At 46.1% G+C, this 143,452-nt stretch overlaps 2 protein-coding genes, 3 long non-coding RNA genes and 4 pseudogenes across 5 annotated transcripts; 4 read left to right on the top strand and 5 right to left on the bottom strand.

Annotated features, from left to right (window-relative positions):
- Positions 1–11,613: 11,613 nt before the first annotated feature.
- On the top strand, positions 11,614–16,243 carry LOC138847885 (zinc finger protein OZF-like; annotated as a pseudogene).
- Positions 16,244–73,242: 56,999 nt separating this feature from the next.
- On the bottom strand, positions 73,243–79,067 carry LOC138847887 (uncharacterized). Its single transcript, XR_011385767.1, has 2 exons — positions 78,147–79,067; positions 73,243–73,430 (listed from the first exon to the last, which is right to left on the bottom strand). It is a non-coding gene; the product is annotated as an uncharacterized lncRNA (long non-coding RNA).
- Positions 79,068–80,941: 1,874 nt separating this feature from the next.
- Positions 80,942–82,340, bottom strand: LOC100340454 (Y-box-binding protein 2 pseudogene; annotated as a pseudogene).
- Positions 82,341–82,447: 107 nt separating this feature from the next.
- LOC100340198 (endothelial differentiation-related factor 1 pseudogene) lies at positions 82,448–84,327 on the bottom strand (annotated as a pseudogene).
- On the top strand, positions 82,616–83,125 carry LOC138847873 (homeobox protein SIX5-like). The gene has a single exon (XM_070067660.1). It carries the CDS (start codon positions 82,616–82,618, stop codon positions 83,123–83,125), a length of 510 nt encoding a protein of 169 aa, XP_069923761.1.
- Positions 84,328–84,804: 477 nt separating the features above from the next.
- LOC100339946 (beta-galactosidase-like) lies at positions 84,805–87,149 on the top strand (annotated as a pseudogene).
- A 3,407-nt stretch (positions 87,150–90,556) lies between these two features.
- LOC127489697 (uncharacterized) lies at positions 90,557–104,407 on the top strand. The gene is made up of 3 exons (XR_011385766.1): positions 90,557–90,690; positions 94,446–94,579; positions 99,733–104,407. It is a non-coding gene; the product is annotated as an uncharacterized lncRNA (long non-coding RNA).
- LOC138847886 (uncharacterized) lies at positions 96,034–98,494 on the bottom strand. Its single transcript, XR_011385765.1, has 2 exons — positions 98,066–98,494; positions 96,034–97,894 (listed from the first exon to the last, which is right to left on the bottom strand). It is a non-coding gene; the product is annotated as an uncharacterized lncRNA (long non-coding RNA).
- A 122-nt stretch (positions 104,408–104,529) lies between the features above and the next one.
- On the bottom strand, positions 104,530–133,857 carry LOC127482757 (uncharacterized). Its single transcript, XM_070067659.1, has 6 exons — positions 133,653–133,857; positions 132,274–132,433; positions 130,957–131,032; positions 128,621–128,674; positions 127,203–127,261; positions 104,530–105,971 (listed from the first exon to the last, which is right to left on the bottom strand). Exons 1-6 carry the CDS (start codon positions 133,855–133,857, stop codon positions 105,953–105,955), a joined length of 573 nt encoding a protein of 190 aa, XP_069923760.1. The 3' UTR covers positions 104,530–105,952.
- Positions 133,858–143,452: the final 9,595 nt, after the last annotated feature.

Here is a 143,452-nt window from a genome sequence, read left to right as displayed (position 1 = left end):
TTTGGAGTCCCAGCTGCTCCACTTCTGATCCTTGTTTCTGCTATGGCCTGGGAAAACAGTGGAAGATGGCCCAAGTCCATGGGCCACTGCAGTTGCATGGAAGACACAGAAGAATTTCCTGGTTCCTGGCTTTGGATAGCTCAGCTCTGGTTGTTGTGGCCATTTGGGGAATGAACTAGCAGGTGGAAGACCTCTCTCTCTTGCTCTACCCTCTCTCTAACTCTGTCTTTCAGATAGTTAAAATTAAAAAAAAAGAACAAGAAATATGTGAGGTTTTTAGAACCATATTTGAATTATGAAATTTAAAAATAATGATAAATTTAAATACAATTCCCAAGAATTCTTTCCACATTTGAATTTCTCCACTTACACTATGTTTCTTTCAGTTGTATATATGTCAAACATTAATGAGGACTTGATTATTATGTGGGTATCTCATGTGGTTAGACAAGTTCTGATGTATCCCTTCCATGTCCCAGGAGGCTGATTCTCCAGCCGATATTTGGATCATCTTCATTGCTTCCTAATGGAGATGTGCATTGGTATCTGGGAATGTAGCCTCATCTGCCCATGATGTCAGCAGGTCAGGACCATGGGAAATCTCTGGCCTCCTTCTTAGCATGTGCCATTCCAACCATTCCCACCATCTTCACAGAATTCCTGACTCTGGGGCTTTCCTCATATACTCGAGTTGTGTGGTTGGTTTCTGTGTCTGTGGATGTTAGTGTGAGCTTGAAAGGAACCTTAGAGAGCAGGACAGGTGTCTGTCTCTTGGTGGCATAGGTGACAGTCATAGATCTGAGGTGTTAAGTTATGTCATTCAGGTGCACCCTGTAGATCTTGGCTGGCCCAGGAAGGGACACCAATGCCACATCCTCAGTTCTGGAGCTGGAGAAAGGGTGAATAAGGTTGAGACTTTAAAGATATTTTTGTCAAAAATTGGTGCACTGAAAGAAGACCAATGTGTCTCCAGGTGTACAGAAGGCAGCTCCAAAAGTTCTGTAGAGTCTGTTTCATCCAGGGCCAGTTTATACTATGTTTCTTTCAGTTGTATATATGTCAAACATTAATGAGGACTTCATTATCATATGGGTGCCAGTTCTAGTCCCGGCTGCTCCTTTTCACATTCAGCTCTCTGTTGTGGCCTGGGAAAGCAGGAGAAAATGGCACAGGTGCTTGGGCCCCTGTACCCATGTGGGAGCCCAGGAAGAATCAACTGGCTCCTGGCTTCAGATCAGCACAGCTCTGTCCATTGTGACCATTTTGAGTGTGAACCAACAGAAGGAAGACGTTTCTCTCTGCCTCTCTCTCACTGTCTGTAATTCTACCTGTCAAATAAAGTTAAAAAAAAGTAAAGTCTGTTTCATCTAAGATGGCAGTGGGATGGAGCTGGATGTTCAGGCCATATGGATGAAATGTGTGTGTGTGAATGTTGATTGCACCTCTGTCACTGTTTAGCTGTCTGTAAGATGAGTACATTAACACTGCTAGTGAAATGTCCCTGCATTTCCTGAGAAATCCTTGAGGTGTGTGCAGGCTGACTTACACTATGTGGCAGTTGCATTTTTGGGGTTTCATGATATGTCTTCTTATAGTAAAATGTCTGTTTTCCTGCATTGTGTAGCCTGCCTTGCACTACTCTTTCAAGGTTACAGAACTTTATACAAGACCTAATTTGCAAAAATGTGGAAGTTTGGATGCTCTGTGACAAACCCATTTGCAGAGAGAGAGAGAGAGAAAGAGAGAGAGAGGGAGAGAGAGAGAGAGTTGTCTTCCATTTGCTGATTTACTCTCCAACTGGCCATGATGGCCAGAGTTATACAAATCCAAGCCAGGAGCCAGGAGCTTCTTCCAGGTCTCTGACATGGGTGCAGAGGCCCAAGGACTTGGGCCATCTTCTTTTTTTTAACTTTTATTTAATGAATATAAATTTCCAAAGTACGGCTTATGGATTACAATGGCTTCCCCGCAATACCGTTCCTCCTTTTACAGAAGATCAGTTTAGTATACATTAAGTAAAGCTTTCAACAGTTTGCACCCCCATAGAAACACAGAGTGAAATATACTGTTTGAGTACTCGTTATAGCATTAAATCTCAATGTACAGCACATTAAGGACAGAGATCCTACATGAGGAGTAAGTGCACAGTGACTCCTGTTGTTGACTTTACAAATTGCCACTCCTGTTTATGGCCTCAGTAATCTCCCTATGCTCCAGTCATGAGTTTCCAAAGCTATGGAAGCCTTTTGAGTTCTCCGACTCTTATCTTGTTTAGACAAGGTCATAGTCAAAGTGGAGGTTCTCTCCTCCCTTCAGAGAAAGGTACCTCCTTTTTTGAAGACCTGTTCTTCCTCCCTTCAGAGAAAGGCACCTCCCTCTTTGAAGACCTGTTCTTTCCACTGGGATCTCACTCACAGAGATCTTTCATTTAGGTGGTGGTTTGTTTGTTGTTGTTGTTGTTGTTGTTTTTTTTTTGTTTTTTTTTTTTTTTTTTTTTGCCAGAGTGTTTTGGCTTTCCATGCCTGAAATACTCTCATGGGCTTTTCAGCTAGATCCGAATGCCTTGAGCCAATCAGCCAATCGGTGTCTTTTAATTGAAGAGTTAAGTCCATTAATGTTTAATGTGACTATTGATACATAGTGACTTTGCCCTGCCATTTTCCTGGAGATATTTTCTAGTATATGCTTTGAGCTACCCATGCTCTTTTACTGGTAGGTTTTCTTCCTTTACCTTCTTTCATATTGATGGCCGTGTTTCTGTGCTTCTGAGTGAAGCACATCTTCAAGTATCTTTTGCAGGGCTGGACGAGTGGCGGCAAAGTCTTTCAATTTCTGTTTGCTATGAAAGGTCTTTATTTCACCTTCATGCACAAATGAGAGCTTAGCAGGATATAATATTCCGGGCTGGCAATTTTTCTCTCTTAGCACCTGGGCTATGTCTCGCCATTCCCTCCTAGCCTGTAGTGTTTCTGATGAGAAGTCAGCTGTGATTCTGATTGGAGATCCTCTGAGAGTAATCTAACGTTTCTCTCTTGCACATTTTAGGATCTTTTCTTTATGTTTCACTGTGGTAAGTTTAATTACCAGGTGTCGTGGTGAGGATCTCTTTTGGTCATGCTTACTAGGGGTTCTATGAGCTTCCTGTACTAGGATGTCTCTGTCCTTCTCCAAACCTGGAAAGTTCTCTGCTAGTATATCACTAAAAAGGCCTTCTAATCCTTTCTCTCTCTCCACCATGCCTTCAGGAACTCCTAGAACTCGAATGTTGTTTTTTTTAATAGTATCCTGTAGATTCCCAACAATATTTTTTAGATTTCTAATTTCCTCTTCTTTTTTTTACATGTATTTTCTTTTTTTAACTTTTATTTAATGAATATAAATTTCCAAAGTACAGCTTATGGACCACAATGGCTTCCCCCCCATAACGTCCCTCCCACCCGCAACCCCCTCCTCTCCCACTCCCTCTCCCCTTCTATTCAAATCAAGATTCATTCTTGATTCTCTTTATATACAGAGGATCAGTTTAGTATACATTTAGAAAATATTTCAACAGTTTGCTCCCACACAGAAACATAAAGTGAAAAATAATAGATGATTTTTTAAATGATGATGAAATCAGATCAGACCTATTGTCATGTTTAATCCCAGTGAGAGTCAAGTTGGGAGTTGATAATTTCTTTTTTTTTTTTTTTACAGAGGATCAGTTTAGTATACATGAAGTAAAGCTTTCAACAGTTTGCACCCCCATAGAAACACAGAGTGAAATATACTGTTTGAGTACTCGTTATAGCATTAAGTCTCAATGTACAGCACGCTAAGGACAGAGATCCTACATGAGGAGTAAGTGCACAGTGACTCCTGTTGTTGACTTTACAAATTGCCACTCCTGTTTATGGCCTCAGTAATCTCCCCATGCTCCAGTCATGAGTTTCCAAGGCTATGGAAGCCTTTTCAGTTCTCCGACTCTTATCTTGTTTAGACAAGGTCATATTCAAAGTGGAGGTTCTCTCCTCCCTTCAGAGAAAGGTACCTCCTTCTTTGAAGACCTGTTCTTTCCACTGGGATCTCACTCACAGAGATCTTTCATTTAGGGTTTTTTTTTGTTTTGTTTTGGTTTGGTTTTTTGCCAGAGTGTTTTGGCTTTCCATGCCTGAAATACTCTCATGGGCTTTTCAGCCAGATCCGAATGCCTTTAGGGCTGATTCTGAGGCCAGAGTGCTGTTTAGGACATCCGCCATTCTATGACTCTGCTGAGTATCTCGCTTCCCATGTTGTATCACTCTCCCCTTTATTTATTCTATCAGTTAGTATTAGCAGGTACTATACTTGTTTATGTGCTCCCTTTGACTCTTAGTCCTTTCCTTATGATCAATTGTGAACTGAGATTGATCACTTGGAGTAGTGAGATGGCATTGGTACATGCCACCTTAATGGGATTGAATTGGAATCCCCTGGTATGTTTCTAACTCTATCATTTGGGTCAAGTCAGCCTGAGCATGTCCCAAATTGTACATCTCTTCCCTCTCTTATTCCCACTCTTATGTTTAACAGGGATCACATTTCAGTTAAATTTCAACACTTAAGATTAACTGTGTATTAATTACAGAATTAAACCAGTCATATTAAGTAGAACAGACAAAAAAAACTACTAAGAGGGATAATGTATTAAGTTGTTCATTAACAGTCAGGGCTATGCTGATCAAGTCACCGTTTCTCATAGTGTCCATTTCACTTCAGGAGGTTTCCTTTTTGGTGTTCAGTCAGTTGTCACCAATCAGGGAGAACATATGTTACTTGTCCCTTTGGGACTGGCTTATTTCGCTCAGCATGATGTGTTCCAGATTCCTCCATTTTGTTGCAAATGACTGGATTTTGTTGTTTCTTACTGCGGTATAGTATTCTAAAGAGTACATATCCCATAATTTCTTTATCCAGTCTACCGTTGATGGGCATTTAGGTTGGTTCCAGGTCTTAGCTATTGTGAATTGTGCTGCGATAAACATTAGGGTGCAGACCGCGTTTTTGTTTGCCAATTTAAATTCCTTTGGGTAAATCCCAAGGAGTGGGATGGCTGGGTCGAACGGTAGGGTTATCTTCAGGTTTCTGAGGAATCTCCAGACTGACTTCCATAGTGGCTTGACCAGTTTGCATTCCCACCAACAGTGGGTTAGTGTCCCTTTTTCCCCACATCCTCGCCAGCATCTGTTGTTGGTAGATTTCTGTATGTGAGCCATTCTAACCGGGGTGAGGTGAAACCTCATTGTGGTTTTGATTTGCATTTCCCTGATTGCTAGTGATCTTGAACATTTTTTCATGTGCCTGTTGGCCATTTGGATTTCCTCTTTTGAAAAATGTCTATTGAGGTCCTTGGCCTATCTCTTAAGTGGGTTGTTGGTTTTGTTTTTGTGGAGTTTCTTGATCTCTTTGTAGATTCTGGTTATTAACCCTTTATCTGTTGCATAGTTTGCAAATATTTTTTCCCATTCTGTCGGTTGTCTCTTCACTCTCCTGACTGTTGCTTTTGCAGTACAGAAACTTCTCAATTTGATGCAATCTCAATAGTTGATTTTAATTTCCTCTTCTTTTCTTTGGTTTGACTGTATGTTTTCCTGTCTCTGTCTTCTAAGTCCGATATTCTCTCTTCTGCTTCACCCATTCTGTTTTTAAGGCTCTCTAATGTGTTTGCCATTTGATCTATTGAGCTCTTCATTTCATTTTGATTGCTCTTCACTATCACACTTTCCTGTTCTACTAGTTTCTGCATTTCATTTTGATTCTTCCTTAAAATTTCATTTTCATGAGAGAGATTTTCAATCCTGTCCAATAAGGATTTCTGTAGTTCAAGGATTTCCTTTTGAAAACCTGTAAATGTTCTTATCATAAATTTTTTGAAATCCGTATCTTGCATTTCTTCTATCTCATCATCTTCATAATCTTGGCTTGGGGTGTTTTGTTTATTTGGAGGCATCATAGTGTTATCGTTGATCTTGTTCCTTGATTTCTGTGTTTGTTGCTTGGCATAGTTAATTCTTTTTTCGTCACTGTGCGTTTCTTTTTTTTTAATTTTTTTTTTTATTTTATACTATGTCTGTGTTAAGTGGACTGCCTGCTGTTGGAGGAGCCTTGGAGGCTTGAGATGGGTGTGGCCTGAGAGCTCTGCTTGGTTCTTCTGGGTTACGGGTGTGCAAAGGTGACACCCTGAGGTTATGCGTGGTAAATCTCTATTTATTTATCTATTTATTTATTTATTTATTTAATTTATTCAGGGGGTAAATAATACCGCACCGCACGGCTGTGCAGAATTGATGGTAATTAGCTTCTGATCTCTGGCTTCTACCCAAAAAGTCTGTGCAGGCTCTGTTTCTCCTCTGGACTCCCACTGGGTTGCCTAGGCTACTGAATTGTAGTGACTCAGTTCCTTAGCTCTCCCCTGTTGTTATGTAAATCCAGAGAGGTTGCCTGCTCTTTGTCTCTTGCAAACTCTTACAAACTCTTGCAAACTCTTGCAGGCCTTGCAGTCTTGCAGCCTTGCGGAGAAACCCCCCACCTTTTTTTCCTTCTCTCCTGGAGTCAGTCTGGTGCACTTTCCCACTCCCCTCTAGATTCTGACTGCTGTTTCCCCGCTAAAGTCTCAGGTTATTGAGCTCACCTCCCCTTCCAGCACCAATGTGTGGACTCGGAGCCCTGGGCGTCCCAATTCTCCTCGCTTGTGTCTGTGTGACATCCACTCCCCTTCCTGTACTGGCCCGCAGACCCTGCGGCTCATAGGGCTCGGCTTCCACGCGGTGGGCGACCTTGTTCTCTGGTGGGTGACCTTGTTCTCCCAGTAGGTCCTCCGAGTCACAGCCACTTGATCCAGAAGAGTTTCCTCTGCAATTTTTTTCCCGATCCTCCCTCTGAGGCTACCGTAAATCCACTTTCACTAAACTAAATTTTCCCGGACTATTGTCACGCGCCCTCACTATTCTGCCATCTTGGCTCTGCCCCTGGGCCATCTTCTATTGCTTTCCCAGGCCATAGCAGAGAGCTGGATCTGAAGTATAGCATCTGGGATTTAAACCGACACCCATATGTGATACAGGCAGCAGCTTTACCTGCTAAGCCACAGTGCCAGTCCCCAAAATAACTTTCATTAGTGTAAATTTTACTGAACATAATTTATTTGAATAACAAAGTTTTACTGTTTTGTTATTGTTACGTTATCATTTAATAAAATTTTGGCAATGCTTTCATTAAACCAAGGATAACTTCTGGTTAATCTCTGCCACTTAATAGAGGTGGGTGCACTTGCCTATATATTTCCATGTTTAAACGCTTACTCCTCCATGGTGAAGTTGACATTTTCTCTATTTATGTATTCATGATTCTTTATTCATTCTATCACTCCTTTTTCTACAGTGCAATGTAGAAGGAAAGCCAAGAAATTTTCTTTTAAATACTTGCATTCATGTTTTCTTCCAGATTCAGGGCACCTCCAGATATTTCAAAGAAAATTAATACATCAACTGCTAATTGTGTACTTTTTAAAACATATTTATTTTATACATTTGAAAGACAGAGTCACAGAGAGTGCTAGGAAAAGAGAGCGAGAGAGAGAAAGAGAGTCTTCCATGTGCTGGTTCATTCCCCAAAAGGCCACAATGGTCAGAGCTGAGCCAATCTACAGACAAGAGGCAGGAGATTCTTCTGCGTCTCCCACATAGTTGCATGGGTCCACACACTTAAGTCATCCTCCAGTACTTTCCCACTTGTATTATCAGGAGCAGGATTTGAGGTGGAGAAGCCCGGACTCAAACTGGCACTCATATGGGATGCTGGCTCTGAGGACTGGGGCTTTAACCCACTGTGCAATAGCACTGACCCCTGTAAGTGTTTTTTTTTAATTATTCTCAGGTTACTGTCAGTTTTCTTTTTAGATTTATAATAATTTATGAATGAAAATGGAAAATTAAAGATAAATTTTATTCTCAGGGAATATATAAAATTAAGATGAATGATGAATTTGTCATGACTATCAAGCATTGCATTAATCTAAGATAAGGTAATTTGGTATCATCTTTCTGTTGCCATAGCAAAATACATATTTGTTATATTTTCAAATGAGGCTTCAATGATAATGTTCTAAATTGGGAGTCATTATGTCCAATACAGTCTTTATTGTTATATAGGTGATGTATTGGCAGTGTTTCAGTACCACCCTGGAAATAAACACTGAACATTCTGCAATGGTAAGACTTAGCTAGTGCTAAAACACAAATCAGTTACATTTATTTTTTAATTGTTAGAATAATGCAGTCCTTAATAATTTGGGGAACTGAATTTGATGCAGAGATAGCATAAGGGCTGTGTGAGGAAAAAATCTATTGCAGGTTATTTTATATGTTAAGATTTTATTTAAGAATTTATTTATTTATTTCAAAGTCAGAGTTACACAGAGAGAGAGGCAGAGAGAGAGAAAGAAAGAGGCAGAGGAGAGATCTTCATCCGCTGATTCACTCCCTGGTTGGCCACAATGCCCAGAGCTGTGCTGTTCCGAGCCAGGAGCCAGGAGCTTTTTCTGGGTCTCCCATGTGGGTTCAAGGGCCCAAGGTGTTGGGCCAGATCTGCTTTCCAAGGCATAGCAGAGAGCCTGATGAGAAGTGGAGCACCTGGGTCTAGAAACAGCGCCCATATGGGATGCCAGCATTTCAGGCCAGGGTGTTAACTTGCTGCACCACAGCGCCGGCCCAAAGATTTATTTATTTACTTATTTATTTGAAAGGCAAATAGAGATAGGGTGGGATGGGTAGTGAGAAAGTGATACCTTCCATCTACTGGTTCATTCACAAAATGATCACAGTAGTTTGCCAGGTGAAAGCCAGGAGCCTGGAACTCTATCTGGGTCTCCCATAACCTTGGAAGTGGAGCACCAAGGACTCAAATTGTCGGTCCACATGGGTTACCTGAATTGCAAGTGGACAGTGCAGGCTTTCCTGCTGCACCACAATGCTGGTGCCTACTGCAGGTTCTCAAACAAATCTCTCTGCATTTCCCTCAGTCACAAATGCAGATTATACTGCAGAATTTCTCAAGGTCTGTTCTTGAGTAAATAATTCATTTGATTTTACTTTAATTTGTTATAATGTTATTTCAGTTCTTTAAATGTTTATGAGTAGAATAATTACAGGAAAAGAAAGAGCTACTTTCTATTTTTTCTTGAACCTCTTCCTGTGGGGAGCAACTCAGACTATACTGTTACTGGAATTAAGAATTATTCTATGTATCTGCTCTCCCACAATATGGCGCTGGGAGAGGAGGAAACAGCTTCTACACAGCTGCCTCCAGTTCAACCAATAAACAGTAGGACCTGCTCCTGATTGGAGGAGAGCAGTGTACTCGGCATGTGGGTAGCAGAGTTGGGATTGGTGGAAGAGGACTATAAAGGAGGAGAGAGACAACATGCACCAGGAACATCTATCTGAAGGAACACCTGAGCAGCCCCCGAGAGAGCTGGCTGGCGGTGTGCCGCTCCCCCGCGGAAGTGGGGAAAGTGGCAGGGGGAACCGCCCTTCCACGGAGGTGGAAGGGTCGGTAGCCAACCCTGGAAGAACCAGCAGCAAACCCGGGGAGGGCCGAGCAGACCAAAGAACAGCGCAGGGTCCTGTGTCGTTCCTCCACGAAGAGGGGGAGCGACATAATGGTGCCGTGACTCGGATATGAAGCCTAGGCAGGGTCCTGTGTCGCTCCTCCACGAAGACAGGGAGTGACATAATGGTTTCGTGACTCGGATAGGAAACTTAGGAGGGAAGAAACAGGAAGAAGTGGGAAAATACCGGAGAGAGAGACTAGCAAAGAGCCTAGGGAAAAGCCGGATGGAAAAGGTGCCGGAAGAAGCTATTGAAAGCCTAGGCATAGACTCGGATACGGACTTTGGGAAAGAAGCTGGGAGAAATCTCTAAGGTCGAAAGTGAAAGTGAAAGCTAGAACAGACTTGGATACGGACTGTGGGGAGAAGCCAGGAGAAATGAGGGAGGAATACTGTTGGAAGAAAAGTTAGGAAACATACCGGGTAGAGAAAAATATGTTAGGGAGGATGTAGCCATGGGGGCAGGCTGAGGCGGAGACGTAAGCTAGCTTGGGATTCGTCAAATCAGCCCGGGGAACAAGGGGTGAAAATCTGGAACCAGAGGCAGAGACGTGGGCCAGGTTGGAATCCGTCAGATTAGCCCAGGGAGCAAAAGACGGGAAGCCAAACCGAAAGGCGCAGTCGTGAGCTAGGTTGAATTCTCCAGGTTAGCCCGGGGAACTTAGACTGAATACCGGTGGCAGAAACATGAGCTAGGCTGTGTGATTTGTGGAAGCTGCTGCGCGCAGAGAGAGTGCGTGGGGCACAAGTGGGGAGAGCGCACACGGGGCGCAAGTAAATAGTTAACGTGGGGCTAGCGCGAAGGCCATGGTGCGGGCGCAAAGGGGCGTGGAGACTGCGAAGAGCGCGCGAAGCTGGGAAGTGGCTCAGAGCCGGGAAGCCGCCGCGGGGCGAGGCGCTGAGAAGCAGCCTCGGGGCGGGCGCTGGCAAGCCGCGGGGATAAGAGAAACAAGTTTAGAAGTAAAATGAGAGAAATAAGAATGCTGGCAGATAGAAATAAAATAGGAGAAATAGGAATGCCCGGAGATAGAGAAATAGAGAAAAATAAGGCCTCCCCACAACACGGCAATGAGAGCTTGGATTCGGTCTGCCTGAGTAGGCGATAAGCACCAGCAGGCAGCTCAACCAGAGTATGAGCTGCAGGTCACCGAAGATAGCCACGAATCAACATCAATAAGTCTCCCCACAATACGGCAATGAGAAGGCTTGGATTCGGTTTGCCTGATTGGTAGGGCTTGTAAGCACCTGCAGGCAGTTCTAGCAGAGCAGAGCATGCGCTACAGGGCACCGAACACAGGCACGCATCAGCGCCTAAAAACCTCATCACAACATGGCAAAGAGAGGACCTGGATTTGGTTTGCCTGATTGGTAGGGCTTGTAAGCACCTGTGGGCAACTCCAGCAAGCAGAGCAGAGTGTGCGCCGCGGGGCACCGAAGACAGGCGCATATCAACGCCAAAAATAAAAAGAAAGGGGGATCTGTGGGGAGCAACTTGGACTATACTGTTACTGGAATTAAGACTTATTCTATGCATCTGCTCTCCCACAATATGGCGCTGGGAGAGGAGGAAACAGCTTCTACACAGCTGCCTCCAGTTCAACCAATAAACAGCAGGACCTGCTCCTGATTGGAGGAGAGCAGTGTACTCGGCATGTGGGTAGCAGAGTTGGGATTGGTGGAAGAGGACTATAAAGGAGGAGAGAGACAACATGCACCAGGAACATCTATCTGAAGGAACACCTGAGCAGCCCCCGAGAAAGCCGGCTGGCGGTGTGCTGCTCCCCCGCGGAAGTGGGGAAAGTGGCAGGGGGAACCGCCCTTCCACAGAGGTGGAAGGGTCGGTAGCCAACCCAGGAAGAACCAGCAGCAAACCTGGGGAGGGCCGAGCAGACCAAAGAACAACGCAGGGTCCTGTGTCATTCCTCCACGAAGAGGGGGAGCGACATAATGGTGCCGTGACTCGGATATGAAGCCTAGGCAGGGTTTAGTGTCATTCCTCCACGAAGACGGTGAGCGACATCTTCCCTTATTTAAAAATATTTATGAGCTTGATAGAGAAAGAAGTTGATGGAGTGAGAGAAAGCTAGAGAGCTCCCATGCACCCATTTACTGCCTAAATAATCATATCAAGCAGGGGTGGGGCACAACTGAAGCCAAGAGTCAAGAATAAAATTTAGGCCTTCCTCTTGCTTGGCATCAACATTCCTTCCCCTGTTCTGCATTAGCTGAGAGCTGGAAACTGGAGCTGGCACTGAAATCCAACTTTGGAAATTTGATGTAGAGATAGAGTATCTGAGCTAGCATCATAAACACTAAGTTAAATGCTTACTGTCTCTTTTAAAACATTTTTTTCTCTGCCATAATTGCATTGACTGTGTATAGTGTTTTCCTGGAAATTCTTCTCTGTTCAATCCCTTCATAGCTTCCTGTTGGTTTCTTGTCTTTTTCCCTGAATACTTCTACATTCTTCTGAACATTGCTCATTCCAGAGTGAACGTTGTCTCCCTTTCAACCTACTGTGCAATGGCCATTGACATAGTCTGGCCTTTTGAGCTGAAACTCCTGTTTCCCTCCAGCTTGGGCATTTTCCCCAGCCTTTATACCGTATGTTTGACCCCCTGTTGAATGCTTCTGTGTGGCTGTCCAAATGCTCAACAAATCTGAAATGAAATAGCATCCTTCCTTCTTCTTCCATACCCATGTAGAAGATATGCAACTGTCATTGTTATATGACAGAGTTGACATGATGACCAAGAGTGTTCTATCACAGGTGATGATAGCATTTGAAGAGCTGGCTGTGTACTTTACCTGGGAGGAATGGCAGAACATGAACCAAGCTCAGAAAATCCTGTACAGGGATGTGATGCTGGAGACCTACAGCAGCCTGTCCTCCATGGGTGAGTGACACTCATCACATGCCCAGTGGTAACATTTTCTCAGTATTTGACAAATAAGTGAGCAGTATTTATAAAGTTTAATGAAAGACGGGTATAGAATTTGTCCATGGAGAATCTGAATATCTACCATCTGAAAAGGAATTCAAATTGAAACATTGTAAATATAAGAGTGGGAGTAAGAGAGGGAAGAGATGTGCAGAGCCCTGGATGGGGGAAGAATGCCCACATCAGAGCCTTCCAGGTCAGTCTGCACATTTTGGGCAGGGAGGCCAAGGAAGAAGCAGTGTAGCAGATGTTGAGTGGTGCTCTTTCCATGAGTCTTACTTTCCCAAGTCTTACTTCAGACACAGTTATTCTACAGCATCTATGGAGATCAGTATCTCTGGTGAAGGCAAAGGAAATGAAGTTTCATGGGAAAATCAACAACTGATCAAAACCTCCAGAGTCACATATTATCACAGAGGATTGTTCATAGAAAGAAATGAAAGGAGGAAACCAGGGTTGACATCTTCACAATGAGATAGAAATAATTTTCATGAAATTGAGCAGATTGTGGTCTGCAGAAACGAATTCTTTAAATTGTTGTGAATGTATACCGAAGGTGGTACATTGGAACTTTCTGCAACTGTTGTAGTTCTCAGAAGCTGAGGATGTCAGGTTTCCTTAGAAATAAGGGGAAACTGTAATAGAGTGCAGATAAAACAGTTTTTCATTAGAAAAATCCCACAAATGCTGTTTCCCCGGGAAGACAGAAAATGAGACAACCACAGATGCAAATCTTGTCCCTTAAATGTGATCCTGCTTGGAATACAGATAATTTCACTCTTCTCCACTTGCACGAAAATGATCCAGTAAAAGTTTCCCATCTTGATGGTTGAAATACCAGAGAAGTACAAAACAGACAATTTTATAAAAATGAACTGGAAAGAATAGGACAGGGAAAAATTGATTTCTAGGTAATAGCTGATTATTTTTACTAAACATATGTCCTTTTTTAAAAATCTTATATAGGTGTTTCATCTTTGTGAAAGGCAGAAAGTCAGTGAGAGGAGAAACAGTGAGCAAGAGATTTCCTATTAGCTACCTCCCCAGATACCTGCAGCAGTTAGGTCTGACTAATTTGAAGCCAAAAGCCTGGCATTCCAACTGTTCCAATCTGATATATCACAGGGTCCCAAGCACAAGAACCATTATCTGCTGCCCCATAGTATACATTAGTAGAGAGCTGTATTTGAAGCAGAGTAGCCTGGGCTGAAACTGGCACTGTTTTTGGATGCAGACATTCCAAGCAGTGATTTGTATTCATTTTGTTAATTTTATCCCTCTTAAATACAGTAACTTCATTCCTTTTACATGAGTATGTCAGGAGAAACAATTATATTTGATTTATTGACAACATTATTTTTTTCTCACTTCAGTTGCCATGAAAAGGGATGACCTGATTAGGAAAAACCAGAAAAGTCAGGACAAAAATCTGAATCAGGATGTTACAAAAAATAATAAGACATCAACTCCCAACATCCTTGAATTAAGAAAAACACTTCATTTGATTTCAAACCATATTCCAAAACTGAGTATCAAAAAGAGAATCTATTCAGGAATGAAACCTGAAGAATACAATATATGTTACAATGTGCATCCCCACTGTGGGCCTGATCAACTACAAACTGAAGAAAAATTTGATGCTACTAAGTTACCTGGGAACGCTCTCCAGTTCTGTGAGGCTCTTAATCAACAGCACAAAATTCAGACTGTGCTACAGGCTTTTGAACCAACTGGACAAGGGAATGTCTTCAAAAGGAAAATATATATTTTGTAAATCTGAGAGGCATTTTATGGTAGAAAGTATTACATCAACTCCACTATTGGCAAGACAACTCAAATAGAACAAGATTTCCATAAAAATTCTAACCTCAGTATGCATCAACAAAGTCCCAGAAAAGAGAAAGTTTATGAATATACTAGTTCTTTGGAACCTGTCATTGACCAATCACATCTTAAAATTAATCATAGACCGCTTATAGGGAAGAAACCCTATGCATGTAAGCCTTGGGGAAAATCATTCAGTTATAAATCCTGCCATACCATCCATCATGGTACTGATGTTGTGGAAAACCCTCATGTGTTTAATGAACATGGAGAAGCCACTTACCAGAAGTTACATTTGATTAAACATCAGAGAATTCACACAGGGGAGAAACCTTATGAATGCCATGAATGTGGAAAAACCTTTGGTTATAAAACAAACCTCATAAGTCATCAGAGAATTCACACAGGGAATAAACCTTATGAATGCAATGAGTGTGGAAAAGTCTTTGGCCAGAAGTCAAACCTTATAAGTCATCAGAGAATTCACACAGGGGAGAAACCTTATGAATGTAATGAGTGTGGAAAATCCTTTAGGTGGAAGTCAGATCTCATCCTACATCAGAGAATTCACACAGGGAATAAACCTTATGAATGCAATGACTGCGGGAAAACCTTTGTCAAGAAGGCACACCTCATAAACCATCAGAGAATTCACATAGGGGAGAAACCCTATGAATGTAATGACTGTGGAAAAGCCTTTGGCCAGAAGTCAAACCTCATAAGTCATCAGAGAATTCACACAAGGGACAAACCTTCTGAATTCAATGACCATGGTAAAGCCTTTGGCCAAAAGTCAAGCCTTGTAAATCATTAGAGAAGCCACACGGGAGAAACCTTATGAATGTAATGACTATGGAAAAGCCTTTATGTGCAGTTCAGAACTCAGTAAACAGAGAAGTCACAGGAGAGAAACCTTATGATGGCAATGACTGTGCAAAAGCCTTTGGTCATATGTCAAACATCAGAAAGCATCAGAGAATTCACAAGGGGAGAAATGTCATGAATAATGATGGTAGAAAGCCTTTTGATATCATTCACAACTAAAAACATCTAGAATTCATACAGGGAATTTTGCACACAATTGCCTTTTTATGCAAGTTTCATTTTATCAAATATCAGAATTCATCCAGGGAGAACAATAAGATTATAATAAGTGTGGATATGCCTTTGGTGCCAATCATACCTCATCAATCATAACAATTCACATGGGAAAAAATCTTACGAATGTAATGATTCACAAAGCCTTTTACCATAATTTAGCCCTCATTGCACATTATCAAATTTGTACAGGGAAAAAAGCCTTTGAAAGTAATCATGTGGAAAATCCTTTGCTTAGATGTCATACCCTATAAGACATCAGAGAATTCACATGGGGGAGAAATCTTATGAATGTAATGAGTGTTGGAAAGCTTTGCCAAAATCTCAGGTACAACATTAGAGAATTCACAAAGTGGAGATCTCATGAATGAAATAAATGTGGGAAAGCTTTTTGTCATAGGTCATACCTCATAATCCATCATGGAATTTGAACAGAAGAGAGACTGAGAATATAATGAGGGGTCAGTGCCGTGGCTCCCTTTGTCAATCCTCTGCCTGTGGTTCCGGCATCCCATATGGGTGCCGGGTTCTAGTCCAGATTGCTCCTCCTCCAGTCTAGCTCTCTGCTGTGGCCCAGGAGGGCAGTGGAGGATGGCCCAAGTGTTTGGGCCCCTGCACCCGCATGGGAGACCAGGAGGAAGCACCTGGCTCCTGGCTTCGGATTGGCATAGTTCCAGCCATAGCAGCCAATAGAAGAAAGACCCTTGTCTCTGTCTCTTTCTAACTCTGTCTAAAAAATAAATAAACAAAATAATGCATGTCAAAGAATTTTCTCTCAAATAATGTAAGTATGACAAATCTTATGCTGGGAATCACATCTTATCCAACAGGGACTCATGTCACGGAAAAAGCTTATAAATATTAATAGTGCAAAAAAGTCATTTGTCACAAATCTGTCATACATCAGAGAATTCAGATGGTTTTTTTTTATCCTTTTTTAATAAATAAATTTCCAAAATACAACTTTTTGATTATAGTGGCTTTTCCCCCCATAAGCTCCCTTCCATGCTCAGCTATCCCATCCCCCCCTCCCTCTCCCATCCCATTCACATCAAGGTTCATTTTCAATTATCTTTATATATAGAAGATCAATTTAGTATATACTAAGTAAAGATTTCAACAGTTTGCACAAACACACAGAAACACAGTATAAAGTACTGTTTGAGTACTAGTTATGCTGTTAATTCACATAGTACAACACATTAAGGATGGAGATCCTACATGGGGAGTTAGTGCACAATGACTCCTGTTGATTTAACAATTGACACTCTTATTTATGACGTCAGTAATCACCTGAGGCTCTTGTCATGAGCTACCATGGCTATTGAAGCCTCTTGAGTTTGCCAACTCTGATCTTTTTTAGACATGGCCATAGTCAATGTGTAAGTTCTCTCCTCCCTTCACAGTAAGATACCTCCTTCTTTGATGGCTCATACTTTCTGCTGGGATCTCACTCACAGAGATCTTTCATTTAGGTCACTTTATTTTTGGCACAGTGTATTGGCTCTGCATGCCTGAAATCCTCTCATCGGCTTTTTTGCCAGATCTGAATACCTTAAGGATTGATTCTGAGGCCAGAGTGCTGTTTAGCAAGACACCTGCCATTCTATGAGTCTGCTGTGTATCCTGCTTCCCATGTTGTATGGTTCCCTGCTTTTAAATTCTACCAGCGTTACCAGACAGTAGTCTTTCTTATGTGATCCCTTTGACTCTTAATCCTTTCATTATGATCAATTATGAACTGAAACTGATCACTTGGACTAGTGAGATGGCATTGGTACATGCCACCTTGCTGGGATTGATTTGGAATCCCCTGGCATGTTTCTAAATCTACCATTAGGGGTAAGTACAGTTGAACATGTTCCAAAGTGTACATCTCCTCCCTCTGTTATTCCCACTCTTATATTTAACAGAGATCACTTTTCATTTAAATCTCAACACTTAATAATGACTGTGTATTAATTACAGAGTTCTACCAATAGTATTAATAGAACAAAAAAAATACTAAAAGGGATAAAGTATTAAGTTGAAACATCTCTGTATACCAGGGATAAATTCCACTTGGTCTGGATGGATGATCTTTCTGATGTGTTGTTGTATTCTATTGGTGAGAATTTTATTGAGGATTTTTGCATCTATGTTCATCAGGGATATTGGTCTGTAATTCTCTTTCAAAGCTTCATCTTTTTCCGGCTTAGGAATAAAGGTGATGCTGGCTTCATAGAAAGAGTTTGGGAGGATTCCCTCTTTTTCGATTGTTCTGAATAGTTTGAGAAGAATTGGAGTTAGTTCTTCTTTAAATGTCTGGTAGAATTCAGCAGTGAATCCATCTGGTCCTGGGCTTTTCTTTGTTGGGAGGGCCTTTATTACGGCTTCAATTTCTGTCTCAGTTATGGGTCTGTTTAGGTTTTCTATGTCTTCCTGGTTCAATTTAGGTAGGTTGCATGTGTCCAGGAATCTATCCATTTCTGATAGGCTTCCCTGTTTGCTGGCATATAGGTCCTAGTAGTAATTTCTGATGATTCTTTTTATTTCTCTGGTGTCTGTGGTTACATTTTCTTTTTCATCTCTGATTTTATTTATTTGGTCTTTTCTTTTTTTAGTTAGTTGTGCCAATGTGGTGTCAATTTTGTTTATTTTTTCAAAAAACCAGCTCTTCACTTGGCTGATTTTTTGTAATTTTTTTTGATTCAATCCTGTTGATTTCTTCTTTTATTTTAATTATTTCTCTTCTCCTACTAGATTTGGGTCTGGTTTGCTGCAGATTTTCTAGATCCTTGAGATGCAGTGAAAGCTCATCTATTTGGTGCCTTTCCAATTTCTTGATGTAGGCACCTATTGATATAAACTTTCCTCTTAACACTGCTTTTGCTGTATCCCATAAGTTTTGGTATGTTGTGCTGTTATCCTCATTTACTTCCAGAAACTTTTTGATTTCTCTTTTAATTTCTTCTGTGACCCATTGTTCATTCAGGAGCATGTTGTTCAATCTCCATGCGTTTGCATATGCTTTAGGGATTCCTGAGTTGCTAATTTCCAACTTCATTCCTTTATAGTCTGAGAAGCTGCATGGTATGATTCTAATTCTTTTAAATTTGCTGAGACTTGCTTTATGGCCTAGTATGTGGTCAATCCTAGAGAAGGTTCCATGTACTGCTGAGAGGAATGTAAATGCTTTCTGTGTAGGATGAAAAGTTCTGTAGATATGTTAGATCCATTTGGGCTATAGTGTCATTTAAATCTACTGTCTCCTTGTTGATCTTCTGTCTTGTTGATCTGTCTATTTCTGAGAGTGGGGTATTGAAGTCCCCCAGTATTATTGTATTGGAGTCTAAGTCTCCCTTTAAGTCCCTTAACAAATCTTTTAAATAAACCGGTGCCCTGTAATTAGGTGCATATACATTGATAATCGTTATATCTTCCTGTTGAATTGATCCCTTAATCATTATATAGTGTCCCTCTTTGTCTCTCCTAACATTTTTTGTGGTAATATTTATGGCTACGCCCGCTCTTTTTTCATTTCTGTTGGCACGGTATATCTTCTTCCAGCCTTTCACTTTCAGTCTGTATGGATCTTTGTTGGAAAGATGTGTTTCTTGTAAGCAGCAAATAGATAGGTTTTGTTCCTTAAGCCAGTCAGCCAATCGGTGTCTTTTAACTGATGAGTTAAGTCCATTCACGTTTAATGTGACTATTGATACATAGTGACTTTGCCCTGCCATTTGCCAAAGATAAGTTCTAATATATGCTTTGAGCTTCCCATGCTCTTTTACTGGTAGGTCTTCTTCCTTTCCCTTCTTTCATATTGATGACCGTGTTTCTGTGTCTCTGTGTGTAACACATCTTTAAGCATCTTTTGCAGAGCTGGACGAGTGGCGACAAATTCTTTCAATTTCTGTTTGTTGTGAATGGTCTTTATTTCACCTTCATTCACAAATGAGAGCTTAGCAGGATATAATATTCTGGGATGGCATTTTTTCTCTCTTAGAACCTGTGCTATGTCTCGCCATTCCCTCCTAGCTTGTAGGGTTTCTGATGAGAAGTCAGCTGTGATTCTGATTGGAGATCCTCTGAGAGTAATCTGACGTTTCTCTCTTGCACATTTTAGGATCTTTTCTTTATGTTTCACTCTGGTGAGTTTAATTACCAGGTGTTGTGGTGAGGATCTCTTTTGGTCATGTTTACTGGGGGTTCTATGAGCTTCCTGTACTAGGATGTCTCTGTCCTTCTCCAAACTCAGAAAGTTCTCTGCTAGTATCTCACTAAAAAGGCCTTCTAATCCTTTCTCCCTCTCCATGCCTTCAGGAACTCCTAGAACCCGAATGTTGGGTCTTTTAATAGTATCCTGATGATTCCCAACAATATTTTTTAGAGTTCTAATTTCCTCTTCTTTTCTTTGGTTTGATTGTATATTTTCCTGTGCTCTGTCTTCTAAGTCTGATATTCTCTCTTCTGCTTCACCCATTCTGTTTTTAAGGCTCTCTAATGTGTTTGTCATTTGATCTATTGAATTTTTCATTTCATTATGATTTCTCGTCACTATCACAGTTTCATTTTCTACTAGTTGTTTCATTTCATTTTGATTCCTCCTTAATATTTCCTTTTCATGAGAGAGATTTTCTATCTTGTCCATTAAGGATTTCTGTAGTTCGAGAATTTGTTTTTGAGAACTTCTTAATGTTCTTATCAATTTTTTGAGATCTGCTTCTTGCATTTCTTCTATGTCATCATCTTCATAATCTTGAATTGGGGTGTCTATTTCATTTGGGGGCGTCATAGTGTCTTCCTTGTTCTTGTTACCTCAGCCTTTGTGTTTGTTTGGCATATTAGAGATATTATTTGTTTTTTTCTCGTTATACTGTGACTCTTTATTAAGAGGACTGTCTGCTTTTGATGGATCCTTAGAGGCTGTGATGGGTGTGGCCAGAGAGCTCTGTTTCTACAGGGTTTAGGGTGTGCCAAAGGTGATTCACCCTGATTGTTCTCTTGCTCGCTCTCGCTCGCTTTTTTTTTTTTTTTTTGAATCGGGAAGTAATTCCACACAGCTGAGTGGAATTGAGAGTAGTTGATGTATGAAATCTGGCCCCTGTGGGTATTCATTTGCTTACAAGAGTCAGGTTTTCCTGCTTGGCTAATGAGGGGCACCTGCTTTACCTATGCAAAATGGCGTGCACCGCTTTACTTATGTAAAATGGCACCTGCCCTTTGTCTTGCTAGGCTTTGTAAGGTGAGTGGAGAGAGAGGTTAAATGCCCATGCCGGTTCCCCTTATTTATTCAATTATTTTCTCTCCTCCAGCCAGCCTGGTGAACTTTCCCCAATGGGGTTTCAGGCCTTATTCTCTGAAGGCTCTTTCTGCCTTTCCCTGCCTATGTCTCGGGTTACCAAGAGGTTTTGGTCTCACCCCCCTTCCAGCGCTGGTGCACAGACTCTGCAGCTCCGGCGGGTCTGGCGGGTCTGGCGGGTCCAGTGGCTCCCGTGGCTCAGCTTCCACTCAGTGGGTGACCGGCCTTTGGTATTCTTGACCCTGATTCCAGAGCAGCCTCTGCAAAGGGGCCCAGCCCACCCAACAGCCCTATCCATAAACACTGAACAAGCTCTCTCTGTTCAGCAGTGCTGATAGTCAGGATTAATAATATTTTAAAATTTATTTATTATTTTAAAGTCAAGTTATAAGAGATAGAAGGAGAGGCAGAGAGAGAGGTCTTCCATCCGCTGGTTCACTCCTCAATTGGCTGCAATGGCCGGAGCTGTGCTGACCTGAAGCCAGAAGCCAGGAGCTTTCTCTCAGTCTCCTATGCAGCTGCAGGGGCTCAGGGGCTTGGGCCATCATCTACTGCTTTCCCAGATCAAAACAGAGAGCTGGATTGGAAGTGGAGCATCCAAGTCTCAAACTGGCACCCATACAGGATGCTAGCACTGCAGGCACTGGCTTTGCCCATTATGCCACAGTGCCAGCCCCTAGGATTAATAATAATAAATGTTCTATCCTCCTCAAGAAAATATGAAAAATGTATATGATAACATATACTAAATTTCTTCACTAATAATATTCTAAATAAAATTTACTTATCATTTTCTGAACAAGCATAGACATCTAACAACTAAATCTTTCAAGAGTTTGTAAATTCAAGTAGAAATGAATAAATGTATACACTAATGTCAGATGACTTCTTCCTGCTTTGGTTACTAATGAATGACCAAGCTTGTTGCTGTAAATAAATGGTCACTAGGATGTTTCTCAAACATATGTGCGGCTCAAGATTAGACTTCTTCCACTTTGTGGTCTCACCTGTCAACCATAGCAACTATTTTTGATCATAGGCTTTTCAGTGACATCTAACTCTGCACAAAAGAGTCATCATCCTTATTGAGATGTAGAGACATGTGACATATTTGACTGCAATGTGCTTCTCTTTATTTGGTTGTTTTCTTTTCCTAATCTCTTTAACATGCATCTGTGCTTTGGCAATTCTGAAAACATTGAGATCAACTCAATCATTAGAGAGGCATAGATCATTAGTTCCTCTAGTCTTTAAAGTTCTAATATGAAGATTAGCTGGACACCTGCTCTTGACCTAACTTATTTAACCAATAAAAATGCTTTCAAAGAAAGTTTATAAAACAATAATGAATTGCCATTATTTTCAACTCTAACTGAATTTTAAAAAGAAACATTGAAAGTGAACAGTTGGAATCCCTACCCAGGCTATCTCTGATGTTAATACGTGATGAGCCCACACCATCTACCACTTTAGCTACTTACAGTCAAACAGACATCATCTTTCCCATTGTACTTATAGGCCAGGGCAATCCCAGGTCCCAGGGGCACCTGAGCACCCATGATGCCATTGCCCCTATAGAAGTTCTTGGCATACATATGTATTGATCCTCCTTTCCCCTTAGCACAGCCTCCTCTTCACCCCATAAGCTCTGTGAGAATCTCACAGACAGAAAGGCCCTGAGTGAAGGTAAAGCCATGAGCCTGAAAGGCCGTGATGAGGTGGTTGCTGGGATTTATTCCAGCCTCCAGGCCCACACAGCAAGCTTCCTGACCATCACACAAGTGACAGAAACCACGGATAACCTTCTGCTTATATAGCCGATCTGCCTTTAACTCCATTTGGCGCACAGTCTGCATCATCCTGTAATATTGGAGCCCATCCTCTCTGGTGAGTACTGTCATGAAAGGAGGGCCCTATCCCAGCTGGTGAAGGTCACATTTCTTAATCTTGAATGTAGCATCATTTGCAAAGTTGCAGGATGCCATCAGCACTCTCCTTGCCGGCTTCTGGGCAGTGCCAGATAATATGCGGGAGACAGTGGCCAGCATCTTCCTCAGGGAGTGCATGAAGCAGTAGCCATGGCAACTCCCAAACCACCCAAGGGGAACTGCTCAGCCATCCTGAAGTCTTCTTCAGGTGCCCCAGCTGTAACTGCTTTTATAAGGAAGTTGTTATAATCACCTCCTCTCCATGGTATTCTCTGCACAAGAAAAGAGAAGCAACCAGAACAGGCCAGAAACCAACTGTTAATTTATACCTCATATTTATTTATGGCCCTTTAACTTACAGGACTAATAATACAGAAAATTTGAGATATATTACTGTGTTAATGATTTTTATTCAGAAAAGGAAATAAAACTCCATGACTCTCCATTTTAGGTTTCAAAAGAAAATCTAGATTGGCAGACCAACAGAGATCTTCCATCTGCTGATTCACTCCCCAAATGCCTACAATAGCTGGAGCTGGGCTAAGCTGAAGTCAGGAGCTGGTAGCTCAATTTGGGTCTCCCACATGGGTGGCAGGAACCCACATACTTAAACCATCACTGCTATCTCTGGGATACACATTAACAAAAAGCTGGAATCAGAAGCAGAGTTGGGACCTGAACCTAGGCATTCCAAGCGACATCTTAATCACTATTCCAAACTGTCTTCCCCAGATGTCTTAGTAAAGAGGGAACTATTAGTTTTAAGGAGGCCCTACTGGCTTTGAAGTACAGCATACTCTATACTACAAATGAATCTCAAGTATAACCATAGAAGTATACAACATAGTATTTCTTTTTTTCAAGTTTTATTTATTTGAAAGTCAGAGTTACACAGAGAGAGGAGAAGCAGAGGGAGAAAGAGAGAGAGAGAGAGAGACAGACAGACAGACAGGTCTTCCACCCGATGATTCATTCCCCGACTGGCCACAATGGCTGGAGCTGTGCTGATCTGAACCCAGGAGCCAGGAGCTTCTTCCAGGTCTACCATGTGGGTGCAGGGGCCCAAGGACTTGGGCCATCTTCTACTGCTTTTCTAGGCCACAGCCAAGAGCTGGATGGGAAGTGGAGCAGCTGGGTTTTGAACTGGTGCCGATATGGGATGCCAGCGCTTCAGGCCACACCACAGTGCCAGCCCCAAATGTAGTATTTCTAATGGAAGAGTTGGTTAAGTCATTAACTCCTCTGACATACAAGTCAAGTATTAGTTTTAAACTCTGATTCATTCAGGACAAAAATAAAATGTTAATTTTTTCTTTGCTTCTGACTATGTAAATTGTATTGCAAGAAATTAATCATGATTTTTACATCTCAAATCCTATTATGAGTAGGTACAGAATCTTGTGGGGTCATATTCTTTGATGAACATTTTTCCAGTTAAAGCACCCAGCAATTGAGATGTCCAAGTCCTACATCATAGTACTGGGGTTCAGCGCCTAGCTCTGGTTCCTAACTCCAGCTTCCTGCTAATACTGATCCCATAAGGCAGCACTGGTGGCTCAAGTATTCAGGTTTCTTCCCACACATGGGAGATTAAGATTGAGTTCACACTCCTGGCTTCAGCCTGACCCAGTTCTGGCTGTTGCAGGCATTCTGGGGAGTAAACCAGAGAATCAGAGTACATTCTCATTCTCTCTCCCTCTGCCTCACAATTAAGAAAAAAAAAAAAGAAACTCAAACTGGACTAAAGGTAATAATAAAGGTAAGTGTCACACTTCTTTCATATGACCAACCACTAGGTATTAAAAGTTTTCATTTTTTCCTCTCATCACATCTTTTGCCCATGGCATTTAATTTCCTAGTTTTTGTTTTGTTTTGTTTTCCCTTTGTAAAAAGTAACCACTTAGTGCCAGTGTTGTGGTGTGAGTTAAGACACTGCCTGCATGGAGCCTGTGCTGTGGTGCAGTGGGTTAAAGCCCTGGCCTGAAGTGCCAGCATCCCATATGGGTGCTGGTTCTAGTCCTGGCTGCTCTACTTCTGATCCAGCTCTCTGCTATGGCCTGGGAAATCAGTAGAAGATGGCCCAAGTCCTTGGGCCCCTGAACCCATGTGGCAGACTTGGAAGAAGCTCCTAGCTCCTGGCTTCGGATTGGCGTAGTTCTGCCTGTTGCAGCCATCCAGGGAGTGAGCCAGCAGATGGAAGACTTCTCTCTCTCTGCCTACCTCTCTCTGTAACTCTTTCAAATAAATAAAATAAATCTTAAAAAAAAAAGCTAGGGATCAGGGAAACTTCTTCTAGGTCTCTTGCTTGGGTGCAGGGCCCAAGCACTTGTGCCATATTTCGCTGCTTTCCCAGGGCATGTTAGCAGGGAGCTGGATCAGAAGTAGAACAGCCAATCAGTGCCCATATGGGATGCTGGTGCTGCAGATGTTAGTATAACCCACTCTGCCACAGTGCTGGCTCCATGACAATTTTTAATTCCTAGTAATTAACAGGGAAGAAAGAAGTATGGCAGTATACCTTTTTTTAAAAAAAGATTTTACTTATTTGAAAATGTTATAGGGAGAGAGAGAGAGAGAGAATCTTCTGTCTGCTGGTTCACTCCCCAAATGGCTACAATGGCCACAGCTGAACGAATCTGAAGCCAGGAGCCAGGAGCCAGGAGCTTCTTCAGGTCTCCCACATGGGCAAAAGGGCCCAAGGACTTGGGCCATCCTCTGATGCTTTTCCAGGTGCATTAGCAGTGAGCTGGATCAGAAGTGGAGTAGTCAGGACTCTAAACAGCACTCATACGGGATGCCTGCATTTCAGACCAGGGCTTTAACCTGGTATACCACAGTGCTGGCTCCAACAGGTGACCTTGTACTCTCAATAATCTCCTCTTGGTATTGGCAGCAGTTTGTAAATTTTTGTTTGTTTGCCACCTTCTGTAATCTTCTGTAATTTTAAAAAATTACAAAAAGTTCCAGCACCCTGAGAACCTCCACCACTAGGGCATACAATCAGATGTTTGTCCAGCAAAAGGTGGTATAGATGTAACGTGGAAATTGCAAGGTGAGTTGATCCATCTTTCTCAAGCTGTGGTTTCCTTGAGCAACTTTTACAACCCACTGCCTTATTTGTTCCTCTTCCACAGAGTGGAAAACATGTTAAACTATCCTATTTAGCCAAAAGCCAGTGGCAGCACTTAAATATGTCATCAGCCCAGGGCCAGCATTGTGGCACAGAGGGGTAAGTCACCCAGTGCAACAGCAGCATGCCTTATGAGCACTGCTTTGAGACGCACCTGCTTCACTTCTTATCCAATTCCTTGATTGGGATAGCAGCAAAGACTGCCCAGGTGTTTGGGTTCCTGCACCCACATGGGAGACTCAGAGTTCCAGGCTCCTGGCTTTGGCCTGTCTTAGCCCCAGCTACTGTGGCCATCTGGAAGTGAGCCAGCAGATGAAAGATAGAGATTCTCTCTTCTCTGCCTTTTACCTAAACATACATTAAATAAATAAATGAAAAGGCATTAATATGGCAACTTTTTGAGGAAAAGGCTTCTGACAGTTGCAGGTATTGTCTCAATGCTTAAAAATATTCAGACACATATTTATATTTATATTTCTCAACCACATACTTTTCAGAAAAAAAATGTCTGCCACTCATCATCAGTTATCAGTCTGAAAGCATTCATGAAAGAAATCAAGTAATTTTACTAAACACAAAAACCTCTAGTATAGCCTGCATTTAAACCAGTTGCTTCCATGGATATACACAGATTGACTTTTGTTAATTTACAAGGACCACTGCACTTCCATGGCATGGAGCTGTCTGAAAGTTTAGACGCTGATGGGTGTGGCATTATTTCCCATATTTGCTTATTATCCAGAATGCATTTATTAAACATCTATCATGAACTTCATACTCTATAAATCTGTTTCAAATATGTTGATATTTAATGGTACTTACACCCTTATAAACTGAGCTAATCCTAACTTCTCTCTGGAATAGCTATGCCTTTGACATTGCCTTTTTTCACACATATGTAAATGTATAATATGCTTCTGTATGGCACTTCAGAATTTATAAAAGGCTCTTCACATAAGATTTACATAACATCAAATGACACAGTCCTCTCATTACAGAGGGGAGAAGTATGAAGTTGTGGGGAGCAACTCGGACTAGACTGTTACTGGAATTAAGACTTATTCTATGCATCTGCTCTCCCACAATATGGCGCTGAGAAGGGAGTAACAACTTCTATGCAGCTGCCTCTCGCCAACTTCAGTGATGACCTGCAGGAGCTGATCCTGCTCCTGATTGGAGGAGAGCAGCATACTCGGCGTGTGGGTAGCAGAGTTGGGATTGGTGGAAGAGGACTATAAAGGAGGAGAGAGACAACATGCACCAGGAACATCTATCTGAAGGAACACCTGAGCAGCCCCCGAGAGAGCCGGCCAGTGGTGTGCCGCTCCCCCGCGGAAGTGGGGAAAGTGGCAGGGGGAACCGCCCTTCCACAGAGGTGGAAGGGACGGTAGCCAACCCGGGAAGAACCAGCAGCAAACCCGGGGAGGGCCGAGCAGACCAAAGAACAGCGCAGGGTCTTGTGTCGTTCCTCCACGAAGAGGGGGAGCAACATGAAGTGACTCTCCCAACAGTTACTCAGATTCTATCGGTCAGCTTCAGAATCTAATTAGGTCTCAGATACACATCTAGATTTTTCTCCCTACTGTCTCTTTGTCAGAATTCCCAGCCTATGAGTGAACTTCAGTCTGAATGAATGCTAATATTCAAGGTTCTAAGTGAAAAAATTACTGAAGTTTGTATTGGTGAGTTAAAGCATGTATCTAAATTTTACATTGAATCATATGAAACTGAATATAAGATTATGCAAATTTTCAAGATAAAGAGCATATATTTAAGAACACATTCTTAAATTTTCAAACATGTTGAAACACCTTACTGGAGCATGTGTTTGGCATAGTGGTAAAGCCTTCCACATTCCAATCAGAATGCCTAGGGTCCAAGTTCTAGCCCTGTGTCTGTTTCTAGCTTCCTGCTAATAGAACCCTGGGAGGCAGCAGCTGATGGCTCAAGTACTTGAGTCCCTGCTACTTATGTGGGAGATCCACACTGAGTTCCTGGCTTCAGCCAGACCCAGGCCTGGTTGTTGTAGACATTTAAGGAATGAGCAGTAAATGGAAGGGCTCTCTCTGCCTTTCAAATAAACAAAAATAAATACACAGGAGCCAGTGCCATAGCTCACTTGGTTAAACCTCCACTTGTGGCACCAGCATCCCATATAGGTGCCAGGTTCTAGTCCCGGTTGCTTCTCTTCCAGTGCAGCTCTCTGCTGTGGCCTGGGAAGGCAATGGAGGATGATCCAAGTGCTTGGGCCACTGCACCCACATAGGAGACCAGGAGGAAGCACCTGGCTCCTGGCTTTGAATTGGTGTAGCTCCAGCTGTAGCAGCCATTTGGGGGGTGAACCAATGAAGGAAGATCTTTCTCTCTGTCTCTCTCTCTCACTGTCTAACTCTGTCAAATTAAAAAAAAAAGCCTTAAAAATTGAAAATAAAAAATATACAGACCTTTTCTTAAGGTGTCTTGCTCACATCTAAGTGATTTCCCTTTCACAGTAAAATACCTAACTGTTCTCAAATAATGCAGGTTTTGCTCTCCATGTCCACTCCTGAGCTCCAAGTACTGGCAGCTCACCCTAGCATGTTGACTGGTTCCACTGTTCAAGCACACATCTCCCATTCTCTTTTGGTGTGTCTACTGGAAAGAAAGGAGAGTATCTACAGTAATTAATATCTTACTGTTGCTCTTGCTGTCCACCTGCAGGCCTGAAGGAAGAGCACCTGAATATGCACTGTGGAGTTCTGGACATAGTTTCCAAAATTCAGTCACTTCATAGCTGAGGGACTCTGTCCTCATCAATCACCTTAAAGCCTAAAAGGGTAGGGAGAAGCTGTGTTTGAAGAATTCACAAATAAAGTGCATTCAAGCCAACCACTACCACCTCCACCACACCCCTAATTCAGGGTTCTGGCAAATTCCAAACGGACCAGGAGTGACTCAGGAGGTGAGCTCAACTCCTTGCTCTGAAAGGTTCCAAAGAGCCTGGTGCACCCAGAGCGAGCTCAGCACCTCACCCTCCTGCCCTCACCACCAGGGATGCCCAGCTCCCAGCACGGCCAGGCCAGCAGCAGCCCCGCAGGTCCAGGTGCACGCAGACACACGTCCAGAGCTGACCCAAAATGCAGGCCCAGCTCGGGTGTCACCTCCCCACAAAGTTGCTGTCTCCTACTCCCTCCCAGAAGGCTGCAGGCCTGCACCTGGCACCCGGAGTCCCAGTGTTCAGGGTTTGCCTGCCCTCCTGTGAACTAAGCCACCCCCGTGGGAACTCCGCTCCACTTGCGGGCAGGGCTGGGGAAGAAGGGCAGGGCCAGCCTCTGCCCCAGGACTGCAGCCTGGGAAAGTCCACGGCCCCCAACGCCCCTGCCAGGCGCGGCATCTCCCTGAGTGTGCTCTGAGCCAGGGCCTCAGCCATAAGCAGCTCCCTTGCTTCCAGAATCTGCTGCAGGGCAGCTCAGACTCGGCTCAGCTGGGGGCCTCAGGCCAATCCTCACTGTCCTGGAGCAGGACCAGCGCTGCCAGACCCATCCCACACTGGGCCGGCTATAAAGGCGATGGTCATTGGCGGGCAGCTGGTAGTTGCAGTGTGTTAGGGTGATCTGGGTAGTGTTATGTTCTTGGCGGTTGAGCTTGATTTCAGACCCTGGGACTAGAATGCAGGCGGCAGCCAGGAGCTGCAGGAGAAGAGGAGACAGACCCAGTGAGTGCCCCACCTCTCCCGCCAGCCCCACTGGATGAGGCTTGCAGCACGTGCAGCACTTGGGGAAGCAATGAAGGCCGAGTCTCAGCAGGAAAACCAAGCATGTGGTGCTGATTTGTGCACTGACGCTGCATCTGTGTGGCCTGCTCGGGCAGACACCCAGGACGGGCTTGGTAGGAGGGTGCTGGAGGCTCACTGGGCCCTCGTGCAGCCACCTGTTGTAGGCATCCAGGGCAGCAGAGTCCTGCAGGGTCCCTAGAGATCCTGGCCACGCTGCGCTTTCGGTCATCCACCCTCCTGCACTGCTGCTGGGGGCAGTGCTTATGCAGTTGGCTATCTCGTTGGAGTCCATGGTCGTTTTCTCTTGATAGGCTGATAATGCAGTGACAACCGTGGAACAAATCACTGTTCTGTGGCATCTGCTTCCCAGGAGCATTGCAGGTGGACTGGGGGGGGGCATGGGTGACCAGTGGCACCTCCTGTGCATGGTCTCTGGCCCATCCAGGACCAAAAGTGGAAAGGGAAGCAGAGAAGCCGGCTCAAGGCAGTCCCGCTGTGGGTTCCATCAGGTGCAAAATGTCTCCCAATTGCAGTTAACCTTGCAGGGAAACTGTCCACTTTTGTGGGCCAGAGACAGCATCTGCTTTATTAGCTGTGCAATGTATTGAAAATTAAAATTTGGGCAGTCCTATCTTTAGTCCTCACAGCATAGTTACATTCTGAGGAACTGATGAAACTGCTCAGTACTTCAGGGCTGAGTTTAAATACTAGGTGGGTAAGCCTGCTATTGGCTTTTGGTTTGTCTCATTTGGTTTGTTTGTAGCTACTGGGCGACTGGTAAAAATGCATTCAGGCTCAGTAGTGTATTCAAGGATGGTCATTTAGTGAGATTTTTTTTTAAAGATTAAAAGATTTGAAGACATGATTAAGCTACTTATTGCAAAATCCCACCACTCCTGGGAAGGCCAAAATCAGCAAGAAAAGCAGATAGCAAACTTTCATTAAGTAAGTTGAGATTCTTGTGTTTGCAATCTGAACAACTCATTGCTGAGCTGGGAGGGGAACTGCTCCTGCAGACCACCCTGAAGGAAGCACTGCTGTGGTCAGAAGCATGCCAGGAGCTGCTGGCCTGCAAATGTGAATTAGTCTTGAATTTAATCCATTGCAAGTATCACAAGAGTGCAGAAAGGCTGTGTCCTCAAATGAGCAGCTCACCAAGGGGAATGAGACTTACCCTAGAAGGTCTGTTTATCTCCCTTTATTTCTCAGCATATTCACCCCAGGTGGGGAAGATAAATCACCCTTCAGCTCTGCAATGGCAGTGCTCTTGGTTGAGGCTGAGGATGCTTTTCATTGCATGCAATGTTTGCAAGAGACTTAGTTCCCTGAGGATTTGTGCCTCTCCTATAAATACATTTTTGGCATTAAAACAAACTGAAGTATTTATGTTTTAGCAGTATGGCACCAACTTCAAGTATTTTGCCTACTGGCATCTTTGTCTTTAAAGAGCTAAATCCTCAGAATTACAGGATTGAGTAAAAACTAGAGAATAGCTAATCCTAGTACTAGAAAAACACAAGGGATTATTTGATCATTCGGTTCCTCATATTCCACATGCTTTTTTTTTCTACCTTCTCTTCCCTACCTACAGATGGTATGGCTGTATTCAAGGCTTTTTTAAAAACTGAATTCTGTGAAGAAAATATAAGCTACTGGCTGGCTTGTGAAAACTTCCAAAAAATCCACCTACCCCAGAAGCTATCCTTAAAACCAAGATAAATATATACACTCTTCTTAGAAAAAGCCCCAAAAGAGGTAAGACAATATTCCTCATTTCAGCATAAAGTGTACACCCTTGGCACTGAGAAGCAACAAAAGAAGTAAAGATGTAAGATTAAAGCAAGGGCCAGAGAATCTGAAAAGCTTTCCTGGTGTCTTGGCTTTCAACTAAGTATCCCCAGACCTAGCAGGTGCAGCTCATCACACATTACAGCTTCTGATTTTCATGTTCAAAGAGCACAGCTCCCTTCTCTAACAAAGGATAATGAATGATCTTCTTTGTTCCAGATAAACATGGTTTCAAACCAAAACTTTTATTATCCAAAATATACAAGAAGCTATGACTCCCAGCTGTACAACTGCCTGGAAAAGGGTGTACAGCATGATGTTTTACTTATTTGAAAGGCAGAGTTACAGAGAGAAAAAGAGAGGGAGAGACAGAGAGAGGTCTTCCATCTGCTGGTCCACTCCCTTAATGGCCACAATGGACAGGGCTGGGCCAGGCTGAAGCCAGGAGCTTCCTCCAGGTCTCCCATGTAGGGGCAGAGGATCAAGCACTTGGGCCCTCCTCTGCTGCTTTACCCAGCAGGGAGCTGGGTAAGAAGTGGAGCAGCTGGGATTCAAGCCAGCATCCATGTGGGATGCTAGTGCTGCAGGCATCAGTGTAACTTGCTATGCCACAGCACCAGCCCCCAGGAAGAACTCTTATCCCTGTTTTTTGGAGTCAGAGTTCTACCAGGACTTGTGTGAAAAACCACAGATCACTACACAGCCCCATAGTTGATGAGAAAAAGGGAGCCCCAGAGAAGAGGACATGTTCTGTTTCCTAAGGCAGAAGTCTGTGATTGCCAGAGACTGACATTCAATTCAGTTCCCTCAGAACTATTGATTTCAAGTCAGGAAGCTGGTGACTGTCCAGAGAAGCTAGTATCGAACAGCTTCCACCACTGTACAGACTCAGGCAGGAAATACGTGGTCTGAGTGGGGTGGGTCTTGCTGGAAATGCAGGACTGTGAGATGGAAGATAATGCAATGGAATGCTGTTGATCTGAACTCATTTAAAATCAATAGGTCTGGGAGTATGTGGCCTTAACTACCTAGCTGTACATCTTTCCTTAAATCAGTTCACATTACCACATAGTGGTTTTAGTTTTAGGTTTTGAGTCCCAACTAAAGTAGTATATTTACTATGTAGAAGAGTACTAAAGTTCTTGTGACTCCAGATCATCCATTCTATTCTTGTGTATTGCTGAACCTGAAATGATGTTTGAAGTGTTAAATGGTATATAAAATAGTGAATGCTCATGTGTAGAAAATCACAGTGGCTGTTACAAGTGCCAGAAACTCTTGAAGGCAGTTAAGCTTTGAAGTGGTCTTTGAATATTTTAATGCATTTATTTTGATAAATAATGTCATTGAATACTTAGAGTCCAGGTGTGAGTTGATTTGCCTTTGACAACTGGAATTTCAACCAACATAAAGGGAGGATCTTTGTAGTAGAGAAGAAGCATGCATTACTGAATCTGTGCAGGGAGAACTGGCAGCCCCAGAGCTGAGATGAGGGTGGCAAGGAAGATGCTCTTTTCTAAACCTAAGTCACAGCACATCCTTAGAACCACCTGGGGTTAAAATTACTAACAGAATCTTTTATTAAACATCAGGGTCACTGATGAGAATAGAACATTGACCTAAATCCCTTCTTGAGGCTTAAGAACCAGCTAAATAGACGTGAACTGTATGGAGACAAACACCAATGTTACATTACTCAACTCTCCACTGCTCCAATGAAGGAAGAAGACAAATGGGGAATATGGGCCTCCCCTTTTTTGTCATCTTTCCTTTGGTTCCAACTTGCATGGGCTTCCAGAAGACATACATGGAAACCATTCTCTTCTGTGGTCAATACATGATCTCAGAATTTCCCTTATTCATTTGCTTTCACTTATCTAACAGATTTTTATTATGTTACTCTAGGCAATGAGGAAGGCCACAGAAGTGCACTTTTCTCCCTCATTTTTAAAACTGATTTATTTGAAAGGCAGAGTTACAGAGAGGAGGTAGAGACAGACCTTCCATCTACTGGTTCACTCCCCAAATGATCACAATGGACTGAGCTGAGCCAATCCAAAGCCAGGAGCCAGGAGCTTCTTCCAGGTCTCCCACAGGAATGCAGGGGCTTAAGCACTCGGGCAGTCCTCTGATGCTTTCCCAGGCACATTAGCAGGGAGCTGGATTGGATGTGGAGCAGCCAAGACTTGAACCAATGCCCATATTGGATGCCAGCACAGCAGGCAGTGGCTTTATGCACTGTGCTACTGTGTGGGGCCCATATATGTATATATTCAAAGACTCATTTATTTGAAGGGCAGAGTTAGAGAGGGAGAGACAGAAGAAGAGATTTCTTTCAACCTCTGGTTCACTCCCCAAATGTCCACAACAGTGGAGGCTGGGCCAGGCCAAAGCCAGGAGGTTGAACAGTGGATAATCTCTTTAGTTATTAATTTAAAGTAAAAAGGCTGGAGCTGGTGCCATGGCATATCACGTAAAGTTGCCACCTGCAGTACTGGTATCCCATATGGGCACAGGTACATGTCCTAGCTGCTCCACTTCTAATTTAGCTCCCTGCTAATGTGCCTTAAAAAGCAGCAGCAGATGGCCCAAATACTTGGGCCCCTGAATCCATGTGCGAGACCTGGAAGAAGCTTCTGGCTTTGGATCAGCCCAACTCTAGCTTTTTGCAGCCACTTGAGGAGTAAACCAGCAGATGGAATATGTCTCAATGTGTCTCTCTCTCTCTGTTACTCCTTCAAAAGTAAACCTTTAAAAAAATAAGGTTTAATGGCATGTGCTATGATCCAATCCAGTAAAATTAGGAGAAGCAATAACTATTGCTACCTATATTTTTATCTAATCAAATATTGTGTAAACTAAAATATACAATACTAGGAGTATACTATCAAAAATTACGCTACCGAGGCTGGTGCTGTGGTGCACCGGTTAATCCTCTGCCTGTGGTGCTGGCATCCCATATGGGTGCCAGTTCTAGTCCCGGTTGCTCCTCTTCCAGTCCAGCTTTCTGATGTGGCCTGGGAGGGCAGTGGAGGATGGCCCAAGTGCTTGGGTCCTGCACCCACGACAAGGAAGAAGCACCTGGCTTCTGGCTTCAGACCAGTGTAGCTCCAACTGCTGTGGCCATTTGGGGAATGAACCAATGGAAGGAAGACCTTTCTCTCTCGCTCTAACTCTATCTGTCAAATAAATAAATAAAATCTCTTAAAAAATTACATTACCAATACTCAATGATTATAATTAAGAATTTTAGTAACTATACTGATTATGAATGGTAATTCAGTGTTTCTGTTTTTAAATTTAAAAATTCCCATGAACTCAAATGTTTTTGTGTAGGTCCTAATAGAACTACAAGCCCTAGCAGTTCTTTTATTTCATTTTATTATTTATTGATTTATTTGTAAGTCAGAGTTACAGAGAGAGGAGAGGCAGAAAGACAGAGAGAGGTTTTCCATCTGGTGGTTCACTCCACAATTGGCTGCAAGGGCCGGAGCTGTGCCAATGCAAAGTCAGGAGCTTCTTCCAGGTCTCCCACATAGGTGCAGGGGCCCAAGGACTTGGACCATCCTCTACTGCTTTCCCAGACCACAGCAGAGAGCTGGATTGGAAGAGGAGCAGCCAGATCTTGGACCAGCACCCATATGGGATGCTGGCACTTCAGGCCAGGGCGTTAACCCACTGTGCCACAGCGCAGGCCCCAGTCCTAGCAGTTTTATGTTGTTTAACATTTCATCTTCAGTGCCAACTGCTAATAATACAGTAGAGTTTAGAAGACCTGACAGTCATGCAAACCTTACCATAAGATAGGACTGTGTAGAATAAATCCTTTAAATATAAAGACAATCTTCTTATTTCACAGCGGATGAAGAACCAGAGGGCTAAAATGACTTGCTAATGCCACTTAGCTCTTTTGGCTTAGAATCAAGGAAGGCTCTCAGCTTTATGCCATTTGCCTCAACTAGATGAGCCTGTCATTTTAAAGACACTCAACTTGGGCTCCATGAGTTTAAATGAATTTTCCAAGGTTACATGACAAAGAAGCATCAAAGCCAGAAGTAAAAATTATTTCCCTCATCTTTCTCTTCCTTGTCCACTATGGAAGTCTGATTTACAGTTATATATTATTCAAATATCATTTACAACCAAGAAGTGTTATTTTTTTTTTGCTAACTTTAACAATGAAACTACTTTTAGCCATTGAGGAAGTTATTTCAATGAAAGATAAAGACATACTTTTTTTGTTTTTGTTTTTGTTTTTAATTTGAGATGCAAAGAGACAAACAAGTAGAGAAGTGGTATTCACCCTCCAGTTCACTGCTGAAATGTCCACAGTGGCCAGGGCTGGCCCAGGAGCAGGGAACCTAATCATCTGAGCCATCACTTGCTAGCTCTCAGAGTCTGCATTATGAGGGAGTTGGAGGCAGGGGTTGGAACTGGGAATGAAACTCAGAAACTCCAATGTGGGACACAGGCATCTGAACCACAAGGCTACACCCTGGCTTCCAGACTGATTTTTTCACCAGTCCTCTGAAAATGAAAGTTAATTATGACCTGAAATCCAAGACTCTGGAGTCATCAGGTGTGTGTGTCTATGCAAGTTTATGCATGAGAGTTAGTTGGGTTGCCCAAGCAGAGTCTGCAGTTTAGAGAGAACAGAAGAGTGAAATGTGTATCAGAGGATGTCAGCATTGGAGAGGTGGCTGTGTTCTAGTCAGAGGCTAAGGAGGACAAGTCAACAGAGAGCAGCAGCACCAAGGGAGAAAGCTATACTAGAAGGTAAAAGAGAAAAAATGTTGAAAAATATTTTTAAATGATTTATTTATTTGGAAAAGAGTTATAGATAAAAAGGGAGAGACAGAGAGGGAGAGGGAAAGATCTCCCATCTGCAGGTTCACCCACCAAATGGTCACAATGGCTGGAACTGTGTCAGATCAAAGCCAGGATCTGGAATTCCATCCAAGTCTCCCTCATGGGTGCCAGGGATTCAAGAACTTGGGTTGTCTGCTGCTTCTTAGATGCACTGGGAGAGAACTGGATGGAAAATACAGCAGCTGAGATGCAAACCAGTGCTCATATGGGATGCCAGCATCACTGGCAACAGATTATCCTAATGCATCACAACGCTGGCTCCAACAAATAAATTTAGGTAAAGCAATTCAGAATGCCAGGGAAATATCAAATAAAATGTCAGAGATGAGCATTGTGGTGCAGCAGGTTAAGCCACTACTTAGGAGGCATACCTCATTCTTAAGTATGAGGATGTCTTCTTTTTTTAACCACTTTTGTACAAGAGAGTAACAAGATGAAAACTGTTCTCCAAGGAGTTTGATCTGATCACCTCACATAGGATAGACTGAGATGAGAAGAAATTGCAAGAGAGATTACGAGTGCAGAAAAGAGGAAACTAAAACTGGAATGACAGCATAAGGAAAGAAATGCAATCAATGTTTTAGAAGAACTAAAATCAAATATATGTACTGTTTATAGAAAAATAGAAATAAAAGCACAAGACAGTTTCAAAAAGTTTGTGGAAAATGGAATGAAATTATAAGCTTATTTTGTGCAACAAATTTTGAAATCTGTACATGTGAACAGTTTTTGAAAAGTTCATGAAAAAGGCCTATTATACAAAAATGGTGCATGGATTTCAAAATATTTTTTAAAGAAAATTTATGTATGTATGTATGTTAGGGGAGTTACGGGGAGTGGGAAGGGGAGATACAGATCTTCCATTTTCTGGTTCACTCACAAAATGACCGTAAGAGCCAGGTCTGGCCCAGGCCAAAGATGGGAATCAGAAGTCCATCCGAATCTCCCACAGGGGTGGTAGGGGCTCTAGTAGTTGAACCATCTCCTTCTGCCAGGTGCATTAGCAGGAAGCAGAACAGCCAGGACTGCAATTGGAGCTCAGATATGGGATGCTGGCCTCACATGTGGCAGCTTAACCTGCTGTGTCACAAAGATGGTCATTCAAAATAAATTCTTGGGGCTGGCACTGTGGCACAGTGGGTTAAGCCACCTTTTGCAGTGACAGCATCCTATATGGGTAGTAGTTTGAGTCCTGGCTCCACTTCTGATCCAGCTCCCTGTTAATATGCCTGGGAAAGCAGTGGAAGATGGCCCAAATGCTTGGCCCCTATACCCACGTGGGAGACTCAGAAGAGGCTCCTGGCTTCAGCTGGGCCATTTGGCGACTGAATCAGAGAATGGAAATCTCCATAACTGTGACTTTCAAATAAATAAATTAAAAAAAAAATTCTTGTGCACTTAAAAGAACTGTTGCAATCCAAGTGCACCAGTACTTGATCAGCAGAAATGCTAATTCAGGTGCAAGAAGTTCTGGTATCAGGGATGCCTTGGTATAGAAGTAGTGGTTTGGAGAGGCAGTGGTGTTTCAGAGTTTAATAGATAGTGCTGGTTTAAAAATTACATATTGGGGCTGCTGCTGTGGCATAGAAGGTAAGTAACACCACTGCCTCCAGTGCCAGCATCCCATGTGGGTGCCAGTTCAAGTCCTGGCTGCTCCACTTCCAATCCAGCTCTCTGCTGAGGCATGGGAAGGCAAAAGAAGATTGTCCAAGACTATGGGCCCTTGCACTCACATGGGAGACCTGGAAAAAGCTCCTGGCTCCTAGCTTTGGATCAGCCCAGCTCTGACCATTGTGACCATTTAGAGAGTGAGCTAGTGGATGGAAGACCTTTCTCTCTCTCTGCCTCTGCTTCTCTGTAACTCTGCCTTTCAAATAAAATAAATCTTTTTTAAAAAATACGTATTAACTTCCAACTGGGAGATCAGTAATTAAGTCAAGGTAGAGTTAGTCATTTAATAGGCATCTAGTCAGTCAGTAATGATGACCTTGTTTCATTTCTAAACACAGAAATTATTTCAAATGGCTTTAGAGATGTACTTATCAAAATAATGTGGGCAGGACTCCCTGGAGCAGCACAGAGGCTGCAGGAAAATGATGAAGAACACCTGAACCAGTGAGCCCTGTGTAAAGTGTGTGTGCAGCTGATGCAGGACTCCCAGTCTCTAGATGACAGACACATGGTTCACAAATGGAAATGGAAGAAAACTGCCTGAGTAGCATAGTAATAGGAACAGGCACAGAACCCCCGTGTTCCAGGGTATGGTCCTTTTGGTCCTTTGCTGTTACTTCCCCTTAGCAACAGATAGAGCCTGCAGCCTTCTGCCACCCACCCTCTCCCCATATAAAGGAAGAGTTGGAGGGGCCCATGGAGAAGTGGTGTGTCTTTGGAGGCTGAATCTCTGCAAGAGAGGGCAGAGCAGGTGCAGAGCTCACCTGGCAGTGCCTGGGGACAGTTTCCCCACTATTGCATTTTAATGGGGACAGCAAAATGCTTAACACCCCAACACACACACTGCAGAGGCTGAATTGGTGAATCCTTCCAGACAACAGTGATTGGGCCAGGAGATAAACATAGCCACTTCCCCTAGAACTGTAGCTGGGAGAATAGGTCCCACTCAGAGATGGAGGGAATGGAGACAAGCTACACCTCACCCACAAACACAGGTCAGGTCATAAGGCTCTCACCAGCTATCAGCTCTCTGGTCTCACCTCCCTGGTCTTTCTAGCTGACAAGCTCTTCCCAACCATGCTGCCTGGGATATACTCAGGTGTCACCTTCATGGAAAACCTAAAATTTCTTTTTTTTTTAAGATTTATTTATTTCTTTGAAAGAGTTACACAGAGAAGGAAAGGCAGAGAGAGAGAGAGAGAGGTCTTCCATCCGATGGTTCACTCCCCAATTGGCCACAATAGCTGGAGCTGCGCCAATCTGAAGCCAAGAGTCAAGCTTCTTCTGGGTCTTCCCACATGGATGCAGGGGGCCAAGGATTTAGGCCATCTTCCACTGCTTTCCCAGGCCATAGCAGAGAGCTGGATGGGAAGTGGAGCAGCCAGGACTAGAACTCATGCCCATATGGGATGCCGGCATTTCAGATGGTGGCTTTATCTGCTACACCACAGCACCAGCCCCAACCTAAAAGATCAAGTTGACATAGTGGACAGCACACTGTGGTTCCTAAGTCTAATGTAATCATAGGCAATGTTAATAGAGGCGTCGCAGGCTGAGGGAGGTGACAGGCATGCTCTGCTGCAGACCTGTGATGTAGGAGAAGGGACTCCAGGCCAGGAGAAAGGGGTCCTAGACCTTCCTCTCTCCTCAGTGACCATTCCCCAGACCACCTCTTCTCTGTGGCCACAGACAGCTCTGAAAGCAGTGTCCTGGGGCAGGGAGGGAGGTTTGCAGGGAAGATCCCTGAGTAGTTGGTCCGGAGGGAGCATTCCTCTTAAAACATTACAGTCCTGTCTGCAGCCACTCCCCTGGCCTTGATGGTCATTTGTCTATTAATGTCCCACTTCAGATGATACCTCCGATGATACCTCCAAGCTTTGCTATCGGACAGGAGGTGATTGGCAAGAAAATTCTACCTAGAGTTTTAAAAGATTTATGTATGAGAGAGAGTGCGCACTTCCAATCACTGGCTCACTCCCCAAGTGTCTTCAATGCCAGGGCTCGGCCAGGCTGAAGCTAGGAACTCCATCCTGATCCCCCACATGGGTGTCAGGAACTCACATACTTAGGTCATCACCATTGCTTCCCAGGTGCATTAGCAGGAAGCTCAATTGAAAGCAGAGGTGGGACCTGATTTCAGGTCCTCCAATATGGGCTGTGGGCATCCCAAGGGGCAGCTTAACACACTACACCACCACACCCTCCACTTTGATATTATTTATTTATTTACTTACACATTTATATGCTTATTTGAGACACAGAAAGAGACCTTCTATATACCATTTCACTCTCCAAAGGTGGGAAATAATTAGGGCTAGGCCAGGCTGAGGCTGGGATCAGAGAACTCAATCTGGTCTCCCCACATGTTTGGCAGGGACCCAACTACATAAGCCATCACCTGCTGCCTCCCAGGTTGCACATTAGCAGGAAGTTGGAACTGGAAGTGTGCCAAGACTTGAACCAGGAACTTTAATTTGGGATGAAAGTTTCCCAGCTGGCACTGTGGCTCACTAGGCTAATCCTCTGCCTTGTAGTGCCAGCACACTGGGTTCTAGTCCCGGTCGGGGCGCTGGATTCTATCCTGGTTGCCCCTCTTCCAGGCCAGCTCTCTGCTGTGGCCAGGAAGTGCAGTGGAGGATGGCCCAAGTGCTTGGGCCCTGCACCCCTTGGAGACCAGGAGAAGCACCTGGCTCCTGCCTTCGGATCAGCATGGTGCGCCGGCCACGGTGGCCATTGGAGGGTGAACCAACGGCAAAAGAAAGAGCTTTCTCTCTGTCTCTCTCTCTCACTGTCCACTCTGCCTGTCAAAAAAAAAGAAAGTTTCTCAAGAGGCATCTTAACCACTGTGCCAAACACTCACCCCCCACCTCAGTTTTTAAAGAAAGATAAGGAATTCCATTTTTTTTCTACTACCCATAAATAAGAGTATGGATAATCTCAATTGTTTGTTCCAAGCATATTCCCTGTTGCCACAAAAAGAATCAACTTCAAATAATGGTAGTGCTGTGAGTCACAAAGCAGAGTGAAAAGAACCCATGTTCTCACTGACATCACCTGCCACTGAATTTATCGACCCTAGGAGCACTGTGTGTCTGACTCTCCTCATTATTCAAGCTGCTTTGAGATGAGCTTTTAGTGACCTGAACTCAAAACATCCCAATGAAAACACCATGTACTCTCTACAAGCTGTTTGTTAGAAGGATTTTGAACTATCCATGGCCACGTAAGAGGCCACTAAAGAGTTGGACCCACAATTTTGTCTTAGTACAGATGTCCTAACTGAGGACAAAGACCACCAGGATTTCTTGTTTGATTCATCTTACATTTGAGGAAGGTACTGTAGTGCCTAAAAAGGGGTGCAGGAACCTCAGTTTTCCCACTCAGCTGTGTGGCCGAGAAAGGTATTTAGATTCTATGGGCTCCACTTTCTCACCTGCCCATGGAGAGTATCACAGTGCTTGTTTAGAGGGTTATTGTCGGTATCAAAGGAATAAAATGACTCACGTGTATTAGAGTTTATTCCAGCTATGAGTAGCACACAAAGTAAATATTTAAAAGTGTAGGTTAGGGGCCAGCATTGTGGTATAATGGGTTAAACCACAGCCTATGACTGGCATCCCATAAGGGTGCCAGTTCTAGTCTTGGCTGCTCTGCTTCTGCTGGAGCTCCCTGCTAATACACCTGGGAAAGCAGTGCAGAATCCAAGTACTCAGGTCCCTGCACCCAGGTGGGAGGCCTGGATGAAGCTGCTAGCTCACAGTTTCATCCTAAGTCCTAGTGGCTGCAGCTATTTGAGGAGTGAACCAGCAGATGGAGGATACCTCTCTCTGACTTTTCTTCCTCTGTAACTCTGCCTTTTAAATAAATAATGTCTAAAAAATAAAAACACCTGTAGCTTAACACTTCTTTCACATATAAGGATTCAAAGATATTCATTCCAGGAGGGGCTCATTTGCCTTGTTGCCTCATCCATAAGGTTCCCTCATGGGACCAAATGGTTCCTGCAGCTCCAGTCATCTGCTCTCCATCCCTTTCACAGGACAATAGCAAATAAGAATAGCATGATTCTACTCTAAGCATATTTCTTAGGGTTGGGCATTTCACCTAGCAGATAAGATGCCCCTTTCCCATATGAGTGCCTAGCTTTGACTCCTGGCTCCAGCTGCCAATTCCACCTTCCTGGTGATGTTCACCCAGGAGTTGGCAGTGATGACTCAAGTCATTGGGTCCCTTTCATCCTGATGGGAGACCTGTATTGGGTTCTTGGCTCCTGATTTAGGCCCAGTCCCATCCCAGCCCTTGCAGAGACTTGAAGAGTGAACCAACAGATGGGAGTTTTCTTCATGTCTACCTATCTCCTTCTCTTTGCCTCTCAAATAAAATTTTTAAAGAACATTTCCTGGGAGTTACACATCATGGCAGCAGGTGTTCTGAACTGAAAAATCAAGGACTCTTTTATGGGAGCACTCAGCAAATCTTTGCAGTTACTATCCTTGTGGTTAAAGAACTAGTTTATCAGGCCAGAACTGTGGCATAGTGGGTAAAGCCACCACCTGCAGTGCCAGCATCCCAAATGGGCACAGGTTTGGCCTGAGAAAGCAGTCGAATATGGCCCAAGTCCTTGGGCCCCTGCCCCCATGTAGGAGACCTAGATGAAGCTCTGGACATTGTGGCAATGTGAGGAGTGAACCATTCAATGTAATACCTCTCTCTCTGCCTCTGCCTATGAAACAAATGAAATAAATCTTAAAAAAAAGAAGAACTAGTTTATCAGGATCAGGAGGAATGGAGCTTGAATTCCTCCTGTACCAGTTATCTGCCATGTGACCTTTGACAAGTCCTTAAACCACTCTATGTAGCAGTGCTGCTTATGTGTTTGAGATCTGCATTTAGCTCTTTTCTTCAGGCATTCCTTTATACCCTCAGCATTTCTTTATAAACTTGACTTTTCTGTAACAAGCCTTGCAGATCACAGCATTGTAAAAAGTTCTTGTCACTGCCTGAGAAAATGTTTCTCAACCTTGTTCTTTTGTGTACTGATACAAAGAACATGTCTCAGCATGCAGTTGAGGTTCCAATAAATCAGAGGGATGCTCAAATAACAAGCAGCCTAGAAAATACACAAAACAGCTTAGTCTAAATGTGCTCATCTTCCTTGGAGAGGTAAGGCAGCTAACTTTTATGATCATATGGCATGGAAACATAAAAATAACTTTTCATAAAAGGCCAAATCCATGTAACATGAAATAGAGAAGATGGTAGACAGATAATTTAGGTTTGTTGTTGTACGCATAGTTATATGGTAACCCAATCTAAGTACAAAGAAAGATATGATTGAATGGGTTCACAGTCAATTCATTTTTTTAATAATGGAAAGCTTAAGGATAGATCAATGTTTCCAGTAAAATCACTGTCTGCTTTTGTTAGAATGAGAATGGAAGGGAGAGAGGGGAAGGAGAAAGAAATAGTGTCTGTATTTGTAGGAAGCTTGGGAATCACAGCTCCAGTGAAGGAGTGAGAGTCCAGTCTTGGTGTTGTAGAAGAAGGTGCATTTCCCTCTCCCATGTCCTCCATTCAACCCATGGAAGAGGAAGCTGAGTGCAATTAGAACATATCTGATTGTCTTCCAGAGAGAGTTTGCTCTGAAGTTATCAGAATTGCACATCGCGCCTTTCCATGATGAATGACTCTCTCAGCTGATGACTCATCAGCAATGCGGTGAGTAGCTGGACCCTTTGGTAGACCCAACAATATGCCTTACCAGGCAGTTATCATTAATCAAAACCCAAGTAAGAATATTAACAAAGTATTCACAAAAAGTGTCCAATAAATCCAAGCTTGTGAGTAAGTACACAATCCTGCACAAGGGCCCCCTGATCAAAAGAGCGCATCTCATTCCCTTGTCACAGCTCTAACATTCTGTTCCTCATTTGTTATTGTGGCCCAGGTAAATGGAGTCTTACAGTAACATGCAAGCATTAGCAATATAAGATTGGCATTTCACAAAGAACAGCTCAGGGAGAACAGAATTTATACATCCAGAGTCTAGAACCCAAAAGGTTTTACAGGACCCAAGATGTTAGCAGGAAACAAAGGCCTAGGGAAAGTGTTCTGAATGTATTACAGTTGGCAATGAAGCTTTTGTATAGAAATAACAGCAAACCTGATTCAAGTGGCTGAAATGTTAACACCAGATAAAAAGGAACTTCAAAAACTTTTCACATGACATTAAACAGAAACACACACAGCACACTGGCCATAGAGGCCATTTGGGGAGTGAACCAACAGAAAGAAGACCTTTCTCTCTCTCTCTCATTATCTGACTCTGCTTGTCAAAAAAATAAATTAATTAAAAAAAAAAAAGAAACTCACACTGAAAAATACATTCAAAATCAAGATCTTGCACCGTATGTCCTGGAACTCAACCACTGCAAACATGAAGATGAACTGTACCTGTATCTTTGTGGGGAATCAAGAAGCAGGACTGCCTGTTGCTCAGCCACCTACACTCACACCTGAGCAGTTTCTGGACCTGTAGGGAAGATGTTTTAGAAAGGGAAATATGTGATCAATGATGCCATATTTCTGACACCCCCACCTTCCTTATGAGCACAGAAGCCATCATTTACTTCCTCTCAAAGTATTTATCTTCCCCATATACAACTGATAGCATTTGTTGCCTATTCTTTTATCAAAAAAAGAGGCACTGGGCTGGCACCACGGCTCACTTGGTTAATCTTCTGCCTGTGGCGCCGGCTTCCCATATTGGCACCGAGTTCTAGTCTTGGTCGCTCTTCTTCCAGTCCAGCTCCCTGCTTTGGCCCGGGAGGGCAGTGGAGGATGGCCCCTGTACCCGCATGGGAGACCTGGAAGAAGCACCTGGCTCCTGGCTTCGGATCAGTGCAGCACCAGCCAATCCAGCCATTTGGGGAGTGAACCAGTGGAAGGAAGACCTTTCTCTCTGTGTGTCTCTCTCTCACTGCCTATAACTACCTGTGAAATAAATTTAAAAAAAAAGAGGCACCATATTCCAAGATTTTGTTTTTAAGTCTATATCTAGAACCCTCCGCGCCTGGGTTATTTTTGACAATTCCATGCAATTTGAGTTTACAATTCTGGTGCATAAGAAATGTTGTCAAATTAGCATCAACAACATATTTTCTAAACCAGAAAGACTTGACTGGAATAATGATCGTGTTTCTTTTTTTCTTTTCTTTTTTTTTTCTTTTTTTTTTTTTTTTTTGCTGGATTTACACTGACAATTTATTTTCTCAAATGTTTGCCCTTACTTGATTATAAAGGTGATTCTTAGTGAAATGTTACATAATTTCTAAGAAGAATGAGAATTTACTTTAACTGGAGGACCTAATGGAAAGCAGTGTGCAGTACATTGCACGCATTCCAGCCCAAGTTTAGCTAATTGGTAAGACAGGCAAAACAGGGCCTGAAGGCTGGAGCTGGCCTCACCTCAACAAAAGGCCACAGCACAGTCTACTCTCCCCAATCTCCCTCCGTCCTCTCCACCCAACCTGGGGAGAGGCAGACTGCACGCAAGGAGATGGAGAGGAGGCTCTGGAGCGAGCTGAGGTCGCTGGTGCAGGGACGGGGCCTGTCGCCGGTGTCCGGAGCCAGCCCAGCCCGCAGTGGTGGGGTCCGCAGATGGAAGAGCTCACTGGGGGGAAGTCCATGTCCCTCTGTAGCTGGTTCTGGCAGGATCCATCCGCCCCACTACCGCCTTCTGGGAAATCTGGCCCCACACACTCACCACTTCCCGCTTGCCAGGTCTCAGGCTTCCTCTTCTCAGAGCAGAGAAGGCGGAGCCACCACGGGGACGCCCCACCCATTGTAGGCGGGACGCGACTATGACACAGGGATCTCGCGAGATGACGAAGTTGTCGGCCACCCTCACCGGGGCCCCTGATTGGACAGTTGCAAAGCCGATAGGCGTGAGGGGCGTCACAAAGACTAGCCAATCAGCACGCTCGCTGGCGCAGTGGGCGTGGGAAGGTTGTTGCCGGGCGACGGGAGTGCGGGCCGGGTTTGGGGTCTGAGGCTCCCTGGTGCCTGATTTCCGGGCGGGGTCGCCGTGGCCTCCGTGTTCCTCGGGGCGCTCGGGACCTCTAGAGTTCGCCGGGAGCTGCAGAAGCCGCTCCAGGTGAGTCACCGCTAACTGTGGTTCATCAGCTTCTCTTTGTTTCTTCATATCCGGAACGATTTCTCTTGTGGGAAGTTTCTGTGATGTTCGTTGGAACGATGTTTAAAGATATTGCGTGGTTAATCCTCTTGGTTCATTTCTCTGGTAGATACGTGTTTTCTAGTCTGTCTATTGTCTTTTTAATATTTCCTATGTGTTTCTTACTGTTAGTAATGACATTTGAAAGAAAAGGATTATTTGAAAGGCAGAGTTAGAGAGAGAGACAGACAGACAGACAGGTCTTCCTTCCACTGGTTCATTTCCCAGATGGTCTCAATGGCCAGAGCTGCGCTGATCAGGAGCCAGGAGCTTCCTCCAGGTCTCCCACGCAGGTGCAGGGCCCAAGGACCTGGGCCATCCTCCACTGTTTCCCAGGCCACAGCAGAGAGCTGGGTCAGAAGTGGAGCAGCTGGGACTGGAACCGGCGCCCGTATGGGATGCCCCGGTCATGACATTTTACCCAGTGATCTCGTTACCCGCACTTGTCAGTTGTCTGTAGTTCGGGATGACACTGGATTGTCTGTATGTAATGGTGTCATCTGGGTACATTGACAGAGTTACTGGTTTATTTAGGGTTGATGCTTGTTGTTGTTGTTGTTGGATTTCCCTGTTAAGAGAGATGGGGGAGAAGGCAGGCATGGCTAGGTCTGTTCCCAGGGGAAAAGCTTTCACTGATCCTGTGTTAAGTAGTTGCTGTAGGTCCATTTTAGACTATCTTGATCACATACAGGAAATCACTCTTTTTTGCGATTTTGCCAGAAGTTGATCTTTTTTTTCTGTTTGGATACTGAATTTTGTTAAATACTTTCACACTTAATCTGAACGAACATGTAATTAACTCACATTTTCAACCTACATGGATGATTTACAGGGTTGGCTTGACAGTGTGGAATGCTCTTCATTTTTTAATGTGTCTTGCTTGTTATTGATCTATGATATTTTCCTATATGGTTGAATTCATATAATATTTTGCTCAGGATATCACCTGTTTATGAAACAAATGCTCATTAATTTCATAATCTGGTATTTTTTGCATCATATATACAACACTGGTGTCCCAAAAGTAATTTAAATATATTCTCTGTTTATTCCCACTTAAAATGAGCTTGGGAAATTTAAATTTAATTTTCCTTCTTAAAAATTTAGAATATTCCATAAGTTTGAGCCCAAAATTTTACTTGTGGAACTTTTGTTGTGGTTGTTTTGGCTTTTCAAAAATTCAATCAACTGATTAAATTATGTAGGTTTTTTTTCTGTTTCATGCTATAGTTGTGTTTTGGGAGACTGATTTTCAAAATGTAACAGATTTTGAACTCTAGAGTCATTTTTATTTCTAAGAATTTAACAATATCCTCTGAGTATCTTGGTAAGTTCTGAACATTCTATAAAGAATGTCTTTCTTATAATTTCTTGAAATTGGTTATTGGCTTATTCATTTTCGTAACTTTTAAAATATGGTCTTCTTTACATGTTTCTGTAGTACTTTTGTGACTAGAAACATTTCATTGATGTCTGTTGCATCTGTGTCCTGCCTTTATTTAAATATTCTTTCAGCATTTTTCCTCTTTAGTTCTTGAGAAGGTAGCTGAGATTTCAGTGTCCTAACATATACACTTAAGGATTTGCATTTTCTCTAAGCACTGTATCCATATCCCCTTAATTTTCTCATATATTTGCAGACCCTGTAAATTTGGACCCTGACTGTGCCAGTGTCTCCATCCCCATGAGCCTGTGACCATACCAGGCTTCATGTATCTCCTTTCCTGTGCCTGAAACACCATGTGTTTTCTGCAGTGTCACTCTCCATAGAACTGTGACCTCTCTTCACTGTTGTATGTCGTCATTTGTAAAATCTCTGTACTCCTTGTCAGCCCTCAAAAGTTTTATTCCTCGTGCCTGCAGCATGTGCCTTCATGAGTCTCCATCCCCTATGTCTCCAGCACCTCTTTTTAAAAAAGACTTATTTGAAAATTACATAGAGGGAGAGACAGAGGCATAGAGAGGCAGAAAGAGCTTCCATCCACTGGCTCACTCCCCAGTTGGCTGCAATGGCCAGAGCTGGGCCTGTCTGAAGCCAGGAGCCAGGAATTTGCAGCTTCTTCTGGTCTCCCAGGTGGGTGGCAGAGGCCAAAACACTAAGGCCATCTTCCATTGCTTTCCTAGGTCATTAGCAGCAAGCTGGATCTGAAGGGAGCAGCCAGCATACAAACCAGCTCCCATATGGGATGCCAGCATCATAGGCAGTGGTGTAACCCACTGCACCACAATGCCAGCCCCTCCATCACATCTTTCCTTGAGTGTCCATCTGTGCCTGCATCCCAAGCCAGCTGTATGTCCTCCAGCCCCTCTGCACAAAGCCATGATCTTCCATCAGTTATCTGCATCTCTACTCCAGAGTATTTTCCTGCTCCTTACATGTTTCAGTAGTACTTTTGTGACTAGAAACATTTCATTGATGTCTGTTGCATCTGTGTCCTGCCTTTATTTAAATAAAGCAGTATTTTCCATGGAGTGACTTCATTGCCTGTGCCTCCAGCTCATGGCAGCCTTTAGATACCTCTCTGCCCTTTGCTTGAAGTCATTGTCTTCCTTAGGCTTCTAGAACCCCTATGACTGCAGCCTAGGCTTTTCTCTTGTATCCCCAGCTAAATGCCTGCACCCTAAGCATCTCATGTGTCTTCATCTCCTGTTCTCTTCCCAGGGTCTCCACCCACTTTGAAGGTTTGGTTATGTGTTAAAGAACAACTTGCTTTTATATGAGTTTTAGCCATTGTGAATAAAGGTGCTATATACATTTTCATGTCAGCTTTTATCAAGGCCTACGTTTTCACTCCAGCTGTGAAAATATATTAGAACGTGTATGGTGTATGACACAGTGTTGGATTCCTAATAACATGTCAAGATGTCTGACAAAGCATCTGTCCCACAATGCATTCTCACCAGTAATGAATGAGATGTCCTGCTACTCTATCCTTGCAAAGCATTTGTAGTGTTTATTTCTAAGTATAACCATCCTGATACATGGTGTATCCACTTGTTGCTGTCTAAATGTGCTCTCCCTTCGTGTACAGTACATTTCTTTTTCTCAGAATTCCCTAATATTCAGAATGGTTTATATGCTTATTTTAATATATGCATTATATGTGTGTCTCTATATATTCTGTCAGTATTATAATTTTTTTTGACAGGCAGAGTGGACAGTGAGAGAGAGAGACAGAGAGAAAGGTCTTCCTTTTTGCCATTGGTTCACCCTCCAATGGCCGTCACCGCCGGCACACTGCGCTGATCTGAAGGCAGGAGCCAGGTGCTTCTCCTGGTCTCCCATGTGGGTACAGGGCCCAAGCACTTGGGCCATCCTCCACTGTACTCCCTGGCTACAGCAGAGAGCTGGCCTAGAAGAGGGGCAACCGAAACAGAATCTGGCACCTTGACCGGGACTAAAACCCGGTGTGCCGGCGCCGCAAGGCAGAGGATTAGCCTAGTGAGCCGTGGCGCCGGCCAGTATTTAAATTTGTGGACATTTATTTTCCTGTTACTGAGTTCTACAAGTTTTTGTTAAATTTGCATACAATTCCTTCAAGTGCATATCTTTCTTTTTTATAAGATTGATTTATTTATTTGAAAGGAATAGTTACAAAGAGAGAGAGACATAGTGAGAGAGATAGATCTTTCATTGCTGGTTCTGTGCCAGACTGAAGCCTGAAGCCTGGAGCTCCATCTGGGTCTCCCATGTCAATGACAGAGGCCGAAGCACTTGGGTCACATTCTGCTGCTTCCCCAGGCACATTAGCAGGGAGCTGGATGGGATGTGGAGCTAAACTGGTGCTCATATGGGAAGCCAGTGTCACAGGGCCTGGCTAAAACTGCAGTGTGACAATACCAGCCACTGTTTTGTCTTTGATAATAAGCATTCTAACTGGAGTAACTTGGTATCTAATTGTGGTTTTGATTTGTATTTCCCTGTACTTGTTGGCCATTTGTGTGCCTTTCTTTGACAAATGTTCATTTAGATCTAATGTCAGTTTTAAAATTGTTCATTTTTCATTGAGTTTTTAAAATGTCTTAAATGCATGTACATATTCTAATTATTCATCCCTTACTAGGTGTATAGTTTCTAAATATTTTCTCCAATTTCATAGATTGTCTCTTTGCTATGTTGATTATTTTGTTAGCTACGCAGAAGTTTTTTAATTTGATAAAATTCCATTTGACTATTTTTGCTTTTTTCTTCTGGTGCTTTGCTGTCTTATCCTCCAAATGCTTACCCATTCCAAGGTCCTGAAACATTTTTCTCCTAGTAGTTACAGGTCTTACATTTAAGTCTTTAAATCATTTTGAATTGAGTTTAAAACTTATCTATTTGAGGGGGGCCAGCGCCATGGTGCTAATTCTCTGCCTGCAGTGCCAGCATCCCATATGGGCACCAGTTTGATTCCCAGCTGCTCCTCTTCCAATCCAGCTCTCTGTTATGGCCTGGGAAAGCAGTAGAGGATGGCCCAAGTCTTTGGGCCCCTGCACCCATATGGGAGACCCAGAAGAAGGTCCTGGTTTCCGATCGATCCAGCTCCAGCCATTGTGGCCATTTCGGGAGTGAACCAATGGAAGGAAGACCTCTCTCTCTCACTGTCTATAAATCTACCTCTAAAATAAAAATAAAAATCTTTGAAAAAATTATTTATTTGAGAGCAGATATACAAAAAGAGACAGAGAGAGCTCTCATGTTGATTGACTCCATAAATGCCTACAAAGCCCAGCACTGGGCCAGACAGAAGCCAGTAGTATGGAAATCAATCCAGCTCTCCCACATAGTAGAAGCAACCCAGTACTTGAGTTATCCCTACTCCCTCCCAGCATCTGTGTTAGTGGGAAACTGGTCAGGAGTCAGAGCTGGGTATCTCCTAGGTACTTTGATATGAGATGCTAGCATCTTAACTGACATCTTAATGGCTAGGGTAAGTTAACACCTTTGAGTTCTTTTTTTTTTGACAGGCAGAGTTAGAGACAGAGAAAGACAGAGAGAAAGGTCTTCCTTCTGTTGGTTCACCCCTCAAATGGCCACTATGGCCGGTGCGCTGCGTTGATCCGAAGCCAGGAGCCAGGTGCTTCCTCCTGGTCTCCCATGCGGGTGCAGGGCCCAAGCACTTGGGCCATCCTCCACTGCCTTCCCGGGCCACAGCAGAGAGCTGGACTGGAAGAAGAGCAACAGGGACAGAACCTAGAGCCCCAAGAGGGACTAGAACTGGGATTACCAGTGCCGTAGGCAGATAATTAGCCTAGTGAACTGTGGCACCGGCTGAGTTCATTTTTTTTGTACATGATGAGAGATAAAGTTTATATTTGCATGTGAATATTCAATATTCAAAGCACCATTTATTGAAAAGACTGCCCTTTCTACAGTGAATATTCTTAGCACTTTTGTTAAAGATCAGCTGGCTGGAGATGTTTATCTTTAGGCTCTCTAAAATTTTTTTATTAATATAAAGAGAAGAGATTTCATGTATTTCATAGATACAGTGCTAAGAAGATATCCATAGTTCCCCTACTCCCTCCATCAATCCCCCTTCACCCTTCCTTTTTCTCTAATTTTTGCAAAAACATAAATTCAAAAAAACAGAATTTCACAATTTTCTTTTTAATCTCAAGCTTAGTGCAGCACTAACCATAGTATTCAACAGATAAAAAGTCCAAAACCACAGTTTCACTAGAGTATACACAAGGTCTAAAAACAATAATCAAATCATAAGTCCATTTCATTCTTATATATTTTTGTATCCTATATTAATCAGAACATATCAGGCAAGAAATGACATTTATCTTTCTTGAATTGCTCATTTCAGTAAGCATAATGTTATCCAGTTGCATCCATTCATAGCAAGGACAGGATTTCATTCTTTTTTATGACTGAGTAGTATTCCATACTACTCATTTTCTTTATCCAGACATCAGTTAATGGGAATCTGGTTTGATTGCTTATCTTATTTATTGTCAATTGAGCTGCAGTAAACATAGGGGTAAAAATAACTCTTTCAAAGCCTGATTTCATCTTGTTTGGGTAAATTCCCAGGAGTGGGATGGCTGGGTTATATAGTAGATCTATTTTCAGATTTCTGAGGAATATCCTTAGTGTCTTCCATAATGGTTGTACTGCTTTACATTCCCACCAACAGCGCATCAGGGTACCTTTTCCCCCACATCCTTACCAGCATTTATTTTCTTTTGATTTTTGCATGATAGACAATCTAACTGGGATGAGATGAAACCTCATTGTGGTTTTCTTTGCATTTCTCTGATGGTTAGTGATGCTGAGCTTCTTTTCATGTGTCTGTAGGCTATTTTTATTGATTGCATCCTTTGAAAAATTTCTGTTCATGTCCTTTGCCCATTTCTTAACTGCATTATTTTGTTGCAGTAGAATATTGAGATTTTTATAAACATCAGATATTATCCCTTTATCAGTTATATAGTTTGCAAATATTTTCTACCATTCTTCACTTTCCTGAGTGTTTCCTTTGCAGCACAAAAGCTTTTTAGTTTGATGTAATCCCTTTTGTCTCTTTCTGCTTTCATTGCCTGTGCTTCTGGGGTCTTTTCCAAGAAGTCTTTCCTATACCAATGTCTTGCAGAGTTTTCTCAGTGTTTTCCTCTGGTAATTTGTTGATATCAGGTCATAGATTTAGATTCATGATCAGTTGTGAGTGGATTTTTATATGGGGTGTAAGTATAGGTTTGTTTCATATGTCTGCATTTAGAGTTCTAGTTTTCCCAACACTATTTGTTGAAGAGACTGTCCTTTCTCCAGGGATTGATTTTAACTCATTTGTCAAAGATTAGTTGATTGTAGCTGCATGGATTAATTTCATTGGTTGTATTTTGTTTCATTGGTATACATGTCTTTTTTGTTTCAGTCCCGGGCTGTTTTGTTTGTAACTGCCCTGTAGCATGTCTTGAAATCTGGTATTCTTATACTTCAACTTTTTGTTGTTTAGCATTGCTTTAGCTATTTGGGGGGTCTCTTGTGTTTCTATACAAATTTTAGCATTCTTTTTTCTAGATCTGAGAAGAATGTTCTTGGAGTTTTGATTGGGATCTCATTGAATCTATAAATCGCTTTGGGTATTATGAATATTTTGATGATATAAAATTTTTGAGTGCACAAACATGAAATATTTTTCCATTTGTGTTGTGTGTTTTTTTGTTTCTTCCTTTAATGTTTGTAATTTCCATTGTGGAGATCTTTCACATTCTTAGTTAAATTTATTCCAAGATATTTAATTTTTTGGTAGGTATTGTAACTTATTGTGCTTACAAGTTCTTTCTCTGCCTGGGCTCATCAAATACAAACATATTTATCTTACCCTATTCCCAAGGGTTTCAAAGTTCACTTTTTTGGTACATTATGAAAATTGTAAAAGTAATTGTTAATTATCTATCCCAGATAATAATTCCTGTCAGATCATTCATAGATAGATAAAATTAGAGATGTGGATGTTAATTATCAGTGTAGATGTTGAATCTGCCATGGTTTACTGTGGTATTTTTGGTTACATTTTAAGTCATTCCTGATTACAAACTGATGAGTATCATAACATTTGTGGCAGTGAAGTGTGTTCATAACTTACATTCCTACTTTCTCTGTATTCTGAATGATTCAAACTAGATGTGGAAGGAAGTCAAAATGTAAGCTTTCTAGCCCACAGAGTTGTTAGTCTTGGTGCTTAGCAACAAAGACTCCCTTCCATTGCCCCTAGTACATTATGTTGAATCCTTACCTAGTCACTTACAGAGCACAGGTGTTTTGCTAAATTTACAGTATAAAAGAGGGCAGACAAGAACTCATGTTCACTTGTAGGCATCCTATAAAATCCTAAATACAGAAAAGGGGTGGGGGTTGGTAACTCATTTACTCTTTCCCGTATGTCCATTCATGTAAGTCATTCATAAATCCCATATAGAGGAATAAATGAGTAGGAGTCAGGAGCAATGCTCTAATGTTTAGGCATTTTACTTTGTGGAAGGAGTTGTATCCATCTCAGCCTAAATTCAAAAAAGATACTTTGTCCCAGAAAAGAAGACTAGGAACGTCAGCTTACCCAAATTGTTGTCCAACTGCAATCATTATGTTAAAAGGAATATTTAGAAGAATGTGAACATTGTGAATATTGAGTGAGGAGTTGCTCTCATATGACATGGGTATGAATCTATTGTAAGAACAATATGCATGAGTACATTCTTATAGAATATTTCTGCAGTGGATTTTGAATTCTTACAGATTTCAGTTTTGTAAAATGATGTCAAATTGTTATATTTACTTGTTTATTCAAGAGACACAGTCAGGTATTTTTCTTTGAAGTGAAGAAACAAATTGCAAATGGTTGGGAAGCAATTAATTCTGGTATGTGGTAATTTGTAGTAACCAGTAAGGATGGCTAAAAATGTATATACATATATATGTACAAATTTAAAATGCAAACCAAGTAGTGAAAAATGTTTTGTTGCTTTACAATGTGTGGGGAGCAATCCGGACTAGACTAAGTTACTCGAATTAAGACTTATTCTATGCATCTGCTCTCCCACAATATGGCGCTGGGAGAGAAGTAAACAGCTTCCGCACAGCTGCCTCCAGTTCAACTAATAAACTGTAGGACTTGCTCCTGATTGGAGAGCAGCGTACTCGGCGTGTGGGCAGCCGAGTTGGGATTGGCGGAGGAGGACTATAAAGGAGGAGAGAGACGGCATGCACCGGGAACATCTATGGGAAACATCTAAGGGAACCCGTGCAGCCCCCGAGAAAGCCGGCCGGCGGTGTGCCACTCCCCTGCGGAAGTGGGGAATGCGGCCAGGGGGAACTGCCCTTCCACGGAGGTGGAAGGGATAGTAGCCAACCCGGGAAGAACCAGCAGCAAACCCGGGGAGGGCCGAGCGGACGAAAGAACAGCGCAGGACTCTGTGTTGCTCCTCCACGAAGAGGGGGAGCGACATAATGGTGCCGTGACTCGGATAGGAAACCTAGGACGGTTAGGAAACCTAATAGGGAAGAAACGGAAAGAAATGGGAAAATACCGGAGAGAGAGACTAGCAAACAGCCTAGGGAAAAGCCGGACGAGAAAGGTGCCGGAAGAAGCTATTGAAAGCCTAGGCATAGACTCGGATATGGACTGTGGGAAAGAAGTTAGGATTGAAAGCGAAAGTGAAAGCTTTCATAGACTCGGATGTGGACTATGGCGGGGAAGCTAGGAGATTGAAAGCGAAAGTGAAACCTGGAGGAGGCTTGGACTCGGATATGGACTGTGGGAAAGAAGTTAGGATTTAAAGTGAAAGCAAGAAGAAACTTAGACTTAGATACGGACTGCAGGTTGAAAGTGAAAGTGAAACCTATAAGAAACTTAGACTTGGATACGGACTGTGGGGAGAAGCCAGGAGAAATGAGAGGAATATTGTTGGAAGAAAACTTAAGGAAACACACCGGGTAGAGAAAAATGTTAGGGAGGATGAAGCCGCGAGTGCAGGCCAAGCCATCTTGGAATTCTTCAAGTCACCCCGGGGAGCAAGAGGCGAAGATCTGGAACCAGAGGCAGAGACGTGGGCCGCCAGGATTCGCCAGGTTAGTCCGGGGAACTTGGACTGAATGCCGGTGGTGGCGGAAACATTCGCGGAAGCCGCCGCGTGCAGAGAGAGCACGGGGCGTTGGCGCGAGGCCGTGGTGCGGGCGTGAAGTGCGTGGAGACCGCGGAGCGTGCGCGCAGAGCCGGGAACCCGCCGGCGGGGCGAGGCGCCGGGAAGCTGCAGGGATAAGAGAAACAGAAGTTTAGAAGTAAAGTGAGAGAAATAGGAATGCTGGAAGATAGAAGTAAAATGGGAGAAATAGGAATGCCCGGAGATAGAGAAATAGAGAAATAGAAAGGCCTCCCTACAACACTGCAATGTGAGAGCTTGGATTCGGTCTGCCTGATTAAGTGAGGCGATGAGCACGATGAGCACCTGGGCGGCTAGCAGCTTATGCGCCGCAGGTCACCGAAGACAGGCACGAATTAACATCAATAAGGCCTCCCCACAACACTGCTATGTGAAAGCTTGGATTCGGTCTGCCTGATTTAAGGCGGTAAGCGCCAGCAAGCAGCTCGACCAAAGCATGAGCTGCAGGTCACCGAAGATAGGCACAAACCAACACTAATAAGTCTCCCCCACAATACGGCAATGAGAAGGCTTGGATTCGGTTTGCCTGATAGGTTTTGTAAGCACCTGCAGGCAGTTCTAGCAGAGCAGAGCATGCGCTGCAGGGCACCGAACACAGGCACGCATCAGCGCCTAGGAACCTCCTCACAACATGGCGAAGAGAGGACCCGGATTCGGTTTGCCTGATAGGACTTGTAAGAGCCTGTGGCAACTCTAGCAAGTAGAGCAGAGTGTGTGCCGCGGGACACCGAAGACAGGCGCGTATCAACGCCAAAAATAAAAAGAAAGGGGGATCTGTGGGGAGCAATCCGGACTAGACTAAGTTACTCGAATTAAGACTTATTCTATGCATCTGCTCTCCCACAATATGGCGCTGGGAGAGAAGTAAACAGCTTCCGCACAGCTGCCTCCAGTTCAACTAATAAACTGTAGGACTTGCTCCTGATTGGAGAGCAGCGTACTCGGCGTGTGGGCAGCTGAGTTGGGATTGGCGGAGGAGGACTATAAAGGAGGAGAGAGACAGCATGCACCGGGAACATCTATGGGAAACATCTAAGGGAACCCGTGCAGCCCCCGAGAAAGCCGGCCGGCGGTGTGCCGCTCCCCTGCGGAAGTGGGGAATGCGGCCAGGGGGAACTGCCCTTCCACGGAGGTGGAAGGGATAGTAGCCAACCTGGGAAGAACCAGCAGCAAACCCGGGGAGGGCCGAGCGGACGAAAGAACAGCGCAGGACTCTGTGTTGCTCCTCCACGAAGAGGGGGAGCGACAACAATGAACATTTTAAATTCTCTCCTTAAAATATATTTCATTTTATACACTCTCAGTTCTTATTCTCAAGATGTTAAACTGTATCACATTTTTATTGGGAAGCAAAGAAAAATGTTCCATTTTAGAATATTAAAAACATACAATTTTAAATTTTGCTGAACAGTTTGTAATAGTTGAACTTGTATTTTAGGCATAAATATGCTTTCTTATTGATGTATTATGACAGATATGTTATTTTAAGGGTAGTGGAATGTATGAGGTAAATGATCCAACAGATTTGTTTTCATTAGATCAAAGTTGTCCATGGGGTATCGAAGCTTAGAATGAGTTTGTTATCACAACACAATACATTCTCTTCCAGAAAAGTAAAGGATGTTTTGCTCCTAGATTTCAATTAACAGAATGAGATAGTCCAATTTATTTTTGGTTCTCAGTGATGTATTATTGTGTTTTATACACCTTGCATTCATGAAAAATAGATCTTTATTTAAAAGTTCACATTTGTACCACATTTTTTTAGCTCTATAGGTCTAAAATTTTTCTAAAAGACAAGTTTTCTATAGTACAAGTTCATATGTGTTGCCTGATGGTAATCAATTTTTTTAGGATTTATTTTTATTTATTTGAAAGAGTTACATAGAGAGGTAGAGACAGAGAGAAAGGTCTTCCATCCATTGGTTCACTTCCCAATTGGCTGCAACAACCAGAGCTGATCTGATCTGAAGCCAGGAGCCAGGAGATTCTTCCAGGTCTCCCACATGGGTGCAGGGGCCCAAGGTCATGAGCCATCCTCTGATGCTTTCCCAGGTGCACTAGCAGGGAGCCAGATCAGAACTGGAGCAACCGGGACTCAAACCAGCACCCATATGGGATGCAAGCACCACAGGCTGGGGCTTTAGCCTGCTGTGCCACAGCTCTGGCCCCTGTAATCAGTTTCTAAAGTGTACACACTGACAAGAAGAATTTCACAAGGTACATTCATCTAACAAGGCGTATCTTTGCTAAATTTAAAGATGATGGATTTACCTGCTACACCACAAAGCCAGCCCCAAGTATTTGGTTTGGAGCAATGCTCATCTGCAGTTTCCATAGATTTTTATCAGAAAGTATCATTTGGTAGTAAATACTTTTAGTGGATATATGAAATAGACCAAACATTGAATTTGTAAAAAAAAAAAAAAACGGCTTTCATTCAGATCATGCCAAGTCTAAGGCTTTGCCACTTCATGATTATATATCCTTGGGCAAACCAGTTACTTACCTCTTCATGCCTCAGTTCCATTGTCTTTAAAATTAAGAATAACAAGAGTTATCTCCATTTTTCTGCAAACAAAATTCTGGAAATATCACCTGGCATAAAATAAATGTTAGCAATTATTGTTATTATCTATTCACATTTTCCTAACTAAAGGTATTTAAATATCTTTGATTTTACGCTTAATGTTGTAGTGTACACATTTAGATACAGCTCAAAATTTATTTGAAATTATATACATTCTTTTTTTTTTGACAGGCAGAGTTTAACAGTGAGAGAGACAGAGAGAAAGGTCTTCCTTCCATTGGCTTACCCCCTAAAGGGCCACTATAGCCAAGGTGGTGTGCCAATCCAAAGCCAGGAGCCAGGTGCTTCCTCCTGGTCTCCCATGCAGGTGCAGGGCCCAAGCACTGCCTTCCCAGGCCACAGCAGAGAGCTGGACTGGAAGAGGAGCAGCCAGGACTAGAACCTGGCGCCCATATGGGATGCTGGCACCGCAGGTGGAGGATTAGCCAAGTGAGCCACAGCGCCGGCCCCCTATACATTCTTTTTTAAAACTTCATATTTTGCTTGACATGGTAACTCAAACTAGATTCAATTCCATTTAATTTGATGAGTGAGCCATTTCTTATCAAATTCCCTAGATAGTGTAACTGATTCACTCATTTGTGCTTTGTGATGGTACCTGCATCTTTTTCAAAAGAATAACTAAACTATATCATTTTTGGTCAAAACTAAATCACTAGAGTAAATTTGTATTTAAAGAAAGGGACTATTCTCTGGCAGAAATCTTAAACAAGTATGTTAATGCACTTTGGTAAATGCATTGGAGACTCGCTGATTTTGTATGTGCATTTTGCATTTGTGAATGTATGTATGGTGCGTGTGTAGATGTGTGTGTGTGTGCTCCATTTAAAGCTACTATAAAATTGTAGCATTATTCAAACAAATAATTCTAGAAAATCATAGTTTGTAGTAATTTTTGCTCTTTGGAGATCATGATGTTTAGATGATGCCTAGAAAGTTACGTGAATTTTTTTTCAGAATTTTAGTAGCATAGAACACTGAGATTCATACAGAAGGGGAAAATAGTTGGGTTCAAAGATATCATTGGACTACAGAACCAATTAGCCATAATTCAGGCCCCCAAATGAAGCTACTTGCATGAGAAAATTTAAGCAGTTGTATTGATGTCACATATTGTTTGCAAACAAATGTATCTTTTTAAAAAGATTTATTTATTTATTTATTTATTTGAAAGTCAGAGTTAGAGAAGAGGCAGAAAGAGAGAAGTCTTCCATCCACTGGTTCACTCCCTAATTGGCCACAATGACTAGAGCTGCACCGAACTGAAGCCGGGAGATAGGAGCTTCTTCTGGGTCCCCCATGCGGGTACTGGGGCCCATGGACTTGGGCCATCTTCCACTGCTTTCCCAGGCTGTAGCAGAGAGCTGGCTCAGAAATGGAGCAGCCAAGACTTGAACCGGCATCCGTTTAGCATGCTGGCACTGCCAGGCTGCAGCTTTACCCACTATGCCACAGTGCCAACCCCAAATGTATTTGATAAACACAGAACATTAGTGTTAAAGAAAAAAAATTATAAACCTCGATTAAGGCAATTTGTCATTAGGTAACAAAACCATGAAATACTATTCAATTGATTTCTAGTCCAGATATTTTTTCATAAAGAAATTTTAGACAAAACTATATTGATGCCAAAATATTCACAATAGAATGATTCCCAAGAATGCAAACATATGGTAATCATTTACATTAGATGATTGCTTGATAAAATTCACCCATAAATTTTATGTAGTCTAGCATTTAATAAATCCTTGAAATTAATTGAATTAGTTTGAGGATATGCTTTGAATATAAAAGTGTACAGCAATAATTTATACTGACAATTATTTAATGTGTAGAAATAAGTGCCCATGTTAATTGTGTGATAGAATTATAGATTTTCTTGAAACTTTCAATGCTGTATTGTTTTGCAATGAGAAAAATATTCAAAAATTATTTGACAGGGAGACAGTAGCAGAGCATCCATTTGTTGGTTCTCTTTTCAAACACCAACAAGGTAGATCTGAGTCAGCCTAAAGCTAGGAGCTGGAACTCAATGCAAGGCTCCCACATGAGTGGGGAATCCTACTAGCTAAGCAGTCAGCACTGCCTCCCGGGGTCTGTGCTGGCAGGAGGATGGAGTAAGCATCCAAAGCCAAGATGTGAACCCAAGTACTCCAACATGGGACACTGTGTTACCAAATGGCATCTTTTTTTTTTTTTTACAGGCAGAGTGGACAGTGAGAGAGAGAGACAGGGAGGAAGGTCTTCCTTTTACAGTTGGTTCACCTTCCAATGACCGCTGCAGCCAGCATGCTGTGGCCGGCGCACCATGCTGATCCAAAGCCAGGAGCCAGGTGCCTCTCCTGGTCTCCCATGCGGGTGCAGGGCCCAAGGACTTGGGCCATCCTCCACTGCACTCCTAGGCCACAGCAGAGAGCTGGCCTGGAAGAGGGGCAACTGGGACAGAATCCGGTGCCCCGACTGGGACTAGAACCTGGTGTGCTGGTGCTGCAAGTGGAGGATTAGCCTATTGAGCCATGGCACCGGCCCCAAATGGCATCTTTTAAAAAAAAGTTTTATTCCTTTATTTAGGAGGCAGAGAAAGAGAGGTCTTCCATCTTCTGGTTTATTCTCCAAATGGCTGCAATGGCCAGAACTGGGCCAATCTAATGCCAGAGCCAGGAGCTTCTTTCGGGTCTCCCATATGGATGCAGGCACCCAAACCCTTGTGCCATCTTCCACTGCTTTCCCAGGCCTTAAGCAAATAGCTGGATCAGAAGAGGAGCAGTTGGGACATGAACTGACACCCATATGGATTGCCAGTGCTGAATGGCGGAGGTTTAACCTACTAAACTGCAGCACCATCCTCCCAAAATGTCATGTTAACTGCTAAGCAAAATGCCTTCCCAATGTTATCTTCATTAGAAAGCAGATTATACCTACATTTTTTTGGAAGCTTGACTGTGAGTCGAAGCATAGGAACTAGTTGTCTCCCTCCCATAGGCTGGGCTGGTTGTCTACAACACTCTGGGTCACCAGTGACCCCAGGCCTCTCAGGTAGACCCCCACTTGCAGCACAGTCCCCTAGCCCAGGGTGGGGCATGAGTGGAGAGGAGTGGGTGTGCACCAGGCAGCACTAAATCAGGTGACTTTGGAATTCCTCTGGGCAAGGCTGGTGGATCACACTGCTGCTGGTGATTGGGAGCACACACCACTGATGCAGATTCTCATTGCTGGGAAGCAACAGACCACGCATGACCCCACCAGCTCAGTGGCCAGTGCCTCACACACCGTTTCCACTGGTTGGCTGGCTGCAGGCTCTGCCTGTGCCCACAGCATAAAGCAGGTGGGCAGATACCTGAATGAAGAGAGGGCAGATGGCATGCAGCATAGCCATAAGCAATGGAGGAAAGCATTTCTGAAAGGTCAGAAGGGAGTTTGAATTGCTGGAGCAAAACTGCAAGGTACTTTTAAAGCACTTAAAGTCAGTGACTTGCAACTGGGTGTCTGATTTTAAGAAATACCTTGGGGTCCAGTGCTATGACAGAACAGATAAAGCCACTGCCTGCAGTGCTGGCATCTTATATGGGCACCAGTTCATGTCCTGGCAGCTCCACTTCTGATCCAGCTTTCTGCTATGACCTGGAAAAGCAGTAGAAGATGGCCCAAGTCCTTGGGTCCCTACACCCCTGTGGGAGACCCAGAAAAAGCTCCTAGCTCCTGGCTTCGGATCGGCACAGCTCTGGTCCTTGCAGCCAATTGAGGAATGAACCAATAGATGGAAGACCTCTCTCTCTGCCTGTCATTCTCTCTCTGTGTAGCTCTTTCAAATAAATAAAAATAAATCTTAAAAAAAAGAAATATCTTGAAAACAGATCCATTGCATAGGTGTCTGATATGTCCGAGGGACAGAATCTGCCTCTAGGGACACCCTATTTTCATCTCCACATTTTGTTGACTCCACCTTGCAGCCCCTCAGACTTTGAACCCTAAGTGTCAAATTTGATTGCACCAACACCATCTACTGAATACTTCAAGTCATTTTCCAATATGTCCAAGCTGCACACTGCTGCACCATTCAGAGGAAGAAAATATCCTAGTGTCTCTCCTCCAAATTACCCAAGGCTCATGCAATCAGTTCCACCTTTGTACCTGCTGATCCTGCCAGTAAATGCAGCCAGCATCTCCAAGTGTTAAGGACAATCCCTTTCAAAGAACCCACTGAAATTTAACACTGCAAGGAAAAAACATACCTTGTGCAGCTGGGTCACCAAACAGAGATGTGAGTGAAACAGTGGCAGAAGTGGAAGAGAAAGTGGCTGCTCACTTTATGACTTTTCTGTGCCTACCTCAGAGACAGTCATGTGTAGATATCAGCCAGCCCATGTCCTCACAACTAAAGCTGTTGATGGGTTCTCAGGTGCCCAAAGCAGCTGTCATATCTCTGTACCTCAGTGCATTGAGCAAAGTCCATAGCTGCCAATGGTGAGCTCAGATGGTACCAGGCTCTCCCTTTTCCCCCATTCCTGGGTTTTCCCCTTTAGCAGCTAAAGTCTTTCCTCAGATTGACTCTTCCAGAATAAGAAGCATCTGTAGTTATCCAGGATGTGACAAGACCCACTTTCAAATTTCTCATGTGGGGCCATGGCTGTTCTGTCTGCAACAGCCTGCATCACCTATGGGTGCCAGTTCAAGTCATGGCTGCTCCACTTTGGATCCAGCTCCCTGCTAATGTATTTGGGAAATCAGTGGAAGATAGCCCCAATACTTGGGCCCCTGTACTCACATGGGAGACCCAGATGAAGATCCTGGCTCCTGGTTTCAGCCTGGCCCAGCCCTGACCATTGTGGCCATTTAGGAAGTGAACCAGTGGATGGAAGATCTCTCTCTCACCCTTGCTTTCTGTAATTCTCACTTTCAAATAAATAAATCTTTAAAAAATTCTCATGCTATAGTCCCCAGGACAACACATACAGGGAAAAACCCTTTTAGCTGTAGGTGGAGAGGTTGTGAAAGGTGGTTTGCCTCTTCAGATGGACTGTCCAGATGATGGCAAACTCACATAATGAGAAGCAATTTGCCTGCCCATGTGTGAAGTAGAAGCCTCAGGAGTGAAGGCCCATGCTGGGTAGGACAAGTGCTGTGGCCACAGTCAGGTCACAGGATGGCAGGTTTCATTTGTACTTATGTAAGAGAGATGAGAAAACTGTGTTCCTTTGAAAATTTTTGAAGGTTTCAGATGAGGTCAACATAGGTAGTATAGATTTTGATTTTGTGTGGACTTTTTTTTAAATTTTTTTGCTGTTTATATTTGAGACCAACTTTTTTTTTTTTAAATTTATGTATTTGAAAGGCAGAGTTGCAGAGAAAGAGAGGGATAGAAAGAGACTGCTTGTTCACTTCTCAAATGGCCTTAATGGCTGGAACTGGGCCAAGAGCTTCATCTGAGTCTCCTAGGGTGCTGATGCCCAAGCACTTGGGCCCTGTTCTGCTTTCCCAGGTGCAGTAGTAGGGAGCTGGATTGGAAGTGGAGAAGCTGGGACTTTAACTGGCACCAGTAGGGGATGTTGGTGTCACAGGTGGCAGTTTTACTTGCTACACCACAATGCTGACCCCAATACCAACTCTTCAATGTGATTCTTCTCAACTGGTCTCAAGAATTTAGACTAGAAATAAATGTTACAGTAGTGATTTAGTTGTAAAAACAGTTTCTATTGTTCCAGATACTGTTATCTTTCCCTAGAGTTATCTTGTTTATTGTTTCTAGCAATTCCAATTAACATGGATGTAGTCATTTAATCTATCTGCAACTATTGGTTTTACACTATTGATATTTGGAATTCAATCACTACATGTTGCTAAAGAGAGTCCAATGAAGGAATTCCCACTAACTTAATTGCTTTGAAGTGTGTAGCTACCACTTTGTATTTTTATTTTGAAAGCTTTACAAATTATTATATCCATACATTTCATTGTCATTTGAACTTCAGTTTCCCTGGAGTTTCCTGTGTAGATTTTAAAATAGTACGCCAATGTGTTTTCTGTAGACTCTAAGATAAACTGCATTTTGTTTAGAAAAAAACTGAACATAAATTTTTGTGTAGGCTTTTGGATCTGAATACAATATTTGACTTTATAGCTAAAAATTCCTTTGTAATGATTTGATTTCATTGAAAATATTCAGGTATTATGTTTATGTATTTTTTTAGAAAGTATATTATAATCAAGATGTCATTACCTGTGAATTGAATCAAACATAAAGAAACTTGCCTATGTGTGACAATTTGATAGACATGCATTTAAGTAAATTTCTTCCTTTTATTTTTGAATAAAAACCTTCCTAGGACCTAATAGAATTTTAAGACACATTGTTAGGATGAATAGTATAGGATTTGACTTTGTGTAGGTACAAGTAATAAAAGTCTTTAGAAATAATATTTTCATTTTGAATACAAATAAAGCTCCAGTTTCCAGCTCATTTTCAGAAGTTCTGATATACTTGAACAACTTTTTAAAAAGACACCACCAAGGCTGGTATGGTGTGTGACTACAGAAGTTGAATCAATGAGCAGAGACTCATTATGAGTCAATTAATGCCATCAACAGATCCATTGCTCATATTTATAGTACCATAAAAATAAAACTTTGTCTTTATAGCTAAATATTTTTAAAAGCTATAGTCAATATACAAGTGATATTATTGTAAGTACATTTCCAGAAATACAAAATGACAAATCAATTTTTGCTAAATTTTGTATAACCTAGAAAATTTGTATCTTTCTGAATAGTATACCATTTTCACTGATTATTAGAATTTTATGGGAATGCAATGTCAATAATGATACCTATGGGTAAAATTAGTATAGTAGTACAAAATATAAAATGAATCAAGGAAAAAAATGTGTAAGGGGCACATCTTTGGGCCACCAGATATGATGCCACTTTGGATGCCTGATCCAATGTTGGGGTGTCTGAATTTCAGTTCCTGCCCTGTTTCTGACTCCACCTTTCTGTCAGTGTGCATTCTGAGAAGCAGCAGATGATGACAACAATATTTAGTTCCCTGCTACCCATAAGTGAGACCTGGATTGACCTGGGTTTCTTGCTTGGCCTGACCCTGCTTCAGGTTTGGCTGGCATTAGGGAAGTAGACCAGTAGATGGCAGATCTCTCTGTCTAACTTTCTCTCTGTTGGTCTCTGCTTTTCAGGTAAATAAAAGTGATTAAATGAATTTGGAAAGTATAAAGTCATCTTATAAAGTGCTGTGCAGTGATTAAAATAAAAAGTAAAACAGATGTGATGCCCACAAATTTCAAGGCAGATTTTAATTGGTTTTGGAGTAGGAATATTGGCATGGGAGAATAATATTAGAGCTGTCATTGTGGACAGGGAGCTAAGCTGCTACCTGCAATGCCAGAATCCCAAGTCAGACTGCCAGTTCAAGACTCAGCTATTCTGTTTCTGATCCAGCTCCCTGTTAATGTGCCTGGGAAAGTAATAGATGATGGCCCAAGGACATGGGCCCCTGGTACTCACATGACAGGCCAGGTTGGAATTCCTGGCTCCTGGCTTCAGCCTGGTCCAGCCCTAGTCATTGTGGTCATTTGTGAAGTGAATCAGCAAATGGAAAACTGATCTCTTTCTTTCTCTCTGTCATTCTGTCTTTCAAGTAAATGAATAAACAAATATTTTAAAAATAAGAATGTTAGTTAAAAAGGATGATATTGCATGTAACATAAGTATACCATTTAAGGTTGGGATAGAACAATTGAAACTTTTAAAAATATTTATTTATTATTTGTTTACTTATTTATAATTAGAGAGAGAGAGGGAGAGACAGAGAGAAGGAGAGAGATCTTGCATATGTTGACTCACTCCCCAAATGTCTGCATTGGCTAGAGCTAGGCCAGGCCAAAGCCAGGAGCCAGGAGCATCTTCTAGGTCTCCCACGTGGGTTCAGGGGCCCAAGAAGTTGGGCCATCCTCCCCTGGCTTTCTCAGGCACAGTAGCAGGGCATTGGATCAGAAGTGGAGCAGGGGCCAGCTGGTGTAGCAGGTAAAGCCTGGTACTGTGGTGTAGGCTAAGCCTCTATACGCCCATATCCCATAGAGGTGCCAGTTCGAATCCCAGCTGCTTCACTTCCAAGTGTCATTTTTTTTAAAGATTTACTTATTTATTTGAAAGGGTTACACAGAAAGAGGAGAGGCGGGGGGGGGGTCTTCCATCCACTGATTCACTCTCCAATTGGTCGCAACAGCCAGAGCTGTGCCAATCCAAAGCCGGGAGCCAGGAGCTTCTTCCAGGTCTCCCACGCAAGAGCAGGGGCCCAAAAACTTGGGCCATCTTCTTCTGCTTTCCCAGGCCATAGGAGAGAGCTGGATCAGAAGTGGAGTGGTCGGGGCCGGTGCCATGGCTCACTAGACTAATCCTCTGCCTGTGGCACCAACACCGCGGGTTCTAGTCCTGGTTGGGGCTCCGGATTCTGTCCCGGTTGCTCTTCTTCCAGTCCAGCTCTCTGCTGTGGCCCAGGAAGGCAGTGGAGGATGGCCCAAGTGTTTGGGCCCTGCACCCGCATGGGAGACCAGGAGGAAGCACCTGGCTCCTGGCTTTGGATCAGTGCAGCGCACTGGCCATAGCAGCCATTTGGGGGGTGAACCAACGGAAGGAAGACCTTTCTGTCTGTCTCTCTCTGACTCTGCCTGTCAAAAAAAAAAAAAGGAGTGGAGCAGTTGGGTCTCAAACCGGTGCCCATATGGGATGCTGGCACTTCAGGCCAGGGCATTAACTCGCTGTGCCACAGCATCAGCCCCTGAAGTGTTATTTTTCTCATATCAAATCAATGGTAAATGCTACTGACATGACTTATCATTTGTGATGTCAACCATGATCCCCAGGCCATTGTAGTAGTTGTCAGGTTCTTCTTCACCATAGGATGTTTATTTCCTCATTCTTTCACTACTCCATTCTTTGAAAACAAGTCACTAAGCATAATAAACCCTCAAGAGGGGGAGAAATTAACTTCCATGACCTTGAGGAGATGTTTTCCCGATAAATCTAGTTTCACTAGCACTCAATATTGTCATATTTTGGACCTTGGTTATTTTAAGAGGTGTTTAGGAGTTCTGTATATGAGAATATAAATCTATTTCTAATAATTTACCCAAAATTTGAATATAGGAATCATTATTTGATATGGCTTTGGATTACAACTACTTTGTCATATTAAAACAATTTTTTACAAAAAGAAAAATTATCAAAAAAATAGAAATACATTTTGTTGACTTGCTTAATGGAACATATTAGTAACTCATAAGAAAATTTAGATGTGCAGCATATTGAGTGTGTGTAATGGCTCCAGTTCTTCAGCTTTCCTTTATTCACATCTGTTGCCACATAGCATTCTTGTGGCTTCCCACTCCTCTCTAGATACCAGCCACATTTCCTGGTTTGTAGAGTGAGATGTGTGCAGGTAAGACAGAAGAAGAGATTTGGAAAATCATTTGTACATCTCCACCCATGCTCTTGATCTTTTATCATGGCCATAACCGTATGCCTGAGCAAGCCTTCTAGAGTCTAAAAATCATGACTATGTTCTTCTTTGGAGTCTGTTCATATGGAGCCAGATGTAGAGCTAAGGTGCCCTAGTCAGGAAAGCTGAGGCCACCCTAGGTTAGCTGCCATCCAGATGAATTCCAGATATATAAGTGAGCCCCAGTAAGACTGGTTGAGTCTAGCCCAAGTGAACTACACCTCACAAACACATAGCCTAATTATGTATTTCTTGCTGTAGATCACTGAATATTTGGTATTGTTAGAATATATACTCTCACCACTGCTATTTAACATAGTTCTGGAAGTTTTAGCCAGAGCCATCAGACAAGAAAAAGAAATTAAAGGAATACAAATTGAGAAGGAAGAAGTCAAACTATCCCTCTTTGCAGATGATATGATTCTTTACTTAGAGGATCCAAAGAACTCTACTAGGAGACTATTAGAACTCATAGAGGAGTTTGGCAAAGTGGCAGGATATAAAATCAGTGCACAAAAATCAACAGCCTTTGTATACACAAGCAATGCCATGACTGAGAAAGAACTGCTAAGATCAATCCCATTCACAATAGCTACAAAAACAATCAAATACCTTGGAATAAACTTAACCAAGGATGTTCAAGATCTCTACGATGAGAATTACAAAACCTTAAAGAAAGAAATAGAAGAGGATACCAAAAAATGGAAAAATCTTCCATGCTCATGGATTGGAAGAATCAACATCATCAAAATGTCCATTCTCCCAAAAGCAATTTATAGATTCAATGCAATTCCAATCAGGATACCAAAGACATTCTTCTCAGATCTAGAAAAAATGATGCTGAAATTCATATGGAGGCACAAGAGACCTCGAATAGCTAAAGCAATCTTGTACAACAAAAACAAAACCGGAGGCATCTCAATACCAGATTTCAGGACATACTACAGGGCAGTTGTAATCAAAACAGCATGGTACTGGTACAGAAACAGATGGATAGACCAATGGAACAGAATTGAAACATCAGAAATCAACCCAAACATCTACAGCCAACTTATATTTGATCAAGGATCTAAAACCAATTCCTGGAGCAAGGACAGTCTATTCAATAAATGGTGCTGGGAAAACTGGATTTCCACGTGCAGAAGCATGAAGCAAGACCCCTACCTTACACTTTACACAAAAATCCAGTCAACGTGGATTAAAGACCTAAATCTACGTCCTGACACCATCAAGTTATTAGAGAACATTGGAGAAACCCTTCAAGATATTGGCACAGGGAAAGAATTTCTGGAAAAGACCCGGGAGGCACAGGCAGTCAAAGCCAAAATCAACTATTGGGATTGCATCAAATTGAGAAGTTTCTGTACTACAAAAGAAACAGTGAGGAGAGTGAAGAGACAACCGACAGAATGGGAAAAAATATTTGCAAACTATGAAACAGATAAAGGGTGAGTAACCAGAATCTACAAAGAGATCAAGAAACTCCACAAAAACAAAACCAACAACCCAATTAAGAGATGGGCCAAGGACTCAATAGACATTTTTCGAAAGAGGAAATCCAAATGGCCAACAGGCACATGAAAAAATGTTCAAGATCACTAGCAATCAGGGAAATGCAAATCAAAACCACAATGAGGTTTGACCTCACCCCAGTTAGAATGGCTCACATACGGAAATCTACCAACAATACATGCTGGAGAGGATGTGGGGAAAAAGCGACACTAACCCACTGTTGGTGGGAATGCAAACTGGTCAAGCCACTATGGAAGTCAGTCTGGAGATTCCTCAGAAACCTGAATATAACCCTACCATTCGACACAGCCATCCCACTCCTTGGAATTTACCCAAAGGAATTTAAATTGGCAAACAAAAACGCGGTCTGCACCCTAATGTTTATCGCAGCACAATTCACAATAGCCAAGACCTGGAACCAACCTAAATGTCCATCAACGGTAGACTGGATAAAGAAATTATGGGATATGTACTCTTTAGAATACTATACCGCAGTAAGAAACAACGAAATCCAGTCATTTGCAACAAAATGGAGGAATCTGGAACACATCATGCTGAGTGAATTAAGCCAGTCCCAAAGGGACAAATACCATATGTCCTCCCTGATCGGTGACAACTGACTAAACACCAAAAAGGAAACCTGTTGAAGTGAAATGGACACTATGAGAAATGGTGACTTTATCACCATAGCCCTGACTGTTAATGAACAACTCAATACATTATCCCTCTTAGTATTTTTTTGTCTGTTCTACTTAATATGACTGGTTTAATTCTGTAATTAATACACAGTTATTCTTAAGTGTTAAAAATTAACTGAAATGTGATCCCTGTTAAATATAAGAATGGGAATAAGAGAGGGAAGAGATGTACAGTTTGGGACATGCTCAAGCTGACTTGCCCCAAATGGTAGAGTTAGAAACATACCAGGGGATTCCAATTCAATCCCATTAAGGTGGCATGTACCAATGCCATCTCAATAGTCCAAGTGATCAATTTCAGTTCACAATTGATCATAATGAAAGGACTAAGAGTCAAAGGGAGCACATAAACAAGTCTAGTACCTGCTAATACTAACCGATAGAATAAATAAAGGGGAGAGTGATCCAACATGGGAAGCGAGATACTCAGCAGACTCAGAATGGCAGATGTCCTAAACAGCACTCTGACCTCAGAATCAGCCCTAAAGCCATTTGGATCTGGCTGAAAAGCCCATGAGAGTATTTCAGGCATGGAAAGCCAAGACACGCTGGCAAAAAAAAAAGACCTAAATGAAAGATCTCTGTGAGTGAGATCCCAGTGGAAAGAACAGGTCTTCAAAGAAGGAGGTACCTTTCTCTGAAGGGAGGAGAGAACCTCCACTTTGACTATGACCTTGTCTAAACAAGATAAGAGTCGGAGAACTCAGAGGGCTTCCATAGCCTTGGAAACTCATGACTGGAGCATAGGGAGATTACTGATGCCATAGACAGGAGTGTCAATTGGTAAAGTCAACAACAGGAGTCACTGTGCACTTACTCCTCATGTAGGATCTCTGTCCTTAATGTGCTGTGCATTGAGCTTTAATGCTATAACGAGTACTCAAACAATATATTTCACTTTGTGTTTCTATGGGGGTGTAAACTGTTGAAATCTTTACTTAATGCATACTAAACTGATCTTCTGTAAAAAAAAAAAAGAAATTATCAATTCCCAACTTGACTCTCACTGGGATTAAACATGACAATAGGTCTGATCTGATTTCATCATCATTTAAAAAATCATCTATTATTTTTCACTTTATGTTTCTGTGTGGTAGCAAACTGTTGAAATCTTTACTTAATGTATACTAAGCTGATCTTCTGTATATTAAGAGAATCGAAAATGAATCTTGATGTGAATGGAAGGGGAGAGGGAGTGGGAAAGGGGAGGGTTGCGGGTGGGAGGGACGGTATGGGGGGGAAGCCATTGTAATCCATAAGTCGTACTTTGGAAATTTATATTCATTAAATAAAAGTTAAAAATTATAATAATAAAAACACACAAGCTCTATTTCACAGTGTCAGATTTTCAAAGTGAAGTACTTATGGTTACTAATAGTTTTTCAACTATCACAATGTTTATTGATAGATATAAGTATATAAAATAGAACCTGAACATGACTTGATAAATTAAGTAGTCTTAATTTCAATACTATAACAAGGACCAATTCAAATTCTCACCATTTGTTACACACACACAAAAACCACTACAGGGGCATTAACAGTGTGTCAATACGGACCATCATGTTTCATTTAGAAAAACTTGTGCACTTCCCTGGCCTCAAGGATTTTAAAATCTACACATAAAACCCTTTACTAAAGGTAAAAATACAGGCAACATACTGTTATAGCCTTTGACTTGTTCAGTCAGCTCCTTCCTCTGATTCCTTTGATTCTTCTTGGGTGGTTTCTAGCCAAATTAACTATTTCACCTGGAACAAAGCTTTGCCCTTTCCTGGAAACTCTTGTGTTTACCTTCTTTCAAAGTCAAGAAAGCTGCTGTGGTAGAGGTGATGGGCAGGGAGCTAGGCTTCCAGCTGGCCAGGCTCCAGGGCGAGAGGCCCCTAGGCGAGGGAGGCCCTGCAGTAACCGCGCCCCACACCCCACCCAGGGGGGCAGTCACACTCCCCCACCCCACCTGGGGGGGCCATCACACTCCCCCCCACCCCACCTGGGGGGCTGTCACACTCCCCCCACCCCCAAGTCCTGTCACATACACCTTGGTCAGGAACTACTGTCTGTCCCTCCCCAGGATCTGTGGGAGGTGCTGCATGCTCCTGGGCCCCCCCTTCCCTGTCCCAGCCCCTTCCCCACTGTGAACTGCTGGGCCGGCCAGGTGGGGTGGACAGGTTTGAGTGGGGGGGCCAGGCCCGGGTTTCTTCCTCCACACACTGCTCCCCCCTTCCCTCACCCCAAGCATTGTGCCCCCCACTAATCTGGGCACGGGCAGGGGCCTGCCTGGCAGAAGTCCTTCCTCAGCCTCCGCTGGGACTTGAGGGGGGTTCTCAGGACCCCTCCCCACCCCCACCCATCCCCCAGTGCTTCCAGGGATTTCAATAGTGAATAGCAATAACAGCTAAAGAAAGTAGTCTCACTATACTTAACTGCCCAGCCTAACATTAAAGAGAAACAGGTTTATCTACATGAATATCTCATGTTGTTAGGAAACTGGCGCAGTTGTAGCCAGGTGGCCGCATGGCCCAGCTACTTGAGCCAGGCTCCACCCCCATCCTAATGGGATTCGATGCTCCTGCTTCCCTGCCCACCCTCAGGCGAAGTTTTAAAAGGGCCTGTTCCTGCACACGTGTTCTCTTGCCCCTTCTCTCCTGCTCTCTCTCGGTTCCTCTCTCCAGCCTCCTCCTCTGGTCTCTTGGCTCTGCTTTCCTCTCTCCTCTCCTCTCTGTCTCTCTCTCTTACAGTCTCCCTCTTTGCCTTCGCTGCCCCTTCACTCCGGTCTGTAGGGTGTTCCTCAATAAACCCTTTCCCTTACTCCAGTGTCCGGTGTGCTTTGCAACGGCTAACATTAAGATATAACACATGTGATAAATCAGTGTAATCAACAATTCACCTTTCTGTGTGTATTTTTGGAAATATGTCTTTGGCAGCCAAGTATTTATTTTGAGTCAAGTGTTTATATTAATTTTTTGTTTATTCACTGAACTACACTACCAGCATTTTAGTGGAGATGGAATAAGTTTTTATGAATTTCAGTCACTGGCATAATTATAGCTATCTACATATTCATTATACCTACCAAAGAACTGTGCCCAAAGAGACAGCCATGCATTCAGAAACAGTACACAATTAAATATACATTTTTAAAGATTTATTTATTTATTTATTTATTTGAAAGTCAGAGTTACACAGAGAGAGGGGAAGTAAAGAGAGAGAGGTCTTCCATCTGATGGTTCACTCCCCAATTGGCTGCAATGGCCAGAACTGAGCCGAATTGAAGCCAGGAGCCAGGAGCTTCTTCCAGGTCTCCTCCGTGGGTGCAGGTGTACTGAAAAAGGACATTTTAAATTATCTCAATACAATTAAGGATAGTTAAATATAACTTTATTTTTTAAACATGTTCTAAGGACATTTTGTGTGTTTTAGAATCTGTTATGTGAATTAAATTTTATTTGAAAGGCAGAGAGGCATAAAGACAAAAATAAACATATTTAAATGTTAAATGATTTTCCCACTAAAATTACCTAGTCATTCACAAGAAAAGGGGACATATTGACTGCAGCCATGCACGCCAGCCCCAGCATTGCCACAGCTGAACTAGCTGGGTCTGCTGACATTCTGTGGGTCAGCCACCTCGGAAATCATGTGCTGGAGGGGCCTTGGGCTTCCAGGGATTCCGGGAGGCTTCTGGGAAGCCGCCTTTGTGCTGGGTTGGAAGTTGCTGGGAGGTGGGGTCAGTGGCAGGATGCCCCTCACCAGGCTCTCGCTGCTTAAATCTGGCATTTTCCAAAGAAATCGCTGCTCAGAGGCCAGCCTTTGGCCAAGCTGCACTGAGCACGCGGGCCATCCTAGCCACCCGACTAGATCTCCCAAGGCCACGGAGAGGAGAGAGAGAATATGAATGAATATAAATGAGAGAGAAAGGTCTTCCATCCACTGGTTCACTCCACAAGTGGCCTCAGCAGCCAGGGTTGTGTCAGGCTGGAGCGCCCAGCACTCAGGTCAGAGCTCAGAGCCAAGCCCAAGAGGGGAGCGCTGTGTGCAGTGCAAGGTGTCTGGCCCATAACAAATCTTCCCAGGCAGACGAATCAATTAATTCACAGGCTTTTATTGGGGTTCCGCTCCCGGGCGAGGTTCCCCAGTCCCAACAGAATGGGGGCCAGGGAAGTCGCGTGTCAGAGATTGGGAGAGCTCCTTTTATAGATTCAGGACATGGGGGTTAAAGGTTGAGGTGGGTCTGATCCTCATTAGTTGATCTTTAGGCACCAGCAGGGACCTTGACAAGGACTTTTCTTCCCCACAAGTACAGGTAGGGACTTCTCCATTCCCGGAAGTATAGGCCTTCCTCCTTGCAGATCCCAAAGCTACCATCCAGGACCCCAGGGCAGGCCGGGAGGACGCCCGCTCCCCCATCAGGTCCTGGGTTCCGGCCCCAGCTCCGCTCCGGACTTGGGCTGCAGGAGTGGCCTGGGCGCTCCCAGCCAGCACGGGGAGACCCCAATGGCGCTCCCACCCCAGCACTGCAGGCCTGGGGAGTGACCGGGAAGGGAGCTGGGTCTGACATCTCCCAGCACTGTGTCTTCCATGGCACAGCTGTGGACCCCAGTGCCCCCACTGCTGTCAGAAACGTGGCTCTGCCAAGGGGTGGGGACACGGAGCAGCCCACCCTGACCCCCTGGGCCTCTGGATGTTTACTTCAGTTAAAGAGGAAGAGACTCAGGAAGTGTTAGGAGTCAAGTGTATGGGAGGTGCAATTACGGAAGGCTTTCTGGAGGAGGTGGCACTTGAGCCAGGTCCTGTCATGGGACAGGCAGCCAGGTCGGGAGAATGAAGGCAGCCATGAGAGGCCTATGCGTCCAGCCCCAGGGGCGCTGCTTCCAGATGACACCCCGGTGGCCACCGCCACAAACATGCTTGGGGACAGAGCGGATCTGTTTGGGGACGGCACAGCAGAGGACAGCGGTGTGGCCAACGGGTGCCTGTGGCGCACGGTCATCATGGGGAGAAGGAGCACAGCATTGACCTGCACATGATCCGGCCATACATGAAGGTGGTCACCCACGGAGGGGAGGCCCCCCGGGTACCACATGCTCACCCATGGAGGGGTGGCCACCCCATTACCATGTGCTCACCCAGGAGGGGAGGCCCCCCTGGGTACCCGTGGTCACCCACAGAGGTGGGACCCCCCCAGGTACCTGTGGTCACCCACAGAGGTCAGACCCCCCCGGGTTTCCGTGGTCACCCAAGGAGGTGAGACTCCCCCTGGGCACCCATGGTCACCCAGGAAGGTCAGACTCCAACCAGGTACCCGTGGTCACCCACGAAGGTCAGACCCCAACCAGGTACCCATGGTCACCCAAGGAGGTCTGACACCCCCCCCCAGGTAACCGTGGTCACCCACAGAGGTCAGAACTCCTGGGTACCCGTGGTCACCCACGGAGGTCAGAGCCCCCCAGGTACCCGTGGTCACCCGAGGTGACACCCCCCTGGGCACTCGTGGTCACCCACGGAGGTGGTACCCCCCAAGTACTGTGGTCACCCCGGAGGTCGGACACCCTGCTGGGCCCGGCAGACCCTCTGTGCCTCTGCGTGGCTCAGAGCCCAGCGACTGCCGCCCTCACAGGCTACTATGGCGAGGGCCTCAATGCCATCATCATCTTTGCCGCCTGCTTCCTCCAGGACAGCAGCTGCCCGGACTACCACTACATCAGGGAGAACCTCTTCCTGTGCGAAGGCCGGGGCAGGTCGGGGCTGGGCAGGGTGGGCAGGAGGGCGGGGCAGGAGGGGCGGTGCCGGGCAGGCAGGGGGCGGTGCTGGGCCAGGACGGGCAGGGCGGGGCCAGGCATCGCAGGCGGGGAGGGGATGGGCGGAGCAGTCGAGGCGGGGTAGGAGAGGCGGGGCACGGTGAGCAGGTGGGGCAGGGCAGGCCAGGACCACTTGCCCAGGTCTCCCCTGGTAACCGGGACCCTCTTTTCCCAGCACCCACCTTGGCCCCCGGGTCCCCAAAAGCAGGCTCCCTCCCTGGCACCCGGGACACCCAACACCTGGACCCCTCCCAGGCAGCATGGACCCCTGATGCCCAGCCCCTTCCCCAACGCCCAGCCCCATCCTAGGCATCCTGGACTCTCAACGCCAGCACCTCTCTGTCACTCTGGACCGCAGACACCCGGCCTACTCCCTGTCACTCGGGACCCCAGATGCCCGGCCCCCTCCCTGCTACCCGGGACCCCTGTTACCCGGTGTTCTCCCTGCAGGGCAGGTGAGGCAGGGCAGGTGGGGTGGGGCAGGTGGGGCGGGGCAGGCAGGGCAGGCAGGCAGGCAGGGCAGGCAGGCAGGCAGGGACCGCTTGCCCAGGCTTTCCCCTTGCTGGCCCACTCACATGGCCTGGGCTTCCCTGTGCCCCGGGGCTCTGCAGCAGCCACCACCACACACGTCCATCACCAACACCATCAACACCATCATCATCATCACCACCAATACCCTGAACACCGTCACTGACACCATGACCATCGCCAGACCCGTCCAGCGGGGACCCGAGGGGCTGGAACACGGCCCCCTCCCCAGAGGCCCCATGGCCCCATCCCCGATGCTCAGCCCCTTCACTGGTACCCAGGACCCCCGACGTCCAGCCCCTCCCTGTCACTGGGGACCCCTGATGCCTGGCCCCCTCCCTGGCACCCAGGACCCCCGAAGCCTTGTCCCCTCCCTGACACCTGGGACCACCGACGCCTGGACCCTCCTTGACACCCGGGACACCTGCCACCTGGCCTCCTCCCTGGCACCCTGACAGCCAACGCCCAACTCCCTGCTGGGCCCCAGGATCCCTGACGCCTGGCCCCAACCTTGACACCAGGACTGCTGATGCCTGGCCCCCTTCCTGGCACCCCAGACCCCCCATGCCCCGGGTCCTCTCTGGCACCCCAGACCCCACCGCCCCTTCCCTGGTCCCTGGGAACCCCATCACCTGGCTCCCTCCAGGGCCCCGGGATCCCTGACTCCTGGCCCCTTCCTTGACACCTGGGACACCTGATGTCTAGCCTCCTCCCTGGCCCCCGAACCCCAAGGCAAGGCCCCTTCACTGGCAACTGGGATCCTGAGGTCTGGCCCCCTTTCTGGCACCTGGGACCAGCGATGCCTGGCCCCCTCCCTGGCACCCCGGATCCCCAACTCCTGACCTCCTCCCTGGCAACCAGGAACCTGACGCCCAGCCTCTTCCCTAGCACCCCAGACCCCCAATGCCCAGCCCCTTCTTTGGTACCTTGGAGCCCCATCGCCTGGCTTCTTCCTTGGCCCAGGAATCCCCAAAGCCTGCCCCTCCTTGACACCAGGGTCCCCTGACTACCGGCCTCCTTTCTGGAACTCAGGAACCTGATGCTCAGATTCTTCCCTGGCACCTGAACCCTGGACACCCAGCTCCTCCCTGGCACCCTGACCCCTGCCACGCGGGCCTCTCTGTCACTCGGGACTCCTGACATCCGGCACCCTCCCTGGAACCCCAGATTGCCAACACCCGGCCCCATCCCCGATGCCCTTCCCCTTCCCTCATACCCAGGACCCCCAACATCTGACCACCCCCTGTCACTCAGGACCCCTGACGCCCAGCCTCCTCCCTGGACCTGGGACCCTTGACGCCTGGCCCCTCTCTGTCACTCGGGACCCCAGACGCCCGACCCACTCCCTGGCACCTGGGACCCTTGACGCCTGGCCCCCTCATGGCACTTTGGACCCCGACGCTTGGCTCCCTCCTGGGCCCCGGGTTCCCCGACGCCTGGCCTCCACCTTAGCACCCTGGATCTTCGACGCCCAGCCCCTACCCTGTCACTACCTTACACCATCACTGACACCATGCCATCGCCAGACCCGACCGGCGGGGACCCGGGGGTCCTGGATGCGAGGGAGGGGCCGTCGTTGGGGGTCCCGGGTGCCAGAGAAGTGGCTGGGCATAGGGGAAGGGGTCGGGCGAGGGGGTCCCGGGTGTCAGGGAAAGGGTCAGGTGTCCAAGGCAGCTTCCAGCGGTTCTGCTATCCCCTCCGTCGGAACTCACCATGTCGAGGTCCTCAGCTCCTAGGTGCCAGGCGACCCCCAGTGCGCGAAAGTGGAGAGCACAGACCCCCACTGGGCTCTGGAGCTTCTAGGCAGCGCAGCCTTCTCCTGGGACCTCGCTCCACAGAGGAACTCTAGGACCACTGTAACGTCAAGATCCCGCGTGATGACATCACTGAGCCTGATTGGACGGGGGCGCACACAGCGTCACAAAAGACGCAGCCAATCAGCATCCTCTAAGCCATGACTCCCTAACCGATTTGTGCTCCAAGTGAATCAGGAGTGGTGGGACGCAGCCCCCTCCCCTCCTCCTGGGCTGCTTGCCCCATGGTGCACCTGCCACCCGCTGGGGTCACCCCAGGGTCGCCCCGTGCTTCTTGCAGGCGGATCCTGGCTGCAGCTGCCAGTCACCTGCTTCAGGTGAGTTAAAATTCTGCTTCTTGGCTTAGGGACTTTCTCTTTGTCTTCATATTTCTGCTCATTTTCCTGTTGGGTCATTTGTATCATGTTTTAATATTGATTTGACGAATGCTTAAAGGCATCACATGATTGAATCCTTTTTTCCCCCTGTCAATATATGTTGTCCACTCTACTTACTGACCTTTAATATCTTCTATTTGTTTCTTGCCGGTGCTTGGTAAGCTAGTGGATTTTAAAAATATCGATCTTTCCTGATCTCTTTCAATTCATTTATCAGTTTTTGTTTTTACTTGTTATGGATTCTCTCTAAATAAAGATCTCCAATATACTGAGATTTTATTGCTTGGAAATTGATCTTTACACCTTAGTTTTTCCTTTTGTTCTTTTTCCTCCTCTCCTGACTACTCCTCTAGTAAGAAGGCTGCTGTGCAAGCTCCGCAGGTGTTCCAGTTTTTATTTTGGAAGAATCACGCTGTCTTTTTTTGTTAAATATAATTTGTACTTGATGTTGAAAAAAAAAACAAAAACAGCCCAGGGTCAGGCGTTGGGGTCCGGGTGCCAGGGAGGGGGCTGGGCGTCTGGGGTCCCGAGTGACAGGGAGGGGCCAGGTGTCAGGGGTCCCAGGTGCCCAGGCACCAGGGGCCTGGGTGCCCAGGAAGGGGTCTGGGTGTCAGGGAAGGGACCGGGCTTCAAGTGTCTGGGGTGCCAGGGAGGGGGCCAGGTGTCAGGGGTCCCAGGTGCCAGGGAGGGAGTAGGATGTTGGGGGTCCTGGGAACCAGGGAAGGGGCCGGTCGGCATGGGACCTAGGTGCCAGGGAGGAGGCTGGACATCCGGGGTCACAGGTGTCAAGAAGGGGGCCAGGCATTGGGGATCCTGGGGCCCGGAGGGTGCCAGGAGAAGGGAGTCCCAGGTACCAGGGTAGGGGCTGGGTGTCGGGGGCCCAGGGTACCATGGAGGAGGCTGGGCATCAGAAGTCTAGGGTGACAAGTAGGGGGCCAGGCGTCAGGCATCCCAGGGCCCAGGAAGGAGCTGGGTGTCGTGGGTCCGAGGTGCCAGGGAGCAGCCGGGTGTCTGGGGTCCCGTGTACCAGGGAGGGGGCAGGGCGTTGGAGTCCTGAGTGACAGAGACTGGTCAGGCATCAGGGGTACCAGGAAGGAGGCCAGGCATCTGGGGTCCCGAGTGACAGGGAGGGGCCAGATAGGGGGTCTTGGGTACCAGGGAAGGGGCTGGGCATCAGGGAAGAGGACAGGTGTTGGGGATCCGGGATGCCATTGAGGGGGCCGGAAGTCAGGATTCCCAAGTGACAGGGAAGGCCGGGTATTGTGGGTCACCGGTGCCAGGGAGGGGGTCGGGGGTCCCAGGTGCCAGGAGGAGATGGGCCTCCAGGGTCCCAGGTACCATGGAGAAGCCAGGCATTGGGGTCCCGGGTGCCAGGGAGGAGGCCGGGCGTCAGGGGTTCTTGGTGTCAAGGAGGGGGCTAGGAGTCCAGGATCCTGGGTCCCAGGAGGGAGCTGGGCAATGGGGTTCCCAGGTACCAGGGTAGGGGCTCAGCGTCAGGGGTCTGGGGTGCCAGGGAGGTGGCCAGGCATCTGGAGTCCTGGTTGCTGGGGAGTGGGCCGGGTGTCAGGGAGGGGCCTGGGCATTGGGGAAGGGGCCAGACTTCTGGGGTCCGGGGTGCAAGGGAGGGTGCTAGGTTTCAGGGGTCCTGGGTGGCTGGGAATGGGCCGGGCAGGAGGGTTCCTGGGTGCCAGGGAGGGGCCCAGGTGGTGGGGGTCCTGGGTGCAAGGGAGGAGGCCAGGCATCCAGGGTCATGAGTGTCAAGGAGGGGGCCCGGCATCAGGATTCAGGGGCCCAGGAAGGAGCCTCGGGTCGGGGATCCAGGGTGCCAAGGAGGGGGTCTGTCAACAGGGAATCTGGGGCCCAGGACGGAGCCGGGCAATTGGGGTTCCGGGTACAAGGTAGGTGCTGGGCGTCTGGGGTCCAGGGTGCCAGGAAGGAAGCTGGCATCAGGGGTCCCTGGTACCAGGGAGGAGGCTGAGCATCAAGGGTCCCGAGTGACAGGGAGGGGCCGGACTTTGAGGGTCTTGGGTACCAGGGAAGATGCTGGGCATCTGGGAAGGGGCCAGGTGTCAGGGATCTGGAGTGCCATGGTGGGGGCTGGACATTGGGAGTTCCGAGTGACAGTAAGGGCCGGGCATTGGGGGTCACGGGTGCCAGGGAGGAGCTGGGTGTCCAGGGCCACGGGTGCCAGGGAGGATGCCAGGCATCAGGGGTTCCTGGTGTCAAGGAGGTGGTCAGGAGTCTGGGATCCCGAGGCCCAGGAGAGAGCCGGGAAATGGGGGTCCTAGGTACCATGGAAGGGGTTGGGCGCTGGGGTTCAGGGGTGCCACAGAGGATACCGGGCCTCGGGGATCCGGGGTGCCAAGGAGGGGTCCAGATGTCAGGATGCCGGGTACCAGGGAGGGGGCCGGGTGTCTGGGGTCCGGGTGCCAGGGGCAGCACAGACAGTGGCTGATTATGGTCCCTGCTAAGCCCCAGAGCTGGAGCTGGGCCAAGTCCTAGGGCTTCCCAGTGTGGATGGAGCCGATGTTTTGATGTCATGGATTATGGGAAAGGGAGGGGTTGCTGGATAGGGTACAAGTCAGTTGGAAAAACTGGCAGATACCAGATGGTGGCTGGGTGTCCTGAGTTGGAAGCACTCCAGCATGGTGGGGGGGGGATCCCCACTGTTGATGGGGGCTGAGGTCTCTGGGGCAGTGGGCTGCTGAGGGCCAGGGGGCTGCTGCCATCGCAGCTGGAAGTAGGGGCGGTTTCGTGGGTGCTGGGGTTCAGGCCAGGAGCCATCAGTGGGGCCTTGGCTGGGCTTGGTCTCCCCATCCCCACCTTCTGTGCTAGGCTGCTGGGGTGGCCTCAGGCGGAAGGGCCTGTGATATCTGGGCCGGAAACTGGGTGGGGGCACCCGCTCATCACCCTGCTGTTGGTCCCCCTCCAACAGGGCTGTGTCTTTGGGCTCCACCCCATCAGTGCCCTCTATGGGCTGCTACTGGTTGGGGGACGAGGGCCTCGCACAACCCGCAGTCGGTAGAAAAAGGGTGGTGGGCGCTGTCGCCTGGGCCACTGCCCAGTCTTCAGCCCGCTCTCCTACACTGCCGGGTTCTGTCCCGCCGGGGGCACCTCTGCCACCATGGGCAGCGGGGCAGCTGGGCGAGGCCGGGGGATGAAGTGGCGGAACCTGCGTCGATTGGGGGCGTAGCGGCTGCCCTTCACCGGCACACACACACACACACACACACACACCCCGACTCAGTTACATTAGCAGCTTCTGCGCCCTTCTCTCCGACACTGAACTCCACGGTCTCCCCATCTCCAACGCTGCGCAGAAACTTCCTGGGGTTGTTTCTTTTAATAGTTGTCTGGTGCACAAAGACCTCCTCCTTGGTGTCATTCCTGTTGATGAATCCGTAACCATTCCGGACGTCGAACCATTTGACAGTGCCAGGACCTGAACTGCCAGCACCCGCTTGTCCGCCTGACTCCGGGCCGGGGACACGGGGGTCCCCAAGGCTGCTGTCTCCGGGATGCCAGGGGTGCGAGGGCCTGGCGCCAAGGGGGTTCCAGCAGCAGGGCCAGAGCCGACTCCACCCTCGCCGCCGCCTGCTTTCTGCGGCTCCCCCGCGGGCACCGGTACCACCACGGCTACCACCCCTGCTGCCGTCGCGGGCACTGTCGCCGCGGGGGCCGCTGTCGCCACAGCTGCGGCCTCCTCCTAGCTCATCCCGCTGGGTCCAGTACTGGCCTCCGCCGCCGCCACCACCGCCACCGCCCCGGCCCCTCCCCGCGGCTCGCGAACCCGCCGCCCCGCTAGGTCTTCATGCCCTGAGCCTCTCCCGCACGCCTGTAGCTGGCCCAGATCCAAGGCCAATCACAGCCCGCTGCAGTGGTGCGCGGAGGCCCTGCCTCCTGGCCACCAGCCAATCCTAGCCCAGCAGCCCCTGGCGCGCACGCCGGCCCCGCCTCCCGGACTTCGCACCCATCGTGCTGGGCGTGACCATGCAGCAGGGCAAGATCATCCTCACTGCCACCTTCCCCACCAGCATGCTCCTCTCCCAGGTGCTGCCGCCCACCCCGGGCCTGGCCCTGCCTGTGAAATTGGAGGCCGCCATCCCTGTGCCCAAAGATACCCTCCCTGCCCAGCCGCCGCCCCCCGTTGCTACTCCGCCCTTCGCCGCGGACTCCTCCAGCCTTGCACAGTTTCCCAGTGCCCCTGCCCGAGATGCTGCTGCTGTCCCTGGCAGCCGTGCCCCTCTGGCCCCCGGGACTGGAACTGAGCACAGGCGCAGAGTGGCTGCTGGATGCGGAAAAGGGGCTGGGGGCGCAGGCCCCCCAGACCGTGCTGTGGCTGCCAGACCCCAACCCCAACGGCCTGCTCCTGGGAGCCCCGGCGGGGAGCGAGGTGGACCAGGGACTGGAGGCCGAGGTCAAGGTCCTGACCCAGCTGCAGTTGGTGCCCGTGGAGGAGCCCTTGGAACTGTGACCAACACGGCCCCTGGCCGCTCCTGACTGGTGCCCCCGGCGCAGGGCCTCAGGAACACAGCTGCTGTCCCCCAGCCCAGTTGACCTTCGCCAGCCCCGGAGGTGCCTGGGGACCTGCCCCCTGCTCTGCCCCGCACGGCTTGGGGCCTTGGGGTCCCCTTTGGGGTGCCGCCCCTGCACCTGGTACTAGCTGCATGCTGGACTTCCAAGCCCGCCAGCCTCCCCTGCCCCCGACACTATCAATAGCTCCCCTGACACCCAGCGCCCTCAGAGCAGCCTGGAACCCGAGGGTGGCCCCGAGACAGACAGACCCGGCCCTTCCTGCAGGGGTGGGTGGGGCGCACCCTCCAGGGCCCTCTCCATCACCTGCAGCACCAGACCAATGATCCCCTCGCCTGGCCTGGCCCGGGACAGCCCTAGCCCTTGTCTAGTTTGTATCGTATCCTAAATCTTTTATTTTTCCAGGACGTGTTATGCTTGCCTTTCAGTTAAAATAAAGTCAACAGCAGAAATAAAGAAAAAAAAAAAAAACAGTCTCAGAGACTTTTTTTTTCTTTGCAAGGTTTGTTCTTGTCTGACAGCTGGTGTGGGTGGAGGAGGCCCCTGGGCGCAGGCGCAGGTGCGGGTGCAGCCGGTCGGTGGTCAGTGCAGCAGTCAGGCAGCCAGAGGAGGCTCAGCTGCATGCACTGATTTTGAGGCTTTGTGCTCACTTTACCCTTGGGCCCTTCTCGATGGGCTTCCCAATGTCCTTGCCCCGAGCTTGAGGCCGATGGCCCACTTGCTCTTGCCCAGCACCTGGTTGTTAGGGATGGCCCGGCCACTCTCGTAGTCTGTAATGACCTGCGGCTTCTCAGTGATTTTCATGGCCAGGTCCTTCTGCGTCAGCCCCTTGCTCTGCTGGCCCTGCTGGATGCCCTTGCCCACTTCTAGGGTCACCCGGTCGTGGTGCAGCTCCTCCGTCTCCCGGTCCAGTTTGGCCATGTTCTTGGTGATCAAGTGCTGTTTATTCTGGCCGGTGGCCCATTTCTTAGCTGTCTCCATGTCATCTCCTCATTGCTGAGCAGCTAGCACAGTCTGCTTGGACTTGGCCTGCGCGGCCGTGGGGCACTTCTTGCGCAGCACGTCACAGTGTCCCAGTCGCTATCAGCTCTGCGGCGACTCGAGACCTGGCGCCTGTGTATGTGTGTGTGTGTGTGTGTTTCAGCAAGTTTAATACATTCAAGATTATTTATTTACTAGAACAAAATTAAAAGTCTCTCCAGGCAGCCAAAGCCGGGGAGCAAGAGGATCACGTCCGGCCATGACAGTGAAGCTTGTGCTTGAAGGAGGCCATGCCCGCGTCGTGCCACAGCCCGGACAGCCTTGGTGGCGGGCAGGGGCCCGAGGTGAGTCCATCCCAGCCGGTCCTCACCACCGACGCCAGCACCCCAGGGTCCCCAGGAGGGGCCTCCCTCCCTCCAGAACTCCAGCGGCCCCGCCCAGCATGAGCCACCCGCACTGGGCTCCTGCAGCCAGCCAGGATAAGACTGAACTGCGGGCCTGGGAGGATTCCTCACCCACGGGATAAGAGGCAGCCCCCACCCCACCCCACCCCATGAGTGATAAATAAAAGCGGGGCTGTGGGCAGCAGTGGGGGCCTGGACGCACACTCACAGGTGCCTGGCAGGGCCCTGAGGCTGGTGAGCCAGAAGCAGGAATGTGGAAAAATGCAGGGCCGAGACACTGACGACGGTGACGCTTCTCGAGATGACAGTCAGCGCCCCGTAGGCACGGGGGCCCGGGTACCACTGATGGGATCAAACGCTGACACCGTTTGATCAAAGGATTCCCAGGAACGTGCCTAGGGCAGAGGAAAGTCGAACGCTTATCCAGAACCAAAGTTGGAGGTGGTCAAGTATTTGGAGCACAGCTGCTGAGAGCAATTTCACTTCAATTGGAGTATGCACTGCTTCCTCTCCACCTGGGCTGTGATTCCCTGGCCCACGTGGTTTTTTTTGTTTGTTTGTTTGTTTGTTTTTTAGACAAAGCTTTCTTGTCCTGGAGCCGTGGAGGAGCCTGGGAGCACTTCCCAGAGGACGTTCGAGATCCACTACTGCCGGGACCGCTTCCTCAAGGATGGCCAGCCCTTCCGCTACATCTCGGGGAGCATCCACTACTTCCGCGTGCCCAGCTTCCACTGGAAGGACTGGCAGCTGAAGATGAAGATGGCGGGACTGAACGCCATCCAGGCGGGGGTCTCCCTGCTTGGCTGTTGGAGCAAGAGTCCATCGTTCTCCGCTCTTCTGACCCAGATTACCTCGCGGCTGTGGACAAGTGGCCGGGCGTCCTTCTGCCCAAGAGGAAGCCTCTGCTCTATCAGAGTGGAGGGCTGAGTATACCTGTGCAGGTTGAAAATGAATATGGCAGCTACTTCTCCCGTGACTATGACTACCTGCGTTTCCTGCAAAAGAGCTTCCACTACTACCTGGGTGACAACGTGCTTCTGTTCACCACCGACGGTGCACAGAAGTCCCTGCAGTGTGGGGTGCTGCAGGGCCTCTATGCCACAGTGGACTTTGGTGTAGGTAACAACTTCACAGATGCCTTCCAAATCCAGAGGAATAGTGAGCCCAGAGGACCCTTGGTCAATTCTGAATTCTATACTGGCTGGTTAGACCACTGGGGTGAAGAGCACTGGACAGTCTAGAGTGAAGCAGTGGCTTCCATCCTCTGACATCCTTGCCAGGGGAGCGAATGTGAACATGTACATGTTTATAGGTGGGACCCATTTTGCCTATTGGAACGGGGCCAACACGCCCTATGCATCACAGCTCACCAGCTAGACTATGACGCCCCCTGAGTGAGGCAGAGGACCTCACCAAGAAGTATTTTGCTCTGCAGAAGGTTATCAGGAAGTTTGCAGCATTACCAGAAGGTCCCATTCCTCCATCCACACCAAAGTTTGCATATGGAACAGTCCCGCTGAAAAAGTGAAGGGCAGTGGATGCAGCTCTGGATGTCCTGTGTCCCTCCAGGCCCATCAACAGTGTTTATCCCCTGATGTGTACCCAGGTGAAACAGTACTTTGGCTTTGTGCTGTACCGGACAACACTGCCTCGGGACTGCAGCAACCCTACACCCCTCCCTTCATCCCTCAATGGAGTCCACAACCGGGCCTGAGTCGCTGTGGATGGGATTCTGCAGGGAGTGCTGGGGCAAAACCACGTGCTCACGGTGAGCATACAAGGGAAGGCTGGAGCCAGGCTGGACCTCCTGGTGGAGAACATGGGGCACGTGCACTACCGCAAAGCCATCAACGACTTTAAGGGCTTGATTTCCAACTTGACCCTGGGTTCCTGCATCCTCACAAACTGGACCATCTTCCCCCTGGACACCGAGAGGGCAGTGAGCAGCCTCCTGGGTACTGGGGTGGCCGCCAGAAGGACGCCAGTGCCTGCAGCTCCCAGAACTACACGCTGCCAGCCTTTTACACTGGGAACTTCTCCATCCCCAGTGGCGTCCCGTCCCTGCCCCAGGACACCTTTATCAAGTTCCCGGGTGGACCAAGGGTCAGGTGTGGGTCAACGGCTTCAACTTTGGCTGCTACTGGCCAGCATGTGGGCCACAGGTGACCTTGTTTGTGCCAAAGCACCTCCTCAGCCCCTCGACCCCCAACACCATCGCGGTGCTGGAGCTGGAGCGCGCACCCTGCAGCGAGCATGGCCATGGCGCCATGGAGCTCATGGACAGGCCCATTCACAATGCCACCGCCTCTCGGGGCCTGATGAGACCCACAGTGTTCAAGTCACAACTAGAGCCTTAGGAGACTGAAGGCTGTGCACGGTGGGGTCCAGCACCCCCACATCCAGATAAGAAAACCCCGTCAGGTCTACACCCGCCAGAGAAGTCCACTATAAAGTGAATCTGGTTCCCAGCGTGGGTCTTCCTGGTGCTGGGACAGCCCCGGGCGTGGGAGGCAGCTGACAGCACAGGCTGCTGTGCAAGCTCCGCAGGTGTTCCAGTTTTTATTTTGGAAGAATCATGTTGTCTTTTTTGTTAAATAAAATTTGAACTTGGAAAATGAAAAAAAAAAAAAAAGTCCCGGGGTCAGGCGTCAGGGGTCCTGGGTGCCCGGGAGGGGGCTGTGCATCATGGAAGGGGCCGGGCATCAAGTGTCCGGGGTGCCAGGGAGGGGGCCAGGTGTCGGGGGTCCTGGGTGCCAGGGAGGGGGCAGGACGTTGGGGGTCCTGGGTGCCAAAAAAGGGGCCGGGCAGCAGGAGACCTAGGTGCCAGGGAGGAGGTCGGACACCCTGGGCCCCAGGCATCAGGGATCCTGGGGCCCAGGAGGGAGCTGGGAGAAGGGGGTCTCAGGTACCAGGGTAGGGGCTGGGCATCGGGGGCCCAGGGTGCCAGGGAGGAGGCTGGGGGCCAGAGGTCTTGGGTGACAAGGAGGGAGCCAGGAATCGGGGGTCCGGGTTGCCAGGGAAGGGGCCAGGCATCAGGGGTCCCAGGTGCCAGGGAAAGGGCCAGGCATCAGGGGTCCTGGGTGCCAGGGAGGGGGCCAGGTGACTGGGGTCCCGAGTGACTGTGAGGGGCTGGACTTTGGGAGTCCTGGGTACCAGGGAAGCAGCTGGGCATTGGGGAAGGGGCCGGGTGTTGTGGATCTGGGATGCCAGGGAGGGGGCCGGGCATCAGAGGTCCCCTGTACCAGGGAGGGGGCCAGGTGGCTGGGATCCCCAGTGACAGAGAGTGGCCAGGTGTCAGGGGTCCCCTGTACCAGGGAGGAGGCTGGGCGTCAGGGGTCCCGAGTGACAGGGAGGGGCTGGACGTTGGGGGTCCTGGTACCAGGCAAGGGGCTGGGAATCAGGGAAGAGGTCAGGTGTTGGGGATCCAGGATGCCATTGAGGGGGCCGGAAGTCAGGAGTCCCAAGTGACAGGGAGGGCCGGGCGTCAGGGGTCACAGGTGCCAGGGAGTGGGTTGGGGATCCTGGGTGCCAGGGAGGAGCTGGGCATCCATGGTCCCCGGTGCCAGGAAAGAGGCCAGGCGTCAGGTTCCCTGGTGCCAGGGAGGAGGCTTGGCGTCAGGGGTTCCTGGTGTCAAGGAGGGGACAAGAGTCCGGGATCCTGGGGCCCAGAAGGGATCCGGGCAAGGGGGATCCCAAGTACCAGGGTAGGGGCTCAGCGTCAGGGGTCCAGGGTTCCAGGGAGGTGGCCAGCGTCTGGGGTGCCAGGTGCCAGGGAGGAAGCCGGGCATCAGGGGTCTCGGGATCCCGGGAGGGGGCTGGGCGTTGGGGAAGGAGCCAGGTCTCTGGGGTCTGGGGTGTGAGGGAGCATTCCGGGTGTTGGGGATCCTGGGTGCAAGGGAAGGGGCTGGGCGGCAGGGGTCCTGGGTGCTAGGGAGGGGCCCAGGTGGTGGAGATCCTGGGTAAGGGAGGAGGCCAGACATCTGGGGTCATGGGTGTCACGGAGGGGGCCCAGCATCGGGATCCAGGGGCCCAGGAAGGAGCCTCAGGTCGGGGGTCTGGGGTGCCCAGGTGGGGGCCAGGCGTTGGGGGTCCCTGGTGGCAGGGAGGGCACTGTGCATCAGGGGTCCTGGGTAGCAGGGAAGGGGCTGGGCGTCTGGGGTCCCGAGTGACAGAGAGGGGCCAGGCATCAGGGGTCCTGGGTACCAGGGTGGAGGCCTGGCAACAGGGGTCACGAGAGACAGGGAGGGGCCAGACATCCAGGGTCCTGGGTCACAGGGAAGGGGCTGGGCGTCGGGGAAGGGGCAGGGTGTTGGGGATCCGCGGTTCCAGGGAGGGTGCTGGATGTCAGGAGTCCCGAGTGACAGGGAGGGCCAGGTGTCTGGGGTCACAGGTGCCAGAGAGGGGGCCAGGCATCGAGGATCCTGGGTGTCAAGTAGGGGGCCAAGCTTTGGGGATCCCAGGGCCCAGGAGGGAGCCAGGTGTTGGGGGTTCCAGGTACCAGGGTAGGGGCTGGGCATCGGGGGTCTGGGGTGCCAGGGAGGAGGCCTGGCTTCAGGCGTCCAGGGTGTCAAGGAGGGGGCCAGGCGTCCTGGATCCCAGGGCCCAGGAGAGAGCCATTAATTGGGGGTCCAGGGTGCCAGGGTGGGGGCCAAGCATGGAGATTCCCAGGTGCCAGGTAGGGGTTCGAGAGTCCCGGGTGCCAGGGAGGAGCTGGGCGTCTGGGTTCCTGGGTGACAGGGAAGAGGCCCGGCATCATTGGTCCTGGGAGTCAAGGAGGGGGCCAGGCGTCCAGGATCGGGAGCCCGGTGTTGGGGGTCCAGGGTGTCAGGGAGGGGGCCAGGCTTCAGTCCCAAGTGCCAGGGATGAAACCGGTGTCAGGGGTCCCGGGTAGCAGGGATGGGGCTGGGCATCTGGGGTCCCGAGTGACAGAGAGGGGCTGGGTGTCAGGGGTCCCAGGTACCAGGGTGAAGGCCTGGCATCAGGGGTCCTGAGTGACAAGGAGGGGTCAGAGGTCCGGGTCCTGGGTAACAGGGAAGGGGCAGGGCATTGGGGAAGGGGCCAGGTGTGGGGGATCTGGGGTGCCAGGGAGGGCAGGACGCCGGGAGTCCCAAGTGACAAGGCCCGAGCATCGTGGGTCACTGTTGCCAGGGAGGGGGTTGGGGTCTCCCATGCTAGGGAGGAACTGGGTGTCCTGGGTCCTGGGTGCCAGGGAAGGGGCCGGGCATCACGGGTCCCTGGTACCAGGGAAGGGGCCAGGTGTCTGGCGTCCCAAGTGACAGGCAAGGGCCGGCCATTGGGTGTCACAGTTGCCAGGGAGGTGGTCGGGGTCCCGGGTGCCAGGGAGGGGTCGGGCGTTGGGGTCCAGGTGCCAGGGACGGGGCCAGATATCGAGGGTCCTGGGTGCCTTTGAAGGGGCCAGGCTGCAGGGTTCCTGTGTGCCAGGGAGGAGGCCAGACATCGGGGGTCACGGGTTTCAAGGAGGGGGCTAGGCGTAGGGGATACCAGGGCCCAGGAGGGAGCTGGGCGATGGGGGTCCCAGGTACCAGGTTGTGGCCGGGCAAAGGGGGTCCTGGATTCCAGGGAAGGGCTGTCCTCGGGGGTCCCGGGTGCCAGAGAAGTGGCTGGGCGTCAGGGAAGGGGCCGGACGTCCGGGGTCCCGGGTGTCAGGGAAGGGGTCAGGGGTCCCAGGCAGCTTCCACCGGTTCTGCTTTCCCCCTGTGGGGACTCACCAAGTTGAAGTCCTCAGCTCTTAGGTGCCAGGCGACCCCCAGCGTGCGAACGTGGAGAGCACAGACCCCCACTGGGCTCTGGAGCTTCTAGGCAGAGCAGCCCTCTCCTGGGACCTCGCTCCACAGAGGAACTCTAAGACCACTGTGGCGTCAAGATCCCGCGTGATGACATCACCGTGCCTGATTGGACGGGGGCGCACACAGCGTCACAAAAGACGCAGCCAATCAGCATCCTCCAAGGCGTGGCTACCTAACAGGTTTGTGCTCCAAGTGAATCAGGTGAGGTGGGAAGTGCCCCCTGCCCTCCTCCTAGGCTCCTTGCCCCATGGTGCACCTGCCACCCGCTGGGGTCGCCTTGGGATTGCCCAGTGCTTCTTGCAGGTGGATCCTGGCTGCAGCTGCCGGTCACCTGCTTCAGGTGAGTTAAAATTCTGCTTCTTGGCTTAGGGGCTTTCTCTTTTTCTTCATATTTCTGCTCATTTTTCTGCTGGGCCATTTGAATCATGTTTTAATAGTGATTTGAAGAATGCTTAAAGGCATCACATAATTGAAGCCTTTTTTTCCCTCCTGTCAATATATGTTGTCCACTCTGCCTACTGACCTTTAATATCTTTTATTTGTTTCTCGCCGGTGCTTGGTAAGCTAGTGGATTTTAAAAATATCGATCTTTCCTGAAATCTCATTCAATTCATTTTTCAGTTTTTACTTTTAGATGTTATGGATTCTCTCTAAATAAAGATCTCCAATATACTGAGCTTTTATTGCTTAGAAATTGATCTTTACACCTTAGTTTTTCCTTTTGTTCTTTTTCCTCCTCCCCTGACTACTCCTCTAGTAAGAAGGCTGCTGTGCAAGCTCCACAGGTGTTCCAGTTTTTATTTTGGAAGAATCACGTTGTCTTTTTTTGTTACATAAAATTTGTACTTGGATGTTGAAAAAAAAAAAACAAAAACACCCCAGTGTCAGGCGTTGGGGTCCGGGTGCCAGGGAGGGGGCTGGGTGTCTGGGGTCCCGAGTGACAGGGAGGGGCCAGGTGTCGGGGGTCCTGGGTGCCCGGGAGGGGGCTGGGTGTCAGGGGAGGGACCGGGCCTCAAGGGTCCGGGGTGCCAGGGAGGGGGCCAGGTGTCGGGGGTCCCAGGTGCCAAGGGGGGGTTGGACGTTGAGGGTCCTGGGAACCAGGGAAGGGGCCAGTCGGCAGGGGACCTAGGTGCCAGGGAGGAGGCTGGACATCCGGGGTCACAGGTGTCAAGAAGGGGGCCAGGTGTCGGGGATCCTGGGGCCCAGAGGGTGCCAGGAGAAGTGGGTCCCAGGTACTAGGGTTGGGGCTGGGCGTCGGGGGCCCAGGGTGCCAGGGAGGAGGCTGGGTGTCAGAAGTCTAGGGTGACAAGGAGGGGGCCAGGCTTCGGGCATCCCGGGGCCCAGGAGGGAGCTGGGCATCAGGGGCCTGGGTGCCAGGGAGGGGGCTGGGCGGCTGGAGTCCAGAGTGACAGAGAGGGGCTGGGCGTCAGGGGTCCCATGTACCAGGGAGGAGGCCAGGCATCAGGGGTCCTGAGTGACAGGGAGGGGCCGTGTGTCTGCAGTCCTGAATGACAGAGAGGTGCCAACGTCGAGAGTCCAGGGTGCCTGGGATGGGGCCAGGCATCGGGGGTGCATGCTGCCTGGGAGGGGTCCAGGTGTCAGGGGTCCAGGTGCCAGGGAGGGGGCCTGCTGTCGGGGATCCTGGGGCCCAGGATGGAGCTGGGTGAAGAGGGTCCCGGATACCAGGGTAGGGGCTGGGCATAGGGGGTCCAGGGTGCCAAGGAGGAGCTGGGTGTCAGCAGTTCTGGGTGTCAAGGAGGGAGCCAGGTGTTGGGTATCCTGAGTCCCAGGAGGGAGCCAGGCATCGGGGGTCTGGGGTTCCAGGGAGGAGCTTGCCATCCAGGGTCCCTGGTGCCATGGATAGGCCAGACGTCGGGGTCCCGGGTGCCAGGGAGGAGGCCGGGCATCAGGGGTTCCTGGTGTCAAGAAGGGGGCCAGGGGTCCTGGTTCCCTGGTCCCAGGAGGGAGCAGGGAAATGGGGGTCCCAGGTACCAGGGTAGGGGCTCAGCTTTGGGGGTCTGGGGTGCCAGGGAGGGGCCCAGTCATCTTTGGTCAGGTGTGCCAGGGAGGTGGCCATGCGTCTGGAGTCCTGGGAGCCAGGGAGTGGGCCAGGTGTCAGAGGACCCGGGTGCTCTGGAGGGGGCTGGGCATCAGGGAAGGGGCCAGGCCTTTGGGGTCCAGGCTGCCAGGGAGGGTGCCAGTTGTTGGGGGTCATGGGTGGCAGGGAAGGGGCTGGGCAGGAGGGTTCATGGGTGCCAGGGAGGGGCCCAGGTGGCGAGGATCCTGGGTGCAAGGGAGGAGGCCAGACATCCGGGGTCATGGGTGTCAAGGAGGGGGCCCAGCATTGGGATCCAGGGGCCCAGGAAGGGGCCTCAGGTCGGGGGTCCAGGGTGCCAGGTAGGGGGCCTGTCATCAGAGAATCTGGGGCCCAGGACGGAGCCGGGCAATTGGGGTTCTGGGTACAGGGTAGGTGCTGGGTGTCTGGTGTCCAGGGTACTAGGGAGGAAGCCGGCGTCAGGGGTCCCAGGTACCAGGGAGGAGGCTGAGCGTCAAGGGTCCCGAGTGACAGGGAGGGGCTGGACTTTGAGGGTCTTGGGTACCAGGGAAGGGGCTGGGCGTTTGGGAAGGGGCCAGGTGTTGGGGATCCAGAGTGCCATGGCGGGGTCAGACGTTGGGTGTCCCGTTGACAGGAATGGCCAGGCATTGGGGGTCATGGGTGCCAGGGAGGATATAGGGGTCCTGGGTGCCAGGGAAGAGCTGGGTGTCCAGGGCCACGAGTGCCAGGAAAGTGGCTGGGCGTCAGGGTCCTGGGTACCACGGAAGAGGCTGGGTGTCAGGGGTTCCTGGTGTCAAGGAGGGGGCCAGGAGTCTGGGATCCCGAGGCCCAGTAGGGAGCCGGGCGATGGGGTTCCTAGGTACCATGCAAGGGGTTGGGCATTGGGGGTCTGGGGTGCCACAGAGGATACCGGGCTTCGGGGGTCTGGGGTGCCAAGGAGGGTATAGGCAGCAGGTGTCCCGGGTGTCAAGGAAGGGGCCCGACATCGGGATCCCGGATGTCCGGGAAGGGGCCGGGCATCAGGGGTCCCAGGTACCATGGATGGGGGCCGGGTGTCTGGGGTCCCAAGTGACAGGGAGAGGCCAGGCGTCGGGTGTCACGGGTGCCAGGGAGGTAGTTGGGGTCCTGGGTGCAAGGGAGGGGTCTGGCGTTGGGGGCCGGGTGCCAGGTTGGGGCCAAGATCGAGGGTCCTGTGTGCCAGGGAAGAGGTTGGACATCAGGGTTCTGGGTACCAGGAAGGGACAGGCGTCTGGGGTCCCGAGTGACAGAGAGGGGTGGCCGTCTGGGGTCCTGGGACATGGGAGGGGGCCAGACATCGGGTTCATGGGTGCCAGGGAAGGGGCCGGGCATCAGGGGTCCCAGATACCATGGATGTGGGCCGGGTGTCTGGGGTCCCAAGTGACAGGAAGGGACAGGACATCCGCTGTCACGGTTGCCAGAGAGGTGGTTGGGGGTCCCAGGTGCCAGGGAGGGGTTGGGTGGTGGGGTCCTGGTGCTAGGGAGGGGCTGGGATCGAGGGTCCTGGGTGCCAGAGAAGAGGCTGGGTGTTGGGGTCCCGGTTGCCAGGGAGGAGGCCGGGAGTCAGGGGTCCCGGGTGTCAAGGAGGGGGCCAAGCTTTAGGGATCCCAGGGCCCAGGAAGCCAGACAATGGGGCTCCCAGGTACCAGGAAAGGGGCTGGGCGTTGGGGGTCTGGGATGCCAGAGAGGGGCCGGGCGTCGGGGATCCAGGGTGCCAGAGAGAGGGCCAGGTGTCGGGGGTCCCAGGTGCCAGAGAGGGGACCAGATGTCAGGATCCTGGGTGCCAGGGAAGGGGCCGAACATCAGGGGTCCCAGGTACCAGGGAGGGGGCCAGATGTCTGGGGTCCAGGTGCCAGGGGCAGCACAGACAGTGGCTGATTATGGTCCCTGCTAAGCCCCAGAGCTGGAGCTGGGCCAAGTCCTAGGGTATCCCCAGCGTAGTCTTTCTTCTGTTGTCCCGGCTCTTTCTTTGTTGTTGCTGTTGTTGTTGTTGCCTGTTTTTGTTTTTACTGGAGACTCAGGTGGCACATGACAGTTCATAGAACTGAAGGCATCCAGCTGAGGATGGAATCGGATGTCAGCAGGTGCAGATGGAACAGAGGAGGAGGAGAAGGGGTGGCAGGGAGCTTCTCAAGCATGCGGCTGGTCAGCTAAGGTAAGGTGGGGCTTGACCTTGGTCTTCTGCTCCTTGTCCAGTGTCCTTTCATTTCACTGCCACTGCCTCCTTTGCACGGAGGTGTGACTGCAGAACCGGGAATCAGGGGTCCTGGGTGCCAGGGAGGGGGTCGGGCATCAGGGGTCCCATGTGCCAGGGAGGGGGCCGGGCGGCTGGGGTCCCAAGTGACTGTGAGGGGCTGGACTCTGTGGGTCCTGGGTACCAGAAAAGCAGCTGGGCAACGGGGAAGGGGCCAGGTGTCGGGGATCCAGGGTGCCAGGGAGGGGGCCAGGCATCAGGGGTCCCTTGTACCAGGGAAGGGGCCAGGTAGCTGGGGTCCCCAGTGACAGAGAGTGGCCAGGCATCAGGGGTCCCAAGTACCAGGGTGGAGGCCTGGCGCCAGGGGTCGCAAGAGACAGGGAGGGGCCGGACATCGGGGGTCCTGGTACCAGGGAAGGGGCTGGGCGTCAGGGAAGGGGCAGGGTGTTGGGGATCCGCGGTTCCAAGGAGGGTGCCGGATGTCAGGAGTTCCGAGTGACAGGGAGGGCCGGGTGTCGGGGGTCACAGGTGCCAGGGAGGGGGCCAGGTGTCGGGGGTCCTGGGCACCAGAGAGGAGGCTGGACATCGGCAGTCACTGTTGTCAAGGTGGGGGCCAAGTGTCCGGATTCCAGGGCCCAGAAGGGAGCTGGGCATTGGGGATCCATGGTGCCAGGGAGGGGCCAGGCATCGAGGATCCTGGGTGTCAAGTAAGGGGCCAGGCTTTGGGGATCCCGGGTCCCAGGAGGGAGTTGGGGGTTCTGGGTACCAGGGTAGGGGCTGGGCATCAGGGGTCCAGGGTGCCAGGGTGGGGGCCAGGCATTGAGGTTCTGGGTGCAAGGGAGGGGTTCGAAGTCCCAGGTGCCAGGGAGGAGTTGGGCGTCCACGTTCCCGGGTGCTAGGGAAGAGGCCCAGAGTCACTGGTCCTGGGAGTCAAGGAGGGGGTCAGGTGTCCAGGATAGGGAGCCTGGCGTCGGGGGTCCAGGGTGTCAGGGAGGGGGCATGCGTCTGGGGTCCTGAGTGACAGAGAGGGGCCGGGTGTCAGGGGTCCCAGGTACCAGGGTAGAGGCCTGGTGTCAGGGGTCCCGAGTGACAGGGAGGGGCCAGACTTCCAGGGTCCTGGGTACCAGGGAAGGGGCAGGGCATTGGGGAAGGGGCAGGGAGCTGGGGTGCCAGGGAGGGGGCTGGACATCAGGAGTCCCAAGTGACAGTAAGGGCCACGCGTCGGGGGTCACTGTTGCCAGGGAGGGGGTTGGGAGTCCCAGGTGCTAGGGAGGAGCTGGGTGTCCTGGGTCCCAGGTGCCAAGGAAGGGGCTGGGCGTCATGGGTCCCTGGTACCAGGGAAGGGGCTAATCTTACTCTAATCTTTTTTCTTAAAATATATTGGACCTTTAGCTAGAATCTTTATGCCTCAGTTCTTTTTCTTTTTAAGATTCATTTATTTGAGAGGCAGAGTTACAGACAGAGGTAGAGACAGAGAGAGAGAGGTCTTCCATCTGATGGTTCACTCCCCAATCGGCTCCAACAGCAGAAGCTGTGCCAATCTGAAGCCAGGAGCCAGGAACTTCCTCCAGGTTTCCCACAAGGGTGCAGGGGCCCAAGGACTTGGGCCATCTTCTACCGCCTTCTCAGGCCATAGCAGAAAGCTGGATCAGAAGAAGAGTAGCCGGGACTTGAACAGGTGCCCACATGGGATGCCAGTGCCTCAGGCCAGGGCAATAACCCGCTCTGCCACAGCGCTGGCCCCGTATGCCTCAGTTCTTAAGATCCAACTGATTCAACAGGTTTCAAAAATTATGAGGTCATCCTAAAGCTGTATTACAAATATAAGTGTAATATTTGAGAAATATACCAATTTAGAGCTGAGAGAAAAGACTAGTATAATGATTTTCAAATTCAATCTGATTGCATATCCAGGTCTGACAAATAAGCCAGGGACTGTATCTAGACATTAAGCAGAGGAACCATAGGCCCAGAGTCAAGTTTCCCCATTTGCACAACAAAATCTCTAGAATAAACACCACCACTGTGTTGACTGGGTGAACACAGTGAGATTATGTGTATGAAAATAATTAAAAATATTCAGGTACTACAGAACTGCAAGTTTAACAACCACCACTATTATTGTCTGGGTTGTCCACAAAGTTGTTAATTTCCAAAATGCTTACAAGATGTAGGACAGAGATGATACTGAGAGAGAATATAATAGGTGTGTGACCATTCAAACCACTGAAATTCACACACTTGTGCAATTACCAACAGAAAAGCAGCCTGAACCTCCATTCAGTTTCTCAAGTAAAAATGGAAAGTTAAATGGGACTTGCAATAGCAAAAAAAAAAAAAAAAAAAAAAAACAAAAAAAAAAAAAAAAAAAAACCTCCAGTCTAGATTAAAACAACTCCTGAAGAAAGAAAGCCTCAGGGTATAGTTCTTTCTGATAAGGGAAAAAAATGAATAGTTGAGATCCAAAGAGAAACAAAACAGAGACATTCCCTTGGTTTAAAACATGCATACGGAATAAATACTGAGTAAGCTGAATACTTCTGTCCTACAAACAATGCACTGTACACATGTATTTATATTCCCAAAGGCTTGTCTGCACCCAAAGGCTTATTCCACGTGAAAAGCACTGGAAACGACTGGCTTCCGACCAACCTATCCTGAATGTTATCCTCAGCTTGATTCATCTAAACAAGTTCTCTTGCTGGCTACAGGCTCCTCACCTCCTGTCTCTTAGAGCACTTACTTTGGAAAATGTGCCATTCTAAATGCTTTGATTGGCCCTTTGAGATATCAATCTTTAAGAACCCAGGAGACATTCCTTAGCAATGCATTCAGCCAGGAAAGCTGAGAAGTTAGGGCTCCACCTTCCATAAGCCAGTCAGCAAACACACCCTAATCCCCCGGGCACTCTTTCTACTCATGGCCTGGCCTCCAGTGCTTTCCCCTTGGTTCACCCTGGAACTTAAAACACTCGAGGCCTTTGTCAGAGTAGTTCAGTTCAGTTCTTGAACTTTAATGTAATGGCTTTGGCTGCTGTATTAATCGTGATGAATAATTCCTTGCTTGCCTTTTTAACATGGCCAGTGCAATTTTCCTTCGACATTTCCAGCTACAGGAGGGACTTTGCCACTTTTCAAACGTCTACCAGAGTAAGAAATAAAAAATACCATTACTGGACTAAACAGTTATTAAATACAACTTTTTGTTTGTTTAATGGTGGCAATAATAGCAAATAATTCTATTTCACTCTGGAAACCTTGACTTAAAAGAAAATACCTTTATAAAGAGAATTGAAAGTGGATCTTGATGTGAATGGAAGGGGAGAGGGAGTGGGAAAGGGGAGGGTTGCGGGTGGGAGGGACGTTATTGGGGGGAAGCCATTGTAATCCATAAGCTGTACTTTGGAAATTTATATTCATTAAATAAAAGTTAAAAAAAAGAAAATACCTTTATCAGCCCAGTGAACTTGCACATCCGAACTTACACAGAGCAGGCCCCAGCCCACCCTTCCAAAGATGCTGCCTGCTCTTTCCAACGTCTTCCCCAGACCAGTCTCTTTACGAACCAGGAATGACACATTCCCCCCTGCTCTGCCTCTCCAGCTGCCACCTGTTGTGAAATTCACTTTGTTCTGCTCCAGCTAATGCCTCACCAGTACCAAATCACCCCCTACAATGGTTCCTACCCTGGCTGCTTCAAGCTCCCAGCCTTGTAGCTCTGTGTGTCCTACATCACAATATTTAACAATTCAACAATTGGGGCTACGTCTGGAGACGTCCTCTGTATCGTTAATCCTGCCTGTGAAAAATGAACTTGTACTCAGCTGACAACACAGAAGCCTAGATAACGCCAACAACAATTTTTTTTTTTTTACAGGCAGAGTGGACAGTGAGAGAGAGAGACAGAGAGAAAGGTCTTCCTTTTGCCGTTGGTTCACCCTCCAATGGCTGCCGCGGCCGGCACACTGCGGCTGGCGCACCGCGCTGATCCAATGGCAGGAGCCAGGTGCTTATCCTGGTCTCCCATGGGGTGCAGAGCCCAAGCACTTGGGCCATCCTCCACTGCACTCCCTGGCCACAGCAGAGAGCTGGCCTGGAAGAGGGGCAACCGGGACAGAATCCAGTGCCCTGACCGGGACTAGAACCCAGTGTGCTGGTGCGGCAAGGCAGAGGATTAGCCTAGTGAGTCGCAGTGTCAGCCGCCAACAACAATTTTAAGAACCTGGAATCTAACAAGTAATCAACACCTAACTTTGTAGTTCCTTTAAATTCTGCAACAACCTGTGACATGCATACTTTCATCTCATCCATCTTCAAATGAAAGCACTTCTGCACACTGCACAAAGTCATAACTGGTAAAACTGGAATAGGGATCCAGGCAGTCAGATTCAATAACCCTCACTCTCAATTACTTAAGGGTTCTGTAATATTTTAAAGCCAGAGTATTATCAGACAAACCTGATTTGCTTTACTCTGCCCTTGTAAGAAAAATCACATTTGATTAGATTCCCCTTAAGAGCTTATTCACGTAACTTACAAATCACTCACTTACAATGTACAATACTGTGGTTTTTGCTATGGATGGTCTCCTACTTAATGGTGACTTGATATCATGTTTTGATTTTATGATGGTGCAAATGTGAAATACGTTTATTAGACACTGCACTTCAAATTCTTTATTTTGGTCCTCCCTGGACTATTAAAATGTGACAGAATAATCTTTCCAGCAGCTGGGCAGCACTTTCAGAGAGCGCAGAATCATGGGTAGATTCAGTACCCACAGTGCACTGCAGAGTGAAATAATAAGAGTTGGAAGGTTTACTGGTAGTAACTGCCTTTTTTAGCTTACAGTATTTTCAGCTTACACTGAACTTACTGACAACTCATCATCAGTTGTGAAACAACTGTACAGTCACAGCTATGTGTGACTGCCATGAAAGTCAATTTTATAATTTTTTATCACCTCAAAAGGAAACCCACACTCATTAGCTGCTCCCCAGCCCTTGTCATGCACCCCATCTCTCATCAAAAATAGTCCATGTTCTGTATCTAATGAGCAGCCTGTTCTGGACACTTTATGTAAACTGCATCCATCTCATTTTTTTTCTTTCCCAGATGAGCCTCCTGCAACACAGCATAGTGGTGTCAAAGGCTCACGTACACAACATCAAGTACTGGGGCTCTACTGCTACTCACTGTGGTGCAAGACCCCCACTGTATGGCCACCACACTTTGTTTACCTACTTACCAGTCAATGGATGTTTGGGCCATTTCCATATTTGGGGTTTTATGCTGCTATAAAGATTAATGTACAAGTTTCTGTGATAGTATGTTTTTATTTCTCATGGGTATTTACATAGTGGTGGAATTTCTGAATAATATTCTAACTCTGTGTTTAGCCATTTGAGGAACTAAGTGTTTTCCAAACTTGCTGCACTATTGTACATTCCAACTCATAACGTTATGAGAGTTCTGATTTCTCCACATTCTCACCCATACCTGTTATTTGAAAGGCAGTTAGAAAGAGGAAGATAGAGAGGAGAGAAGAGAAACAGGTCTTCCATCCACTGGTTCACTCCTCAAATGGCCACAATGGCTAGAGCTGGGCCGATCCAAAGCCAGATTATTCCGAGTCTCCCACATGGATGCCGGGACCCAAGCACTTGGGCCATCTTCCACTGCCTTCTGAGGCCACAGAAGAGAGCAGGAACAGAAGTGGAACAGCCGAGACTTGAACTGGTGCCCATATGGGATGCTGGCACTGCAGGTAGCCCCTGATTACAGCCATCTTAAGGAGTCTGAATTGCTATCTCATTATAGTTTTGATTTGTATTTCCAGATACCTAAGTGTGTCAAGAATCTTTTCATCTGCCTATTTGTGTATCTTCTTGGGAGAAACACATAATGAGCTCCTTTGCCTAATTATAAAATTGAATTATTTGGGTTATAATGTTCTGTATACATTAGCTTTATTCTAGTCCCTATGAGATGTATAATTTGCCAATATTTCTCCTATTTGGGGGCACTTTTCGCTCTCCTGATAGTATCTTTTGAATCACAAAAGGTTTTTCTTTTCATGAAGTCTAATTTATCTGTTTTTCCTTTTCCTACGTGCATCTTTGGTGTCACCCTCAAGGATCAGCTGTCAAATTCAAGGTCATAAATATGCATTCCTTTGTTTTCGGCTAAGAATTTCATCCTTTTGGCTCTTACATTTAAGTCTTTGACCCACTATGAGTTAATATTTGCATATGCTAGGAACGAGGAGAAAACTTAATTTCTCTTCATGTGGCTCTACGGTGCGCGCAGCACCGCTTGTTGAAAAGATATTTCTTCCCCCCATGTAATTCCTCTCTGCCTTCTTCTTAGTATATTTTCTGTTGCTGTAACAGACTCTCAGGACCAGGCAACTTAAAAAGGAAAGAGGTTCATCTTAGCTCACAGTCCTGGAGGACTGGATGTCCTAGATCAGGTGGCCACATCTGGTGGGGGCCTTCTGCTGCATCACCTTATGGCAGATGGAAGGGAAAGTGGAGGAGAGAAATTGAGGTGGACTCTCACTTTGTAACCACCTGCTCTCCAAACAACTAACCCAGTGTCTACCTGGAGCTATGTTCCTCCCTTCAAGAGGGTGGAGCCTCCAGCCCGCACATGTCCTCAACTGGAGCCATCACTTCTCAAGACTACCATCAGCAATAAAACTTCAACTGGAGCTTGGCTTTGACAACCCTTATCAAAGGGGCTGGCGTTGTAGGTTAAACCACTGCCTGCAATGCCGGCATCCCATACTGGCATCAGTTCAAATCCCAGCTGCTCCACTTCTGATCCAACTCCCTGCTCATAGCCAGGGAAAGCAGCAGAGGACGGCCGAAGTGGTTGGGCCCCTGCACCCACCTCCTGGATCCAAGTGTTTGGGGAGTGAACCAATGGATGGAAGATTCCCCCCCGACACACACTGCCTTTCAAACACAAACATCCAAACTGGAGCAGTACTCTCTTTGAGATCAGTTAGCCTGAGGCACATGGGTATTTTTCTGGAATACTGATTCTGTTTCACTGATCAATATATTCACCTTTATGCCAGTATCACACTATTTTAATTACTATTGCTTTGTAATAAGTTTTAAAAGTTAAAAATGTGCATCTTTTTTTCCCCATGAAATCTTTGGGTCTTCTGGGTTTCTTAAATTCCATAGGCATTTCCACATGCATTTTTTTAAGTTTATTAAAAATGGGTTTTCAGATTTTGATAGAACTCTCTTAGAATTATTGGATCATTAGTGGGAGTACAGACATTTTAAAGATGATGAATCTTCTAATCCATGAACCTGGTTTTCTTTTTAGATAATACACATTCTTTCAACATTTTTCAGGATATAGTTTTGAGTTCTCAGAAAATGGCACTGCCTTCTTAATTTCATTTTTAGGTTGTTCCTCAGAAGTGCATATAGAAAGGAATGATTTTTATTATTCAATTCTGTCTTGTGTGCCTGATGCACTGACTTATTAGTTGGAACACATTAGAATTTTCTTATATAAGAGCATGTAATCTTAGACAGATTTCACATCTTCCCTTCTAGTCTATACATTCAAACTTTAGTTTTTGGACTTACCCTCCTGGTCATAATCTCTAGTTCAAAGTTAAATAGATGTGATAACAGCAGAATCCTAATCTTACTTTTCAGCTCAGGAGGAAAGCACCCAGCTTTTTATCATTAATATAATGTTAGCAGTGGGTTTTTCAATTCTTTCCATAAGGCTGCAAAGCCCCCTTCTAGTCCTAGTTTGTTGATTGTGTTTATCATGAAAGTATGTTTACAGAAAGGTGGTCATGTGGTTTTGTATTTTCCTCTGCTGATAGGGAGTATGACATTATTTGATGTTTGCATATTTGCATTGCTGGGAAAAATCTGTCTCTTCTCCTGGCTGTTAACACCCAACACTGGGGGAAAATTAGTGGTTTAAACCATTTAGAAAAATCCTAGTATTTTAAACAAGTTGGACTTTAGGTATAATTTATGTATTTATGTATTTCATATTTTACTAGTAAAACAAGTGAATAAAAATCATGAACTTGAAACCACAGCATCAGAGAATACACTTAACATGTACTGAGAGATGAGCTGAAATATCTTTGTATTTCCTCAGCCATGGCATTGCCTGTGTATACAAAGGCTGTTGATTTTTGTGCATTGATTTTATATCCTGCTACTTTGCCAAACTCTTCTATGAGTTCCAATAGTCTCTTAGTATAGTTATTTGGATCCCCTAAATAAAGAATCATATCATCTACAAAGAGGGATAGCTTCAGTTCTTCCTTCCCAATTTGTATCCCTTTAATTTCTATTTCTTGCCTAATAGCTCTGGTTAAAACTTCCAGAACTGGTCGGCGCTGCGGCTCACTGAGCTAATCCTCCGCCTTGCAGCACCGGCACACGGGGTTCTAGTCCCGGTCGGGGCACCGGATTCTGTCCCGGTTGCCCTTCTTCCAGGCCAGCTCTCTGCTGTGGCCAGGGAGTGCAGTGGAGGATGGCCCAAGTACTTGGGCCCTGCACCCCATGGGAGACCAGGATAAGCACCTGGCTCCTGCCATTGGATCAGCGCGGTGCTTCCATAGCCTTGGCAACTCATGACTAGAGCCTAGGGAGATTACTGATGCCATAAACAAAAGTGTCAAATTGTTAAGTCAACAACAGGAGTCACTGTGTACTTACTTCTCATGTGGGATCTGTCCTTAGTGTATTGTCCAATGTGAAGTAATGCTATAACTAGTACTGAAACAGTATTTTACACTTTGTGTTTCTGTGTGGGTGCAAACTGATGAAATCTTTACTTAATATATACTAAATCGATCTTCTGTATATAAAGATAATTGAAAATGAATTGATGTGAATAGAATGGGAGAGGGAGTGGGAGATGGGAGGGGTGTGAGTGGGAGGGAAATGGGGGGGAAGCCATTGTAATCTATTAACTGTACTTTGGAAATTTCATATTTACTAAATAAAAAATAAATAAAAAAATAAAAATAGAATTAAAAAAGAACAATCCAACATGGGAAGTGGGATACACAGCAGACTCATAGAATGCCAGATGTCCTAAGCAGCACTCTGGCCTCAGAATCAGCCCTTATGGCATTTGGATCTGGCTAAAAAGCCCATGAGAGTATTTCAGGCATGGAAAGCCAAGGCACTGTGGCCAAAAAAAAAAAAAAAAAAAAAAAAAAACTAAATGAAAGATCTCTGTGAGTGAGATCCCAGCAGAAAGAACAGGCATCATTAAAGGAGGTACCTTTCTCTGAAGGGAGGAGAGAACTTCCACTCTGACTATGACCTTGTCTAAATCAGATCAGAGTTGGCAAACTCAAGAGGCTTCCTTAGTCTTGGCAACTCATGACAAGAGCCTCGGGTGATTATTGACATCATAAATAAGAGTATCAATTGTTCAATCAACAACAGGAGTCACTGTGCATTTACTCCTCATGTAGGATCTCTGTCTTTAATGTGTTATACTATGTGAATCACTGGTATAACTAGTACTCAAACAGTATTTTACACTTTGTGTTTCTGTGTGGGTGCAAACTGTTGAAATCTTTACTTAATATATGCTAAACTTATCTTCTGTATATAAAGAGAATTGAAAATGAATCTTGATGTGAATGGAATGGGAGATGGAGTGGGAGATGGGATAGTTGCGGGTGGGAGGGTGGTTATGGGTAGGGGAAAGTCGCTATAATCCAAAAGTTGTACTTTGGAAATTTATATTTATTAAATATAAGTTAAAAAATAAAAAAATAAAATAAATTAAAGAAACAAGTAAACAAGAATCATTAAATAAACAAACAGCCTCCAAAAAGCAGTTTGCTTTCCATTTGTATCATGTTTGTTAATGTCACTTGTGGGGAGCAATCCGGACTAGACTAAGTTACTCGAATTAGGACTTATTCTATGCATCTGCTCTCCCACAATATGGCGCTGGGAGAGGAGGAAACAGCTTCCGCACAGCTGCCTCCAGTTCAACCAATTAACTGTAGGACTTGCTCCTGATTGGAGAGCAGCGTACTCGGCGTGTGGGCAGCCGAGTTGGGATTGGCGGAGGAGGACTATAAAGGAGGAGAGAGACGGCATGCACCAGGAACATCTATGGGGAACAACTATGGGGAACATCTAAGGGAACCCGTGCAGCCCCCGAGAGAACCGGCCGGCGGTGTGCCGCTCCCCTGCGGAAGTGGGGAATGCGGCCAGGGGGAACTGCCCTTCCACGGAGGTGGAAGGGATAGTAGCCAACCCGGGAAGAACCAGCAGCAAACCCGGGGAGGGCCGAGCAGACGAAAGAACAGCGCAGGGTCCTGTGTCGTTCCTCCACGAAGAGGGGGAGCGACAGTCACTCTTTTCTGAAATGTTAACTTATGAGTAAATATGTCATAGTAACACTGGATACAGTCAGGCAGCTTTACTAGGTAAGAACTTTGCAAAATTACCTTTATACCATATCCCTGTAAGATGAAAAATGAAATCTCATAAAGTAAAGTAGGCTGCATTTTGGGACCAACAACTGAGTGTAATAAAAAAGGAACTGGATCTGAAGCTCAGGAGCTGGGACTTGAAACACAAACTCTAATATAGGCATCGCCAGACCAAACACCCACCCTCTAAAAAATAAATTTCTTGTAAAAAGTGGATCATTTGAAAGTGTGACTACTCCATTTTGGCAACAACTTACTTCAGACATAATGCACAACTGATTTAACACTTCAAGGACCGGAACTACTGGATTAATGGTGGTGACAATGGTGACAGGATTGAAATGGCAACAATCTGAGTATTATAGCAGATGTTCCTTGGTAGTTCTCTTGGTAAAATGTATAGCAGTATCTCCTTTCTCTGAAAATTTAGCCTGAAAAAGACCTACATACAATTCTCAAATTCACTTTTTCTTTCCTAAGGAATGAACAACACATTTATGCTTCCATTGAACAAAAACTAACATAAATTCCCTTTATAGTAATATGGTACTTTTTCTCAGAGCAGAAATCAGGTTTGTAGGCTAAGAATTTAGGCTAAGTTGGAGCACAACACTAACCAGCATGAACCAAAATGGGCACAGACTTTCAGGAAATGAACACAGGGAGGCTTCTGGGAGAACATCTTCAGAGAAGCCCCGGGAGGGACTGGAATGAACAGTCACCATCAGCAGCTGCCCAGTCATTCCGCTGAGACAGAAGCAACTGTCAGTTGGCGTAGAGTGATGTATTAGCAAGCACACAGCTTTTGAGTCTGAAAGAACCGGTTTGAGTGCCAGCAACTCAGCTGATGACCTCAGTCAGATTTTGAAACATTTAGTGGAGAGGGAAGTACCTGGTACACAGTAATAAAATGAGAACTAATTAGAAAACCCCACATGATTTGCATGTATTACATATGCTTACGTAGCTTATGTCAATTAACCTCACAATCATTTTACAAAAAAGATACTACTGTCCTCTTTTTATGTACAAAGAAACCTCTGCACATAAGAACCAGTAAGTTTCCACAGCAGTGATAAACACTAGCATTGGAATTTGAATGCACATTTAACTGCAAAGTTCATATTCATAACCTCCATAGTAAGATGTTTCTCCAGTTAAATATTTGCTAACCACGTTTCTCCAGTTAAACAGTGCTCACACAGCAAAGGATAGTGACAATGATGCTGACTACCTTACACAGATACCACAGGAATGTTCTTAATGGACAAGATTCCAGGAACAGACACTGGTGTAGTTGTGGGATGCTCGCATCTCCTATCAGACAGTCTGAGTTTCAGTTCTGGCTTGACCCCCAGTTCCAGCTTCCTGCTGATGGAGACCCTGAGAGGCAGCAGTTGATGGGTCAAGTAATTGGGTCCCTGCCACCCACATGGACTCCTGGATTGAGTTCCTGGCTTGGGCATTTGGGAGTAAAACAGTAGATGGGGAGCCCTACCCTGCCCCACCCTGTGTGTATGTGTTTGTTTGTGTATGTGTGTGTATATGCTTCTCAAGGAAACAAAAATGAATGGACATATTATGAAGTTAGGTTTAAAAATTTAGTCTAGGGTTCAATTTCCCCTAGGTTGTAGGAACAGAAACCTTCTGTTGATTCAATTATCTTTTAACAGTGTGTGTACAATGCTTTGCTTGTGTTAAAACTGCATGGCATTTACTGGGAAAATCAATTCATTTGTTTTAGGGTTGTTTCTAATGTGTTTTCCAGGGTAGTCCAGGGTGTGTAAAGGGCCACAAATCTTGAGACATATTACTTGAAGATAAAAGCCTCCCACAGTCTTAGAAACAAAGGTCTCCTCAAAGCCAAAGCTGTGCCTAGTGCAGCTACAGAGAAAAGTGAAGGCTACAAGATGAAGAGCTGTCCTGCCCAGAGATGTTCAGCATGGATTGATTTACTCAAGTGTACACAGCCAGACTCAGCTGCGAACCAAGCAGATTACACACAAAAGCATTAACCTAACGTACAAACAAAAAACACAGAGAGAAAAGCAAGGAATGGAGGGAGGAAGAGGGGAGAGAAAGGGAGAGGGAGAGACTGACTGAATGGAGGGAGGAAGACAATGAGGGAGGGAGGGAGGGAATAAAGCCGGTAGGCAGGACCAAGGAACACCACTAAAGTCTAGGGCAGGCCAAAAGAAAGCCTACAGATTGATGTATGAAACACTAAATGATAAGTAAGATGACTGGGTCATCACAGATACACTCAATAAGGGAAGCAGAATCTTTGATGCGTATCTGGAAGCTGACTGATGACACGATTGGATGAACTGTGTTGTTCCACAAGCTAGAAACAATCTCTCTTGTGACTGCTTGGAATCAGCAGTAGAGTTCAGATCAGGAAGAAAAGATTAAGCTTACTCATAAATCTTCTCAGCGTGTGATGACCCCTCAAACTACCACCTCACCACTGACAGTTTTGGATGCAGAAAGCCACCGTTCAACTGTCTGTTGAGTCACTGCTGTAAACACTGACGTGGGAGCACCCATCTTCCTTGAACTCACAGAGCTTCTGACTGTAGCTTACAATTGGTAAAACAATGGCAAATACAACACAGCATTTTGCCACTGAATTCATAATTAACATCAGAACCTAAAACTCAAGCACACATAACATTTTCCATTCACATACTGTATACTTAAGTACCAAGCACCACATTCTATATACTTAGAAAAATATTTGCTGATTAAAGTTTCAAAGAAAATTCTGGCAATAATATTCCTTTAGGCTATAAGCATTTCTTGAAGACTGATGAATTATCAGTGTCACCAAAGTAAACCAAACATCAATAATCTTGTTACCCTTTTTCATTTCCAAATAGTGCTTGAAGTCTAATATCAGAGAAAAAAATAAATCATGTCCAAATAAAAAATATAAATTCACATAAAATGACTCCTGAGAGAATATTCATAAAACAATTGTATATAAGTCCTCAAAACATTATGCTTACGAAGTGTTACTTTAGTTGTCAATTTACATTTTAGAAAGAGACAAAAAGAGCAGGATTTCAAGGAACTCACACAGCAGTACTACATTCTAGAATATATGTTATGCCTGCTAAACTGCATAATTTAATACTAACATTGCATGAGGCTTCCAATGTGTATGTCCCGCTAATGCTAAAATATACACTTGGAAAACTCCCTATTTTACTTTGCTACATTTCAAAAAAAATGTGAATGACAGAGAAACCAAATCTCAAGATAGACAGCATTAAGTAATGTGGCAAAGGGACCCAAACAAGTGTAGCTCTATGTGTACACGTCAAAGACGACTACACACACACATACACACAGCAATGCCATCTTAGATATCTTGTCTACATCTGTTATTTTGAATTAATCATCAAGAATAACAACTCTGATGGAGATGTCCACAAGAACCATCTCCCTTGGGACTGGTGACGTGGTATGGCAGGTAAAGCCACAGCCTGTAGTGCCAGCAACTCATATGGGTGCTGGTTCAAATCCTGGCTGCTGCATTTTTGATCCAGTTCCCTGCTAACATGTCTGTGAAAGCAGGAGATGATGGCCCATGTGCTTGTGTCCCTGCACCTGCAGGAGAGACTCAGAAGAAGCTCCTGGCTCCTGGCTTTGGACAAGTCCAGCCCCAGCCATTGTGGTCATTTGGGAAGTGAACCAGCAGATGGAAGGTCTCTTTCTGTTTGTGTCTCTCTCTCTCTCTCTCTCTCTCTCTCTCTCTCTCTCTCTCTGTAACTCTGCCTTTCATCAAATAAATTTATAGCAAATTTTAAAATATTTCATATAAAATAATGCAGACAATACAAGCAGATTTTTATTATCTTTCTCAGATAAACTGATGCTATAGAAATTAATTTAAGTCCAGTTACACTGGGGCTAGTGCTGAGGCACAATGAATTATGCCACTGTCTGCAGTACTAGCTTCCCATATGGGTACCAATTTGAGCCCTGGCTGCTCCACTTCCAATCTAGCTCCATGATAATGTGTTGGGGAAAGCAGTGGCAAATGGCCCAAGTACATGGGCCCGTGCACCCACTAGGGAGACCAGGAGGAAGAGGCTCCTGGCTCCTGGCTTTGGCCTGCCCCAGCTATTGTGGACATTTGGGGAGTGAACTGGCAGACGGAAGGTTCTCCCTCTCCCTCTCCCTCTCTCTGTAGTCCTGTCTTTCAAATAAATAAATCTTAAAAAACAAAACAGAATTGTCTTCCTTTCCGTTCAACTTCAAATCCTGTTCAGCTGCACAAGCTGAACATTAAGAAACCTAAAGATGGACTTCTTCTTCCGCTCTTTAAATTGACCTTGGCAAACACAGATTCAGATCCACCACTTGCTGGGATCTAGTACCGATAAATGCAGCCGGGAAGCCCACCCAACTCTGCTACCATGTCGCACCCAGACTGCACCTGTGCCTTGATGTGCCCATATGCATTCCAGTTCTGGAGTTGGCCCTGGCCCTGCCACACAGCACTGTCCTTGATCTTATCTCACCACGGGCTGAAGCCTGAATCCCTTTCTGGCCTACTTCCTCCCTCTTTCTTAAATGTGGTTCCTTTACATGAACGACAGCCTAGACATCTGATTCTATACCTTACTGCACCTTCAACATTCCTGCTCCCCTAGCCCAGAACCCCACCCAGGCGGCAAGCCCCTCACCAAGTGAAATGTGATGGAATGAGGGCAGGTTTTGAGACTCACAGATGCAAGTTACACTACCAGTAATGTGACCCTGGGAAAGCTGTTTAACCAGTGTGCACCTCATTGTTAGCTCCCAGAAATCTTCAGGGAGTAGCAGATCCATTACCTCTATTACTAATGCTACCTGTCAGGTGCTGAGGTCAGCAGACTTTTCTGAATACTGGCCTGTACCATGCCTATCAAGTTCCTGGGTCTACCAGAGTTTCCAGCTACTGCTAGAGTCTGACCCCCCAATCAGACTGTCCCACTTCACACCACCTATTGAGGTCTCAACCTGCCCACTGCAAACTGCACCACCAATGATCTAACCTTGGCAGGAAGTGCTACCAGGAATTCTGCAAACCAAATCCCACTACAGGAAGGAACTCTAAGCTTTGGCCCCGCCTTATTCTTTTTTCCTTATTTTTACAAGAAGACTTATTTTATTTATTTGAAAGGCAGAATTACAGACAGAGAGGAGAGACTGACAGAGAGAGAGAGAGAGATCTTCCATCTGCTGTTTCACACTCCAAGCAACCGCAGCGGCAGAGGCTGAGGCAGGCCAAAGCCAGGAGCCTTAAACTCCATACGGATCTCACACATGGGGGCAGAGACCCAAGCACTTGAGACATCTTCGTTGCTCTCCCAGGCATATGAGAAGGAAGATGGATCAGAAGTGGAGCAGCCGGGATTCAAACCTGCACTCACATGGAATGCCAGTGCTGCAAGTGGCAGTTTAACCTGCTCTGCTACAACTCCCTTCTCAGGGATCAGAGAAGCGTTGAAAGTTGGAATAAAAAGAAACTGAAGACAAGTGATAAGATTCCTCAGCTGTCAGTATTCCTTTACTGAATCCAGTTTACATAAATTAACAAGACTTCCTGCTTTCTCTAGACTTTGAGGATCAGTTTTACTATTTAACACACTAAGAGTGGTCCAAAGTAAAATTTCACAACAAAGTTCATGTCCCTGTGGTTCAAGAACTCCTTATCAGAAAAGGTATGTTAACATTTCCAACCTTTCTCTTCTAATCCAGAGTTAGGAAATATTTCAAAAGGAACATAATCAAAATAAGCCACCAAATTATCAAATCCAAACCCAAAAAAACGCACACAAGTACTAACAAGCAGAATCCCATTTAAAGTGACAAAGCGCTGGAAGAGTTCGCAGAATCACAACCACCAACTACTGTAGCCCCATGCAGCAAACAGCAGGGTTACAAGCCCCCATTTTCTCTGTTAATCAATGGGTAATATCTACTCTGACGAAGTCCTCTAAATATTATAAACTGTACATAATAAGTACTCTACATGCTACAGAACAAATTCCTTGAGTAACTCATGTCATCTTCTCCTGGTTTTTCATAATCCTTTTCATTGCTGGGTCAGAATCCTGCCTTTATTTTAAAACATACTTATTTTTCATTGATTCTTCCTTTTGTGGTTGGTGGGGTAACAATGGTGGTGCAATCAAGCTTTGATCAAAGCAGGCAGTAGCAGGCGCACTGTCTATAAAGAACTTAAAAACCGTACTGTAATCTGCAATAGTGGAATCTACTAATATCACCATACCTCAACACTCCTGAACAGTGTCTGGCAAATTCTCTCTCCTTTTCTACTACCACCTGCCCTGGGTGAGATAGTCTTGTCTTTTAATAAATAACTTTCTCGGCCGGCGCCGCGGCTCACCAGGCTAATCCTCCGCCTTGCGGTGCCGGCACACTGGGTTCTAGTCCCGGTCGGGGCGCTGGATTCTGTCCCAGTTGCCCCTCTTCCAGGCCAGCTCTCTGCTGTGGCCAGGGAGTGCAGTGGAGGATGGCCCAAGTGCTTGGGCCCTGCACCCCATGGGAGACCAGGACGAAGTACCTGGCTCCTGCCATCGGATCAGCGCGGTGCACCGGCCGCAGCGCACCAGCCGCGGCGGCCACTGGAGGGTGAACCAACGGCAAGGGAAGACCTTTCTCTCTGTCTCTCTCTCTCTCTCTGTCCACTCTGCCTGTCAATAAATAAATAAGTAAATAAAAAAATTTAAAAAATAAAAAAAATAAATAAATAAATAACTTTCTCCTCCAAGTTCCCAGCCTTTTAATGAGTGAAACAACGTTAGAGATTGCAAAGCATGTTGTAAGCAATAGTATAACTTTAGAAAAAGCAGATACAATGTTTGTTCCAACCAAAATTCCTATATTTCAAAGAAAAGTTCTATGCTTAAAGAGTAAATAATTAACCCACCACTTAACACTGTTTTTCTGGCGTTTGTAATAATTTTTCAAAAATCCATTGTCTTGCATTACTCGGGCGAGTCTCCACTTGGCACTCTCAACATGGAACAGGACTGAGAACCTGCCTGATACAAAGCAGACTGTCAGCATTCGGGCTGCATGGGCACAGCGCTGATGAAGAAGCAGACCTGCAGAGCTTTCTCTGACTTGGAGATGATGGCTCTGAAAAAACTCTCCTCAGAGTAACGGAAACTGGAGAGGAAATCACATTCTGAAAGCAAGTAACTGTACAAGACAAGAATCAAGCATTCATCCAAACAGTGTTGTTCAGTCTTGTGAATATTCCTGTCTCTTTTCTAAACCTTAGTCAGGATGAGTTTCACTTAGATATTATAATCTTCTCTGTGAATGTATATATAGAAGGCAGAATGGCTCTGTTTTTTTTTGTTTTTTTTTTTTTTTTTTTTTATTAGATTTATCCTGTTCGGTGCCACAGGGCTGAGCTCTTCCCTGGTCTAATGAATGCAAAGCACTTGGGTGCCACCAGGAGAAGCAATATAAAAAATCCTGCTTGTGCAGATTCAGTTTTTAAGCAATAAATTGGATTAGGATAAGAAATATTTTTTTTTTTTTTGCTTTTCCCAGCAAGACGTGTTCCCTGCAGCAACGTGCTCCGTGTAATGCCACCAATTTTATAGAACCCAGGCAGGCATTTTACAGTAGCACTGCAATCGCTCCAAGTATCTTGAAGGAAAAAAATCCTTTTGGAACTTGTTGATAAAGGGACTTTATGATCTTCAATTCACCTTTAAAGTATGTATGCCAACTATGATCTTCTTTAATGATCTTCAACTCGCATTTAAAGTAAGTAGTGCCAAGAAGCCCACACAAGCCTTTTTTTTTTTTTATTTTTTTTTTTTTGACAGGCAGAGTGGACAGTGAGAGAGAGAGACAGAGAGAAAGGTCTTCCTTTGCCGTTGGTTCACCCTCCAATGGCCGCCGCGGCCGGCGCGCTGCGGCCGGCGCACCGCGCTGATCCGATGGCAGGAGCCAGGAGCCAGGTGCTTTTCCTGGTCTCCCATGGGGTGCAGGGCCCAAGCACCTGGGCCATCCTCCACTGCACTCCCTGGCCACAGCAGAGGGCTGGCCTGGAAGAGGGACAACCGGGACAGAATCCGGCGCCCCGACCGGGACTAGAACCCGGTGTGCCGGCGCCGCAAGGCGGAGGATTAGCCCAGTGAGCCGCGGCGCCGGCTCCACACAAGCCTTTTAAATGAGCTGATGATAGGTAGGCAGTTCTCGGATTTGTTTTATTTTTGCTAAGACATTTCATTTTTCTAAAGGGAGGCAAGCCTTTTATTTGAAATTTCAGGTCAATGTGAGATTTAGGACCGAGAGTCCGAGCTGTAGTGTACAGGACTGCCTGGAATCAAGAGTGCCATGGAGCCATCCTCAAACAGAACTGAATACAAGGGGAGTTTTACTAACTTTATAAACTTGCACATACCTTTTCTTCTCCAGGTCTCTGTTAACCAGGGCAATTGCACCAACCGTATTATGATAATCGAATGAGATAAAACATACTGGAATTTTTCAACCGATTAAAATATAACAGCTAACATTCATGGAGAGTGAACTATATACCATTTATCTGCACAGTCATCCTATGACACAGGACTTAAACTTTTATTACTTTTTCATCAACATGGAAACAGGTTGCACTACCAAGAAGCAGAGCTAGGATTCGAGTCGACCAATTATCAATGCCTGAATCCAATTTCCTGGCCAGTACCAGACCCAGCTTCAGGAACTGGCAACCACTTCTTTGCCAAACATTTACCCCTGAAAGGGGTTCTTCCCCATACCCTGCTTACTGAGACAATCTCCTGCTTCCCGTCCTCTGGCCTTTCATCCAAGTAACTTCCAACCATGACACAGAGTCCAGGGTGGGGGGGGTCCCTTCTGGTAGAGGACACACAAAAGCATTGTGCACCTGTCTTGTTTGGTGATGCAGTGCGAGGCATGGAGAGAGGAAGGTTCCAAGTCAATGAAATCTGAGAGACCGGAACATAGGGTTTTATAATCCAGTTCACTGAGTCGTCCCACTCTGTTCAATAAAGTTCTGTTTGTTCATGTTTTAGTCATGCTGAGAGATTCAGAAGGACAACAGGTGGAAAGTAATGCTTAAAATGGCTGTCTGGGGGCTGGCGCTGTGGGTTAAAGCCCCAGCCTACAGTGCTGGCATCTCATATGGGTGCTGGTTTGAGACCCAGTTGCTACTCTTCCAATCTGGCTCTTTGCTGTGGCCTGGGAGAGCAGTGGAAGATGGCCCAAGGCCTTAGACCCCTCCACCTGCATGGGAGACCTAGAGGAGTCTCCTGGCTCCAGATGGGCTCAGCTTTGGCCACTGTGTTCATCTGGGGAGTGAACCAGCAGAATGGAAGACCTCTCTCTCTGGCTCTACCTCTCTCTGTAGCTCTTTCTTTCAAATAAATAAAATAATTCTTCAAAAAAATGGCTCTCTGCTTAGTCTATATTTATTCAATGTCTGTACTGTGCTCAGCACTACAAAAACGTTTAAGAGTTATGTCACTTTGAAGAAAGAAGTTTTACAAATGGATAATTAAAATGACACCCAGGAGAGGTGGATGTATGGGCCTAGTGGTTAAGACACAGGGTTGGGATGCCTGCTTCCCATATCAGAGTGTCTGGATTTGAGTCCTGGGTCCCAATTCCAGCTTCTTGCTAACACACAGCCTGGGAAGCAGCAGATGATGGCTCTCAAGTGGTTGTGTCTCTGCCACCCTCACGGGAGGGCCAGATTGAGTTCCCACCACCGTGGGCATCTGGGAATGAACCCGCAGGTGGGAGATCTGTCTCTCTGCTTCCCAAATTAAAAAAGTACACCCGGGAACAGGCAGTGGGTACAACGGTATTATCGTGTCTGGCCCAGTTGGGTGAGAGTTAGGGATTATTTTCAAAGAAGAAAATGACATGTGCAGATCTGTGAGCTTCTAATTAACTCAATGTTCTAATAAAAGCACAGAACAGGGTTTCATGTTCATGTGAATTCTTATAACTTAGCAGGGACGCATTGTGCAGAATCTGTGACCTGTTTCCCCCTTCATCTGCAGGTTAAAGTGTTGTGGAAACCTTCCCAGATCTTTGTCTCAGAGGCGATGCTGGCAGAGCAGAGCTCGGTGATGACGCAGGAGCAGAGGGACTGCCCTACACACAGAGTCGACACAAATGTGATTCTGCCCTCTGCAGCTCAGAGCAAGCTGTCATGAACAGGAAACATGCTCCATGGGTCTGTAGACACAAAGGTGCCCACTTCACAAGTAACAATACGGAAATCAATGACGCTACCTAAGGAAGGATCTTAGATTTCAGAACACTGTGTGCAGGAAAAGGATCTGACAATGACCTTACTCACAATGACTGAAATAAACATCTTGATCAAATAATACAAAAATTTTGCCATCTGAAATTAATTTTAATAAGAGAAATAAAAGATTCTACAGAGAATGACTAAAACTAATGACCCAAGGTCAATCACGCAGATGACACAATCAGCCTTTATTACTCTGTAATGAAACTCCTTTATGGAGTTGATTCTTTTATTTAGAAAATAAACCCTTTCACTACCTCATGTCATAAAATGTATCTCAACCTCCAAGAAAAACACAGTACTGTTGTGAAGGCAAAAAGAGAAAATAAGAAAGGTCAGGTTTTTATTTTAGAAAATATTTGCATAGTAATTGAATCCTGACTGATTTAGAATGCATCACTCAGCTGCTCACCAGGTACCTGCAGCCAGAAACCTGTCTAGGAAAGCCAAATACAATGTCTTAGGGACTGAGACAGGGGGTGAAAAGCAGCAAGCTAACCGAACAGTTCCACAAACAATCAAGGTTATAATTTCAGTAAATGTCTACATCAATAATGACTAATAGAATGGAATACTAGAACATCAGATATCAACAACTGAGCATAAAAGGAAGTTCCTTTCAAGAGGGAGATTTGAAAGAGCTTTGAAAACAGTTGTTCAGTATTTAAATATGTTCTTTTTACTATTAAGAAATTTATTTACTTGAAAGGCAGAGTTAGAATGAGAGAGAAAGAGAGAGAGAGAGAGAGAGGTCTTCCATTCACTGGTTTACTCCCCCAAAGGGCCACAACGGCCTGAGCTGGACTGGTACGAAATCAGGAGCTTCTTCTGGGTCTCCCACATGGGTGCAGGGTCCCAAGCACTTGGCCCATCTTCCACTGCTTTCCCAGGCCATCAGCACAGAGAAGGATTGGAAGTGGAGCAGCTGAGACCCAAATCGGCATCCATATGTTATGCTAGCATTATAGTTGGCAGCTTTACCTGCCACACCAAAGACGGGTCCCATATGTTCATTCTTAACTCTGTGTAATTTCTACTTGGACTCAGGATAAATAACAATTTTTATAATGTTTGATTCAATTATGTTTTTGTATGAAAATGAGATGTGAAATTTTTAAAATGTAATTAAAGAATTCTTTATGCATACTTACTCTCAGATTTTGATAAGGAAGACCACTACATCATCCTTATAAACTGCCCGCTCTGCCCCTTCCTTACTCTCCTACTCCCAGGCAGTAAGTCTATGACAAGTGGTTTTTAAAATTAATGTAGAGAAAAGTACAACAAAAGGAATCCAAGAAATCCCCTGCTAAGTTTATTTTCGATGGACCAGAATCAGCTAGAGTATCAACTCAGTTGCTGTGCTTGCATTTTAAATGGGGATTTCTCACTCCTTTTGAGGACCTCAGCTTATTTCTCAATGAAGATTCTAGGTAAGCATAACCTAGCAGCAGGTTCTCTTAGATTAGGAGGGTACATGGAAGATGTCCCTGAACTGAGGTCCCCTAAGCTAGCAACAGGACAACCCACAAATGAAAGTAATAACGGCTGGAGTGGGAGTGTGGTGCTATGGTTAGGACACTGCTCAGAGACCCACGTCCCATAACGCAGTGCCTGCGTTCACACTGTGGCTGGTTCCTGATTCTAACTTCCTGCTAATGGGCACCCTGGGTGGCAGTGATAGTGGGTCCCTGCTACTCACACTGGAGACCTGGATTGAGTTACTGGCTCTTGGTTTCAGCTCGGCCCAGCCCCAGCTGTTGCAGGCATCAGGGAGTGAACCAGTAAATAGTGGCTCTCTCTGTCTGTGTATCTCTCTTTGTGTGGCTCCCTTCCTGTCTCTGTCTCTCTGCCTTTCAAAAGTGATGAGTTACTGTGATTCTGGTGGTGTATCTCTTATGAAAAGCTCACCTTGGCAGCCCAAGATGGCTGAACAGGGGAAAGGTGTGCTGATTCTGCCAAGGGGAAGATGGAAGAAAAGCAGAGGGAGTGCATTCGCAGGGGGGAGTTGGGGAGAAGTTTGCAGTGGAAATTCTACAGAAGGAAGAGGGATGCCGTGGGGCAGCATGGAACAGTGCACGTGCAGCAGTGAGCGGGGATGCCACACACGACTCCCGCAGCCAGGGGCTGGAGCAGACACCAGCTTCTGAGAACAAGGCCCCGGGGCTAAACGGCCAAGGCAGAGCACCCGCGGGCACCTGGCTCTGGGAGCATCTCTGCTCTCTCCGTGGGCAATGCGGGCTTGTGGGGCCAGTAGGGATCCTCTGCACCCTGTGACTGGGGTAGCCTTGCGCACTGTGACCGTGGAAATTCTGGGACTGCACGATAGGGTGTGCAGTGTAGCTGGGTGTCTGGTGTCAGAGGCTCGAACCCTCTGACTGCCTGGAGCAGGTCGGCGTGGATTCTGTGGTCACACGGAGTCTGCACAGACCCTTCCTGTGGTTCATGCATCAGCATGGGTGAGGGCGGCACCCACTGTGGGCTGACTGTGGGTATGGTCCACCAGGTGTGACCATACCCCCACCATGCCCACAACAGATGAGATCTACCACAGTGAAATTAAGCCAGAAATTAACAACTGAGAATCTCTAGAAAATATGTAAACACATGGAGACTGAACAGCATGATCCTCAATGACCAGTGGGTCACAGAAAACATCAAAAGGGAAATCAAAAAATTCCTGGAAACAAAAGAAGATGACAATACAACATAGCAAAACTTATGGTATACAGCAAAAACAGCGTCAAGCAGGAAGTTTATACCAGTTAGTGCCTACATAAAGACATCAAATAAATGAACTATCAAGGCATCCCAACGACCTTGAAAAGCAATAACTAAAACCAAAATTAGTAGGAGGAAAGAAATAATTAAAGTTAGAGAAGAAAACAATTTTGGAAAAACACAAAAGATCAGTGAAATTATGAGCTGTATTTTTTTTAAAATTGATACACGGTTGGCTCAACTAACCAAACAAAAGGGAGAAGTCCCACATTAATAAATGAAAAAGTACACACATGTGAGAACAATGAAACAACATAAATTATTACAAACAGCTATAAATGAACAAATTGGAAAACCTAGAAGAAATGGATAGATTCCTGGATACATCATATTAAGAAACTGAAGATTCAAAGTGTTATGATTATCTCAACAGATGCAAATAAAGTATTTGATAAAATACAACATCCTTTCATTATAAAAAAAAAACCCTCAGGTAAATTGGGTATAGAAGGAACACTTCTCAACACAATCAAGGCAATATATGACAAGCCCACAAGCAGCATCAGATTGAATGAGGCCTGAGTGGGGCTGGTCTGAAGTCAGGAACTTCCTCCAGGCTTCCCACGTAGGGAGAGGGGCCCAAGCTAGCAACAGGACAACCACAAATAAAAGTAATAAAGGCTGGAGTGGGAGTGTGATGCTATGGTTAAGACATTGCTCAGACACCCACATCCCATAATGCAGTGCCTGGGTTCACACTGTGGCTCCACTCCTGATTGTAACTTCCTGCTAAGACCAGGTGAAGCCACCACCATGCAGTGCCGACATCCCCCATGAGCACTGGCTCAAGTCCTGGCTGCTCCACTTCCAATCCTGCTCTCTGCTATAACCTGGGTAAGCAGTGGGAGATGGTGCAAGTCCTTGGGCTGCTAAACCCACATGGGAGATCCAAAAGAAGCTCCTTGCTTCAGATCAGCACAGCTCCAGCCACTGTGACCATTTGGGGTATGAACCAGTAGATGGAAGACCACTCCCACCACCGCCGCCTCTGCCTCTCTGTAACTCTGCCTTTCAAATAAATAAATAATTTAAAAAAACCACAAATTCAGAGGTAGTGCAATACCAGATTTCAAGACATACTACAGCGTAGTAATAATCAAAAGAGCCTGGCACTGGCACATAAATAGGCATGCAGACAAATGTAATAGAATACAAGCCCTGGAAATCAATTCACACATCTCTAACCAACTAATCTTTGACAAAGGAGCTAAAATGAAGCCCTGGAGAAAGAACAGTTTCTTAATAAAGAGTGTTGGGGAAACTGGAACTCCATGTGCAGAACTATGAAACAAGATCCCTACCTTACGCCTTACACAAAATCAATTCGAAATATGTCAAGGATCTAAATCTATGAACTGATTTCATAAATTTCTAGAGCAGAACATTGGGGAAATTCTGTAAGACGTGAGCATGGGCAATAACTTCTTGGAAAGGACCTGAGAAACACAGACAATCAAAGCAAATAAGCAGACTCACAGGATTACATCAAGCTAAGAATCTTCTGCTCTGCAAAGGAAACACTCAGCAAAGAGGCAAAAGGAGACAGAATGGGAGAAAATATTTGCAAACTATGCAATTGATAAAGAATTCATACCCAGAACCTACGAAGAGCTCAAGGAACTCAACAACAACAAAACAAACAATGCGGTTAAGAAACGGGCAAAGGATTTTAACAGACATTTTTTAAAAGAGGAAATTCAAATGGCCAACAGACACATCAAAAAATGCTCAGGATCACTAGCCATCAGGGAAATGCAAATCAAAACCACAACGGGGTTTTACCTCATCCCAGTTAGAATGGCTCTCAAAAAGAAATCATTAAACAATAAATGCTGGTGAGGGTGTGGGGATAAAAGGTTCCCTAATCTAGTGTTGGTGGGAGTGTAAACTAGTACAGCCACTGTGGAAGACAGTATGGAGATACTTCAGAAAGTTAAAAACAGATCTACCATACAACCCAGCCATCTCACTCCTGGGCATTTACCCAGATGAAATGAAAGCAGCACATAAAAGACTCATCTGTACTTCATTCTTTACTGCAGGTCAACTCCAAATAGCTAAGATATGCAATCACCCCAGATGTTCATCAACCGATGACTGGACAACTAAAATATAGTATCTATACACTATGGAATACTACATGCCCATAAAAAAGAATGAAATCCTGTTTTTTGTAACACAATCGATGCAAATAGAAACTATTATGCTCAGGAAATATGCCAGTTACAATATGACAAATAACAAACAGTTTCCCTGATCTCTTGTAACTAATAAAGTATAAAACAATAATATGTATGAGCAAAATTGACATTCTGAGATTCCATTACTGTTTACATCCTTGGTCTCTACCACTGAGGAACAGTTTTTTTTTTTCCCCTTGTATTAGCTGAATTCTTTACTTAGTAGGAGGTTAAACTTAAGATTATAAAATAGACTGAAAGTATGTCACAGTAAAAAAAGAATAAGAAAGGAAAGAGAAGTGAGGGTGGGAACACTGGCAGGAGGGGGCACAGAGTGGGAAGCATCACTACACCTATGAATCTGTAAATATGAAATACATGAAATCTGTTCACCTTATATAAATATAAGAGTGAAAAAAACTAAAAGCTAACCTTGACAATTCCACAACTCTGCCAAGTAGTAATGAATGCCGCCACCCACTGCACTACTTGGGGCTGATTTGGTTGATCAGTTATTTATGTTCTTCTTTAGTCTCATCAGAGAGCAGAAGTTAAGAGTGGAGGGGTCTCTGGAGGTGACTGAAATGGATGCACCTGAAGACCACAGTGCTGCCCACTCCGAGGAGTGTAGCTGCCAGCTGTCTTTCTATGTTCTGCCTCCCACCAAAAATACTTGCAGCTTTCCGGGGGGACTGGGAGAAGAGAGAGCAGCAGGGGAAGAAAGGACTCTACAAGATGAGCTTCCAAATCCACAGCTGGTTGAACAGACACTTTAGAAAGGACACACAACTGGCTAACAAACAGAGGTTTCACAGATGAGAGCTGAGAGTGACGGGAAACTTAGAAGCAAAAGTGAAAAATAATGGACACTATGAAGCATGGGTAAGTGTATGTCAATTCACACCCAGATGTTGGGAGAGTAAGTTATGACAATCTTTGAGCAGTACAACTTAATCTCACAGACTGTACTACAAACATACCAGTTAACTCAGCAACATTATTTCTAGGAAGTACCCCTACATGCACACTTAACCAAGTGCACAAAAAGCCACGTGTACACCAGAGTTTAACGTGGCAGTTTTGCTATGATTTAATAAAAAACTGAATTTACTAAAATGTCCATTCAAACAATGGAAGCCTGTTGCAATAAGGTAGATGTATAAGTGGTGGCACAGTCACACAGAAACACCATGTATTTAAATAGGAAATAACAGTGCAGAGTACTACACACACAGCGATGCCCCTGTTATAAAATGATGGAATGAGATTGTCAAGAAATAATTTAAAGCAAATTTCTCAAGGTGACTACCCTAGCTTGTATGATCACAGGGATCTGACATCACATTGTACACTTCCAGATTTACCTAACTTTTTAACATTTTATATTTATAATCTTCATAATGGTATAGTAGTTTAAAATTTGTGAGTGAAAATTCTTATTTCTATAATTTCTCACTCATCAAATGTGTGGTTTCAGACAATTATGATGATGAGTTTTAAATACCACTGAGCTGCTAAACAGTGATATGAATGTTCTGTGGCTACAGGAGACACATCTGTGATGACAAAGACGTCTGCAGGAGGCACCTCAGTGGCGCAGTTCACCGGGGACCAACGGGCACCCCGAGACCAACCATAAGCAATTACCCACAACTGCAGTTAGTTCTAATCTGAAACAAGTGCAGCGCATGTATTCTATGCTGTTACCTTCAGAAATTTTGATGTAGGTTCGTTGTCGGCTATTAATGTGACTTTTAGTCACTGCACTGCACTGATATACTTGGGAGCTGAGTTTCCTTATTATCAGGGGGAGAACATCCAAATTACTCATAATGTCTACAACAAGTTAAAGAAAATTTGCAGGAAATCTATCAAGAAAAACAATAAACCAGTGAAATAGCTGGGAGAGATGTTTGTGGAAATTTATTCTCACAATGATTTTAATACTGGTGTTCCCCATGTCAAGGTGCCATGATTTGTCATTCTCCTATCAACTGAATATTTTTAAAACCCTTGGAATATGAAACTTGAGTTCTCATTTCTTACATGTAAAACACATCAGATATTCCATGAAGTACATGCCTTGACCAATCCCTGTAACTAACAGCTCAATGAAGATTCGATCTTCCTAAGTGTCTTCTAATAACATTCTTACGTATTCTGAGAGTCAAGATATGAATTTACACTCAGGCTATGTAAACTAAACAGGACTTCAGCAGGGAACAGAAATTACACATCAAGTACACACATACCGAAAAGTAAACAGTACAAAGAGATGAACTTTACTGTAATTATTTCTAGAAAGAGAAAATTATCAGCATGTCTATTTCTCAAGGGGGGAAGAGAGGGAAGGAGTAAGGAGAGGTCAGGGCAAAGGGGCCATGGAGAGAGGGGACAGTTAGTTCTCTGAAGGCACTTAGCTCACTGGCCAGGCACAGGATAAGGGGTCAGCAAATGACCATGTATGGTACATCCGTACGTTGGAGTGAGTCCTCTATAAGGACACAAACAGTATGGTCAGAACCAAGAAAAACACATCAGGTATCATTAAGGCCATGGTAGGTTTGTTTGGAAGATCTACTGGAATCAAATCATTTTACCAGTGGACTTCAGAATACCGGAGTCATGTAAAGTACAGAAAACTGAAATCTAAACTATAAAGTGATTTGCCTGTCATTGCAACATAAGGACTGCCATGACGGAGACGATCTCCTTAATAAAACTTAATAAAAACTCACGATTCAACTGTGCTGCTCAGTACCTTTTTTTTATTTTTTATTTTTTTTTAATTTTTGACAGGCAGAGTGGACAGTGAGAGAGAGAGACAGAGAGAGAAAGGTCTTCCTTTGCCGTTGGTTCACCCTCCAATGGCCGCCGCTGCAGCCGGCGCACCGCGCTGATCCGATGGCAGGAGCCAGGATCCAGGTGCTTTTCCTGGTCTCCCATGGGGTGCAGGGCCCAAGCACCTGGGCCATCCTCCACTGCACTCCCTGGCCATAGCAGAGAGCTGGCCTGGAAGAGGGGCAACCGGGACAGAACCCGGCGCCCCGACCGGGACTAGAACCCGGTGTGCCGGCGCCGCAAGGTGGAGGATTAGCCTATTGAGCCACGGTGCCGGCGATGCTCAGTACCTTACAGCAAGTCCTTTTGAGCAGAAACACATAAAGTCATTTAAGAATAATTACTGCTAGCAATTTGGACTGTACATTAAGAGCTCTGTGTTGTGGAAAGAAACAGCCATCAAAGAAGGAAGTACTTTTCTCTGACAGGAGGAGAGAACTTCCACTTTGCTCATGGCCTTGTCTAGATACTAATGGAGACTGTGGATTCAAATGCCTTCCACAGCCTTGGCTGCTCATGGCAAGAGTCTTGGGTGGTCACTGACGTCATACATAAGAGTGTATGACAACAGGAGTCACTGTGCACTAACTTCCCATGCAGGACCTCTGTCCTCACTGAGTTGTCTTAGGAGAGTTAACTGTAAAACTTGCTCTCAAATAGTTTTGTTTTTAATATTGTGTGTATGTGATTGTGCTAATTCTTACAATCTTTACGTAGTATAGAGTTGGTCTTCTGTGTATAAAGTTAACCGAAAACAAATCTCAATGGAGAATAGGACTGGGAATGGGAGAGAGAGGAGGAGGTGCAGTGGAAGTGGGGGTGGGAAGGCAGGTATGGTGAGAACAATCACTATATTCCTAAAGTTGTACTTACGAAATTTGTACTTACTAAATAAAAGTTTTTTTTAAAAAAAGTTCTGTGTTTTAGTTATAAATACTATAAATAGTGGTAAATGATATATAAATGTAAAATTCTAATATATTTAAGATATATACACATTTATTAAATATTCCACATAAAATACTACAGAATATATACATATCTTTTTCATTATCTTTCGCAGATAATTTGATTCTATAGAAATTAACTGAATTCCAGTTAGAATGATTACGTGGTAAAATTTAACCTAAATCTTTAGACTACATTTGCAAATCAAAGATAGGTTTCTGGAGCTTGGCATTGTGGCAGAGTGGGTTAAGCAGCCCTGTGCAATGCCAGCAAACCACCCGGGCATCGGTTCCAGTCCTGGTTGCTCCACCTCTGATTCAGCTCCCTTCTATGGTGCCTGGGAAAGCAGTGGAAGGTGGCTCAAGTCTATGTGCCCCTGCACCCTTGTGAGAGACCCAAAGTGCTGGGCTCCTGGCTATGACCTGGCCTAGCCCCCACCCATGTGGCCGTTAGGAGAACAAACAAGCGAATATAAAATCTCTTCATCTCTGTCTCTCTGAAACTCTGCCTTTCAATTAACTAATTTTTTTTAAAAGATTTATTTATTTATTTAAAAGTCAGAGTTACACAGAGAGAGGAGAAGAAAGAGAGAGGTCTTCCATCCGATGGTTCACTCCCCAATCGGCTCCAACAGCCGGAGCTGTGCCAATCTGAAGCCAGGAGCTTCTTCCGGGTCTCCCACAGGGGTGCAGGGGCTCAAAGACTTGGGCCATCTTCCACTGCATTCCCAGGCCACAGCAAAGAGCTGGATGGGAAGTGGAACAGCCGGGTCTTGAACTGGTGCCCATATGGGATGCCAGTGCTTCACGCCAGTGCATTAATCCACTGCACCACAGTGCCGGCCCCAAATAATTTTTTTTTTGACAGGCAGAGTAGACAGTGAGAGAGAGAGAGTCAGAGAAAAAGGTCTTCCTTTGCCGTTGGTTCACCCTCCAATGGCCGCCGTGGCTGGCGCACCACGCTGATCCAATGGCAGGAGCCAGGTACTTATCCTGGTCTCCCATGGGGTGCAGGGCCCAAGCACTTGGGCCATCCTCCACTGCACTCCCTAGCCACAGCAGAGAGCTGGCCTGGAAGAGGGGCAACCGGGACAGAATCCGGCGCCCCGACCGGGACTAGAACCCGGTATGCCGGCGCCGCAAGGCTGAGGATTAGCCTACTGAGCCGCGGCGCTGGCCCAAATAAATATTTTTTTAAAATGGGTTCTTATAAAATTCTCAAAGTCAGATTTGAACAAAGGGTGCTTCCTAAGCTGGGGTTCTGCTTACACACTGACTTGTAACAGAAAAGGTATTGGCATTCCCGCCAGCACAGGCAGCACTGGGAGGAGGAAGCGTTCAAGCCGAGAGCAGGAACCTCGAGGTCGACAGCAGTGGAGACATATGACGACATGATTCGTTAAGATCACCACCGTTCCTGCACTGCAGAAGCCCACACACCCGGGTTAACACAAAGGATTTCCAAAAGAGGAACATGATCAACTCACAGTGATTTCAGGGGTAACACAGTCAAGTGACTTACTTATAGACTCAATAAACTACAACTCGATCCATACTTCTGACCAAATGCACAGAAAATTTCTTAATAGACGCATGCCTCTCACATGCTCACAAGGGACAAGAAAGAACAAATTGTAAAGGGCGTTCTTAGCCTTTCAGACTTGGTTGCTCTGACAGGCAAACCACAGCCTCATCATGGAGCCTCTCCCTTCAGCATACAAAGCATGTGCCTGGGGTTATCCATAGTCCTCCTTTCCTTTTCTTCAACTGTCTCCTACGGCTACTAAGCCTTTGTCACAAGAAAAAAAAAGATCTATTTGTATCACAAAATCAACTCTTGATTTCCCCATCTTCTAAAGATTAAAAATATGCAGATGTTGGAAGATGAAGGAGAGTTGGCAAACTCCTTTTTCTGGTTAGTACTTCTCTAACTTTATTGATGCCACCTGAGGCTTCAGAGTGGGGTTCAAGATACCCACACAGGAAGGGGTGTCCAAAAAGCATATGAAGATGTGTATTATGAACAAAACGGTGCATGGACTCCCAAGGCATCTTGCACCCAAGTAAGCTTATCTTTTCCTTTCATTTGCCCACAAACCATCGAAAGCCCTCCCTTGCCCAAGGACTTCCTGTTTAGGCAGGTACTGGTATTTGTTCCTTTGTTTCATCTCATTAGAGCGAGAAAGGCCAAGCTGTGTCCTCTGTGACACTGGCCTGGTCTCCTGGCCCCTCCTTCCTGGTGCTCTCCTCAGCCTGATGGTGATGCCTCAGGGAGGCGGCTGGGAAACCATCCGCTGAACTGTCATTTGGAAGTGGTTTACCTGGGTAATGCCTCCAACTATCACTCCCCGTCAACTCCCCCCACACACTCCACCTTCCTCTCAATGTTTCTGTGTGTGGTAAATACAGGGGAAAGTGGATGTTTGATCCTGTGGAACAAGGAACCCTATTCTCCGTCTCCACCTGTGCTTACTTAGGTTAACACAGGACCAACCAGATTAAAAACAGAAACAAAACTGGGAAGATCTCCCTGTTGGCCTGAGTGCAAGAATGCACAATGCATTACCGGCACAGGATAGGTCCTGGAAGGTGCTGAGAATGGCCACAGTGTCTGTTCCTGAAATGCATTCCTGCCCAGAAGCCTGGGGGACAGCAAGTGACTGTTCCCCCCACTCCTGCAGGTCACCCTGTGATATGCTGCATTCCGTTCACATTCTACAGTCAGCACCCACATTCTATTAGGCCCTCCAGACTTCACCCCCTTTAAAGATAACACAAGGTTCTGCAGGTTGGGCAAATAAAAACACTCAAGAAAGTATACATAACAGCTCCACCTATGACCATTAATGATACAACGAAGTCCCTTTTCTTGGTTAGAGATACAGCTTGTCCCCCAAATGACAGCAGTGGGATGTACACAGTCTAAAACAGAAGAGCGAGAGGTGCAGCATTGCGAGCTCAGCTCAGTGGCTGGGCTCCGCGTGGGAGCACATGCCACACATCATCAGGAACGCCTAAGCAACGAACAATCTCACAGCATTACTTACCCTCCCTTGATGTAGTCAAGGAAAGAAACTTCCGTTTCTACCAAGGAGAGTAACGTTACCTGGAAAAGAAACCCAGAATTAGCTCTAGCAGAACTAACTATAACCCCGAAGGACATTTTTCCCCTAAAGGACACAGAGAAAACCCTACTTCCTAGCGTTTGGAAAAAGCACTAAATACATGATAGTTTATTAAAATCTGCTAGGACTGACTGCTCTTACGTTGAAAATTAGCAGAAGGGACTGGACCAGAAAAGAAGAAAAAATTAACTCCTTTCTATGACCAGTTTTCTCGCTTTGAAGAACAGCTTGAAAATTGTCTAAGAGGACACTGTGCTCCTTCTGATTTTAGATCAAAGGGGAGATGAAAGGGCGCTGGAAAATGGTTCAAACTGAAAACCCAGAGTCAGTGAGCCACCCTGCAGAGGGAGGGGCCCGGCGCTTCTGACTCGGCTCTGTGCACGATCATCTACCCTGCGGGTGTCCTGCCTCTCGGGAATCCTTACACAGGAATGCAGAGAAAACTCAGATTTTGCCTCTCCAAAGGAAAGTTAATCTCAGGGGGAAAATTTCAGTATTTTTTTACTCAATAAGAAGATTTCTTTTTTTTTAACACAATTTTCAGATACATTCATCTTTGCACCCTACTGCACTGATTTAGCACAGCATCCATTCCCACAGTTGTGACGTTTAATGCATTATCAACGAGCACCTTCACACCCCGTAAAATAAATCTACTTAGCAGTTAAGGGTGACATTAAGGGTATAGTCTTTCTACCGTTTTTTAAAAAATTTTATTTGACAGATAGAGTTAGACAGTTAGAGAGAGAGAGACAGAGAAAAAGGTCTTCCTTCCATTGTTCACCCCCCACCACAATGGCAGCAACAGCCGGAGCTACGCCGATCTGAAGCCAGGAGTCAGGCGCTTCTTCCTTGTCTCCCATGCGGGTGCAGGGCCCAAGCACTTGGCCCATCCTCCACTGCCCTCCCAGGCCACAGCAGAGAGCTGGACTGGAAGAGGAGCAACCGGAACTAGAACCTGGTGCCCATATGGGATGCCGGCACCACAGGCAGAGGATTAACCAAGTGAGCCACGGCGCCGGCTCCAGGTCTTTCTAAATATGACTTGAACTTTTCCATGTCTGCCTGATTCTCTGTACTCTGACTCCACTGAAGAACACATGAGCTTCCCTCCAGGAACTCAGCCCACAGGAGGACCTGCAGGAAGCCAGGCCACCAGCCCCAGCGGGTGTGCTCCCCGTGATCACTCCCTAGGCAGGCGACTCCTGTGTCATGTTCACAGTGCAATCCTACGTGAAACAAAGCCCCAGTCTTACTTGTTTCCAGCCTGATTTAAAATGTCCACTTGGGCTTTATTCATTAATTTTAATGTTTAATGGGTAACACAAAAATTGACTTACTGTTCCAGAATTCGTACACTTTTTCTTTTTTCCTTTCTTTTTGGGATTCACCACCTAAAAAAACAGATGAAACAATTCAAACCCGTTAGGTAATTTTGAAGACGGTAGTTTAATCGGCTGCCTTGGTGTCTGGTGCAGGTATTGCTTTACAAATGCTTTGAGGACTCCTGGCCAGTTATCTGGGCACTGCTTCTCTGCACACTTGCTGGGGAGACTTGGGAAAGAGAGCTTCGTTTGTCAGAGGTACTCTTCTCACTCACCTGATGCACTGAGCATCTTTTACCATCTGCTTCTTGGGAACAGGTTACTAACATCCAAGGTCCACAATAATTATTATTACTTTCTAGAAAATTTAAAGTGATGCATATCTAAGAAATGTAGCTTGTTAGAATTAAATACCCTAACACAACAGATCACCCAACGTGTGAATATCTAAGAGGTTTACCAACCTATCAATTGCTTCATAATGTTAGTAATTTCCACGGAATGCCCATACTACCTAGTAGTCTATTTTATCGACACAAGACTGATTTTTTTGACCATTGGTTTCATGAGAAGTATCAACGCAGTATCAATGCACTCCTACATTTGAACAAACTGAAGGCACCAAGGAACAAGAAAGAAGAGTGCCACCTGTCAATCTCACAGGATCATTAAAATACAGTAGTGCCTTAAGAGGCTCTGCCAGCTCTTCTCAACCCACAGCATGGGGACAGCATTTGACTGGGAAAGAAAGATGAAAGACTTTATGAGTAAGTACTATTTGAGCCAGAATTTATTAACATAAACCAGGGTTCCAATAAAAATGAAATGAACAAAGACAGCAGTCTAGAAAGGGTTTGACTGAAACAGAGGTCACAGACAAACAGATTCAAAATGAGTCTGAAAAAGTGAGCGGGAGCCATGTTGAGGAGATCCTAAATATCAGAGCGCAGGGTTGGGACGCTCTTCAACTGAGGTTTCAACCAGAGCACAGTCTACTCAGTCGACAGCACAGAGATCCACGTAGAGAAACTGGAGACAACAGTCAGGATTCTATTTCTAACCACCTATGAAGAGGTAACGAGGCACTGGATAAAGCAGTGCCAGGAAGCCTGGCTCCCCAGGAGAACTCAGAAAACAGATTAAACTGGATTAGGACCACTACTACAGAGGGCCTATGTCAGCTATACTTCATATGTCTGCCTCTCCCATTACACACTGACATTTTCTAGTCATCTTTGTATCCCCAGAGGGATACACAAAATATGGGCTATGGAAAACATTTAGTAATTTTTACAAGTGTACAAATTAGTGTGTGGAATACTTAGTGCAGTAAGAAGGTGGGAGGTAAAGGAGACTCCTTCACTTTTAACTTAAAAGAGGCCAATTTTAATGTCAACTCAGCAGAGAAAGGTTATTATTCTTGATGAAACACTAATAATAATATTTTCCTTTGACTTCCACAAGTATTAAATTATAGGAATATAGCAATACCACAGCTCAAGGATGAACAGTGCTAAACTATGCCAGGTGTCCCAACACATGCTTGCTGATCAACTAGTGGAGCGCTTTAAGGCAGAAGTAACTACTGTGGACTTGCTTTAATAAATGGATTTTTTAAAGATTTATGTATTTCAAAGGCAGAGACATCCAAAGTGAGGAAGAGACGGAAAAAGAAGAGATCTATTCACTAGTTCGTTCCCTAAGCCAGGAGCCAGGAACTCCATCCTGGTCTCCCATATGGGAAGTGGGCCCAAGTATTTGAGCCATCCTCTACTGCATTCCAGGCCCATTAGCAGGGAAGTGGATCAGAAGATCAGCAGGGACTTCACTGGCATTCCAAATAAGGGTGCCAGAGGTGTCACAAGCAGCAGCTCAATCCAGTGCCACACTGCAGGCCCCAGCATGATTTCTTATTGACTGTGCATGGCCTTGTCACTCCCTCTAGTTTGCATGTGAATGACAGCGAAGGCACTCTGCAGATCACAGGCCACTGTGCAGTGCCACTGATCACAACTGAAGCACATTCTCTTTTCTTATTAGGGAAGTTTTGGTGGGCAAGTTGGTAGGAAGACAAAATATAAAAGATGAAGCTTAAAAATTAACATATCCATACTTAATTTTTAAAGTTTCCCATGCAAAAATTCAAAATCACTCCAGATTTAAAAGGCCTTGGGACTTGAAGAGAAATAATATCATTTAGTCTAAGAAACAAGTTGGCTAAAGGAATTTAAATATTCTTAAAATCATATATTGTTGCTAAGTTAACCTGTGGCACTTATCCTTATCCTTTGCAAAATCCATTTTTTAAGACATAGAGTTACTGGAAGTGATTAAAATAAAATGCTTCTCACCTCGTATACATTGAATTGGGACTGCCCTCTAGAAAGTTCCCGGTAGCTTGTTGTGAATTCTCCAATGATATCGTGACTAAAAGGAAAAAAGTATACATTAAGTCTAGTGATCGTGGAAAAAGCTTGCTATTATTATGCATGTAATAATTAGTAACTCTAAGAGATGGATATATCATTGTCCTCTAATTCAAAATCATGTATATACAAGTCTTATTTTTATTAATATTCAGATGTGTAGTCCACCAAAATTCATTTTTACATAGGTATATTAGTATTAAGATCTGCAATCTCAAAAATATTATTTGTTATTAAAATAATTATTTAATAGGATGAAAATTGGAGACACTCCAATTCCTTCATCAATGAAGTAATCAAAAATATACAGAAATCTTCCAACGTTCCTATGGCTGCGGGTAACAAGACACCACTACAAAAAGAAATGACATGCTAGCGTGTCTAACAGTCACCAATCTGCTCTTTAATGACAGCAATTAGCAAGTATTTTGCTAGCACCAACCTGGTAATTCTAAACGTCATCACTACTTCTCGGGGGGCCTTCTCAGTTTAGTGAGGAGGGGAAAGAAATGAGTAACATGGGTGAGTTCTCACGAGGCTGACCCACGCTTGCACAAAATAAACGTTCAGCACTCAGCCGCAGGGAGAGGACTTCTATTCTACTCCTCTGGAGTCAACGTAATGCCCAACACTATGCTGAGTACACAATGCTCTCTCCCTTTCTCTCTCTCTCTCCGCGAGGCTGGCAGGGTGGAAGAGGGCGCCCCGCCACCCCCAGCACCCCGCCCCACCACGACCCCCTCTACAGCTCGGCTGAGCCGCCTCGCCAAGAGCGAGTCTTGCAACCCGGGGCATTTTCTGGGAGACGCCCAGTCTGAGGGCTGCTGGTACTGACGGGGAGGGACCGGCGTCCGGGACGGCCGGGTGAGCGGGTCCTGGCGGGGTGGGGGGCAGGGCCGCGAGGCTGGCAGGGTGGAAGCGGGCGCTCAGCGTAGCACCACCTCGAGGGGACAGGGAGGGCCGGCCCGGATGGCTAGGGACGCTGGAAGTCTCGCAAGAGTACGAGCTGGGCCCCAGGGGCGCCTCCTGGCAGGGCATCCCGCTGCCCAGCGGAGGCCTGGCGACCAGGATGCCGGACCCGTCCCGTGAGCTGGCCCCGCTGCCCGGCCCAGGCGCGACGCCAACAGATGCTGCGGGGCTGGAGGCGGGGGACCCTCAGCCGGTAGCGGCCCCCGCGGTCCGCACCAGCCTCGACAGCCGCCGCCGTCACCACCCCGGCGCTCGCCGCTCGCGGGGCCTTACCGAGGCACTGCCCCACCGGGGTGCTGAACGGATTCCCCAGGAGGAACTCCATCTTGCACGGAAAGCGCGGCGGCGGACGGGGCGTCCAGTCTGCCCGCCCGGGTCTCCGCCGTCCCCAGCCGCGGTCCCGACCTGACTTGACACTCGCCCCCGCCCCACCCTCAGGAACGCCGAGCCCCGGGCCCTTGGCCACGCCCCCTTGCCGCGTCTCCATTGGGCAACGCCTACACAGCCCTCATCCGATTGGCCTTCGCCTCTACCTCAGAGAAGCTCCCACCCACCCCGCGGCGTCCGATTGGCCGGAGAGCGAGCTAGATCGCTGGAGTCCCCGTCAGGCGTAGCGGCTCCTCCCCTGGCCCGCCTCCGAAAGCGAGGCTTTGCGTGTTGATTCGCCCATATGTCGGTCAAGCTAGAGAATCCTTAGTATTATTGGATAAAGGACGAGTCAATCTCAAACCGCGGCAAGGAGAGGCGGTGCATCCACGAATATCCCCGCCCACAAAAAGTGCTGATTGGATAAACGTTTGTTTGCTCTAAGCCTGGTTGGTGTGGTAGGATTTCCCCGCCCCGAGAACTGATCACGTGATGCGTCCACTTTCACCCAGGATGTCTAGGTCTTAGCTTCCCCTTAGCGACCGAGCGGTGGCGTTTAGTTCCCTAGCAACCGGAGGACGCTGTTGCTACGCGGACCCAGCCTGGAAGCCTGCGCCTGAGAGGAGACGCGACGAGACCCGGGGCTGACAGCGGGGAGAGAGGTCGGTCCACTAGTGTGCTCTCGAGATAACCTCAAAAGCCCAGGTCTCCCGCGTGGGCGGTGGGGCCGCGAGCACTTGAGCCGGCACCCGCCCCTTCCCAGGTGTGCATTGTTGGCAGGAAGCGGGAGCCAGGAGCTCCCGGGACTCGAACCCCGGCACCCCAGCACGAGAGATTTTGTGGGTGCCCAGCGGTGTCCTAAGGGCTGCCGAATCCCACGCCCACGCTTGGGCCCCTGCCACCCACGTAGGAGGCCCGGATGGAGTCCAGACTCCTGGCTTTGGCCTGGCCCAGCGCTGGCTGTTGTGGCCATTTGGGAAGTGAACCAGTAGATGAAGGATCTCTCTTTCGCTCTCGCTCTCGCTCTCTCTCGCTCTGTAACTGTGCCTCTCAAATAAATAAATCTTAAAAAAAAAAACAGGGGAGACCTCAGCAGTGCCTGTCTTGCAGGGAACATGAGCCGGCTGCACAGGGCACCCCGCCCCCACAGCGCCCCGCCAGCCCCAGCACCCCGCCCCACCACGACACCCTCTACAGCTCAGCTGAGTCGCCTCGCCAACGAGCGAGTCTTGCAACCCGGGGCATTTTCTGGGGAGACGCCCAGTCTGAGGGCTGCTGGTACTGACCGGGAGGGACAGGCGCCCGGAACGGCCGGGTGAGCGGGTCCTGGCGGGGTGGGGGGCACACAGCCGCGAGGCTGGCAGGGTGGAAGCGGGCGCTCAGCGTAGCACCACCTCGAGGGGACAGGGAGGGCCGGCCCGGATGGCTAGGGACGCTGGAAGTCTCGCAAGAGTACGAGCTGGGCCTCAGGGGCGCCTCCTGACAGGGCATCCCGCTGCCCAGTGGAGGCCTGGCGACCAGGATGCCGGACCCGTCCCGTGAGCTGGCCCCGCTGCCCGGCCCAGGCGCGACGCCAACAGATGCTGCTGGGCTGGAGGCGGGGGACCCTTATCCCATGTGGGTTCAGGAGCCCAAGGACTGGGGTCATCTTCCACTGCTTTCCCAGGCCATTAGCAGGAAGCTGAATTGGAAATGGAGCAGCCAGGAATCTAACCAAAATCTGAATGGGACCTTTATATCTTTTTGTCATAGCTCTTTTTACCATCCAATTCACAACATAATGCCAAGATTAGATCAATCACTGGCTTGTGCCAGTTGACTTAGTATATGTCTTTACCAGGGGTTCCCAGGGGGAAGTGTGTCCTTTGTTTTATGTACAAAGATTACAGAATGATTGGAATACACATCAAAATATTGAATCTTCATAAATACAGACTGTTTCTACAAATGTGTTGGTGAATCTCGGCCATTTTTCTTGTTTATATAAACTAATACAATTGGATTGTGGAGACATGGAGAGAATTAGATTTTTTTTCAAGTGACTGTAGTAACCCTCTTTACTCATTTTATTGAGTTGATAATTTAAAAATACCTTTACCTTTCATAGACTGTGTATCTGTAAGTAACTTCAGAAGAGAAAGGTTGTCTAAAGTTTTGTTTAACATTGATTCATCCATGTAAGGAATAGATTTTGACTTGTTATCAGTATGTCTGTGATTTTACATGTCATCTCTGTAAGATCTCATAAGAGTAGAATATGCTTTAGATTTACCAGTTTCCTACTAAACAAGTTTTCAGTTTGATAAGGTTTTTGTATTGTTTCTAAATATAGCATTTTTTACTAAAGGGGTCAGACATTTTAAAGTTACGTATTTTAAATATACTAATTATACATAAAGCATTTTAATCATATGTTAATTGCTCATCCTCCTAAAAAGCAAGGTGAGAGACTGGCATTGTGGTGTAGCAGGTGGAGCCGCTGTCTGTGATGCCAGCATCCCATAAGGGTGCAGGTTCTTGTTCTGCCTTCTTCATTTACAATCCAGCTCCTTGCTGATGGCCTGGGGAAAAGCCAATGTTTGAGCCCCTGTACCCACAAGGGAGACTCAGAAAAAGCTCCTAGCTTCTTCCTGGGACAGCCCTGGCTATTACAGCCACCTGGGGAGTGAATTAGCAGGTGAAAGATCCTATCCATGTCTCCCTCTCTCTATTTAACTCTAATTTGACAAATAAACAAATGAAAATTCTTAAAGAAAAAGTCAAGGTGAATATACTAATTTCGACACCGAGTCCGTTTTTTTATTTATTTATTTTTAACTTTGATTTAATGAATATAAATTTCCAAAGGACGACTTATGGATACAATGGCTTCCCCCCCATACCGTCCCTCCCACCCACAACCCTCCCCTTTCCCACTCCCTCTCCCCTTCCATTCACATCAAGATTCATTTTCAATTATCTTAATATACAGAAGATCAGCTTAGTATACATTAAGTAAGGATTTCAACAGTTTGCTACCACACAGAAACATAAAGTGAAAAATAATAGATGATTATTTTTAAATGATGATGCAATCAGATCAGACCTATTGTCATGTTTAATCCCAGTGAGAGTCAGTTGGGAATTGATAATTTCTTTTTTTTTTTTTAAAGAAGATCAGTTTAGTATGCATTAAGTAAAGATTTCAACAGTTTGCACCCCCATAGAAACACAAAGTGAAATATATTGTTTGAGTACTCGTTATAGCATTAAATCTCAATGCACAGCACATTAAGGACAGAGATCCTACATGAGGAGTAAGTGCACAGTGACTCCTGTTGTTGACTTTACCAATTGACACTCTTGTTTATGGCCTCAGTAATCTCCCCATGCTCCAGTCATGAGTTTCCAAGGCTATGGAAGCCCCTTGAGTTCTCCGACTCTTATCTTGTTTAGACAAGGTCATAGTCAAAGTGGAGGTTCTCTCCTCCCTTCAGAGATAGGTACCTCCTTCTTTGAACACCTGTTCTTTCCACTGGGATCTCACTCACAGAGATCTTTTGCCAGAGTGTCTTGGCTTTCCATGCCTGAAATACTCTCATGGGCTTTTCAGCCAGATCCAAATGCCTTTAGGGCTGATTCTGAGGCCAGAGTGCTGTTTAGGACATCCGCCATTCTATGAGTCTGCTGAGTATCTCACTTCCCATGTTGGATCACTCTCCCCTTTATTTATTCTATCGGTTAGTGTTAGCAGGTACTAGACTTGTTTATGTGCTCCCTTTGACTCTTAGTCCTTTCATTATGATCAATTGTGAACTGAAATTGATCACTTGGAATAGTGAGATGGCATTGGTACATGCCACCTTGATGGGATTGAATTGGAATACCCTGGTATGTTTCTAATTCTACCATTTGGGGCAAGTCAGCTTGAGCATGTCCCAAATTGTACATCTCTTCCCTCTCTTATTCCCACTCTTATGTTTAACAGGGATCACATTTCAGTTAAATTTCAACACTTAAGAATAACTGTGTATTAATTACAGAATTAAACCAGTCATATTAAGTAGAACAGACAAAAAGACTACTAAGAGGGATAAGGTATTAAGTTGTTCATTAACAGTCAGGGCTATGCTGATCAAGTCACCGTTTCCCATAGTGTCCATTTCACTTCAACAGGTTTCCTTTTTGGTGTTCAGTCAGTTGTCACCCATCAGGGAGAACATATGGTATTTGTCCATTTGGGACTGGCTTATTTCACTCAGCATGATGTGTTCCAGATTCCTCCATTTTGTTGCAAAAGACTGAATTTCGTTGTTTCTTACTGCGGTATAGTATTCTAAAGAGTACATATCCCATAATTTCTTTATCCAGTCTACCGTTGATGGGCATTTAGGTTGGTTCCAGGTCTTAGCTATTGTGAATTGAGCTGCAATAAACATTAGGGTGCAGACCACTTTTTTGTTTGCCAATTTAAATTCCTTTGGGTAAATTCCAAGGAGTAGGATGGCTGGGTCGAACGGTAGGGTTATCTTCAGGTTTCTGAGGAATCTTCAGACTGACTTACATAGTGGCTTGACCAGTTTGCATTCCCACCAACAGAGGGTTAGTGTCCCTTTTTCCCCACATCCTCACCAGCATCTATGTGAGCCATTCTAACCGGGGTGAGGTGAAAACTCATTTGGGTTTTGATTTGCATTTCCCTGATTGCTAATGACCTTGGACATTTTTTCATATGCCTGTTGGCCATTTGGATTTCCTCTTTTGAATAATGTCTATTGAGGTCCTTGGCCCATCTCTTAAGTGGGTTGTTGGTTTTGTTTTTGTGGAGTTTCTTGATCTCTTTGTAGATTCTGGTTATTAACCCTTTATCTGTTGCATAGTTTGCAAATATTTTTTCCCATTCTGTCGGTTGTCCATTCACTCTCCTGACTTTTTCTTTTGCAGTACAGAAACTTCTCAATTTGATGCAATCCCAATAGTTGATTTTGGCTTTGACTGCCTGTGCCTCCCGGGTCTTTTCCAGAAATTCTTTGCCTGTGCCAATATCTTGAAGGGTTTCTCCAATGTTCTCTAGTAACTTGATGGTGTCAGGTCGTAGATTTAGGTCTTTAATCCACGTTGACTGGATTTTTGTGTAAGGTGTAAGGTAGGGGTCTTGCTTCATGCTTCTGCACGTGGAAATCCAGTTTTCCCAGCACCATTTATTGAATAGACTGTCCTTGCTCCAGGAATTGGTTTTAGATCCTTGATCAAATATAAGTTGGCTGTAGATGTTTGGGTTGATTTCTGGTGTTTCAATTCTGTTCCATTGGTCTATCCATCTGTTTCTGTACCAGTACCATGCTGTTTTGATTACAACTGCCCTGTAGTATGTCCTGAAATCTGGTATTGTGATGCCTCCAGCTTTGTTTTTGTTGTACAAGATTGCTTTAGCTATTCGAGGTCTCTTGTGCCTCCATATGAATTTCAGCACCATTTTTTCCAGATCTGAGAAGAAGGTCTTCGGTATCTTGATTGGTATTGCATTGAATCTATAAATTGCTTTTGGGAGAATGGACATTTTGATGATATTGATTCTTCCAATCCATGAGCATGGAAGATTTTTCCATTTCTTGGTATCCTCTTCTATTTCTTTCTTTAAGGTTTTGTAATTTTCATCGTAGAGATCTTTAACGTCCTTGGTTAAGTTTATTCCAAGGTATTTGATTGTTTTTGTAGCTATTGTGAATGGGATTGATCTTAGAAGTTCTTCCTCAGCCATGGCATTGTCTGTGTATACAAAGGCTGTTGATTTTTGTGCATTGATTTTAAACCCTGCTACTTTGCCAAACTCTTCTATGAGTTCCAGTAGTCTCTTAATAGAGTTCTTTGGGTCCCCTAAATAAAGAATCATATCATCTGCACAGAGGGATAGTTTGAGTTCTTCCTTCCCAATTTGTATCCCTTTAATTTCTTTTTCTTGCCTAATAGCTCTGGCTAGAACCTCCAGAACTATATTGAATAGCAGTGGTGAGAGTGGACATCCCTGTCTGGTCCCAGATCTCAGTGGAAATGCTTCCAACTTTTCCCCATTCAATAGGATGTTGGCTGTGGGTTTTTCATAGATTGCTTTGATTGTATTGAGGAATGTTCCTTCCAAACCCAGTTTGCTTAGAGTTTTCATCATGAACGGGTGTTGTATTTTATCAAATGTTTTCTCGGCATCTATTGAGATAATCATATGGTTTTTCTTCTGCAGTCTGTTAATGTGGTGTATCACATTGATTGTCTTGCACACATTAAACCATCCCTGCGTACCAGGGATAAATCCCACTTGGTCTGGGTGGATGATCTTTCTGATGTGTTGTTGCATTCTATTGGCAAGAATTTTAATGAGGATTTTTGCATCTATGTTCATCAGGGATATTGGTCTGTAATTTTCTTTCAGTGCTGCATCTTTTTCCGGCTTAGGAGTTAAGGTGATGCTGGCTTCATAGAAAGAATTTGGGAGGATTCCCTCTTCTTCGATTGTTCTGAATAGTTTGAGAAGAATTTTAGTTAGTTCTTCTTTAAATGTCTGGTAGAATTCAGCAGTGAATCCATCTGGTCCTGGGCTTTTCTTCGTTGGGAGGGCCTTTATTACTGTTTCAATTTCTGTCTCAGTTATGGGTCTGTTTAGGTTTTCAATGTCTTACTGGTTCAATTTAGGTAGGTTGCATGTGTCCAGGAATCTATCCATTTCTGATAGGTTTCCCTGTTTGCTGGCATACAAGTCCTTGTAGTAATTTCTAATGATTCTTTTTATTTCTGTGGTGTCTGTTGTTACATTTCCTTTTTCATCTCTGATTTTATTGATTTGGGTCTTTTCTCTTCTTTTTTTAGTTAGTTGGGCCAATGGGGTGTCAATTTTGTTTATTTTTTCAAAAAACCAGCTCCTCGTTTGGTTGATTTTTTTGTAATGTTTTTCTTGATTCAATCCTGTTGATTTCTTCTCTGATTTTAATTATTTATCTTCTCCTACTAGATTTGGGTCTGGTTTGCTGTAGGTTTTCTAGATCCTTGAGGTGAATTGAAAGCTTATCTATTTGGTGCCTTTCCAATTTCTTGATGTAGGCACCTATTGATATAAACTTTCCTCTTAACACTGCTTTTGCTGCATCCCATAAGTTTTGGTATGTTGTGCTGTTATCCTCATTTACTGCCAGAAAATTTTTGATTTCTCTTTTAATTTCTTCTATGACCCATTGTTCATTCAGGAGCATGTTGTTCAATCTCCATGTGTTTGCGTATGCTCTAGGGATTCCTGAGTTGCTAATTTCCAACTTCATTCCTTTATGGTCTGAGAAGCTGCATGGTATGATTCTAATTCTTTTGAATTTGCTGAGACTTACTTTATGGCCTAGTATGTGGTCAATCCTAGAGAAGGTTCCATGTACTGCTGAGAAGAATGTAAAATCTTTAGCTGTAGGATTGAAAGTTCTGTATATATCTGTTAGATCCATTTGGGCTATAGTGTCGTTTAAATCTACTGTATCCTTGTTGATCTTCTGTCCTATTGATCTGTCTATTTCTGAGAGTGGAGAATTGAAATCCCCCAGTACTATTGTATTGGGGTCTAAGTCTCCCTTTAAGTCTGTAAATAAATCTTTTAGATAAACTGGTGCCCTGTAGTTAGGTGCATATACATTGATAATTGTTACGTCTTCCTGTTGTATTGATCCCTTATTCATTATATAGTGCCCCTCTTTGTCTCTCTTAACAGTTTTTGTGGTAAAGTTTATGTTGTCCGATATTAAGATGGCTACGCCTGCTCTTTTTTCATTTCTGTTGGCATGGTATATCTTTTTCCAGCCTTTCACTTTCAGTCTGTATGGATCTTTGTTGGAAAGATGTGTTTCTTGAAAGCAGCAAATAGATGGGTTTTGTTCCTTAACCCAATCAGCCAATTGGTGTCTTTTAACTGGACAGTTTAGGCCATTAACGTTCAATGTGACTAATGATAAGTGGTAACTTTGCCCTGCCATTTGCCCAAGATAAGTTCTAATATATGCTTTGAATTCCCTGTGATCTTTTGCTGTGAGCTTTCCTTCCTTGGTTTCCTTCCTTTACCTTCTTTCATATTGATGACTGTGTTTCTGTGTTTCTGTGTGTAACACATCTTTAAGCATCTTTTGCAGGGCTGGACGAGTGGCAACAAATTCTTTCAATTTCTGTTTGCTATGAAAAGTCTTTATTTCACCTTCATTCACAAATGATAGCTTTGCAGGATATAATATTCTGGGCTGGCAGTTGTTCTCTCTTAGTACCTGGGCTATATCTCGCCATTCCCTCCTAGCTTGTAGAGTTTCTGATGAGAAGTCAGCTGTGAGTCTGATTGGAGATCCTCTGAGAGTAATCTGACGTTTCTCTCTTGCACATTTTAGGATCTTTTCTTTATGTTTCACTGTGGAGAGTTTAATTACAACATGTCGTGGTGAGGATCTCTTTTGGTCGTGTTTATTAGGTGTTCTGTGAGCTTCCTGTACTAGGATTTCTCTGTCCTTCTCCAAACCTGGGAAATTTTCTGCTAATATCTCACTAAAAAGGCCTTCTAATCCTTTCTCCCTCTCCATGCCTTCAGGAACTCCTAGAACCCGAATGTTGGGTTTTTTAATAGTATCCTGAAGATTCCCGACAATATGTTTTAGATTTCTAATTTCCTCTTCTTTTCTTTGGTCTGACTGTATCCTTTCCTGTTCTCTGTCTTCTAAGTCCAATATTCTCTCTTCTGCTTCACCCATTCTGTTTGTAAGGCTCTCTATTGTGTTTTTCATTTGATCTATTGAATTCTTCACTTCAGTCACTATCACAGTTTCCTGTTGTACTAGTTGTTTCGCTTCATTTTGATTCCCCCTTAATATTTCATTTTCACGAGAGAGATTTTCTGTCTTGTCCATTAAGGATTTCTGAGTTCAAGAATTTGTTTTTGAGAACTTCTTAATGTTCTTATCAATTTTTTGAGATCTGCTTCTTGCATTTCTTCTATGTCATCATCTTCATAATCTTGAATTGGGGTGTCTTTTTCATTTGAGGGTGTCATGGTGACTTCCTTGTTTTTATTACCTCGGTTTTTGCATTTGTTATTTGGCATATTGGAGATATTTGGTTTCTTCACTGTGGTGCTTTTTCTTGTTATACTATGACTCTAGATTAAGTGGACTATCTGTTTTTGATGGAGCCTTAGGGCTTGAGATGGGTGTGGCCTGAGAGCTCTCTTTGGTGTGCCAAAGGTGACATTCCCAGGTTAGGCATGGTAAATCTCTCTCTCTCTCTCTCTTTCTTTTTTTGATTCAACAGGGAAGTAATTCCGCACAGCTGAACGAAGTTGGAGGTAGTTAGCAGGCAAATTATATACCCACAGGAGCCAGAGATCGGAAGCTCTTTCCCAAGGACCACACAGGGAATCTGTTCTGCCCTCAGAGTGGGCTCAAATTCTCCTTCAGTCTCCCACTGGGTTGCCAAAGTTACGGAATTGTAGCATCTCTGGAGAGTGCTCACGTGAATTCCGTGAGTTCTCTCCCCCACCATCTCTTTTTTCACAGTCTCAGTTCAGTAATGCCACAAATTTACTAGGCCCTAATCTCCTGTTAATTCGCCCCGCCCAGAGTCAGGTTTTTCTGCTAGGCTCAGGGCGGTGCAGACCTGAGGTCGCTCTGCTTATGACGTATGTCCAAGATGGCGCCTGCTCTTTGTCTTGCTCGCCCTTGAGAGGTGAGCGGAGAGAGAGAAACCCGTGTCCATACCAGTCACCTTTGTTTTTTTTCTCTCTCTCTCTTCCAGTTAGCCTGGTGAACTTTCCCCCCCGCGGGTAGTTCCCTCTAGTCTCCTCTCTCTGCTTGCCTGCCAGTGTCTCGGGCTATTGAGGTTCGGCTCACCTCGCGTTCCAGCGCTGGTGTGTTGAGTCTGCCGCTGGTGTCCCGAACTGTGGGCTCCCACACTCTCCACGGAGGTCCACTGTGAATCACGCATTCCGGAAGTGTTTCTTCTGCTGTTTCCTCCCCTACTCTTCCTTGAACCTGCAGTATCTCCACTTTTATTAAACTATCTCTCCCCGGACTATCAGTGTGCTCCCTTCCTATTCCGCCATCTTGCCTCAGAATCGACACCGAGTCCTTTTTGCAAATGATTCTCCTAAACCTTAGGTGACCTTCTTCAATGCATTCATCAGAGAGATAGAATCTGTTGCATATTTAAACATTTAATGCTGTAGTATCTGATTTAGTAGGCACAAACACCTACCAACAAACCTAAAATTGTATGAGAAAGTGACATTTATCAAATATTTACAAATCAATAAAATAGATTATTAACATTCAATGTAATTGTAATGAACTCTGTAGGAATATAGAGGAAGGATATCCATAGGACCATTCTATGCTAAATGCAAGGAGAAAAAAACAAAACAAAACAAAAAACCTTGATGATGACAGGACCTGAAGTTGGCTTTTAAAAACTGATGTGAAAGAGATGGTTTCCCTACATTGTAAAAGTATTAACAGATCAAAATGTGAGCGAAGTAAGACAGCAGAGTTCACCTAGTTCATCTTCACGTTTAATGTCATCTTCTGACTCTGATGTGTAGACCACATTTCTTTACACTTCCTTATCCTGGTTGCCAATAGGCAGTCAACCTCATGCCCATTGTACACATAATAATAGGAAACATTCTATAATGACTTCTAAAGTTTGCTTAGAAATGTTCCCTGTCAGTAAGAAAGTAAATTCACTGTTGTTCAAAGTACTCTATGGGTATTTCCATCATAGCAGTCTCAAATATGTTATATGGATACTCTTGGACAAAGCGAACTGTACTAAACAATCTGAATTTCTCCTGTGCTTACACAAGTTGCTAAAGCTACTCTTCCCTTACATCTCTTTGAGATTTCAGTCCCACCCACCCCCTTGAAACCTAGTAGAGTGCTGATTTCTTCTATGAACCCCTGTGATGCTTTCTGAGTCATTAATTTGGCAACTGCCTTACTGGACTATACTCTTCTGCACTTAACTTGTTCTCTACTGCTGAACAAATTAATGTTACCTGCTTTTTTCATATCACTTATAGACTAGTTAATGTCTGTAAAGTAATTAT

Source organism: Oryctolagus cuniculus (assembly GCF_964237555.1).
Source record: "Oryctolagus cuniculus chromosome 17 unlocalized genomic scaffold, mOryCun1.1 SUPER_17_unloc_2, whole genome shotgun sequence".
NCBI lineage: Eukaryota > Metazoa > Chordata > Mammalia > Lagomorpha > Leporidae > Oryctolagus > Oryctolagus cuniculus.
The sequence above is the reverse complement of the archived record's forward strand: the minus strand, read 5'-3'. Positions and strand labels throughout refer to the sequence as shown.

What these genes read in the sequence shown, in the direction of transcription:
- LOC138847873 (XM_070067660.1), top strand. Translation starts at nt 82,616, where the DNA reads ATGCAGCAGGGCAAGATCATCCTCACTGCCACCTTCCCCACCAGCATG.
- LOC127482757 (XM_070067659.1), bottom strand. Translation starts at nt 133,857, where the DNA reads ATGCCCTGTCAGGAGGCGCCCCTGAGGCCCAGCTCGTACTCTTGCGAG. An exon ending in CCCGGTGGGGCAGTGCCTCG is followed by an intron (nt 131,033 to 132,273) that starts GTAAGGCCCCGC and finishes TTTTCCTTTTAG; the next exon opens with TCACGATATCATTGGAGAAT. An exon ending in AGTGTACGAATTCTGGAACA is followed by an intron (nt 127,262 to 128,620) that starts GTAAGTCAATTT and finishes TTTCTTTTCCAG; the next exon opens with GTAACGTTACTCTCCTTGGT.